General features: G+C 37.4%; 1 protein-coding gene across 2 annotated transcripts; it reads right to left on the bottom strand.

Annotated features, from left to right (window-relative positions):
- Positions 1 to 46,975: 46,975 nt before the first annotated feature.
- On the bottom strand, positions 46,976 to 113,265 carry PRKX (protein kinase cAMP-dependent X-linked catalytic subunit). 2 transcript variants are annotated; one of them, XM_026102361.2, is made up of 9 exons: positions 112,953 to 113,265; positions 79,313 to 79,481; positions 75,099 to 75,362; positions 68,712 to 68,831; positions 63,287 to 63,382; positions 54,594 to 54,651; positions 52,709 to 52,786; positions 51,373 to 51,521; positions 46,976 to 50,794 (listed from the first exon to the last, which is right to left on the bottom strand). In XM_026102361.2, the coding sequence occupies exons 1-8, from the start codon at positions 113,137 to 113,139 to the stop codon at positions 51,396 to 51,398; spliced, it is 1,098 nt and encodes a 365-aa protein (XP_025958146.2). In that variant the 5' UTR covers positions 113,140 to 113,265; the 3' UTR covers positions 46,976 to 50,794; positions 51,373 to 51,395. The 2 variants fall into 2 exon arrangements, with proteins under 2 accessions (XP_025958146.2, XP_025958147.2); XM_026102362.2 differs by lacking the exon at positions 63,287 to 63,382.
- Between the last annotated feature and the right edge of the window lie 30,914 nt (positions 113,266 to 144,179).

Here is a 144,179-nt window from a genome sequence, read left to right as displayed (position 1 = left end):
AACCCAGGGAAAATAAACACTGGTTAGGTATAACATGCAGCTTGTGAAATTTATTAGCACAAAATCATCTCCAGACCAAAAATAGCAGCAGGAACATGTTTTAATTTAATTTCTCAACCACGCACCAAACTTACTTAACTGAGGAGGAAAATTCCATGTCACTCTGTTATATTAAAATTAGCCTGATATGAACTATCTGGTATTAATTTATATAACCTTTCAAGACTGACCAGTGTCCATAGCTGAACATAATTCATTCTGTTTGCAAGCTAAAGTTTATAGAAATCACAGTTCTTTCCTGAAGGGAAAACACAATCACACCATCTCAACAGTTAGTGTAAACCTAGTGTTCAGTAACAGAATTGAATTATTCTAGCAGTCTTCAAAGCGACAGTCTTCATTTTCAATCTGGGATGTCAAAAATTAAGATGTGAGTGAACATGTAGGTAATTATGGCTCTGATTTCTTATTTTTCTGTTTGCCATTTCATATCTTTTGTCTTTTGTATTCTTATTTATTCAACACTATCTTAGTATGTAATATCTTAGTACTATTTTTTTTTTCTTCTGACATGAGTTTATGTATTAGTGTAAAACAGGTGCTGTAAGCAATCTTTATAACCATGACGAACAAAACCGCTGCTGGTCAGATGCATTTGCAGGTGGCTTTATCTAGAAAAGAGACTAGAATCAAGAAAAACCATGCAAAGGGACATAATAGGAAAAAAAACCCCTACAATATCATTACTTTTTTATTTTGTCTCACTGTCTTACCTTCATGCTTTTTATGCTAGGATATCTTACCTTTTCCTTGTCCATTTGGTAACAACTTTCTCAGAGATTTGTAGACATTTGAAAGAACCCTATATTTTCTTTCTTTTTAATATAGAAAAAGCTAAAGCACTTTAGTTCTCCTGAATCAAATAACTCTACAGTATCTATTTCTCCCAGGAGAGGTAGTGTTACTTGCTGCTTGAACAGGACAGTGGTATCTGATTATTCCCAGCTGCTGGTCCTTTGTCAGCAGATTCTTTCACATTGATTATTCCATTAACAGTACAGTAGGTGTAAGTAATAGCATACCTTTCTGACAGTAATTGAATAAATCTGGTTTCAAGGCTGTCATTAATGATACTTAACTGATAAATCAAATTTTTGATCTATGTAGGGCAGAATGACAAAAGGAGAAAAATGTTGAACTTTTTACCTTACAGAATGGAATGAAAGAGCTGACCTACATCTCAGATGCATCTACTCTGCAGAGCAAAATGTAAAGCAAAATAGTTAGCTTGCGGAGCCTCATCCCAAAACAGAGCCTGTCTACATGCTCTTCCCGCCTGTTAGTGTACCAGAGCTGTGTCTAACTGTGACAGTAGCATTAGTGCCTTACCTGTACATACAGAAGGTAGCTACATCTGCTGCTCAGCTTTGTTTCAAGTGTTAGAAATTTGTACCCTCATGGGCCTAGAAACTGCATTGCACCTTTCTAGCTCATCAGTGCTCCTCTGTGCTCATTAATGACAATGCACAGCTCTTCTGAGGGGCTGAGGACCTTGGGGTCTCTGCAGAGGACCCAGATGCCCTGTTGCCCATCCTTTGGACAGGTGGCAGACAACTTGTGAGTTGCCAGCCGGACTACTCTGCACGGACACCCTGCAGACAGACAGCCTCGAGCCTCTGTCCTATTTCTGCTGAAGTAACGGCAAAACTACCTTTCACTTCAGGGATCCTGGGTATGGTCTGAGATGCAGCTTCAAGTGAAACAGGTAACTGAATCTGAGAAAAGGCTTACATATGCTTTATTGTTATCCAAAGTACAACTTTAAACTTCAAAATGGAGGTTTTGTTAATTGGTTTCCAAGCCCAGAGGACCAAATAAGACAGATAGTCTCCCATATCTATAAACACGGAAATAAAAACTGAATTGTTTACCCTCTTCCTATTTTGAGATCTCAGAATAGCACAGCATCCTTTTCTATTAATATAGGAACCTCCCTCCTCACAACTAAAATATCCAGAGGTGGAAATAACTAGCGGCATTTTCCCCTTTCCCTCCATTATTGTAATTCATTCACTTTCTCTGGGAAGCCTAAAAGAGGAATGTTTTGCGAAGAGTGTGGAAAACGGAGTTGCACCTTGCTGAACTTGGGTCAGAGGGTCATCTCGCCCATCAGGAGCAGCACTGACGGTCCAGCAGGAAGGGAAGGGGGAGAGAGGGGAGATAGGGAAGTCAGGACGTGAAATGCTGTACTGAAGGGTTACTGGGGGCAGAGCAGTAAAAAATACATTGATCCTTACACCAAATCTGTACAAATTGCCATAATAGGAAAGGGCAAAATTATTAGAAACACATAATGGTGGTCCAGAAAATGAAAGAGGTAAAAGCAGAAAGGTAAGAAGGGAAGGCAGCTGAGGAAGACAATCTAACAGAGGTAAATATAAATGAGGTGAGCAGCTTCTGGAGATGAAAAAATTAAAGCCCTGCTGACTTTAACAGAAGTTCTACATTCATATGAAGGAGGAATACAAGATCCACTGAAAAATAATATCCAAAGAAAAAGGACTTCTGAGAAAGCAGTCTGCAGATAACTGAGTCAAAAAACAAGAGATGGAAGCCCTTTGAAAAGTTCTAAATAAAAACATGTAAGTGAGAAAATTTTCAGTTATTTGCTGACCTGGGGAGCCTGAGGGAACCCTGCTTTAGCCTCAGTATGAAATCTTGGTGTTTTTTTCTTTGCACATGATAGGCAAAAAAAAAAAAATTCCTAGCTTCTTAACTTCAGATGCAATTTTGATTTTAAAACTCCTAAAAAAAAACTTTCTAAAATCATACTTTCGCTATTTTTTAAACACAAATGTTATGAATAAAACATAGAAACACTGTAAGAGGTTGGAAAATGCAGAAGCACTATAAAAGGTCAGAAATGAAATCTGTTGATTCTGATTTTCCCCCAGAAGAAAACCAGTTGCTGAAATTTCACCAAATTCTGTAATAATTTTAGCCCCCAGTAAATGACAACTTTGTGTGAATAAGCAGTTGTTTGAAACAAAAATGAAAAATGCACTTTACAAAGCTAATCCATGAGAACACAACATATTTCTCATCCCTCCTATTTAAAAGATGACCTCTGACACTTCATATAAATCATAAAAATCTGAAGTTGAATAGAGATTTATTACCAAAGCTATTTGCACTGAAAACAAAAACACCAGTGAAAAACAAACAGAGCCAGTTTTAGAACTGGCCACTATGTCTTGGAGCCCCTGACATACCGTTCCCAATGGGCTGTAAATTAACAGCATTTTTATTCTGAGGAAGGCAATTTTCTTCTGAGAAAGGCATAAAATGAGTCACGATTGTTGCTCAAGGCACTCTCCCCAAAGAACAATGAGATATTGCTCAGCTTGAAATTTGGCAGCAGCATGGGCTTATGAGTGGCTGATTGTCCTTTATAGTTTAGTAACTGGAGAAAATATTCAACTATGGCAACAAAATTTCTACTGCGTCATGAATTTGGGAGTGAAGAACGAGAACACAGCTCCCAGTACATGAATGGAATCACTTATATTGAGCTCTTTCCTCCCCCCAGACCCATCTTTTCCATTCATTCACTTTCCAATATGCTTCTAACAGCCCGTAAGGGAGTACCATTGTCAAATCCCATTGAATGATCTCAAGAACTTGATGTCTAATTTCCACAAGCTCCTTTTGAAAATCCAGACCACCAAATGTGATAAATACCATCCTACTGAAGAGCAGGCTTTACTCTGTAATAGATCATAAATGTTTCTGCTAACCCACTGTTCATGATCTATGTCTTGATCAATATCTTATGCCAGAATTCACCAGTCTGTAATGGTCCTGGCGTATCACACTTGGCAAGAGTTTAATACATTTATTCTTGTGCTATCATCTTACATTGAGATTTTGACCTTTCCGAAAATAAAGAACATGCAAGAACATTTGATCTCTCTCTCATGGTTCACTCACTTTTCTTAAAAGCAGTCTATTTTCATTATTTTTGCTGATTGAATGTCACCTGCTTGAACACTGATTGTGAACATGAGGACACAGCATTACAGAAAAGATCATCAGTGACTTCAAAGCCTTCATGGCTAAGAGTTTTGGTTTTCATATTCAGTATGAAATGAAAGTTTTAGCTTTCTCAATAACTTCATGCTTTATATTTTTCTCAAATGAGCACAAAGATAGTAAATAAAAAAAAAAAGAAATTTAACACCCTCTTTGACTGTCTCACACTGTCAGTCAAAGGAGTAGCCTGCAGTTTGAAACTGGTATGTAGTGCAAGTATTGACCATACCATTACAGTCAGTATCATGTCACCTCATTAAGCTCTTTTTTGTGTCTAAGCTGCTCCAGAAAGGCAATGGCAGCTGAAGGCTGTTCAGTTTTGCAAAGCAGAAGAGGCAGTTCATCTGATTAAATACACAGATCAAAGAATAATCAGAAGAAAGAAGCTTCTTACAGGTAGAAAAAACTATTTTTACGTATAAAAGGGAAGAACTGTAGAAATGCAAGATTTCACTTCATTCTAACAGCAGTCTTATTATGACTCCAGTGAATGCTTGGATTAACAACCACATTGTCCTAACCTAAAAATATAAATTGGTATAAATTGGTATCTTCAATACTTCCAGTATGCTTGATTAGTTGCACTAAATGTAAACATTCTGAGAAGGAAAAAATCCTGATATTCTATATAGAATGTTCAAAAAGGAAACAAGAAAAAGAAAAAAAGACTTTATTCAGAAGCTGAAGTCTAGTAGCCAGAAGCTGAAGTCTAGTAGCTGATATTAGAAATTTGGTAACATAGCTTTAAATTTCTCACATTAAACCCATAAACAAATCTGAAGATAAATATGAATCTTACTGCCAGGTTGTGAAAATTTATATAAACATCTTCTTCGAGTTCAGTGGAATCATTTATATCATCCATACACACATGGATTGAACATCTGCCCAAGTATCCAACTAGCTGTATACATATTTTGTAAATCTAAATGGTATACTGGTTAAAACAAACTCTTTACACCCAGGGTTTTAGAATTTTCCTGTCGCTAACACGAACAAAGGAGTCAATCTTACAAGACGCTCTGCATTTTCAATTACTACTCAACTGGGATTAATGTGTGGATAAGGAAAAAGGGTATAGATGGAAAATTATGTACATGCAGCCAAAGAAACAAGATAACTCTCTAAATGTTATTTTTACCATGCTTCCTGCAGAAATTATATGTGTTATAAGTAGTTGGCAGAATAACTGAACAGAACATTTTCCTTGAAAATCCTAAAGATCTGAAGTGAAGAGCTAGCTCCAATGAAAGTAACTGTAAAGCATTATAATTTCTATTATACCTTTGGTATAAATGGTTGCATGTGATAATTGCATGGCCTTGTCTCAAAAGGCAGCTATTTGAAGATATAAAATAGATTACTTTGCTGTTTTCTCAATTTTTAAAACCAATGTTGAACACAGTTAATTTTATCCAGGAATAACTCACAGAGGATGCACCTTTCCCGAAGTGGGGTCAACAAATGATCCAAGCACTTTTCAACTTTCAGACTGTGAACATCATTTATGTATTACATATGTACAACTATGGCACCAGTGATAGATGATGTAGAAAGGAAAACCTAATTAAAAGTAAACCATTTCTTTGCAAGTTTGTCAAAGAAATTATGTGGGAAAGGTAAGATAAGTTATGTACAAGTGGAAGTGGAATATGTTTTAAGATTTTTCCTCTGGGAAGAATATCTCCTTTTTTGGAGGTGTATGGTGGCCTCTAGTGGCTCCAGTATTCAGACAAAATTATAATAGCTGCCTTATTTTTAAATATACATGTTAGGTAGGTTTATTTCAAACATATTGTGTTAGACTAAAAGGCATATTTATTAGTTTTGTATATTTGTAACTGCAATTAAGTGCCACACATTGTTAACCTTCTGGAAGAAAAGTTGTCAATAACAGAAAAATATAGTTAAACACATATAGATCTAGCTATTTAAGATATATATATAAATCAGAGCTGGCTTGAATCAAACCCCTTAATTGAAACATCCTTATAAAAAGATGAGAAGTTTGGGCTCAGATTCAAGGTTTTTAGCTCCAGAACATCTGTCCATGTGATATTCCTTCATTTTAGCTTACTGCAACGTAGACGACAATAGTTGAATGGAAAAAAAGTGCTAGTGCCATGCTCCCAAGTGCAAAGTACAGATCTTCAAAACTTTTGCTTAGACCTCATCTAAACCTAGAGGTGCCTAGAGCTTGTAGGAGCATTAAGTTTTTTAATATCACAGATCTTTAGGATCTTTACAGTTCTGATTTGGGGCAGGCCCGCAGTCACTGAGTCCTGCAGTGCTGAGCAGTAGAATAGTGACGAACACACATTGGGTCAGGATCCATAAACTAGGTGTTAGTTTGCCTCAGTTACCTGAAAGGAGAGGAGTTTTCTCCAGAGAGCATGCTTGCCAAAATGGTCATTTTACAAGACACAGTGGGAACTACCTCTTTGCTCATAATTTCCTCCTTTTACCTTTTACTGCAATTGGACACAGGGTAACCTCTTTGGAAACTGTGGGACGTCAAAAAAGCAGATAGGAGACCATTTGTTATTTTCCTCCTCTGCCTGAAGGCATTCAGACTGATATTTCTCAGCTCCCACGAGTGACCTAAACCGCAGGCAATACTCTGTTCTAGTGTGGGAGTGTTTCCTGTCCTTTCTGATGAATCTGTACCACTTTCCAGGAAATAATTAATAGTCATTGGCTAAGAGCACAGCTCGCTAGTGGTTAGGAAACAGTCCAGTCCCAGCTCCCAGGATTATTTATTTTATGTTACTCACTCACTAGATCAAACAGAAATAGTCTTTGAAGGCAGACACAAATTTAAATCTCATTTAAAAAGGCAGCTTATTCTGAAGATCCTAATTCTTCATGTTCATTGAGGAGAGAGGATAGTTAATGAAATCGACCCTGGAAGCCAGAAGCAGTGTCAGAAAGGCAGTCAATGCAGCTCTGACTGTCATAGTTCCTATAGTCCATTGCAGAGTTAGGATGCAACGGTAGTCACAGCCTACAATTTCTAACGCCCTGTCAGTCCTGATACACATCTACAGGGAAGTTGTCTACAGCTGAGCCAGTCACTTGTGGAACCTCTAATCATCAAGAGAGAGAAATGGGTGCTTCATCTGACCTAGTAGAGAGATCTTCTTAGGCATAGGTTGAACAACAAGTCCATGGAAGTATTCAATTAATTCAGCTGTTAATCAATAATTTAATCATTATCAATAATAGTTAAATGACTGCTATTCAGCAGTTTTCATAATTCATGAGCGAACAGGACCTCAGGCCTACAGAAGTACACTATGGAGACAGTCAGTTATAGTCTATGGAGATATTAATAAATGTCCACAAAACTCTTACCAGTGTGCAGCTGATCACTCTGATAGGCTGAAAAGCAATTATTGATATTTTATTAATGCATCATTGTGGAATCTTAATTTGGCTAATGAAACAGCAAATAATTCATCTGGAATAAAGATACTCTGTTCCCTCTCTCTGGATGTTGGTTATACTTTCTTTTTAATTTGATAATATTGAATGTTTCAAAGATCTCTTTAACCTTTTCTTACATCCCAAGTAGGATTTTACATTGTTTTATGTGGACGAGCAGTGCTGGACATGTCACAGCACAACTGGTCTACATGAAGAAGCATCTAGCATGACCCAGATGAAACAACCGATGAGATTTTTTGGGCATAGGTAGGGTCAGTTCAGCCTATTATTGTCCCCCATTGTCTCCTCCCTTTCTCTGATGGAGGTTATTGTCTTAAAAGCAAAGGCAAAAAAAAGGTTATTCACCTCCCCTCAGCTCTTTCAGTGCCCAGCACTATAAACTGATAAAAACTAGGGCATACATTCTTTTTTGCAATCACATTACCAGGTTGATTATATCACTCTGTCTGCAATACAGGTCTTGTGCATTTCGTGTACTCTGAAATAAAAAAAATCATAAAATATCTCTTAGGACTACAAGGCACCACACTGGCCTGAGAGGACTCAGGCCAAGTCATATGGAGCGCGGATGTGGACTGTCTGCTCCAAATGAGATGGCGCCAAGCAGAGTCCTCTGCACCATTTTGTTGGGCAGTGAGTTCTTGCTGGAGAGTAAACATGAAGACATGGCTTAAGCTGTGCTTTGGCCTGGACTTAACGCTCTTCAGGACTGATGGTTAGCAGCTGCAGAAAGCTGCCTTCACTTCCTCTCATCTCCTAATGCTGAATATTCCCTTTGTCAGGGAACCCCATAGAAAGAATATATACATATAGGTAACATTGTAAGATCTCCTTTTTTTTTTTTTTTTTTTTTTTTTGATAACTGACAATTGTTTTAGTTGAGAGAAGTTCTTGAGAGATTCCCAGGAAGATAATAAACAGCATAGCTGAACTGTATGTTCACTATAATGCTGGAGAGCAAACCAGTTGAACAAACTGAGCTGGGAACATTTTTGTCCCAAATGAACCCTTTTGTTGATGTTTTAATGAACATTATTATTGTAAATCAAAATTTGAAAATGTTATCCTGCTTCCTAGGTTTTAAAAGGATTTCCTTATTGCTTCCTACAGCTCGATGAATTCCAGTTAACACTGAAAATAATGTGATATGTCCTGAACTGACGGGGTCAGAGTGCTTCACAACTAGAGCAGGCATTCAGTATGTCAGGAAAATTCCATCATCTGTCTAAAATACTGATATCTGGCTATAGCTGAAATGGGTTAGTATAGTCTGTGTGACAACAGAAATGCTTTCGTACTGAATATTTGACTGGTAAAATCATGTTTGGTTACCATGCTAGTTCCAATAACCATTAAGATAACTTCAGAGTGGCAGCATGGAAATTGTTAAAAAATTTAATTACACAGTGGAATGATTTCAATAATATTTAAAATTTTACAAATAATTGTGGAACAACAAAGAAATTAGGTGGATCCACTGGAAAACCCTCATTGGTAAGGACGGATGGAATGTTATTCTCCTTTCAGCGCTTGCTAAGTGGCAAATATTTTTCCAGTTGTTTTAGTTATCTCTGGTCTACTGGAAATGGGCAATCCTACATATTTCTGAAAGCTTATTTTCTCAGGAGTGTTATCTAGGATTTATAAAGTCCTAGAATACATTCAGAGTTCATGCCAGCCCCAATAATTTCCTCATCCAGGTTTCGTATGACTGTGCTCTACAGACATCCCAGATATGATGCTAGTGAGAAATCAGAGACCAAGTTCTACTTTTGTCTTATTCAGCTATGATGTACTCTGCTTATCTAAGAGCTGAGGAAAAGTTCATATTACTACCTACTTCCTCCAGATTTGGATACATGCATGCTATTGTAGGCCTCCACAGCTCCACTGGTCACAGTCCTCTCCTAACTGTCTCACTCATCAAAGTTTAATCTTTTGCTCACTCTCCTATCCAAAGCTGTAACATAGGTTCATACAAAATCCTACACTTGGCAAATTATATATAAAGATTCTGAGAAATCTTTTTATTATTTTAACCTTACCCAGTGGAAACTTTATTTTGTTCAAAAGGAATTATCTGCCTGGAAGTAAATCATATTAGCCTTGAGGCATGATTTGCCACTTCTTTGTTCTACCTTCTCACACTTAATTGTGTTTGAATTACTATCCTGTTCCTTTAAAGCTATGAATATGCCTGTAGTTTTTAAACTGGAATCCATGGGCTTGAGAAATAAAGTATGTTATGAATAGACTTAAACTCACTATATAGGCAGAGTGCTTCATCAGAAAAGCTTACAGGTCTGCAAATGGGAAAAGATTGAAAATCAGTGATTTGGTCTAACCTATTTTTTGAGGACACCATATACTTACTGTCTCTGAAAAAAAAAATTCTCCAGAAGATATGTCCTCCTTCAACACCCACCACTTTTCATCAATCTTTCTCAGAAATAAACAGGAAAGGCAATGCACTTTCTCTCTAATTCTTGCCTTATTCATCTCAAGTCAGCAAATACTGTGATTTCCTGAAAATAAAATCAGTAAAAATTTCTTCACTATTTTCCAGTATTTTTGAACTAGGACATTTCAATTTTTCATTTTAAAATATTTTTATGCTAAATTAATAATTCTTACACAACAACTTAAATTAATAATTCTTACACAACAACTTAAAAATATGCTTTGTGGGATCAGAAACTATTTTTTTCCTTTGACTTTTCTATTTTACTTGGCTGACAAAGTAGAAATAATCATTCACACAGTAGTGTTTGCCACCCATTGCTTTTCTGTTCTCCTTTTGCATCCTTAGATTTCTGCTCAGAAGTTCTCCCAATAGGTCTGCTGATCCAAATTTGGATGGCATCCAGATGCTGTCACTACTCCTCTTCTTCCACATTTCAGGACTCCCACCTGTAGAAAAAGATCCTAATTTCCAAACCGGCTAATGGTTATGGAGCTTCCCACGGTACTTTTCCACCCTGACTGCGAGGCTCCCGAGGCCCAGGGCAGAGCATGAGCATCCTAACTAGGACATCTGCTCACAGCAGTGGTGAATTCCTCTTCACACAACATTAAATGAGCAAAGGCAGATCCTTTGCCTGAGTAACTGTGGCCCTTTCCTCCCTGTTCAGGCCTGCTGCCTGCAGCGACATGCAGCTATTTAGCTGTTATCCAGTTTGGCTCTTACAAGACAGGTGGAGAGCATCTCCATGGCCCACCCAGAAACCTTTCATCTTCCAAGGATCATACTATCTGTCAAGTCTGTAACTGGAGCACCACATGTAGGTGCTACCTTCCCTCTTGCGACCCAGCATCTATGGCAATCCTGAGCAGAGAACAGTCTCAGATTTCTCTAGAAGACTTTTTTCCTTTAAAGCCACAGGAAAAAGAAATATGATTGCCATTTACCTTTAGAGACTGACAAAGGGAGGGTTGAGTAGTCTTATTAATACAATGAGCTTCCTTCGTTGATTTAGTATCATTTTGTTTCCAGAGGTTTTCTGGTTTTTGTTTTGTTTTGCTTGGTAAACTCTTAGAAAAGGAGAGAAAGAAGATGTGGATTTGTTTAATCCAAAAGGAAACCAGAAGACCAGAATGAATTTGGATTTTCAGTGTCAAATGCCTGGACCTCTACCATTAGAAAAATAAAAAATGACAATGGCAACTTGTGCAGCTTGGAACAGCATCAAAGTTTTCCCAAGGGGGAAAAAAAGAATAGCTCCTTGTATTTGTGGGAGGACTGTGTCTTTCAGAGTGGTTGTGAACCCCTTACAGATGTTTATCTCCAGATGTGAGTACACGATTTTGTCTCTGGGAGCCTTTTGGTGTCCATGATTGTTAACCCACCAGCAGCCATTTCTCGTGCTGATGGTCCAAACATAGAAGGGAGGTTGCTGCAGTGTGCGGTGTGCTTGACAACCTTCCAAGCCCAGCGTGGGGATGTATTGCCTCCCCGCTCCTGTCACCTGCACATCCACCCTCCCACTTCACCATCGCATGAGCAGATGAACGGCTCTTGAATGCTTGGAGGAAAGAAGCTTTAGAAGTCTCTTTATATCTGCTCAGTTATATCACTCGCAAGATGAAGGCTTTTCCCTTCAAAATGCTGTTTCTGTGATTTGCTTAGTATATATGATCAATTATCAGTGCAGATGAATGATCTCCTAAAATCGGTCCAAAAATCTGTCCATATTCTTTATCAATTTCTCCACAAAAACATCCTCCCAAACAAACGTTGAAATTCCTAATCCATGACCACTCTGTGGTGATCATCAAAGGCTCAGTGTTTAATTGGCTATTACAACAGAAAAATTCTTCAGTTTTTCAGAAATATATGCCTTCTCTGAATACGAATATCTTTCAAATGTATACATCCACTATTTCACCCTGAACAGTATCACAAGGAAAGTCAGCAAATTATGTCACCATTTAAAAAAAACTAGTGTTGTAACCACAGTCCCTGATATAGCTACTTAGAATTATTTGCAAAAACAGTTTGACAAATGGTGTCCAAACTTTTTTAAGGAAGACAAGAAGGCAGGTTTCGGACATATCTGACATGAAATGAACATGGCTAATAGCTTTACAACTTCCTGTCTTCCAAATAAAAGATTGAAATTAATATGGTAGAAGCTCAGATCTAGAAACTTAGTGGGAAAATATGTTTCTACTGCATCCTGAGGCATATAACTCAAAACTGCTCTCTTACAGTATTTAGGAGACATGGAAGGTGTTTCTGGCATCTCTGAATGGAAATTCAATCATTTCTAGTGGGCTTGCTTAGAAAAATAGCTTGTTCCAAAGTATCTGGGTGTGGCTGTTTGTACATGAGTTCTGTACTGTGCAAGTGTCCACTTTTAGGTGTCTGCTGTTACAATACCACAGACCTATAAATCCTGAAACACTGAGGAGTTCCATGCAGGATGTTTAGGCAGATCATTTTCCACTGTTACTTTATGCTTTAAAAGTACAAATTTTAGAAGGTACTTATTAAAAATACTTTGTTTTTTTTGATCAACTTACCCACCTTTTGTGGGCAAATCTGTGATTAGGCTCTGTAACATTACCTATGTCCCATAATTATTGTTTGTTCCACATCTAAAAATTGAAAATGATGGTTTAAATACTGAAAGAAGAAAATAATAAACATTTAAATGAAAGAAAACATTTAGATAAACATCTAAAAGTGAAGGTTGTGATGGTTTATCTCAATTCTAGCTGAGAGGTTTTTTTTTTTTCCTTGAAAACACTGTGTCAGGTTACATCTTCCATAAGGCTATTAGTGGATGGAAACATTAAGCCTGCTTCTTCACTGCTTTCCACCTAATGGAACCGTGACATAAAATGAGCATGCAGGAGGTGTCAAACACCACTTAATCACAATGGGAACACGGTGAACTTCCTCCCACGTGGTGTAATGACTATACCAGGTGTACATTAATGGAGAATCAAACTAGTACAGTCCAACATACTTCTTTGGAATATCTCTAGAGGGATTTTCTGTTAGCTATTTCTTTGTCATTTTCTCCAAGTATCATTAGCACCTATGCTGTATTACAATACAGCATATACATATAAATCTTTACTAGGTATTGCAAGAGAATTGGTGCCAGGCATATTCCCAAGGCAATGTTATTTCCACTACTTTTAACACATGCATTTTGCCTCAGATAGCTGTGTGCCATGGCCCACCCAACCAGCAGCAGATCACAGCCTGTGTTAAATCGTTTGTAATACAAATGATGGTGGGTTGAGGGCATTACAATCACTGTTGCCCACCCTAAGTTGGAATGCACAGAAATTCCCACACAGCCCATTCCTAGCTAGGCGGAGTCTATCACTTTCACCATTAGTGAAGTTGTAAAATGGACTGCTGCTGCACATTGTCAGCTTCATTGGTTCTGAAAGCCATTTTGTTGCCAGTATCTCAGTATCTGCTGCCACAGGCAAGCAATATCTGTGGTAAACAGTCCTTGTGCATTACAGTATGTCTCAGTTAAAGATCTCTATTCATAAAAGTAAACCTCAAAAATATAATATTCTAGGGAAAACACTTTGAGAGAATCACAGGTGTTGGCTTGGGAGATTGTGCTGATGAAAATTCCAGTTCAGTGCCCTTAGAATAAAGCTGGAATTTCAGAATTTAACTTAAGGAGAAATTCTGATTTGTCATTATTAAATTTAAATTGACTAGAATCCAATTTGGGAAGAACACACAAGTGTTTAAATGGATATATATATATATACACACACATATATGTAAATGTATATACACATATAACTGCATGTGTGTGCATGTGTGTGTGTGTGCATGCGCATGTGTATGTTTAAAATTTTATATTCGTCTAACACCTACTTCTGCTCTAATGAATGTATACAGTTGGGGTTTCAAACATGCTGTTAGATAAAACATGCCTGATTTAAAATATGACTTGATTGCTCAAAATAATCTATTTTTTACACTATGTTTATCATCATGCAATCTAAGCAACTGTATGTTTCATTTACATATGACATTTTTGAGTGTTAGTACTGAGAAAACAAAAGAAACATCTTTTTTCAAACAATTTTTATGACCTTTAAGAGGAATACATCCTTATCCCAGTCTCTCTTTTAGCTTTTAAGATTGTTACTGTGTACTATTACTTAAAAAAAAAATAAACAAAAACCCTCCTGAGATATTATAGTCTGAAAGTTCCAAATGACTTAATGAATCTTGTCCACTGATATGCCACAATTTGTGCTACACAACATCTCTGCACAGTAACACAGTAACAACCTTTCTCTATCACTGTTTGGTTGATGAAACAGAACAATGAAAATCACTTTTTTCCCCTCAAAAAACAGCACAAAAACTTTCTGAAATATTTTTGTATTTTTAAAAAATACTCGTATGCAACACCAACTTTTTTGAAGGTAATGACATTATTCCTGTTTAGTCAAAGTTTATTTTTGCTTTGATGGTCCTATAACAACACAGAAAAGGGTTCAAAACAGAAGCCTTTTCTGAAGAAGTGACATCAGCTGTCCAAGCACACTGTTTTTTCTAGGTTATATCTCATCCAAGCACTGCTAGACCTAATCTTGCTTAACTCATGAGTTTGTACAACCCTGGCTTTTCCTGACAGATGCCTCCGTCTGTAGGGAAGTGAAATTCCTCAGGTCTCTTTGCAGCTTTCCACTAAGTCTGTTGTTTCATCAAAGTCTACTTTGTGCACACTAAAAGGTCACTTTGTCCACCTTCCAGAAGCCAGGCTTAAATATCTTTAGCATGCAGTCTTTTAGCCAGAAGCATCATAAAATAATAGCAAGTAGTGCTGGAGAGAACTTCAAGAGATGCTCACATCTGTCTCCTCAAGCAAGATTAGCTGTTCCTATCTCACTCTTACTATACCTGTCTTACTTGCTCTTCAAAGCTACAAACTCTTCAGCCTCCCTCACTGATCTAATCTAGTGCTCCAAAAGCTCACGAGGTTATTTGTGTGGCCTGTAGAGGCATGGGAGCTATCTAAAATAACTACCGGAACCTACGAAAGGTAACAGGGAATCAGACCCAGTACAGCTAAGTGCTCGCCAATGGTATGCACAAAGTTTGGAAATCACATGCCTGTTCTCGGACCCTCTCCTTTGCCTTTTGGTGTAGACACAGTCAAAGAGCCAGCTGGAACAACTTACAATTTTATGCAGAAGATCATCTTGCAAAATACTGATTTGTTAGACCTCTGCCAATAAGACAGACCTCTGCTAGATTGCAGCTCTACCTGGTTCCAAGTGATCATCAAATAAGATTTCAGAGAAATCTGACATTTGTAAGAAATAATTTTTTTTTAATCATTGCAGAAAGATGTTGAATAAAAATAATGAATGAATTTATTTATAATTAACTGCCAGAGGCCGAGGTGAAAATGCCTTCAGGCACCTGAAGCAGAAAGGCAGTAAAAATGAAAACTGGAAAGTTCACAAATGAAGCAAGACTTAGATCAAAAATGCATGAATTAAGTCAAGCAATTCATTCTTCCCTTTGAGCCAGTTAACTGTGCAGTTACAGCTGCAGGAGGGAAGGGAAGGCATGAAGAATGATCACAAATAAAACAGAGAAACAAGAAATACATAAATGAATAGCTTCTGCTGCTGCAATTTTCCTCAGTCCAGGCACTCCATCCAAATCTGAATCCAACTTGGAAAAGAAATCAGCAAACCAACAGATCATTAAAGAGAAGGAAGATACTTTAAATTCAAGCTGCTTATTAGAGGTTTACTTTAACTTCATACTCATACTAGATATACCTTCATACTCCTACTAGATATAGCCCAAGCTGCAAAAGTAACCCTGTTGCTTACTGATGAAGATCTGAACCAATAAACTCTGCAAAGGATGTTTACTGAACAATTTCTTTAACAGTTAAGTTTGAATTCAGTTCTGAGACCGAAGGAGAAGAGGATTGAAAAAGCAGTGTGACATCTGCTCACACCTGGCATCTGGTGTTTTCTTTTTCTTCTCTTCTATTTTTTTCTTTTGCAAGATATTGCAAAGTTTCTAAGTTTCCCTATTTCTACCATTTATATCTAGGAAGTCTCTGTTCATAAACTGAGTAATAGGACAGCATTTGCCTTAAAAATCCATTCTCTGATATGAGGTTTTTTTCCTCTATTCATGAAGAAAAAAGGTTATTTCATGTATCTCCATATATCTAGTTTATCCCGGAAAAAAAAAAAAAAATCCCTCATCCCTCATAATCTTGTTTCAGTCTTCTCAAAGTAAAACTTGAAAAATGTCTAAAAAAAATCAAAATCTAAAAACAGGTTGCCATCTTTTTGCAAGTCAAGTTGGTGACATCACCTTGTCATAGGAATGGGCTTAAATTGCAAACATAAGTACAGACCTAAAATTTATGTAAATGCATTTCTATCTGGATTTTTTTTTGTTTCCTCCTTTTTGTCTTATAGATTCTGAATCCATATGGAAACCTTTCTGAGGTTCCTCCTTTCAACACAAAGCTGTCTAAGTCATTGAGTTCTCTGCTTTAGGTATTAGTGATGTCTTCATTTACTACAGGAGAACCCAGGAAACCAAAGCTCAGGGCTTAAACAAGTAAAAATAGGACAGTGTCATTTTAATATATTGTTTTACACTTCTAGATAATGTTTTTACAACTCCATAGATAGAGTCATATCAAGTTGGACTTTGAAAAAACATCTTTTCCTGTCTTCTGTTTTTCAGTAAAGTTAAAAAAAAAATCTTTTTTTTCTTTTTCTGCTAAATCCTCCTTGCTGTCTTTCTAGACAGATGAGTGGAAAAATGAGATTATAAAAATAGAAAAGCAATATGCAGACACATAACAGAAAATGATTGTTTTGGTCATTTAAAATTTGTACAGGAAGAAATGCTAGAAAGATGTGGTGAATCTAATATTACTTTGGCCTCAGCATTGATGGAGCAATAAGACAATCATTTTACATCTTAGTGGCTTTCTCTTACTTCCCAGACAAATGCCAGCTATCTTAAACTGTAGCAGAATAATACTGACTCGCACAAAGAGCTGCTGGAACAGGCCAACATCACTGAGAAAAATGATCTGTATGAGTTCTTCTTGTTTTTACAAGAGGACTTGGTGTGGGCACATGACTTTCATATATCAACTATGTATATGAATGGGAGTCCCTAGAGTTTTAAGGCTCAGGCTGCTTGGCAAGACTTGTAGAGTCATTGGCTAAGTGGATGTTACCATTCCTCCGTATTTAACAAACCTTTTCATGTAAAAGGATCCATAACTGTAAAAACAAAGAATGCTTAATTTTTATAAGAATCGGTGGTGATATCTTTTCCAGACAGATAATTCATCAGAAAACTTAAGTCTTCCAGGAAAATTTATACTGTCCAATTTAAGACCAAACCAGCTGCTTCCAGTTTTTCCAGAAGCTTCAGTTTCTGTTTAACACTGTTTCAAGAGATAACACATCATCTACTTTCACTACACTCATTGTATTTGTCAAGAAACTTAATAAATTCCGACAAATATATAAAACCTGTAGTGTATGCATCTGAATTTAAATAAGCCTTTTGATGTTTTAAATGTTTTTTTCTTTTGCTGGCCCCATCCATCTCAATCTGCCAATTAAGTGACCACAAAGCCAAGGCTTACTTTCCAAGTAACACAGATGAAGTGTGTCACACCCACCTTCTTCATCCATTTCCCTTGAGTTGTTTTTAGTCTAGCATATTGCATCTCTCAGTTTCTTTCTGAGACAGAAAGTCAGCTAACTGGTTCTTTATTAAATGCTACTTAGTTTTCCTATGTTCTTTCATGGATTCATATCAAGAACTCTTAAAAATATGCTTTGCATATGAATTAGAAGTATTCTCTTTAAAACTTGATTAAAACTCTGCTTCCTACTATTGTGGTTTCTGATAAACTTAAATGTATTAACATCTGTAGCTAGTTAGATAAGATACACTGTGGACTTTTGGGGGAATTCCTGTGGTATTTCTTTTATTAATCTATTACAAAATTTCAGTCTTCAAGAATTCTTATTCCAGGAAAGGAATGTCTTTTATGAAGAAAATTCTGATACATTTACATTTCAGCTGAACTGGTAATCAACTGAGGCATTTCCCAATCAAAAAGCTTTTGAGAGTTCTTTTGAAAAGACTACAGAAATAGGATTACTTGGTTGATAGCAAGTTCAACTGCATTTATGTATCAAAAGATTCCTGTTGTGGTTTTCATCTTTGCTATAGGCCTAGTGTCCTGGAAATATATAACACTGTCAGAGTCAACTAACCACTGATGACACCCAGTAAACTGTCTTGCAGCTCATAACTGGGACCATGTTTCCACATCTGGGGTGAATGTTCCTTTCTTCTTTTTTCTGTTTTCTTTTAGGACCTATCTAATCTTTAGAATGATATAGAAAGGTCTTATTCATGCCTGAAGTTTATTATTTCTTGATCAAAAATACAGCTGAGCATAAAAACATAGATGTATACTGGAAACTTATAATATAGATTCCTACATTAAAAACCAGTGGAAACCATTATGATTATCTTGGCTACCTGCCTGCATAGTGCAGGCAATAAATTTTATTTACAAATTTCGGCATCAAGTTTATAAGTTTTTTTTGTTGAAAAAGTTATTTAACCTCAGTGAATTAACAATAGATTTCAGCCTATGTGGAATAATCTCTCTTTGTCTCCTGTATTTTTTACTTATTTCTCCTGGGAATCCACCCAGATAATCCCACTAACCAAAACAACACTGAAAAGAGGTTATATAAATAATTTACAGAATAAATTTATTTACAGGATACAAGAAAAGAGACAAAAGTCAGTTCACATGCCAGTCAGGAGAAGAGTATGGCATATTAAAAGAAGTTAAAACTACCTGGTCCCTGTCTGACAATGAAAGATTTCATTGTTCAGATACTTAAAAAAACAAACAGAGAAGCCAAGCTGTATGGAAAACAACAAGGTTGAGATCTGTACTTCTGTAGGAAGTTTGCCTCTGCATTCTTAATGATGCCTAAAGGCCTTTTTATTAAAATACTTCATATAAGTTTTAACTGTGTCTTAAAGACCTCACCTGATATGTATGTAATACTTCACACAGCTCTACCCAGTACAGATGAAAACAGGTAACTTTAGATTGCTAAAAGGTTCAGATAGAAAGATTCTGGAATGGGAAAAGGCTTTCTGTTTTTATATCCTCAGTTTTCAGGAAAGGAAGACTACTGAAATCCAATCATATATAACTGTGTCCCTTGGATGAATGCCAACCAGTGGGGCTGTCTCTTATCATCTCCTCTGACTCCTAGGGCTTTGACTTTGGTCTATGAAGAATTAGTGAGAAACCAAGTGATACGAGTCATATACTTTAATCTGGCCTTCCATTTATTTTCCCTCAAAAATGCTGCCTCTGAATCATACCTGTTTTCTCACACTGTCATGGTGGTCTTGTGCTGGTAGAAGAAGTGATAAGTTCAGGTCTCATTTTATTTTGGCTTACTTCCCCTTTCCTTCAGCAATGATTTAAGGAAAAACTCCAACAACCATATTGTTTATCCTTTCCCACATATACTTTGAGATATCAGTCCTTTAAGAAAAAAAAGAAAAAAGAAAAACAGAGAAAAACGCCATTTAAATATTCAGAATAAATAAACTGTCTCTAGTTTATGGTAATAAATCATTTGAATACAAACACTTCTTCAGGGTACCAAAGCACGTAATGATGAAGAAAAGTATACAAAAATCCTAAGAAACATAGCCTATAAAACAAGGGCTATATTCGTTCACCATCTGTCTCAGTAAAAATAATTTTAAACTAAGCACCAAATGGCAAGACTTGTACAAAGTCTGTCTAGCCACACATTTTTTAAGTACAAAACTTCAGTTTTCCCTGAAGAAAAATAAAATCAGCACAATTTTATTTAATCTGATATCACTATAGATGCTGTTGATCCCTAACTGTGAATGTAATACGAGCAGCTGAAACTTTAAGAGGTCTGTACATAGAAAGCACTAGCATTTCTGTGTTTCTATTAACATCTACTCTGAATCCTACCATTTTTAATGTCTTCAGCGGGGGTGACAGTAGGCATATTCTGAGGGGAGAACAGTGTTTCTGCCTGTACTGTACAAACATGGTGGGCTTTCAACAGAAAGGAAGGTAGCCATGGGATCACTATCTACTTAATTATCTTAATATACTGTTGCCTCAGGTAACCGGAATAATGCAAAAGCACAGATAAGAGAAAACAAATGTAACCTGGCCTAGAAGAAGAGCAACAGAGACAGAGTTGGGTGGTTGTATCAGCAGTGGTGGAAGAAGTTCTGAGCTGGAGCTGACCTGAGCCTGGATGTCCCCACGTCACAGGGACACTGTGGTCCTTTTGAAGCTGTATTGTTTCATGTAGCCATATGAAGTGAGGGGTCTCTGTATGGTTAATCAAAAACCCATATCACCCCTGAATGATCAAGATTTGGCTATAATCTTCCCAATAGTGATGGGCTTAACAATGGGTTTCCTTCAGAATACCTCAGGAAGGTGGAAGAAAACTCTCATGTCCAATCAACCTTGATAGTGCTTGTGCTTTTATTTCCATTCCTAAAAGTATGGGTTTCAAGAAACAGTAATTTTGAGTGACTTTCAATTGGGAGCACTTCAGTATCTTCAAAGAAGTCCAACACACTTAAAATAGCAGAGAGTTTGGTCAACGGATACGTCTCAACAACTACTGTTCAAATGGCATATAGTCTTCACTAACAGTTTTTCTTGAGTGCAGCAGACTCCCTCCTCCCTTATTCATGTGGTGTTCCTACTGGATTTCTCAAAAAAATTAATTACATTCCTATCTGAATTCAAAAGAAAGGCAGCAATAAGGTTTTTCTTTAGAATTAAGAAAGCTGATGTTTTTGGAAAATGAAGCCTCTTTTTCTGGGAATGTGGTTAGAAGTAAAAGAGGAAGATTACTGCAGGATGACAGTTCAGAGATCCTGTGGGGAAGGTCTTAAAATGAATCCCCAGAGAACTGTGTTAGAGAATCAACAAAGCCCCTAAAACTGAGAAGTAACTGCATGAAAATCACTGCATTTTGAAGATTATAAATGTTCTCATTCCATTTGTTATTCTACTTAAGGCCTTGGATCTTCTCTTTGCATTTCCAAAGTTTCAAGGAAGAGACATCAGAAGGTAGAGTAGTACATCACATTCCACTAAAAGACAGTTTTTTGGGAGGCTTCATGTAAAATAGGCAAGAACATAGTGTTAGCAACAACATCCCACCAAGGGACAACATTATATGTTCATTCCCTTGGCTTTCCCCTTTTCATTGCCATATTCATCTGCCAACCAGCTATGCAGGAGGGATAATTCATTAGAATATCTTTTATAGTGAATCCACTGAGACTACATTTCTTATGATTCTTGGTGGCTATTCCAGCATTATATAAAGCGGACATTATGCTGACTTATCCTACTCCATTATGATTGGGGGCCTATTGTATTATTAAAGCACTGGAAAGCAGTAAAACCACACCTATTTTAACATTCATATAAAATATTGATCTGTATTGGGTAAGTTTTTCATTTTTAATGCATTACATACCATTCCTAACTTTAGTGGCAGAGGTTGAAGTTTTTTGAATGTATTTATATTTTTCATAGGAAAGGAGAGTTTCTTTTCAGTTGCTATAAGCAAAATCGTTGAGACATCTACATCTTCTGTGCTCAATAAAGAGCTAAAATGTTCAGTTAGTAACAAAAGCACTTCTCATTTCCTAATTATCTCCTCACTTTGGTACTTGACAATGCTCCTCAGTTCAGATTGAGGAATGTATTTTAGCTCCCTGCTAGAAATGTCAACACCTCCAAGAGATTCCCAGGAGCAGGGGACCAAGCCTATGAACATGCCAAAGAGTCCCTAGCCTCAGTCCAAGTACAATTCTCAGTAAAAACTGTATCCTGAGGTTGGAAGATTTCAGCCCTGCTTTCTGACTGATTTTTCTGATATTTACCTCTTCTCATTTGTTCCTCTAACTTAGAGCTGGCATTTGCTAACAACAGACTTTCTTTAAAAACAAAAAAAAAAAAAAAAAAGGAGAAAAGTGTTAGGGGAAGTGCTGAGCCTTGCTGGAGCTCTCACGTAGCTTTTGTGCACACAAGTTCTCAAAGAGTGACAACATGTTTTTTTCAAAGAATTGCACAACTGTTAAGAAGCAATTGAAGAAAAGATTTGATACTAATAATTTTTGTTAATGTCATCAACAGTCTTGAGTCAAGGCACAATGAATCAGGTTTTTTATTGTTCTTTTACTGAAAGATAAAACCTAGTTCCCCTTAAACTTATCTCTCCTTTACCCCTCTTTTTGTTTATGTCTTTCACCCTCCCTTCCTTCCTCACAGCCCTAAATAATAGCTTTTCCTAGGCATTCTCCCTTTTTAGCCCTGTACCACCAAAACTTCACTTTTTTTCTCTTCATTAGGTTGATAAGTTCTTCCATCCCAGTAAATACTGATGCAAAAAGAACAGTTGCATGCTTATTTAGGATATTGCAGAAAATAGTGCATATAAAGACAGGGCGTAGTAAAGCAAGGGAAGTTTAACATCGTAATGTTGTTTGAAATGCCAGAGATTTCAAAATACTATTAAAAGTGTCTAAAGCGAGCATTAGGGGAGAACTACTAAGCAATTTAAGTAGAATGTCTATAGGTATATATATATATATTCCAAAACAGTGTGAAACAAATTGTCAGAGACAGCAATGCATAAAGAAATACAAACTAGATCAAGGGAAAACTCATGAGAACTTTTGTGGAAAAACAGTATACAATGGTGTAATTATTAGCTATTTTGGAGTGGGTGGGATTACGAGATGGAGATGACTTCACATGCTTTAAAATTGAAATGGCCAAAAAGCTGATGCTAAGCTTTGTCTTATTCAAAAGTGTTTTAAAAAGAGAAGAGTGCACATGCAATCAGACACACCTATATTCCTTGTTTCTCTCCCATAGCTTAAAGATGGAAGAAATTAAATAATCCTACTTGGCAGCTGGACCACAGATGCAGAAGATCTAGTGAAGTCAAGGATAAAAAAACCTCTTGCCATAAGGTATGTGCCCTGTTTCTCTTGTTCCTGATATCTTGATCTATCTTTTAGTGCTTTTATGTATTGCAGGGCTCCCATTCAGCCAAGATCAGACAAACATCAGCAATCAAATTATAAAAATGTCAAAACAAATTTCTGGTCTGTAACTCATGACTGAGTCCATGAATAACAAATAATGACAAAGACTCAAAGCTAATGCTTGTGGAGAACTGGCCTCCTCTGTGTATTCCATTTGTTTTAACCATTCATTTTTTCCATGTTTGCACACTTCCTTTATGTGGTGGCTCATCTGTCCATTTGAATGTAGGCTGTGTGCTCTCTAGGGTGAGCCTATCTTTGTATTGACTGTTTATATGACACACAGCAGAGCAGGGTCTAACCAGGACTTGTAGCTGTACTGCAAAGAAAACAAACATGGTTAATAAGAGGACTTCATATTATCTGAACTTTTCCAACTGAAAAAACAAGAAAATGATTTAACAGGCTATTCTGTTTACCAAATACAGTATAATCACAGATTTTTTCTTTTTTTTTCTTCCTCTGGCAAATATATTCCTGCATATGCTAAGATTTTAGACAACCTACAATAAAGGATAGGTATTTTGTATCTCTTCATGTTATTTAATGTGTTCAAACCAACAGGACAAAAGGAATTTTTATGGCCTGCAATATACTCACGCTCTTTGCAGAAAACTAAACATCATATAACTGCATTTACAAGGAATTTACAAGGTAAGTGGGAGTTTCAGAATCTTGTTCTGAGATAAAGATGCCATGTTAGGAGAGAGAGAGATTTCAGTGCACACTTGTGGTGGGGATGGGAAAGTACATCTGGTATATGGTGTGGTTATTACTATCCTAAGTACCACTTCTGTATTTACTGCACAAAAAATCCAATAGTATCAAAGCATACTCTGGGAGAATAGCATCCATCAGAAAGAACAGGTTACTGAATATGGAGTTGTAAGTCCCAGAATAGAAGGGCAAGATGAGAAAATACACAATATCTCATAACCTATTTACATCACCTAAATATCCTGTTCAGAAATAACACTTTCTGGATGGGTTTGATTTCCCTACACTACCTTTATTCCCCTTCACTATATTTTCTTCATAATGGTCATTTCTGCTAAAAAACCTGACATGGAACAGTCTGATAATGATGTGTTTAATTTGCATTTTGTATTCTTAATGGTGTCCTACTTGCAGAATGTTATTTTGGAAAAAAAGGTTGGTGCAGAGCAGGTCAAGAGCACTCTGGGAGAGGCCTGAGTAACTCTAGCAAAATGGGGTCCCCTTGGGGGTAATGGTGATATAAATAATAATAAAATACTATCAATGCTGCCTGCCAGGCTTCCTTTTTCAGGATATTACTGTAGTGCATCTGAATGTTCTTTGACTGGGCCAATACTTTTTCTTCCTTATTCTGGAAACTATTTGTTCCTTCCTACACGTTTGTGTCTTTCCATTAAGAGAGACATTAAATGATTGAACAGATTTAGCCTTATTTTTGCTCAGCAAAAGTCAATGAATTGTTGAACATTTCTTTTTAATTCTTGGTTTTACAGAAGCTTCAAATCAGCCAAGAGAAAATACTATACCAAATTTTCCTTCTGCAATCTTGGGAAACCCATACTTTTGAGTCATTTACTTAAGTGTTAAGAATCCATCCAGATGTAGCTGCCATACAATTTATAACCAGAACCTACGTTTAATTAAAACCTTACTGCAACAACAGAGAAACAGTAGGCTTTTCCATGCAGCCAAATGGAATCTGTGCATTCTGGTTTATAATTCAATTTTTATAGTGCCCTTTTTAGAGGAGACGCTCTTCTCTTTCCTGTCTGTCTTTGATTATTGCTGGGCTGGTGCCACTATGGTCTGTACACTGCAAGACCAAATCTGCATTTATGTAACACAAAAGAGCTGGTCCAGCTCCTCAGTCACTCCAGACTTGCATCTGACAGCACTCTGGCAACACAGACCTTACACAAACTGCCAATAAAAGCCAACCTTCCCAGTTGCATTCTTTTAAAAGCCACTATTGTTCTCATTCATGACTGAACAGTTCAGCCTTCAGCTTAAATGAAAAAAAGAAGCCCAGGCTACACTGAACAACTTCCAGACCTTGTCTCCACCCTCAAAGCATTTAAATCCTATCTCAAGGCTTTTATACCCCCTGATATGGGCATGCTTATTATTGTTCTCTCGGCTATGACAGAATCTCTCCAATTAATGTCAGCTTGTAGCACGATATTTCTTTAAGCTTAACTTTAAAATAAAGTATCTGGATTAACATGCAGTCTTTGAAGGGCAGCACAGAAAATACACATGAGGCCTAATTACACTGGTGGACAAGTAGGTGATTAAGTGTGGAGATACTTCAGCTTCTTTGGTAATAAGTGCTTTTCATTGTGATGCCACATTATTTTTTGAAATCACATTTTATGCGTCAAAACAATGCAAGTGGTTATACTCTATTTTCATTTTACTCATTGTTTTGCTAAAAAATAAAATCAGCTACAGGAAGATGTCATGAATGGAAGTGTTTTAACACAAATCATTTAGATAGCCCTTTTCACCTATCTCTTATGTTTCTTAATGTATCCCTTTACTATAATTACTACCTAAAATTATGCCACAAACTTCCAGTGTGCTAGAAAAAAGAAAAGGAGCACATAGTCTTTACCCAGAAGACATGGTGATGTAAAATATAGAACAAATAGGCAATTAAATTAAAGGTATTTGGTGAGCAAGAAAACAAACATCTGTCAAAATATATATTAAAAGGCCTAAAGCTGTGTTTTACCTCAGCTGCTTTCATTTTTTGAAACCTTTATATTGGGAAGAAAAGAATACTGGTATAAATCTGATATTCTCTATATTCTCTTACATAAATCTAGATTTGATACACTTAAAACCAAATGAAACTGGTTTCCCTGAGGTGAATCAGCCTCCTCAATGGAAATGCCCAGGATCCACATTTGGGTGGGCTTAGGTGCTTTGCTTCCTAGTATAACCCACAACTAAGGAACAAGCACTGAGGCCTTGCTCCATGGCACAAGGGGAGAATTAAGTAGATTAAAATACAAATATGTAAAATTCCTCTCCCTTGAGTAGGAAGGCATTTACGGGAAGATGCTAAATAGAAGGGTGTCTTTGATCCTGCTTTCTGGTGCTTGAATGCCTTTTACTACAAGGAAAATCTCGTTAAAAAACAGAATCTGATGCTAAAGTTGAGTGCAGGCAAATTCTTCATTTAAACACAGCCCGTGGAAGAAGAGAAAGAAAGAAAGAAAGAAGAAACAAGGTGGGAACACTGTAAGTCCTCCTTTCTCCTGAAGGCACTCAGACTCAAAGTTGCCATGGCTGCACCCCAGCTAACCTGAAGTGAGAACACTCCTCAGGCTTCCCACTGAAGCTGTGCATAAAATCATTCAAAACTCACTCAAAGAGCAGGCAGGGACAGAAACTGTGAGAGTCTGGCTTTGTAGCTTAGGACATTCATTTGGGAGGCATGAAACATGTTATCCATTTTTTTGTGTGTCAGGTTGCAAAGTCAAATCCATAGCTCCAACAAAGCACATTCTTATATAATGCACAGGCACTTAGGTGCAGGAGAATCCTGGATGGTGAGCTACCTGGTAGTAAATGCCAGCACTGAAGAGCTGTCCTGAAACATCAGTGTTTGTTCCAATAAATAGGGCAGCCCTAGCTATCTCTAAGGGCTCTTTCTTGGAATTAGTTGCCTGAAACAAACCCTTTTCTGCAAAATGAAGTAGCATCCCTGATATCTAATGGCCTAGTGGTTACAGTATTTTCCTAGGAAGTGATAAGGAAGGATAACCTTGAGGAACAGCTTCCTTCTATTAAAGGAGACAAGCTGGGTTCCATTCCCCCTTGCTTGAGTATTAAAGCATTTTATACATAGTGTAAGTAGCATTAATTAATGAGCAGGAGAGGACTTTTCTCAGCACTACATCTTCTAGGGAGAAGGTGAAGTTGGTTCAAATCTTGACACGCAAAGAAGAAAATGAATCGAGTCCTGGATGAATATTCTCTCCACTGAAACATGGGAAAGCCAGGAGAAACTGCACTGCTTTAGTCACAACTAGCACAACTGCTTTAGTCTAGATATTCAGAACATATCTGTAATACCAGTCCCCTTGGGCAACGTAAGCAGAAACATACTGATTATTGCTGTCATAGACTAAATGTACCTATATGGGTTTGGCAGTGGAAGTTATATGTCTATTAGGTAAGGTGGCAGCTGAAGGAGGGTTTTGAGAGTCTCATGAGTACATGATGTAAATTCTCTCATGGTAAGAACGTGCAAGGTGTGTAGGAAAATCTGTACCCAATGAGATGAAAAATGTCTGCAATCCTAATCTCTCCAGAAGAATAAAACAGTAAAGCATTCTCTACCTGCCTCTAAACTTAACACAGTGTGTCCTTATTGCTGTTACTTAGTAGATTAATCATTATCCTGTCCAAACAGCCTCTTGCCTCTCACTCTTTCCTTCCTTACGGTCTGTTTCTCCTCTACTGCTAGCAGGAAACATACCTTGGTGCCCCTGGACTCTCTCCATTGGCCCATCACCCTCAGTCATCACCACATAAAAGCTGAGGACTTAGCTCTTTTAGGTGCAGGAATCCTAAACTTCATGGGAAATGGTAAATAACTAAGGGACAAGTCTGTCATGAAATAATGATCAGCTGAGAATTCAGCCCCTCCTTTCCTCTCCCAGCTATTCCCACCTCTTCCAGAAGAAGACAAGGTGCCCAGAGTGGTTTCTTCAAACTGCTCAACACTTGTGATGTTAGAAGTAGGTACAGATAAATACAAAGTTCCATTTCTTTCCTCTGCCATCCCCATACCCAGATTCTCATCCAGGTGCTAGAAGGAAATGAATTCATGCTTTCGCTCTCTCTCTCTCCATGCTTCCCTTCTTCCCCAGACAGATGTCCCCTGGCCTGCTTTCCCCTACAGAGCACCTTGCCCCTCTTGGTGAAACATCCAGCAGCTCTGACTGATGTTTCCAGTTCATTCACATACACAAGGGACTGGGCTCTTTCAGAAAATCCAAGTGCCATGGAGACCAGTCATTCAGCACAGAAAACCCTGGAAGGTACTAATGTGTTCAGCATGTGCAAGTCGATTAAGCTTCTGATCACAGGGACACATAATCGTCTGCATATAATTGAAGGTAGTAAGAAGATAAGTTATTAAAAATGGTATGAGGGAGTTTATTAGGAGTAATAGGATGGAACTGAGAAGCAAATACTTGAACATATGGAAAAACTGACTGACAATGAGATCAACTTTAGTATGAAAGGATACCGTAAGGAGGTGGTAGAAACCACACTTAAAATTAGACTTTACACTAGAAAATGTGCTGTAGGGAACACGCCTGCATTGGCAGAGACCTGTGCTGACTGATCTAGTTGATTCTTTTCTTTCTGTTCCTAGTATTTCCTGATCTGAAAATAGATCCAGTCATAACATACCCAGAATCCAAGTTTTGAGGCTTCACACCGTCTCTGCTATGATCACATGAAAAATTTAAACTTCTTAATATGTATTACCTGTTACTGGAAATTGTTGTTGCAGACTGAAGTTACAGCTGCCTGCATTGTAGGCTAGTTTCTTGCAGCCTTTCAAGTCCAACTGACAGGACAAAAAAATAGCGAGTTTGGGGCAGGATGTATGCTGTTGTATATCTGTTTGTTTCAAATAGACAATGGAAACTGAGGAGCATGTCCAGAGGTCAACAATCAAAATCCATTAAAGAGCATCTGCAGTTCCCTTGAGACAGACATTTGATTCTGATTCAACTCTACAACTCATCAAAATCATCTAAAAGAGTAAGAGGGAAAACAGTGGGAGGTGGGAGTCTGTGTGAGTGACAGGGAGAGTTGAAAGTCACTGAGAAGTCAGGGAAAGCAACCAAGGGAGATGAAGTGATCTTTGCAATATAACCCTGATAAAGGCAAACAAGCACCTTATCAGGACTGTGATAGTTATTAATTTCTATACTTGCTATTACCTGTAGCTTTGTCTCATAATTTTATCATATATCTAATATTTACTGAAAGGGATGGGGCTTAAAAGAAGCTAAGATGTGAGAGAGTAAAAGAAAATCCTTAAAATTATATCCAGGCTGTGAGAAGCACAGACAATGTTATAATGTACTTTGCCTTTCCTGCTTTCAGCATGAAGGGAAGAGAGATGGCAGGAGAGTCTGGCTTTGTTATTTCTGCCGCTACATGACCATTGCTAGACACTGCACAAAGATACCTCCTGGAAATATCCACCCCACCTACATATTTATTGTGAAACCAAGACAATGCAGAACTCATCAAAGCTGCAGTTATCAAGTCAGTTGTGAATATCAGAAATCCTCACAGCCTTCCAAAAGCCAGGCAATTCTGGAACTCCAGCTTGACAGCAAAATCACAATTCTCAGACGATACTACAGTGCATACATGAGTCTAAGAAGGCTTGAATTAACTGTCAGACATTGCCTCAGGACACAAAGATGCATAGATTTTTCCATTCTATTTTTTGCAATCTCTCTGCTTAATCCCACCCAGCAGTTTCAGTGAAACCTGATAGGTCACTGGTGGGTTGCTGCCTACAACCCCTGTTTTCTTCCTGTGCAGACAGTCTCAAATGTAGTGGCTAATTCAGGTTTAAATGTCTGGCATGCAAATACTGGAAAAGGGCAGAGGTTTGTGTGGATATGTTAATCGGTACATTGACTTTAATGACTGAATAGGTTTTTTTAGGAAGTAGACAAAGAAATGGCTAAACCTGTTGTTGCAATTTGGTATTTTCGAAGGGTGTTCTGGTTTTAGGGCAAGAGCTTTACATTTTTGAAAAAAAACCCTCTCTTTTGCTCTAGTTTATGATATGCTGCAGTTTTATACCCTCATATATGGACGCTGGGGGTGTCTTTGACCTCTTGTACAATTTTTATATACCCAAATCAACTGTGTAAACACACACCCAAATGAGGCAAACTGAAGCATTTCTGTTCCCAGCCACCTGCTCTATTTCAGAGTCTCTACAAAGCAATCACACAGCCAAATGCAATCTCTGTGGAATTTCATGCTTTTTCATTACAAAATCTTGGCTAAGAAATTCTGAGTTTATATTTATCATCATTACTTTTATGGACTTTGGCAGCATTACACAAGGAAACACAGTAAGGTCAGTTTCATTACTTCCCCCAAATGATATACATTTTCATCATGTGGTCTGCAGAAAATTTTGTAGGTAAATGCCATGGGGGAGTTGATGAAATACTTAGTATATCTGAAAAACAATGGCAGGAACATGATAAAAAAAAAAAAAATCAGAAAATGATCTTAGGAGCCCTGAAACTGTGTATCTTAACTGTCGTTAAAAAAAGCAAAAATATTTGCATTAAATGCAAACACTGCTGTTCTTGATAATGTTTCTACTCCAGTATATACAGAGTCAAAAGAAAAATCAGGAAATAACTACAAGTTTTTGTTTGCTCTTCTTGAAGTGAGGCAAAAGACAGCTGTGTTTACTTCATATTTTTGTGTTATGTTTTAAATCAGTCTGTAAGTGGATTCGTCTTCATTACTATGCAGTCTGAATCACATCTCCTGATCTAGTCTCGCCTTTGACATAGGTGAAAGGATGTCAAAATGGGTTGCTCTTCACCATTATGGAATGCATTCTTGAAAGATTGACAAAATTTGTCTCAGCTGTCCAGAAGTCTTTAGTGACTCAACACCACCATATTTCTTACATTTCATTTTAACATAGATATAGACGAATGGGAGCTACACAGTACCTGTTTTTCTACTGAGTTGCTGTGTCATACAGTATGATCAAGGCATCAGCTAGAGAAAAAAAGGCTTTGGAGGTCAGGAGTTTTGCATGGCAGGCTTAATTTAAATATTTGATTGAGTGACCCTCGGCAAGTCACTTCATCCTTCTGCACATCAGTTTTCCCTCATGATAGTCATTTGTAATACAGGGAGACTGAGATTTCTGTGTGGGTGGCACTGTTATCAATTATTTGCATGACTTATAGCCAAGAGCTGTGGTCACAAAGCAGTCCCATCTGTGTTTAACACAGTAGGAAACAGACCAACACACGTATTTAAACTGTAAAATCATGTGTTAGGGACAAAGTAACAACAATCCATAATGCAATCAACATTAATACTGGCTGTCTTTCATGACTTTTGCACTGGATAATCCTGAAAGAAGTAAAGCTTTGAAAATAGGGCAAATAGATGAAACATCCACTAGAAATGACGTAGTCACAGCTAAGTTCCCCACTTACCAGCTAATTGTTTTGAGAAGCGGCTATCTGGAATATTTGAGGCAATGCAGCCGTTTTCAGCTAACCCCCAACAGTGTGGTCTGCATAAAATGTGTGAGGCTAGGATATATGGGTGAAGCTAGTGCCTATATGATGTCACCCTGAAACAATTAAACATCTGAGTTTTTTTTTATTTCATAAAGCTCTTTTCATTATCAAAGCCAAGTGCCATATTCCGTTATCCTAGTCCTTCCCACAAAAGGATTATAGCTAGTTTATCGAGGTTCATTTTTTGCCAGCAGTGCCCACATTTACTTCTCTTTACAGTATCTTAAGATATTAATCTTGATTTCCTACTAATCACTTCAAGGATTTTAACACTTAATACTTTATGCATGGAGAGCAAAAGAACTGTCAGCATGATATAATTAAATTCTCTCTCACTGATCCTTAAAATATTTTACAGCACCTCTCACAGCTGCATAATTAAAGAAAATTGCAAGGAAAGCTTCCAAATTATTATTCTCCTGAATAATAACTGTGTTCTGCATTCCTGAATCCACAGTTGTTTGCATTGTTGTAGAGATGCATTTCAAGAATCTCAAAAGAGTAACACTATGTAACCATAGCAATATTAGGTAGAAAATGCTACTTACATCATTGCTGATTCGACTGATATCAGAGATCTCACTGAAAGTGTTTCAATTTTCCTTTCAGAACATGGTATCTTGCACTTAGTCAAAATAAATGATTAAATGCTTTCTTTGTGGCCTACTTTCCTGGTTACCATATATACACAAACAGACATCAATAACAAATGTTTCTGATTAGAGATATTCAGGGAAGTATCAATGTCCTAGACCATGAGTCCCAGAAAAATTAATACCATCTCATGCCATCCAGTGGTAAGACTCAGGAACAGAGGTTAAAAAAAAAGAAATATCAAAACATGCTTCATTTAAAAAAATGTTTGCCTGTGGTTCTTATAATCAAGAAAAGGAAGACAAGATACTGATTACCTCCTTATCTGAGTCTTGAAAGAGTCCACCATTTGCTTCTGAGATAGGGCCATCGGACATCCTAAAATAGGACTTTTTCTTTTTTTTGGTATTTGCTCAAGATATCCATCTCTCAGTTTGAATCCCTATGTATAGGACTGCAAGGACTTCTTTTTTAATGAAAACCAAGAGCTCTGTTTTATTTCAAATGTTCTCTTTCGCCATGCAGAATTTCCATGCAATGGCAGCCAGGATCGCCATTATACACCTCACACCCTAAATGTCGTAATTTAAAATAATTGTGTGAAGACATTAGTTTGCCATCTGCATCGTCTGCTGGTCCATTTCCTGGCTAGTGATTTAACAGGAATCCCTTCCCTCTCTGAGCTGTGCTTACCATGCACAACTAGATAACAAAGTGAAGCAGAGGACCTGTGATGCCAAGAGACCTTGCTGCTGAGCTAGAGCAGCCACTCTTTTGATTCACACCAGTAAAGCTCTGTTCTCTATAAATCTGATTTCCCTAGACTTTTCCTGCAGATCAAAGTATCACCTAGTGATAATGCAGAGCAGAAATGAAGGTTTCTTGGCATCTGGATGCAGACAGAACAGCACTCAAGATTAACAGATGTTTTTGCTTTATCAGAAAATGATCTCAGCTTTCACCCCCTAAATTTCTCCTTCTATGGGAAAACCAGATTAAATCAATGGATTAGGTATTTGAGGAGCAGGAGGGGAGGTATCTTTCCTTTAATCTTGGCATTAGTAGGAGCCCAAGCCAACTCTGACATTTCCATCTCCCCTTATTTCTGTGAGTGTTTAGGATGGGCAAAAGCCATTTTCCTCACTTTCTTCCTCCCCAGTATGTTTAGGGCAGTTTTAAAGGCTGCTATATTCCAAAGCTGCTGGCTTCCTCAGCCAGGTAGAGCTGCTGGGCCTGGAGCCAGGAGTCTAGCTTACTGTCCAGAAATGTGAGTCTGATTTGGGCTTTGTGATGGCTAAGGGAGTTGCGCTTAGCTTCCTTGGGGAAGAAAGGAATTTGGCCAAAGCCCCTGTAGCACAATGCAAGTGTAAACCCCAGAGCTAGAAAATATAAAGGGACAGAATCAGTGTTGGCCAGCCTCATTTATATCACTTGCAACATTGCTTTGTCTTGCAGCTGTAACATGACTATATTATGTGTAAATGCTAATAGATCATCTGTTTCTATAATCATGCAAGGGCACAGGAATCATTCAACATACTCCCTACAGTCTACGGTTCATACTGACCTCACAGCTGTCTGCCCCTAGTTTGGAATAGAATTAAAAGTCCACAGAGAGCGAGGAAAGGGCCTCTGTACTAGTATCCTGCTTGTTCAGGGAATTCACAATATGAATCCACAAACCAGTAGTTAGGATGTTGAGAGAGAATATCGGATGCTAGGATGTTGCTTCCTAGCTAGATTGTGTTTTATATTATACAGAAATAATCTCTGGCTCAGGGATGGAGCCCAGACCTCTTTATAAGATTCCAAACTCATGAGCTCCTGCACTCTTTCTCATTGCACCATCCTAGATCCTTGCTCCTATAATATCACCTAGCATCAAGAAAATGGGTGGCCAGGCACTCTCTGAAATGCGAGCTGTCTACCTGAGCCATTCTATCTTACAAAAGATGACAGCAGCACAATTTCCCTGGGAGACTCTCCTTTTATGGTTACCTATACAAAGCTGTAAGACAGCATTTGATGATTTTACTCTCAAGCAGCCCAAAACATCTAATGTGTGAGTTTGTGTTTCTGCCTAAGCTTAAGAAAGGAGAGGGAATTCAGTTGCGCAACAGCAGTATGCATAGTATTTCTAGGAGGAGCACTGATTCTGTGTTCTTCAGACACACCTAATTTTGCCTGTTTTCCAATCTGTTAGCAATTCTTGCTATATAACTAAGTGCCTAATTTTGATAATTCTGTGAAGGCCAAGAACCCATGTTTTACCTAAGAAACTGTTACCTCTGTAACTATATTAACTTTGTGAGCTACCGGAACTGCATTTTGGAGAATCAGAATTCTTTTTATCACTCTTAGAAACCTCTAGGAAATTTACAGCTCCAGATCTGCAAGCTGAGTCTTTTTTCAGAGTTCTCTTCTCAGAAATTACAATTCTCTTTTCTCAGGCTGGTGGGATCTTCCTTGGACTTGTAGGATCCTAAAACCCATGGATCTTTCTTTTTAGTTTCCCCAGATGAGACAGGATCTGGATATAGCTTTAGTTCTCTGACATTATGTACTTGAAAAAAGTGACCTTTACATAGAGCAAGTACAAGGTCTAGATTTATTTTCACAGTAAGAATTCTACTTCACTCTTTTTCTAAGCTTATGCCTCTAGATTTTAAAATCACATTTTAAAATGTTCTAATAATAGCCCAATAATTTATGCTATCTTTGCCTCATTTCTCCTGACCTGTGCAATTGACTATCATTATTGTGCTATTGACTATATTGACTACCATCCTACTTCTAATGAGGAGCTAAGTCTGTTAGTTCCGAACAGATAATCCCATCTAAAAATCTATAGGCAGACAGTAGTCTACAGCACCGTTATACTGGTATACTTTCCAAACCTTAAATTCCAGGTGCATCATAGAATAAAGATTTTTAAACATACTAAAGGCCTTTTTTTGTCAGTCATGGGTTTCATAAAAGCAGCCTTGCCATTCTTCAATGCAGTTTCAGTGCAGTGCAGTTACAGAGAAAACAAATACAGTTGTGAGCACAGCAGTTCTGTTACAGGAAGGCCAGGAAAGAGATAGAGACACAGAGCAGATAAGAAACATAGCAGAAACCAGTCTTAGGATTCCCAGAGTGATTTTATTCAGCTAACAGCAAAAGCTAGTTCCTAGTAATTAGCCTCCAAAAATCTCGCTTGTTTACCCCTACCATTATTTTTGTGTTATTATCTTCATTTTTGACTGGAAAAAGATTTGGTATCACGGGCTGAGAAAAAGAAGCATTTTCACACTGCAATCAAACCTCTTAAGTGTATGCATGTACTTGCTAGCCAAAGGGGCCAGGCAGACACATATACATAGGAGACACAGCACAAGTAGCAATAATATAAATTCTGCCTACAGAACACCACTCCAGTGAATAAGACTAAGCTATCTATTTATCCTAGAAAACAAACAGTAACTTGAAGTTCTGGTACTGCACAACAGATGATTGATACCTAGTAAATAGACTCAGTTTTTATGGGAAAATCTGAGGGAGTGAAGGAAAAAGAGGCAGACCATGTTATTACATACGTAGCTACAGTAATATGTTTAAGTTATCCACAAGATAATAAAATAGCATTCATTAAAAACAACAAAAAGAGAGAGGAATGGAAGGAGAGGATAAACAACTCTGCATCTACAGCTGTTGTCAGGTTCAGGTGCTTCAGATATTTGTCTCCAGAGGGACAGAAAACTGGGGTTCCAAGCAGGGCAGTTAGCTTTGCTACGCTGATTGCAGCAGCAGGCAAAGAGCAGGCAAGAACAGCAGAACTGTCTGCTGAAATCAATGGGATTACACCACTATAAAACTGGGTGGAGTGAGAAGAATCTGTCCTCTCCCCAACCCTCCTCAGGCGAAGGGGATTTCTCTGTAGACCAATCTAAGCCATAAAAAGAGGCCTACTCTTAGGGACCAACATGTTAAAAACACTTAAAAAAAATGTTCCTTTCTAAAGAGATTACTTTTTCATCCAAGAAGAGACAAATTAAATTTCGCTATTCAACTCCTTTCAGCCTCATTCCTTTTTAATTCATTTTGGCCTTGTGACAGCTTCCCTTTGCTACCCTGTTGCTCTTTCAGATCTCTTCCCCCAGCTAGCTGTCAAAGTCCTGTTTTCTATCCCTGGCTGCTATTTAACATCCTTGTGCAAACCCCAGACCACAGGCTCTACCCCACAAGTCTTTTTTTCCTTGGCCTGTGCTTGCAGACCTCATCTTCCTAAAATACAATGGAAAAAGACCACACCTTATTTTGGCTTCCATATTTATGCTACTGTTTAGAAATGGTCTGTTGAAAGACAAAAGAGACATAATGGAGCTTGGGTTTTCAAACTGCATAGCAGCATGCTTCAACATTTCACCACAAGTGCACCTATTAAAAATAGCTTTTTGGACTGTGTGCACTTGTGGTTAGCAGGTACTGACAGGTCTAAGTAACTGTTCCGTGTCCACTAACAGTTTAAAGGCACTCTGGCTTCCCTGTGTTTTTGCTCCTCCCCGCACTGCGTTGCATGTGAACCCCAGACAGAATTTTATCTTTTTTCAGTAGCAGTTAATCTGCTTTCTTCCAATACTTTAACATATCATTACTGCAAAAGGCATATGATTGGAGAGAACATTAGAAAGTATTAAGTCTGACTGGTTCATCTGGCAGACAACTGCACAACTGCATTAACACTGACATGCTTGCAGAGATAAAATAACCAAAGAATTTTAAGTACTAATTCGACTGCAGACTGCAGAGTGACTGCTCATGAAAGATGCTGGATAACTGTTTGGAAAGTACTAAACATTTGATTCATGCTGAAATATGTGACTCATCGTGACAGGCTTCCTTCAGTGTAATGTTTGACAACATGTAATAATTCAGTGTACCATAAGCCTTCAAGCGAATTTTAACCTCCTACTTTGATGTATGTAGGATATTGTGCTGGATAAAAAACAGACTGAAAAGGGTTTATAGAAGCTCTTTATTGGAACATAGCACTGTCATTATATATGAGAATGATACATTTCCAGCCTGTTGAATCAGACTTTTTTCTAATGGTCCCGTATGGGACCTGGATATGAAAATATTTCCCTCTATTAGTAAAGGCTTTTCTTGTCTGTGAAATCATGTGTTGAATTATTCTTATGAATCACTTTGTCCTTAATTTATATCCCAGCTACTTCTCTGGGAGACTACTTAAAGTGAAAACCAGCAAGTTAGATTCTTTCACAGGTTTGGATTTTCGTTTCTTGGGGTTTGTTTCTTTATTTGTTTTCTTCCCTGGGCTTCGGTGCTAGCTCAAGTACCATATTTTTCCCCTTCAAAATGCCTGATTTGCATGCCAAAGCTAAAAACCAATGACCATTATTTGATTCAGCTGAAGCTTGAGTATTATGATGGTATCCCACTAAGACTAGCAGTAGGGATAGCGACTGGTAGACATAAGAAATTTATTATCTTGTCTTTATGAAGTGCTTAGAAACTATCACAGAAGAAATGTTGTCTCCAATCTCATTACTATGTTCAAATAAAAAGTTAGTTTACAGTGCTGTTAATTTGATGACAAGTCTATTTTTTCAGTGAACAAGGACTACCTAAAAGGATAGCAGCATGTTATCAACATTAGAGCCTTCTTAAATCTGGTTTAAAAGCTACTTGTACAATCTTGACTTATCTTAATAGTGAATATCTAATTATTACTCAGTTAAGCAGTTGCATGATTTTCTCTGAGTAAACCAGTGAGTACAACTCTAGATTAGAACTTTTAGAAAACATCAGCAAAAACAAATGAAAAACAAAATTACATTTTGAAAATGAATGAGTTGCCTCTTAGTTATACTGACTATACTTTATGAGTAGTATGTACTATGGTTATTGACCCTAATGATACTATTTGTCACTTACTATCAGAACCACTAGTATTTACAAACATAAATATCACAAAAGAATGTATACTTCAATTATAATATATCAAATTTGGTGAACGTAGGAGGATATAGTAAAAAAATATTGTGACTCTGGTCTTGAAACCCTTGAGCTTCTAAGTCCCTACTTAGTGTCTCAAAGCAATTCTTGATGCCCAGGGTTGGGCTGGACACCCAACCACTCCAGAAGTCAGTGCAAACTCCTTTTTTGTTAAGGAACTTAGCCATTTACTTAACTCTCGGTGGAAAACCTCCATCTCCTGGTTCATTTATATCAGTCTTTTTTGAATCAGGACAATCAGGAAGAATAAGAGCACTTGGTGCTTGAGAGATAACATCCATGTTATCTCATTGGGCTCTACTGTGTTTTAGCTGCTACATATTATACCTTTGAAGTTGTGATCAATAATATTAGAATGCAATGCATAGTATATTCAAAACACAGCAAGCTGAAAGTGGAAATTGCTTCTGTACACGGTAATATAAAGCCATTGAAATGTTTTTAATAGTGCTGTGGATCATTTTAAAAGAAAAATCCTTTTTTTACAACACGCTGGATTATACATTCATGGCTTTCATATGAAAAGAGGATGCTCTGTGATCCTTGACTAAAAAGACAGTTCATGGGGGATTAATGCTTGTCAAGTTAACTAAAAAGGAGCCCAAATTCTCATCAATTCAAGCAGGAAACTGTTTTGTTTTCCTGTATTTCATTTTCATTTCATTTCTTCACCTCCAAGTTTGGAACTGTTTGGAATTAAGCCTGGCTGAAACAGTTGAATGATTTTCTATTGTTTAAAAATAAATACAACAATTTTGGAATATACTATAATAGAACTTCTGTGGTTACTTTATTCTTTAACTTTTTTTAGTAGGAGAACAATTCTCCCTCTATCTTCCAGTTACCGAAAGCACAAGAACAATTCATGTTCTGCTGATTAATAGTAGTCAAATGCTTCTTGACTGTGTCTGGAATATATTTCTCTTTCATTTTATGGTATTTCAAAATAGGAGGATTCAGAAATAATGATATTACTATAGGTATGTAACCTAATTGCTAAGTACAACAAGTATATCACAAGAAAGGCATTACTTGGAAATGGCATCAGTCTTCCTCTGTTTTCAATTAAATCCAGGCCAATTCCCATGACACAGTTTCCAGTTAAGGAGGAAAGAGATGTACTCTCTGTATTAGTAAAAGCCAAAATCTTAGAATGAATTATTTTGTTGGCATAGGTAGCCTGGCATGAGCAATATTTAGTTACACATTTGAGGTGCTTGCATGAAGCTTACTGGGTGCAGACGGGTGCATGTCTTTAGACCTATCACACAACTCTGTGTCACGCAACCCAGCAACAAATATGTAACTGCTGCAGCCCTTGCCTTGAAAGCTTTTCCTGTATAAGGTAACTTTTTATTTTCCAAGAAATCTTGCTGTGTGCTCCATCCCTGTCTGCATGTGATGAAAGGGCTGGCTGGTAGGTTGAACACAATCATGCCTGCAATCATGATTGCTGGAAGGGCTTTTTTTGTGATGATACATTCTCTTTCGACACTCCAGTTAGCTGTACAGGAGCTCCTTAGAATTTATGAATCATCCAGACAACTGCATCTGGTGGAAATGCAAGCAAAACGTTACCATAGATTTCACCATTTGCCAGCTTGTCACATCACCATAGAAAGAATAGGGTGGAAATAAGTTTCTGGTGAAACTTCTTTATCTGACAAAGGCATATTTTGAACAGCATTCAGTAGCCCTTTGGATTCACTGCACATCTAACCTGTCAGCACACCAGCCTTCTGTCCCTGAGTTTGCAAAGAGCTTCATCCCATGCTGATTTCATTTCACCTTCATAAGCCAGAGAAAGGCCCCCCTGGCTTACTAGACTTGAGAGAATTGAGGTTCAATGGCATAGTCATTTAAAACACTTTTGATGTAAATAAATTTATGAACTACCAGAAACTTGGTTCTACACATGGAATTGGATGTGGTAGTATGGTTACTACCATGAGCTGGCTGACATAAAATCAGTTTTCTTCAACTTGAAAGTACAAAGCCATTGATAGAGACAGTAAATTAGCATCACCATTAACAAAAGGACTTGCTTGTTCTGAGCTACAGTGTGCAACAGTCCATGTAAGAGAGTTCCCGTATAGTCCATTTCACAACTTCAGACCTCTGTTCAGTCTGGAGAAGTTAAACAGTTTTTCGATAGTATTTGAGAAAATAAGGAACTGAACAAATTCTTTAGCTCATTATTTCAACTCTGCTGAAGTTAAAGTTGTGAGAATAATGAATTTATTAATTCAGTGTCTGACAGGAAACATAAACACCAAAAATAATTTTAATCTGAAAAGAAATGCTTTGGATTTTTTTCATGAAATATAAGGAATTCAGTGTTTTACATTTTATTCTCTTGACAACTTTTGGGGACAATTTCAAAAAAAGTCATTTGGCGTAAGTGCAAAATAATTTGGAAGAATCAAAATTTTATCCTCCTCTCCTCAAATGAATTAACCCATATTGATCTTCGAAGTACTGAGTCATTTGATGTCACATAAGGCACTGAGCATAAGATTCAGCTTAAAAATTTTCAAAAGCAACCACGTTTCCCTTCCCATTCCTGAGATGCTGCTATTCTTTAGTTTCATGTACTTTGTCCATCCCTAGAAGCGTGCTTCTTCCTTAAATCAAGTTCTTCAGGGCTGGTGGAGTTTTTTTCAGTTGGTTTTTATTCTTATAGAAGTAGGAACAGAGTATCAAAGGAAAAGAGCATGAAAGATTTTTTTGCATGGTCCCTTTTCCATTCTGAAAAAACACAAACCTAGATGAAAGGACCACTGCTTTAAGTGTTCTGTAGTGATATCAGGACAAATACAATGCAGCTTTTTTTCTCCCTTCTTACCACAAATACTCATTTATTATGCAGTGTTGCAATTCTATTTGACAAATTTAGAGAAAATCTATTCTTTCACTTACTCCCTTACTCAGGCCCCTCTTCTTCAAGACTGATTACATACACCCCAAGTTACTGACTTTCCCCATTCAGAATGAGATACAATGGGTCCATGAAGCAAGTAACATTAACAGGAGAAATTGTCTCAGATTCTTCAGCCTCATATTTTAAAACCTTGTTTTAAAGAGTTTTAACTTAATCATGTTACTGGAAATCCTTTTAAAGACACCAGCATTTTCTTTCCCTCTTGCTTTTTCTTTTTCTTTTTCTTTTTCTGGTGTGCTTTGGTTTGTTTCTCGTAGTATTTCATATGACTCACAATAATGTGTTATTTCGATCTATAATTTATTGCTATCTCCTGTAATACCTTTGAGAAAAAAAAGGACTACAGATCTTCCAACGGAATAAACAGAAGTGGACTCCAATGATCGTAACCCTTAGGGCAACAAGAAAACAGGCTTGAACATGAAGCAAGCACTCCAGAACAATACACAAAAATATAGCCATGGATGTCTTTAAAATGAACTAGTTAAAAGAAGCCAGTAAATGGAACAACTTTTTGGCAATATATGAAACTGTACTGTAACTCAAAGTGGCTTGTATTTTTCCTTTCAGTATGTTATATGCTATGACCCTACGCAGAGAAAAAAACTCACACTTTTGGACAACATATGTTCTAAAAGTCAATCATTGTTTCTATAATCTGTTTTGTCTTTTTAGCTGCTTGAAGCTATGCCAACCTAGGATCAACCAAACAGATTCAGAGAGAAAGAAGTTATGGATTGAATTATTCTTAAATAGAAGGAAATCTCCTCCATTCAGTGTATGGTTAACACTAGAAGCAAGAAGATATTAAAAGGTAAATTTTTCCTTATTTGTATCTTTATTATATTAATCACTATTTTTGTTGACAGCCTAAAATAAAATAAAATAAAAAAAGAGAAACCAGACTCATAACAAAGTGGGATGGGAAGTCCATCATCTAGTCTGGTTTGTTTTTATTTTTGAATGATAATGACAAAAATCATCAATCCTTTGATGACTGAAGCTTATTTTATACTTGGAAATTAGAACAAAATCTTTTGTAACTTACATCTGTCACCATAGGCCTAATGGGAGTTTGTTTCTCAGGCTGATATTATTCATGTGAGACCATTTTACTCCATGAATCCCATCTGCTGGTAAACTTTGTTACCTACAAATAGATACCGACTCTGTTCAAACTACAGTAGAGGCTGAGAACTTGCTTATATTGGAAACTTTACTGTCCTGATGACATCCTCCTTGCTTAATACTTATACAGGAAGAAAACCACACTGAAACAGAACTTACCGTATCGCTGTAATGTATTTTTTAATGCATTTTTGTGTAAAAAATGTGGTATGTCACATACTGAACTTAGTATCTTGCACATAAATACTTAATAATTTTGAACTGTGAAAAAAAAATGTAATTAACACCACCTCATCTGCTCCTTTTCCCTATATGTAAGCCCTACATTGGGGGGAGGGGTGGGATAAGTAAAGTTTTAAACTTCTGTCAAAGACTTGGACTTCAAAGCTATATAAAAGGCATTTAAAGTACTAGCGAATGACAACAACTAAGAATTTGTTTTCTGGAGATTAGCGATCTACAATCTGAGGAAGGGGAAACTGACAGACCGGTGGCACCCCTTGACATGCCTCACCTCACCCATGTTTTACTGGAAGCACCCTAGTAAAATTTGCCCTATACAAAACAGAGGACAAGCTATGGATCATTCACCATGACCTGGGTTGCAGTTTGAGAAATGCCCATCATATGTTAGCTTTGCTGTTAAACATTATCTGTTGTCGGAAAAGCCATAGCTGTTTTTTTCTATTATGTAACTTTTGACAAATGGGTGGAAGAGGAGAATGGGTTCCAACTTCCTTTTTTATTCCTTTCATTCAATCATTTCCACTTTTAATCCCTACACGAAGAATTAAAATCAGACCACCTTCCTGATACCTGTTTGTTCAAGCAATATTACTCTATTTTCAATATTAAAATATTTCACATCAAAAGCTTTAATATTTTTAAACATCTTATTCTTAAATTGAATTCACAAATTTTCTTTATTCAGTTGCCAAGTTAATTTATTAAAGTATTAAAATTTTAAACAAATTAATGTATTAATTTCAAACCTGTCATGTTTTGCATGTAGATCATCACCAGCTGTATAAATAATATTTAAAATAGGTAATTACTGGGACAATCTGTGGAGTCTTTAAACAGACTTCACAGACATTTTCACAATCCAAAAATCTATCATCCCAAATTCAGTGGTCAGCAAGAAAACCTGACTGAGTAAAGGCCACACATATACTGATCGTCTTCCTAGGAAAAAAAAAAAATCTCCCTTTCCTCAGTGGCCAGACAATGAAATAAAAGAACAGACTCATACCCTAAACACTACTTACTTAAATGATCCATCACCAAACTTTCCTTCTTTCATGACCGAGTTTTTGTTGTGGATTATCTGGGTCACAAGAACTTTGAGTAAAGATTTAAAAATGGGTTCAAAACATGCCATTTGAACTGTGTTAACAGCTTAACACAGTATGTTTGCTCTCCAGTGGCAAGTACCTGCAAAAGGGGAATATAAGTCAGTTATTGGAAACTCCTTTTCAGATCAAATAAGTAGAACCAGTGCTTTTGATCCAAAGTTCAGCTCACAGCAGAGAGACATTTCTCATAGATCAGTTGAGTTAATGGACTGACTTATTACTGCTGTGTAGATGATGGCAGAGATTGGCAGCAGCAAGACAGTGTCACAGTACAGTAGTTCAGAACTGAGAGAACTAAGAAATAGCCCAGTAACAAAAACTTAAATTCAAATATGCTTAGATTAAGAATGCTTTAATCTGGAACAAACTTTATTGATAAAGAATTTAGACATTTACCCCCAGCTCACTTTTATTAACATGAAAGACAATAACTTATCTACTTTTGTTTACTTACCAGTGGTCTTTTTTTGTAAAATGTGCGACTGAAATGGGTACAAGCTTCACCAAGAAATAAAAAAAAAATGCTCACTGAATAATTTAATCAGCAAGTCTCAAAAGCAACTTTAAGAAAAATCGCTCAACTGCTTACAAGTTAAAAAAAGATTTGCTGCTTTTGAAGGTTTTATCATATTAATAAGGTCTAGCACCCCCCCCCCCTTTTTTTAACAAGCATTAAATCTAACTAAAAATATTTACAAGTTGGAAGAGGGGCCTAAATTGCTTTGAAATTTCTTTTATTTGAGAAATTAAGATCAGATCACAGAAAGTATCAGAGAAACACTCCATATTCCATCTCTTCCTTTAAAGAATATTTAAATTAAGGTTTTTAAATTAAAAAGAAGAGTACAGCTACTTCCTTTAATCACTGAGATTGCTGTATGATGTTCTTAAACCAGCAATGGACACAGTTGTTTCATAAAGAGAGGAGGAGGAGGAAGAAAAGGACGCAGATTTTTTTTTAAAAGTTTCACATTCACCACGATAATTACAAGAACGTTGGTAAGACTGGTATTACAGCAATATTCATAAGTACAGTTGGCATAGCTACCTGTAAGATTCAAAAAAAACCACAATTCTTTTAAATACTTTTGTCACTACATACAATTACTCTGTCTAAAATGCTATGCTTTGGCAAGCATACCTTTGCTTTAAGGAAAACTTGAAAGACGTTGAAGAGGTGCTTTAACTGTGTGGTATCAGAACTTAAACTTATTATGTGCTAAACATTCTGCACACCAAACCTCAAGTAAAATTTGCAGTAAACAGGTTTCACACTTCCCAGAGTGGGGAAAGGAAGGGTTCCTTCAAACATCACTTACAGTAACAAGCTAGAGCTATTGCTATACAAGGTAATGTGTGTGATCTTTTTTCATAAATCAGAATGCCAGTAGGAAAACAATTGAAATGTACAGAGAAAAAAATCTCCGAAACAGCTGCAGCATTGTTCTTTATTCCCAACTTACCCAGCCAAACAACAGCAGATAACAGATACACAAACGAGGTTAAGAGAAAGTGATGTTGCTGATACTAGAGGAATGATGCACTTTTAGGGATGCAACATACTTTCCAACATAGGCATCTCCCTTCCCAGACCAGTCTTGTAAACCTGTCTGCAAAGTATCCTTCAAGCTAATTTCCCACTCATACTTACAGCTGAAATTTTCCGTTCAGAAATCACCGTTCAGAATTTTCCAGGGCAAGATTAGAAAAATATCTGGATAGATTGAAAGAAATTCTTACAATTTCTATTGCTAAAGCTTTAAATACTTCTGGTTTAATGAATAAATAGGAAGTTTGACATACATTCATGGGTGTTTTTTTGGAAGTGTGGATGGAAATCAGGAGGAAAAGAGCAAAGGGACAATCTAGACTCTGCTACTGGGACCTGCCTTTACTACCTCTGTGAAAAACTGTCTAAATTTGGAAGCTGAGATTGTAGCTGCTAGCAAACATTCAGAAAAGGAAGAGCTTGATATCTTAATTACATAAAGATTCACAAAACACTGGGCAAGCACCAGAACTGTGAGGGTGCTAGTGGCTTTTAGCCATTTCTCATCATAACACAGGGTTATTGGTTAACAGTGAAACAGAGCTAAGAGCCTGAACTAATGCTGAATTACTTAGGAGGTTAAAAAGAAACAAAACAAGCCATATCAAAAAGAATCAAAACAGAGATAAGGTTGAAGATGAAGGAAGTAATGCCACCAAGTTGCTCTGTGTGGAGAAAGAAATAGTAGGGAGGGTCACAGAAGGTTCTTGTCAAACACTGTTTTAACAACGTTTTGCAGGAAAAAAGGGCTGATGGACCGTGGAGTTGAGACAGATCTGGGGGCATTGAGTAACATATGATCCAGACAAAAAACGTAATTAAACAATAAGAGCTACCTGTCTTTCATTAGTGAGAAAGCGTATTTAAAATAACCTATCTTATCCAACAAAGGCTGTGTGCAGCCAAAAAAGTTACAGTACTCAGGTTAAAACAAACAAAAAAACAAACCACCCCCACCTAAAACATCACAAGAGGCTGGAGTAAGCACAAGCTGCCAAACCAAATTCTTCACAAACACTCTGCTCAGTTTTAACTGAGCAATTCTTTCCTTTTGATTCATGTCTAAGACATGACTAAAAGCTTGCCAGGGCTCATTGCAGTGTTCCTTCACTTTCCATTAGCAGTGTTTTGAGGCACATGACATAGTGGTTTACAAGAGAAAAATGCCAATGCACAAAATTTAGATTTAAGAGAGGCAGAAAGAAAGCATTAAATTTTGTGTTAAACACCAAACCCTGAACTAGACCAAACTGTGTCCAATCTATGAACACAGCTGTCCATATGTCCACTGTGTAGTATATGTCTACATAATTATTTCTGCAAGGTGGAGATTTCTAGTGGGCAAGAAATAAAATGTAGTTTATCAGGGAGAAGCAATTTAACACTAACAGATGCATCAATTTTGGTAAAAATAGACTTGAAGCTCCTGATGGAAGATGAAATAAAGGTTTAGTTAGGTGCATCTGACATGGTAAGCATGTTTTTTTGATGCTTAAAGAAATGAAGCAGTATAAAATGAGTGTTCAGGAGAGTGTCAGGTCATTAAACTGCAAAAATGCTGAACCAGTTAGGGCCATAGAATCATTAATGAGAAGTCTGAGTTAACACTTTTTAGTATGAGAGCACTACCCGAAATGAACTGGAAAATACACTTTCTGGAACTCCTGTGCCAGCAGTTACTGAAATATGCTCCACCACTTGTGTCTTGCTCTGGAAAGATTTAACTCCTGAAAAGAAGGAACAGTTGTTTTTTCCACTGCACTCCTTTCTCACTCAAAATATTTTGGATGAAGAACCTGTACCTCCTCCCAACATAAATGGAAGCAAACTAGGTTTAAACATTTAAAAAGATATAAAGGTTTATTAAATGAATCCAGATTTGACAGATATTACATAAATTAAACAGCAATAAAATTTTACTAGGGTTTATATACAGATCACAGTGATTTTCATTGTGCAATGAGGGCTGACTTTGTAACTTTGAACAGTACTTATACATGTGAGCTACAACAAGCAACCAGCAACATATAACATTAGTCCAAGTTAACCTGGGAAGCCTAGCAGTTCAAACTGATTATGTAGTACATCAATGCCTGCTACCACTACCACTACTTAGTACACAGAGTACTTATAAAGCAGTCAGGTTTGCCATAGAAAAGTGCAAAACATGGGAAGTCTGTACACAGTACAGTACAAAAAGGAATCATGCTACAGTTTTTGAAAGCTGAAAAATAATTCTATATCATAGGAAGCACTGCATCACTACTCTTCTGAATGGCAAACAGATGAGCTGAGGAACAGCCGTATCTTAAATTGCTTTCAAAACTGCAAAATCCCTGTTCATCCATTTAAACATAGTTTAGTACCTATATTTTGATCAATTAACAATGACTTTTCTACAGTGGAAGATCACATTAGTTAAAGCTCAGTAGCACACATATTCATTGATCAAGCTAATTTACAAGAAAATCTACAGCATGTTCTCCATTTAAATCATGAAGCATTTTTACCATTTGGTTACAAGGCAATTGTGTTTACAATGCACATTTATTCACTTAAAATTTCAAATTGGGCAATTAAAAATATATATATATAAAACTCAAAAATAAAGATTGTTTTTTACTGTTTAACATTCTTGTTCACCAAAGCAGAAGACACATGAAAGACCTGTGGGCTCCTGCAAGAAAACAGTCCTTATGCAACAGTCTATATGCAAAAATTCATGTTAACAGAAGCAACCATAATAAAATGAACTTCAGAGAATACCATACTTAAAAAAGTGTTCTAATTTGCTCTAAAAAAAAAAAAAGAAAAGAAAAGAATCCAGAGTCTTTAGTGCACTTTGTATCTGGGAACTCCTTATTTAGCACACAGACAGAACTACATTAGTGGTCCATGAAGTTCCAGCAAAGACTTAAAATAAAACTGACTCACTTGTGCAAATAAATAAAATGGGTGGATAATTACAGCTCATTAAGTTCAAGACTGTAGAGAAAATAACTGATCATTTAAAATAATGCTTCAAACTTTTTTTTTGTTAAGGATTTTAATTAAAAAATATGGAAAGAGTTTTGTACTAGAAAGCATATTGACGAGGTCAGTAGTTAGGTATACGTACTCATGGCTGTGGAAACAATGTAAAGTCAGTGGATCAGCATAATTAATAAGATTATAATTGCTTCTTTAGTCCCTATCATAATGAGGGTTGGTACATCCACTGCCAGCAATGGATAAGATTCATAAACAGAAAGAAAAAAACATTAATCTCCTGTTGTTCAAGCATTCAAAACTTCTAACCACTAATGGCACATTTATTAAAATGCAACTTCATTTATTCAGCTTTGAAGACTTAAACACAGTTCGCGTTTTAATTTTTGCAAAAAGAACTTGATATTTCGGTTACTTGCTTATTGCAGTATATACATCTTTAAATAAGGAACTGTTTTGCAGTACTCAGATTCCATAAAATACTGTAAGCTTACACATTAAAAAGTAGAACTGTACTTGCTCCCTTTAGACACTGCAAGTTGTGTTTTTACGTACTTCAGTTTCTCTAGTTGACTTGGAATATTTAACTCCAAGGATATAAATACAGTGGATCAGACTTTTTTTGTTTTAAAGAGAACAATGTATTTTTACCATGTTAAAGTGATGATTCTCTATGCGTTTCCTGTACTTTATTTGATATTCTTATACAGTTTTCAGTGAGTGGCAGCTGGGGCCATCAACTTGTGGCATTTGCATAACATTATCAAGACAACTTTTTGATGTTCCAGAATTACCGCTTTGAAGTGTCATGATTTTGTTACACAAAGAAAAACAAAATTTGCAGTTTTGCAAAAACAGTTATACAATCTCTTACAAATTTGTACTTCTCATAGAGAGACAGATCTAATAACCTAAAAATTGCAACTCTTGAAGTACATATACTATTTTCCTACACTTCTGTACTATTTAGAGCTTGGCAACAAAAATGGAGGTAACTTTTCTACCAAGAGACCCCAGTTATAACTTTGTCAGAAAATTACTGACATAGTAATTTTATTAGTTATTACCACAATATCTACTTTTTAAACATGCTGAATTTAGTTCAGAAAAATTAATCTTTGGCCTGGATTTCTTATGATATTTTAGAACAAAAATATGGAGAACAGTTTGTGGGCCTATGCAATCTACTTTAAAAGTTTTAAGTTTTATATAAAGCCATCGAAGAACTCCAGTTAACTGACTTGCTTTTGAAAAAACACGTTTGGTCTAAATACAACAATTTCACTAGAAGTCATCAAAACCCACGACATCTAAAAGAAAGCATTTGTGTTTTGAAATTGAAGTACTTCAAAATCAATTTCCCTATATTAGCATAAGTATCACAATATGAAACAAAAAAACCTGAAAGATATCCTGATTTGTATACAATCTACCTTCATCTTTATGTATATTCATATACATAGATACATACATACACACATAGTGATATTTGGTGCTACTTAAAATGAAGCAATATTGCAAATATTTCCTAAATACAGTGTACTCAATCTGGCAGAGTCCCATATAGAAAGCTGTTAGTATAGGATCAAAGAGAGACTCCTTACGTCTAAGGTTTCAACTCTGTACATATGGAATTCCTGGCAGTAGAGACTTTAGAACATTTCTAAATGTGGAGCAGAGAATCGGCTCTAATACATATTCAGTCTTCTCCCTGATATTCAGAAGTGCCAAGCATTCAACAACTGCTTCAATAATGAAGAGTCTGGTATGGCTCATGCTTTAAATTTGAAGATAGCAAGCTTAGAGAGAGAACAACTCCTGTAAGATCCACTCAGGGAACTTATTAGAGCCCTTTTATCAGTATGCACTGAATTACATGTTTACAGAGTCTTTACATGAGAAATCTCATTTTAGACAGTGTATCATTACTTAATATCCTGGTTTGTAAAGAGACATCACTGTAACAGAACTTCATGAATTAGCCAGTCAGATGTTTCTTAAATCAACAATAAAATATTCCCTTGTCTTTCTGCTTTCAAGTACTGTGGTTGCAAGTGTGAGGCATTGGAAATTTTAGGTACAAATCTTTTTTAAAACTTAATTATTTTTATTTTTTACAAAGAATTATAAAATGTATATAAGATGATGAAAAACTCATTTATCCTTTTAAGATTTTTATCCCTAGAGAACTTCTTGAAAAACATTATTTGAAAAATAAAAATCATAGACTCTGCAAAGTACAAAAATTTACATCTTTGCACAGTTCCTGTGCTTTAGTTGTATTGTATTCATTATATACATATATACTAATTTGTGCTTTTAATTACACAAGTTTAGTATAAACTTATAAAATTAAGTCTGAGATAACTACGCAAAAAGGATCTGGGAATAGCAGGAAACTCAACAAAACCATAAGTTAAAATAAAACTAAAATATACCATTTTAGTGAGCCTACTTCAGAGTAGGCTATCATTATTACAATTTGCTAAACTAATGCCAAATGTTTACAGCTAAAAATGAGTTTTGTCTGCCTCCAACTCTTTAAATATTTAGTATTCATATCTGAATGCAGTAACATTCTCATCCACATCAAAAAGTCTTCATTTACATATGAACTCGTTTGTCTTCAGACTTGCTCTTAGCTCTTCAGTTTCCTTCCAGTTTCTAATACAAAATAACAACAAAAAAGAACACAAAAGACAATATAGAGCATGTAACTTGAATGACAAATATCAACTCATCACAAATAAAAACAAAAGACAGAATCCAGGGTAAAGAATTATTCTGATGATCTTTTCTCCTCTAGCTAAAGTTTTGGTTCTTAATGCAAACACCTCGCAATCAAGAACAATCACATTTGCTTATCTGTCAAATCAATCTAGATCTTTGCTTTTAACACACTATTTAAAAGTTTTAAGGATAGAAAGATTTAAATGACTGTACGTGGATCAAGTACTCTTGATCACTGTAGAACAAGCAAAGCCTGTGAGATAAATTACTTCTGTCATCCAGCAGACCTACATTACAGTATTTTACAATTTATTATTTCAATCATTTCCTCTACTTTATTTCAACCATTTCCTCTACTTTATATTGTTTTCTTTCCCTGACTAATTCACACTGGTTTTTAAAGCTATAATAAAGCACTAATCAGTGTTATGAATCAGAAGATGTAATTTCTGCGAAAAGCTCTCTCATAGAACTGCAGTGTTTTGAAGAGAACTCCTGATATGTGAACATACCTTGTCCAGTGTGGATGTCGCATTCAGAAGTTCTTGAAAATTTCTAGATCTTTAGGGGGTACCGGAGGTGTTTTGTTCCAGTCATCTTCAGGATAAGCTTCAAAATTGGATGTATCCCCATCATTGGATACTTTCGGCACTATAGGAGGCTAGTCAGAACAAGCACAACAAAAACATAGTTTCTCAATCAGCCACTTTCCGTCATATTATTAAAGAAGAAATTCTGTGAAAAATTGATTAAAAAAGTGACACACATTTATGAAAATTCACAGCTTTCACTGATAATGAATGGCACAAGAGAGAGAAGCCTGTTGCCTGTGGTTAAAAAACTTTTATAATACAGATACCTATTTTATTAAGGTCTCTAATTCTAGCTGCTATACAAACAAAAGATAACTGCAAGAGAATTCATTAAGGTTCCAAGCATGTTCTGTTATAGCACAGTCTGTCACTCTCCTTTCAGCCTCCTCCCTCCGCTTCAGTGAATCAGCAAAAAGAAATGTAATCACATTAGGCCCCTTTCTCCTAAAAAGAAATGAATCCTCTTGCGGGGGGAAAACCCACACATCTCTTTCAAATTTACTGCTTTTAAGGAGGTTGCAATAACTAACGTGTGCATGCTTCTCACTACCTTCTATGCTTTTTCCTAGTCTAGCAATGAATTCAAGCAGGAAAAGAAAGTGCTCAGCTGTAAAAATTGTGATTTCACAAGGATGTCTGCAAAAGAACCTGACATTCAAATGTCACATTTTCACAGTTTTACTTCCAAAGAACTTTAATAAGCATCTTATGGTGTTGATAGCTTTTGCAAACATCAGACCTCATATAATTACATTCATAAATCCTTCCCTTTCACCTTCTTCCTCCTACTGCCATATGCTTTATATTATATTACAGCATTTATCTGAGTTGAACTTGGAACAAAAATTTAAAGGCTAGAGTAGATAATTCCCACAGTTTTTTACTGGAAAAAACAAAACAAAACAAAACACTCACTTCACAATAATTATTTACAAAATCCTAAGAAGTGTAAATTAGTTCCTTTTAATTAATTTAAATGTATTATATAATGCTAATTAACTTCACATTAGCTAAATAAAGTAGGTTTTTTTAAACTTGTTCATGGCAAATTCATCATGTAAATAGACATTCTGCTAAGTAATTCTGTAAAAGTAATTCTGCTGCATCATTACATATGCATGTATATAACTAGCAATGTACGCAAATATCCACACATGTTCATACACAACCAATAGGCAAAAAAGCCTCAGCAAACAGTTTAAATGAATGATGATTTCTGGTTGCCAAGAGCTATACAATATGTTGCGGAGTATACCTTCAGTTTTCTTTGAGGTACAGCATCCCAGTCTATAGACCTGAACCATCGATGTCTCTTCACATCATCTGCTCCATTCTTTAAAGAAAAATGAAAATAAATGTTTAAAGAAGTTGCATATATTCCAAAACATATATTTCATCACAAAAACTGTGGCATCGAGGCAGACTAAAGGTCCATCTAACCCTATATTCTCTCTCAGGTGGTAACCAGTAAAAGATTCTACAGGTTTATAGTGTTACTTCCTACCATCTCCTAAGTTCCAACAATAATATCCAAATAAAATTTTAACTTTTTTTAAGCATTCTTCTGATACAAGGAAGATCAAGAAAAGGCTTTCTGTAGGAAAAAAATATTACAGAAATATTAATTTGATCACAGGAAATAATACTTTGGTCTAAAATATTAATTAATTTCTACAGAAATATTAATTTGACCTAAAATTATTTAATACATAACAAATTCAGAAAATTTTGTATCAGGTCAATGTAAATCAAAAGATTGTTCAAATCTCTCAATTTGGCCTCTGACAGACAAGCAAAGAAAACCAAATCACTGTCGTATACAGTTCAACCATTCACTGCAGTTCTGTTCACTTATGTTTTCTCCAGTGTTTTAGAGTATGTCTCTTATTCAGATATGCTTTCCAATTCTTACACTAATTAAGAGAACAACTGAGGGTTGATGATGTCTTAAACTTACGGCTAAGAAATGCTTAATTTTAGGACCTACATGTTTATCAATAAATTCAAGGAGCCTGGATGACTGTTCATCCTTTACCTTCTTCAGCAATGTGCAACATAATTCATGCTTTAGGCAAAACAAACAAGCAAACGAAAATCCCCAAATTCTACTCTCCTCTGTCCAGTGAAATGGAAATTTTAGCTGTTTCTAAACACCTAAAGGATTAAACCAGCTAATTTAGGCATCTGTAACACTGTAAGCATCATAACAAGTCAATTAATATAGGATTAACTTACTGTGCTAGAGGGGTAAATTAACCTATCCTGTCTTTTGTGCTGCCCTGGATAGCCTGTCACAGTATCTGTGCTAGTTCATAAACAGCTAACTTCTCACAAGGCTACCAACCATGACTACAACTTAGCTGCATAATCATATGAGCTTGTAATAAAACTGTTCGCCTCTTGGCATCAGACATAGCACTTCACATGACAAAATACACAGGACTGCTCTGTGTTGCTCTTTGATAAATCAGATACAGATATTATTTCTGACGTAGGCTGGGATGCTACCTGATCCATGTGAGCATGTTTTTGACTAGTAAGCTACTTTCTCCAGAAGTCTACAAGATGACAGCAAGAACAATTCTTGGCAGAAGGAAGACTGACTATGCTTAATCAGCCCAACCACCAAGCTATCGTGACAAAAATGACCACACATCACAGTACAATACCAACCTCTATGTGTCTAAGTAACTATGAAGCCTCAAATTTGTTTAGTGCCCCTTCTGGGGTTAAACATCTCCAAAGGAAGAACTAAATCATTCGGGTTCTCTCAGACCTACAGGGTTTACGTTAGACCAGAAACACAGTGCTCAGTCCTCAAATCAATCAATAAACAGGTAGTGGGCTTTTGGGGCAGGTGAAGAGGCAGGCAGGGGCATGAGGAAGAGGGGAGGGCGGTGGGCACGTCTGTGTGTACACAAATGAAATACAGATTAATCTTGATAATATGAGTAAGATTTTCAGAAACACAGTTAAATTTTGCATTCAGGACAAAACAAAAAATCAGGTATGGGAAAATGTATCTCAATTTCATGCTTACAGAAATGAACAAAAACCATAAGAGTTTTTCTATATCTTTCCTATTGATTCCATCCAACCCTGTGCCTTGTTCTGTATGACATGTAGCATTTTATACTGACCTTCATATTTCCTAATCGTCTTGTCCTGTCAACCACAAGAAGCTTCTTAATAAGGTCTCTATAATAAAGAAAATATTATACATTCTGTTAAACAAAAGCAAATTGCATTTGCTGCCATACAAATGTTACCGAATGTGAGCATACTTCCCTTTGACTAGCTAATACCATGTATAATTTACCCAGCCACTTCTTCCATACTTCAAAACAGTTAAGAGTGAATGATAAAAAGGGCAAAAAGGGGTAACCTGGCCTAAAAGGAAATAACAAGATTTATTCCAAGTCTCTTTCAAGAAGCTACCCTGCAAAGGAGACAAAAAACGTTTCTCTTTTGTAGTACCGCATCTTTCTTACCATTTTGCCGGGTTTTTCAAATTTCAAAACATATCTCAAATCTATTTTGCGGAACATAACTGTAAAGCATACCAAAATAAAAACACAGATGTAAAGCTGCACCTCCGATTTTATAAATTCATATTTAAGTTCTGTGACAGTTAAATATTCAAAGAAACCACATAAGAGCTAGTCACCTGCCTAAAGCTATTAACATTCACAAGTTCTCATTTCATTGCAAACGAAAAGCCTCCTTTGAGACTAGTTCACTGAACAACTCTACATGAAGCTATATTAACATTTTAAAAGATGAAGGTAAGTTTAGAGACATAGAGGACTTCATTTGTAATAGCAAAGTACTTTAAATTTCAAGCACCAAACAACTCCAATATAAATCACCAGGAACACCACAGATATTGTTGAGTTAAATCCATTACATCTGGGTTAAGAAAAAATCTGGCTGCACATTTCTATAAGCAGTTACTTTCTATCTCAAAGATTGTTTTGTTATTTACTTTCAGCATAATGCAGTTTTGCTTTCATTGCATAAACTACCAAGGAAAGGAAAAAAGAACAGTTTAGCCATCCTTCCTGTTTCTACAGCCTAAAATGGACACAAAAAAATACAGTATTGCATGAAACTCTGGGGAACTCAAGAACATGTCAAATTCTGACTTTTAACCATGCAGAAGGCTTAAAAAAAAAAAAGAAAAAAAGAAGAAAAAAGCAGCTTTATTTACAGAAGAAAGGCAAGCATTAAGGGCACATCTGTCTGCCCCCGACCTCATATTGCAACACCTACCATTCTCCACCCCTCAATATTATGTCATATAGTCTAGAAATCACAAAAGCATAAACATAAAGAATATACGAACTGAGACAGAATGTGTTGAACTATTTGAAAAGCTGTTGTATTTGGCAGGGATATCCAAATAAATTCTAAAAAAAATTGGCAGGGATTCTAAAACTCAACTGGAAAATATTCAATTGCCAGATAAAAGGAGAATAAAAAAAGTCAATCCAGAAAGCAATTTTCTAAACTCTCATGATCATTCCATCCAATCAGTGTTCGGATTAGATTAAATCATGTGACTGAATCCTTCTACAGTCACCTTCAGAGAAATACCTCCTTCTAGTTCTTTACAGAGAGGATTACTCTTTATGGAGAAGACTACAATAGCTATAATCAAATTTTTCAGTTAAAGTAGGACTGAAAAGCAGTCCAGAAACCCAGAAACAGATTCGCAGACCATATGATCAAAATTAATTCATGAGGTTTGCTCTTCCTATACAACTAGAGAACATACAACAGATCATTCCTGGCTTGCTTTAAAAATTCATCTTGGAATTCATTTTCAGCTATGGGATGAGCTTACTCAGTGATACTGTGTTATCACTGAAGAACAACACACCTGCTGCATTCAGTAAAACAAATAACCATTAAGTCACATCAAGTAATAGCTAGTTTATTGTTTCTTTATTACAGTTTCCCAAGCATAGTTTAGAAATTATCATGTTAAAAATCAGTACAATAAATATGTTGCTGTATGTATATGGAGGATGAAATTCTACATCAAGGCATTCCTAGATCAATAATCATTAGGTTGCTGTAGCACTGACATTATGTTTTGCACTTTCCAAAACTGTCTTTGCCAAGAAGAGTTTACAACAGCAGGAAAGAAAAATGAAATAGAATGGAATAACTTATAAACTCATGAGTGGCCAAAGAAACAGGTGGAACATCAGTTAATACTTTGTTTTACCAGAAGTCATGTAGTGCAAAACTATACCAACAGCCTCCTATTTCAGAACTACTAGTTGGTTAACCTATTATCATCTTCATGGTAGAAGCAGGTCTTCAGAAGATGAATTGACCTAATGGTCAAATGCACCAAGTACTCCATATACATGGAATAATGGACTTGCAGAAAACATCTGATCAAACAGTAAGAAAGCTAGCAAAAGGGACACAGTAGAGAGCAATATGAGAAGAGGCTAACTGGCCAGAAGAAACAACAGCTATACAAGAACTTATAACATGTTAAGAGACAATTAATGTCATATGATGGGAGGGAAAACTAAAGTGGTAAATATTCAAAAAAAAAAAAAAAAAAGGGAGGTGGTGGTGGTGAGAGAGAAGAAAATTTTCAGCCAACAGTTTGTGTAGTAGATCTTGGTAGAAAAGCTTTCTCAGGGTGCAACAGTAACTGCAGGGAAAACAGTCCGACTGCCTAAAAGCAGACAGTTGAAGTTGAGTTCTTCCAAATACTGGATTACATTAACACTTTAGCCTAGATGTGACAGACAGGACCCCATCCCTGCTGAGACACCAAGTGATAGGAAGAAGGGAATAAAAACAAAGGGAATAAAAGGAAAGGGAGAAGGAGACTGACCTATTGGGACAAGACAATCTTACTTACTAAATGCTTTAAGTTAATGGTGTAGAGATGTCAAAGACCATCCATTTCTGCATTTTGTGGTTAAAAAGAAAAGGGGAGGGGGGAGGTTGGAACAAGATATGCATTATGCTAATAGTTCTCTGTAGAAGCTGAAGCCATGCAAGGGGATGAGATCACCCCAGAACAAGTTGTAAAAGGTGGAGAACCTAATCCAAATCCCATGAGATCCTTTAAAGGCAGGCATGTAATGGGAATGAACTGTCAAGCACACACTGAAAGAACATCTGGATCATGTATGAAGAAAATCTGGGAAAGAACTGTAGTAACAACTATGTTGATTAATATTGCCTACACTTCATTGATGGCCACATCTAGACAGAACATCAAGATCTACATATACATGCTGACTACCACAACTAGAAAACTTCATAGCATCAGGCATCCCCTATATAGTCCAGATCAGTAAGTCTTGGTCTGTGAATGCTGAGTTTGAACAGATACTAAGAGTACTCCTACATTTACATGTTTTCACCATGTTAGACAGGTTGTTAGTGACAACAACCTACTTTGAGCTGTTCATCTTTCTGTCACGCTCTTATAATTTAGCGTACACAATACGTTTGGAGATATTCAGTCTTTCCTAAGAAAGACTGAGTTAGGGAGACTAGGCAAGGAGACAACACTAAATTGGAAATAGCATCTAAATAGTAAGTGAAAGCTCTGTTAACAACACACACAAATATGACACACTAATCAGCCTAAGCTGATGTCAACATGCTTCATTCAGTGCAACTTATGATTCAATGGAGGCCTAAAAAATCCTCCCTGAAATGATTATTCTTGTAAGAAGATCTGTACCAGAAAGTAGAGTTCATAGAAGTTCAGAGAAAATGGGACGGATGCTATTAGATTTGCCATAAAGCATTTTGTCTATCTATCTAGCAGTTACAATAAACAAATCCCATCTCTGCAGGGTACTTCCACCAAAACACCTTGAATGATAAACCTGGGTATGTAAGAGTAATCTCCTGTCCTCATTCAATCATCTGTGCCTCTGAGGAGAAACTTCATGTTAAAACTTATTCCATCTCTATTACAACATTTATGTTAGCACAGCTATCAGAGGCAGCAAATAGATGCAGCAAACAGATGCAGCAGTTTGCACAGTAGTGTCTGGGCTCTGCTCAAAACTTTTGAGGACCTTGTTTAAAGTTGTGGGGGATTTCTGGGGACCTCCGAAGAACTAGACAACAAGTGCTGCTAACAGGAAAGGGGACTAGGCAAGGACAGGTACAGAAGGCCTTAACTTCTCCTGGGAGAAGCTCTAGCTAGGTGTAGCTGCTGCTAACCAGCTCTTTTGGTTACCTTGGATCAGAGGGAGTTGAGGCCTTTGATCCAGGCGGCCCTTGATTAGGGTGGGTCAAGCACCCTGTGAGTCAGTGCTGGGGAGAAGCCTATATAATAAGAGTCAGGCCTAGAGCATAGCTCCCAGAGCGCAGTGAACAGAGGCAGCAGTTCACGCAGAAGGGCACAAAAAGGCACCTTCATTTCCGATCCTAGTAGTGTGCGCTTCCTCTGACATGGTCATGACACGCCACAGAGCACGTCCCCCAGTAGCTGTTGGAGTCGTCATATCAGTTGTATCAGAGGCTTCGACCCAGGCAGACCTTCTGACAGCAGATGCAGCTCTACAGCTCTCAGGCTGCGGGGACTGCTTGGGGCCTCTCTGTGAGGCCTGGGCTGACAGTCAGCTCTCTTGCAGAAAGTGTGCTGTTGTTGATGAGTTTTGTCATCAGGTAAAGGAGTTACGGAAATCAGTAGGCTGCGTAACATCTGAGAAGATGAGCAAGAGATAGACAGGGTATTCCCGGAGACCATACATCTCCAGGAGTCCCAACGCCCCACAACAGTGGAGTTGCCACAGGGCTCTGTGCCATGTGAAATTATACATCATAAATTTGTAGAAGGTGGCTGGAAACTGGCCACTTCTTGTAGGAGGAGAAAGGTTCCTACTCCTCCTGAAAACCTGCAATTGATGAACAGGTTTAGTCCCCTCCAGGCTAAGGAAGAGCTGGGCATGGCTTCAAGGGAAGCAACTGGGCGGACAGACCCTGTGCCACATGGGAACACCTGGAAGAAGCAGCAAGTGGTCGTTGTGAGTGACTCCCTGCTGTGAGGCATGGAGGCACCTATCTGCCGACCTGACCTCTTGTCTAGAGAGGTTTGTTGCCTGCCAGGGGCTTGAATAAGACATGTCGTACAAAGACTGCCAAGGCCTGTCCGCATGCCTATTACCCTCTGCTGCTCTTTCATGTGGGCACTAATGACACCAAGGGCAACTTGGAAACCATCAAATAGGATTTCAGAGCTCTAGGGATGGTGGTCAAGGGTTTGGGAACCCAGGTCATTTTCTCCTCAATCCTGCCAAGCAAAGGGGAAGGATGGGAGGAGGAGCAGATGGATTTCCCAAATTAACAACTGGCTGCACCACTAGAGTTGGCAATGGGGTTTTGGTTTCTACGACGATGGGACCCTTTCTGAAGGCTGACCACTGATGGGGAGAGGTGGGATCCACCTCACTAAGTGGGACATGTGTGTCTTTGCCAACAGGTTAGCCAGCCTGGTAAGGAGGGCTTTAAACTAGGAACGATGGAGCAAGGGAAGAGTTTCAGAGACAGTGTAGTCAGCAAAATATGGCTCAAGTCGGGGGATACTCCAGCAGGTGCATGCAGCCAAGGAAGTATGCACAAGACATGACTATGGGGGATCCTCCTGCACCCCTCCTCGGAAACCTGCATGCTCGATTACCTTCCTGAAGTGCCTGTACACCAGTGCGCACAGATGAGAAATAAACAGGAAGAATTAGAGATCTGTATGTGGTTGCAGGGCCATGATCTCATTGCAATTACAGAGACACAGTGGGATAGCTCAGATGACTGGAATGCTGTCATGGATGGCTACATGATTTTTAGGAAAGACAGGCCAGGAAGGTGAGGTGGTGGAGGTGCTCTTTATGTGAGAAAGGAACTGCAACGTATCAAGCTAGGCCTAGGGGTGGGTGAAGAGTGAGTCGACAGCTTATGGATAAGGATTAAAGAGCAGGCTAACATGGGTGACACTGTTCTGGGTGTTTGCTACAGGCCACCTGATCAGGAAGAGGAAGTCAAGGAGGCCTTCTACAGACAGCTGGAAGTAGCCTCATGATCACAGGCCCTGGTTCTCGTGGGGGACTTCAACCACCCCGATATCTGCTGGAAAGATAACACAGCTAGGCACAAACAGTCCAGGAGGTTCCTGCAGAGCATTGATGACAACTTTCTGACACAGGTGGTGGAGGAGCCCACGAGGAGAGGTGTGCTGCTGGACCTTGCACTAACAAACAAAGAAGGACTGGTTGGAGATGCAAAGGTTGGAGGCAGCCTTGGCTGCAGTGAGCATGAGATGGTGGAGGTCAGGATCCTGCGAGGAGGAAGCAGGGCAATAAGGAGGATGGCAACCCTGGACTTAGGAGAGCAAACTTGGGCCTCTTCAGGGACCTACTTGGAGGAATCCCATGGGTTAGGGCCCTAGAAGGAAGGAGGGTCCAAGAGAACTGGTTAATATTCAAGCATCACTTCCTCCAAGCTCAAGATCGCTGCATCCCTACGAGTGAGAAGTCAAGCAAAGGGGGCAGGAGACCTGCATGGATGAGCTCCTGCCAAAATTCATACAGAAGAAGGAGGTACACAGAATGTGGAAGAAGGGACAGGACACTTGGGAGCAATACTGGAACACTGTCAGAGTATGCAGGCATGTGACGAGGAAGGCTAAGGCCCATTTGGAATTAAATCTGGCAAGGGATGTCAAGGACAACAAGAAGGGCTTCTTCAAATACATCATTAGCAAAAGGAAGACTAGGGAAAATGTGGGCCTGCTGCTGAATGGAGTGGGTGCCCTGGTGACAAAGGATATCGAGAAGGCAGAGTTCCTGAATGCCTTCTTTGCTTCAGTCTTTACTGCTAAGGCCAGCCCTCAGGAATCCCAGACCCTGGAGACAAGAGAGAAAGTCTGGAGAAAGGAAGACTTTCTCTTGGTCAAGGAGGATCAGCTTAGAGATCATTTAGGCAAACCTGACACCCACAAATCCATGGGCCCTGACGGGATGCACCCACGAGTGCTGAGGGAGCTGGTGGATGTTACTGCTAGGCCACTCTCCATCATCCTTGAAAGGTCATGGAGAACAGGAGAGGTGCCTGAGGACTGGAAGAAAGCCAATGTCACTCCAGTCTTCAGAAAGGCCAGCCAGCCTCACCTCCATCCCTGGAAAGGTGATGGAGCATCTCATCCTGGAGGTCATCTCTAAGCATGTGGAGGAAAAGAAGGTGATCAGGAGGAGTCAGCATGGATTCACCAAGGGGAAATCATGCTTAAGCAACCTGAGAGCCTTCTGTGATGCCTGGGTAGGTGAGGGGAGAGCAGTGGATGTTGTCTCCTTTGACTTCAGCAAGGCTTTTGACACTGTCTCCCATAACATCCTCATAGGCAAGCTCAGGAAGTGTGGGATAGATGAGTGGACAGTGAGGTGGATTGACAACCGGCTGAATGGCAGAGCTCAGAGGGTTGTGCTCAGCAGCGCAGAGTCTAGCTGGAAGCCTGTAGCTAGCGGTGTCCCCCAGGGGTCAGTACTGGGTCCAGTCTTGTTCAGCTTAGTCATCAATGATCTGGATGAAGAGATGGAGTGCCTCCTCAGCAAGTTTGATGATGATACAAAACTGGGAGGAGCGGCTGATATGGCAGAGGGCTGTGCTGCCATTCAGAGAGACCTGGACAGGCTGGAGAGTTGGGCGGAGAGGAACCTCATGAAGTTCAACAAAGGCAAGTGCAGGCTCCTGCACCTAGGGAGGAATAACCTCATGCCTGTGGGTACAGGCTGGGGGCTGACCTGCTGGAAAGCAGCTCTGTGGAGAAGGACCTGGCAGTCCTGGTGGACAACAAGTTAAGCACCAGCCAGCAATGTGGCCTTGTGGCCAAAAAGGCCAAGGGTATCCTGGGGTGCATTAGGAAGAGTGTGGCCAGCAGGTGGAGGGAGGTACTTCACAAAGTGAAACACAGGCAGTTCCATCTGAATATGAGGAAAAACGTCTTTACTGTGAGGGTGACAGAGCACTGGAACAGGTTGCCCAGAGAGGCTGGGGAGTCTCCTTCTCTGGAGATATTCAAAACCCGCCAGAACGTGATCCTGTGCAATGTGCTCTAGGTGACCCTGCTTGGGTGGGGGGGTTGGACTAGATGCTCTCCAGAGGTCCCTTCCAACCTCAACCATTCTGTGTGATTCTGTGATTTACTAACAGGTATTTCAATTTCAATTATGGAATTTTTAAACAGAAAAGAGAAAAAACAACATTTGCAATGTATCTGTAATGACTGCAAAATATTATGAATAAAAAACTGATTATACAAATTTAAGATTGCATATTGAAGTGGAGCCCTGCTATCAGAAACGGAAGCGCATTTTAGATCTGTAAAAGTATCAAAGAGAGTCCACTCGGACTCATAACTAGTCAGTTATGTAGAGAGTGATTTAACTGGAAAATTAACACACAAAGGAACAATTTTAAGTCCTCTTCCTGCTCTCCTGATGAGATTAATTAACTCCTCATAGTTCTCCTCTTTTCCTTCTCCCACAGCACCCTTGCATCAATGAGCTTTGTAGAAAGTGGAAAAGTATTTAATATTTCAAAATATGCAGAAAATTAAGAGAGTAGGATACTACAGGATATAGCAGGTTATTATTACCATATCTCTGGCTGGAACTCTATTAAACACAAAATTTACTTGAACGGCAAGACTAAATGTAAACTAAAATAAATTCAACACAGTGTTCTAGAAAATCAGAATCTGGTATCTATTTATGAAAATTATTTAAAAATAGTGCTCAGGAGGTATGTAGAACATAAAAGATAGTTTGGGGAGCCAAGAACTTACTTTACATACAAATCCAAATGCCTCGGGAAATCTATTTTGCCAGCAAGAATCTTCTGATATATACCAAATGGATTGTCATCAAAAAATGGAGGAAACCTATTTTAATACAGCAAATTTTTAGAGGTTAGAAAAAGAATCTGCAAAAATCTTATAAGCAGTGTTAGACTATAGTAAGTGCCCACAAAAAAAATGGGTTATTGATTTCTTTTTGGTAGGGCAACATCATCAAGCACACACTACTTGAAGAATAACTTTAGTTACCAAGCCACACTGAGGCTGCTATTGCAAAACAGAAAACATTTTTATATACAGTACATTCAGCATGTAATTAAAATTGAAGTATTGCAGAAGAGCTATTTCTTTTCTTAATACAGTAAAAAATTATTTGTGAAACAAACTGTCAGTATTACAAAGTCAGAAGTTTTTTGTCTTCAGCTTTAAAACCCAAAGGTGTACTTTCTAAAACAACATGACCACTCTTGATCTTTTCCTGTAACTGCTGGTCTACGCTTATTCACTAGTTTCCACTCAAAGTGTCAAAGGACCCTCATATGAATACAGCATCCAGTTCAGCTATTTATTATACTTCTTTAATGTAGGTGTAGGCTTTATTACAGAGGTTTGAAGATGACAGACTTTTCGGTCCCTAAAAGTCTCTCAAATGGCAGCTGTTCTTTTCATGTTTTGGCAGATACAAGTCTCATGTTTCATCATCTCTAAGATGATCACCAAATTAAAGTTCAATTAAAAATCTGTGCTATTTTCTAAAAAGTTCTCCACAAAGTTAGGAGCCAGTTGACAGACTGCTTCTTGTGTTCCACCTACAGTAACAATTGAGACTATTTTCTGTTGTGCTTCCTTCACTAGTATATGATATACACTAGTTACTCAAAGAGGCACAGAGTGCAAGTGTATCAGTACGAAGGTTTAATTAGCTTAGACCAAGTGCCAAGAGATTTTCAGAATGACAGTCCCCTTTCTAGAAGTGACCATGAAAAGCTTTCTAGGGCAATGGGATAACTAACTATTCATTCACTGATTTCAGTCCCAGCTTGACTTTCATAACATGACCAAAGCACCCTGCTTAATAATGATTCTGTCTCAAAATCTTGTACAGAATAGAAAAAGAGATTTTGAATATCAACCATATTAATAACATCTAACTATTACATTCTGACAATTAAAATATTTTCACATCTTCCTAAAGTTTTATAATTTTTTTTTTCTAAGAAAACTGAAATGCATGCACACACATACCATGCTGATAACTTTGGGAGGCACTGGTAATATAAACAAGGGCTGACCCAACAATATTTGTTCATTTCACATTACTTCTTTCCTTAATTTTTTGTTACCCAGTTCAACTTATTCCTGAAAAAACATTATGTGCTAGTTGCACTACAGAAGTGTTTTCAGAAGTACTAAGTCCTTTGTTACCTGCCTGATGGTCAAGTGGATTAGCATTTCCTTTAAAATATTGTAAAATTCAGTCACAGACTGAGCCAAATTCCATAAGAACTGTTAAATAATGCTGTCTGCATGCATAAGTTTTAAAAAAAAAAGAAAGTAACTTTGGAAATTTATATAGTTTTCTTACTGACAAACTAAATTGAAACTTCACCAATACCACTTGCAAATAATCTACCTCCAACACATCGTGAAGATTTTGGACAAGACCGCACAGGTCTTATGCTGGAAGCTACATAATAATTCAGCAAAAATTACCTTTGAGTTTCAGACCATCTTCACACCATTAAGGCAAATACGAACAGCTGCCTTTTTTCCACCAACTGGCAAAGAATCTAAAGATCTCTGTGTATGGGACAACAGCTGCAAACCATTCCTTTTGCTAACTGATGCATACAATGGCATTGACATTGGTGTCATAGATAAGAGATAGAAGAAGTGTTGCAAAACCTCAAGTGAATACATACAGGTCTTAGAATATGAAACTGTAGACAGAAATCATTACCTACCTAAATAGATAGACCAATAGGTCACATGTGACTACTAAAGCAAAAAACAAAAAAAGAAACCCCTCATTCAATGAAAACTTTCACTTGGCTATGTGTCTGATGACAGTAGAGTTATGACCTAACACATTTAACATCTTAAATAAGTATATTTTCCTCTATGGCAGACTGTAACCTAATTCAATTATTCAAAATTGCCCTTTTTTGAGGGGAAACATAATGATCAAAGCCATAGAACAGTCTTTCAACTTTTTCTATTGACCACTTTGCTTTTTTGGGGAATAATTTCATGAAGGACTAGTATAACTAATCCATTTTTGCCATAAGATTTCTTTTCATTAAGTTTGCCCTATGCACTCCTCTTCCCATATTTTCTTATCTTGAACGTAACTGGGACCTTGTCTTAAACTTAGTATGTGTGTTAGAATTCCACTGGCCTCTAGAGACAGCAGTAGGTTAGAGAAATAAGACACAGCAGAACAGGAAAGTGTAGTTTTATTTTGTTTGTTTTTTTTTTTTTTTAGACAAATCATTTCCTTAGACATAACTCCCTACTCTTTTTGATTGCTTTTGGGGTTCAGAGAGAATTACTTAAGGAAATAACTACCAATTAAGGAAATAACTACCAAATGTCATAACTCTTTTCTTTACAGACAAAGACTTGGTCATGAAGTTAGGTACACATTCAAGTAATTTTCCTACTTTTTAAATCTTGAAGTTTAAAGAGATAAAGTTACCTATGATTATTTTTGCATTAAAAGCCTTGATAGTAAATAACAAACCACATGTTGAGCTGGTGAGGAAAAGTGCTTTAAAACATTGCTACTGCTAACAGAAGTGAAAAAGTTGGTAAAATGATAAAAGTGTATTCCCTATGTGGTAACCTGCCTGCTTAAAGAAAACAACATGCACAAAACACAAACTTCTCCAAAGCAAAAGAAAGCCCCAAAATCTTAAAAATTGTCTAGCTTTGGATAGGGACTTTCCCCACAAACACTGAAAAAAAATGAAGCATCTAACCATTATGAAGAACATATATACACAGATACTTCTATTAAATCAGAAATACTGTAGTAGAATAAAGACCATTACAAAATCACTTGCAGACAGCTGCTCTGTCAATCAGTGTACCTAACATCTCAGCTGCCTTCAAGAAATGCATAATTTCTCTCTACTGGTCTCTACTGGTTAAGAGTGTCTATAGCCAAAGTGTTTAATTTAAATTGAGGGGGAATCCAGACCTCATCCCTTGAGCCTTTTGTCTCAGGACAGAGAAGATCCTACCTAGGTTGCTGCTGTTCCCTTTTTTCTATATTTCCGCTTTCAGAGATCATATACTAGTCATACCTCAGTGCCCTGTGGTCTTTGTGTCTCACTGATTCTCAAGCAGAGATCTTCCTTGCTTTCAGTATATTAATTGTGGACACCATGTTTCCATTACTACTCTAGTAGTGAGAATCCTATCAACCTCCGTAAGGCAGGGAAAGGAAAAATGCCCCATTTCCAGTTATACTAGGACCACTTAGACCCAAGAGAAAGCTGATACACAGTGGTCCCACAGAGTCCTGTGTTAGAAAGTTAAGTTGCTCAGATATAGGAGGAAAACAGTTAATGCCTGAACTAGTATTATAGCACCAGACACTTCTGTCTGCACTCTTCATGCTGCCTAGGATTAAGTTTAGTGGTGATAAGGCTCCTGGGAATCTCTTGTTCTCTTTACCTCTCCAAGGAGGATTCCCTTAACTAACCTGGCCACTCACTCTTTCAGGGAGTTGTGAAAGAAAGGAGAAGCCTGGCCTCTGCATAGCTCAGCCTACGTAAAACAATGACTTTTTATTAGATCAGTCAGCCAAGCCTGCCTTGGTCAGTACGAAACTACCAGAGCATTTTTATCCTTTTTTGTCCAGAAATTGCCTCGTGATTCAAAGCAAATGCACATACAAGCCTCTGGGACATTAAAAAAGAAACCAGCTGGCAGCAATACTGTCTTGGGACAAACCTGATGCTATTGACCGTGCTTCTTCACACCAAGTGCATGCACACACACACACACATGCGTGCACACACACACACACACTCTATGGAAGGGATCTCTACAGTGACCATCCCTCAGGGCAGCCATCTGCTTGGTCAGCCTGATGGGCTTGCTCTAACACCAGAAGAAGAGTCACCAAGGTTATCCAGAGCTGACGGTATTATATACAGAAAGGGAGGAATAAATCCATGCCAGGATGCTTTTGTTCTGGCTTCACTTCATAGGAGTGCAGATCTAGAATGAAAGGTCACGAAGACAACAACATACACACACACACACACGCCCACGTGCGCACGCAAAATGAGAAATCACAGAGCATCCCCAAGCTGGTACTGAAAAGCAACAAGTTCTAACTATTGTAAAAGCCCAACTGACTACTGGAAATTACTATGTTTCTTGGGAAGTTCTAAAAGCATTAAGTTGGACCTGCATTTGTTCCACTGCAGCTACCATTACTGGCAAAATTGATTTCCTCAAAAATAATCACTCTTCTCTTTTTTGTTTGTTTCTGTTTTTTTTTTTCTGCAAGTAATAATAGATTTTGCCAAGATTAAAAAAAAATATCATGCATGCCTTGTTCAGTACACAAATACTAATTATTCAAACAGTTATTTTAGAATTTCATGTTCTTTCTAGTCTAGTTACTTATTTAATAAAATAGTGTTTCCTTTTTAAAAGAAACAGAGTACATTAAGGCAATTACTTTGATCCACCTATCAATTAAGTCAGAAACAGTTAACTATTTTAATGCCTGAAAGTCTCTCTTCAGTGGCAAAGGTTTTATCTTCTGAGAACACTGCCGTCAAGAAAATTCCAAAGCATCAAAAATAACATTTGAGCCAAATATCAAAAATGTTTCAGCAAACTGATATCAAAATAGAGCATTTAACTTTTCCCCTGTACTTTTTCTTTAGTTTAAAATAGTTCAAACCAAAACTCATGAGTAACTCAAGCTGTATGAATTACACAGCCTTCCTACTTAACATGTATGCATTTTGACAGACTGAAGTTCCCACTGCAAATATTTCACTGTGCTAGAAATTAATTACGGATGTTTCAAAGAAAATTGGTAGTCCTCACCTTCACGCTTTATATAAAAGGGATCACATATAAAAATTTAGACTTAAATAAAACCTAAATTTCCAAAACAAATTAGAAAAAGAGCAGCTGTAAAGAAGAAAAATCATAATTATCTCATTTAATTAAAAAAAAAAATGATGGTGATATACGTCCCTTTAAACAGCTCTCAACTCCTTTCTTCAGAGACAGACAGAAAAGAGGTATATCAGCATTAGATTTAACCCAGGTAGTTCAAATTTGCTATTCAGAGTATCATAAAAAGTAGTAGTAAAGAATCCTAACCTCAGCTTTGATACAGTATTACTGTGATACAGTGGTCAATGTTACTATCACTTACCCTGACAACATCTCAAATATCAGAATTCCTAGAGCCCACCAATCCACAGCTCTTCCATGGCCTTTGCTTTGTATGACTTCTGGTGCAAGGTACTCAGGGGTACCACAGAGCGTCCATGTCCTGGAAGAAAGGAAGAAACAAAACCAGACTGAAGTGAAAATGAATTACAGTGAAAGGAAAAAAAAAAAAGATAGGAAGTGCTCAAGATGCCTCTATGTATTTATTATATATACAAATAGGAGGCAAAGAAACCTCTATAAGCTCTGAAATGACTCCTGCAATGCTCCTGTCCAATTCTCCTGCAACAGAGGCACGCGGAAATTAAAAAACTTCTCCACTGTTACAGGAAATATCAGGACACTGATTTTCCTGCCTGCTAGCATAGTGCTCTCTATATATCCATTCGGCTATATATTGCTTTGCCATTGTTAACAGTGGTTTTCACCCTCTAAGCTGCAGACCTCTCCCTGGGAATCTATGGACTACTCCTGATGGGTCCAGCAAAAGGCAAGATTATTGGCAACCTGAATCTTCATCAGAAAAGATTTTTGTTTAGTAAAAATAAAAGTGTCTGCATGGGAAAGGTAGGAGTTTTAAAAAAATCAGTAAGTAAGCCCAGACTTGAGTAAGATTCCTTTTTCAATCTGTCTCTTTAAGTAACGTTTTTCAAATAGTATTGAAATATCACCCAGCAGCATTTTTATAATATTTATTAAAAGGTAAACAGTTTGTATTTTTAATTTTTTAAAATACTTACAAAGTGTAGTTAAGCAAATACAAATTATGTAAGTTATAGTATCTTATTTTTAACATACTTTTAATGTCTTGCTTTCACTTTTACCTTATTTCTTATAATCCCAGGATAGAAAAAGTATTATATTGCTAGAAATTGAAATACATACTTCAAGTCCTACAAGTTTATGAAACAAATTGAAGATAAGCAGTTAATGTTTAAAAAGTGCAAATTACCATTTGAAGCAATATTATGAAACCATTTGTTCCAGAAGTATGAACTCATCTTTGTAAAAATACCTGAACAAGGAGTGCAGAATTTGATTAGCTTCACTCTCTTGACTTATTTTTAAATATAAGCTACAGACACAAATGTGCTTTCAGTTAAAAAAAAAAAAATTTTTTACACTTTCCTGGTAGCAAGCCAGAAGATGGAAATTTGAATAAGTGCTCATCAATTCAAGAGAGGACAAAATAACAGTGCAGAAAAAGAATGAAAAAGCATGTTGGATTTTAAGAAAAGTTTTGGTAGAAATGACAAAGACTATAACCATAAAATTAATGATCTTCGCATAGTTAAACAACAGATTCCTAACTTGAAGCAAAAGAAACAGTAATTGTCAATCAGATTCACGAGTGTGACACAAATCTTCTTCAAAGCACAAATCAAACTGGTAACTTAGTTCTGAACAAATGAATTAACATGAATAACAACCCCCTACAGCACCTTCTAGTTTTCCCTAGCACTGTTCTGATAAACTGAACAAATCTTCTCCCCAGGTGTACAATACATACACGAATATTCAGGATCTGTATTACGGCATCTCAGACTATCAATGTATTTGGTAACACATTGAATAATTCCACAACCTGAGAAAAATGTTTTATTTGAAACAAAGCATTTGATAAAAAGATCAAGTCTCAGCCTTGATTCATAAAATACTTAAGATCAAGGAAAAGGGGCTCTTTAGTGAAGCCTTTACAAGATGTATGATGCACAAGACTGAATTTCTTTAGGCCTCATTTTAATATGGCAAAAGTTAATTTGCTTCAGCTAAGCTGTTAAAATTGGTATGGACACACTATGCACCCAACTGCTCTACAGCTTTTGAAATTATGTTCATTAGTGTAAAGAATGCATCTTCAATTTCCATCACACAAATGGGAGGCATAATTTTTATTGCTAGAAAATATGAACTGGTTTTCCAAATCAGGCATACATAAGAGAACTCTTACATACAGCCCTGCTTTACACACTACTGCCATCTAGCAGTTGCCTAGATCATGACTAGGTAATAAAGAAAAAACAAAACTTTTTTACCTTTTAAAGGAAACAAAATTTAGGAAGTCGTACTACAGTTGTCTGTGCGAATTTTTCTTCACACAGATTTAGCCAGCCTTGAAAATGACATATCTGCCCATTTTACTTTAATATTTGGAAAGCAGGGCTGTACAAATAAAGCAGGTAAGACAGGCACCTTTGTGTTAGCTGACAAGCCAGACAGTCTGCAGGACAGTGCCCTACAACAGTCATCGTCCTCTTTTCCCCCCCCAAACTCCACTGTATGAAAAAACCTAACACAAGAAAGGCAGAGCTTTTCACCATTTTCATCACTTATCAAAATCATTTGATAAAAAAGTCTGTCTAGTATTTGACTACAACTTCCAGGACTCACAAAGATTATTTGCTGCTGCCAATGTAACTAAAATGATACTTAATGACTTTATAAGTTAATAACAAGTAAGATCTTTTTTATTCAGTCAAAAGGAAAACTACAAATTAAGGAAAAGGCAGTATATCCTCAAGTTCCTAGCTGTACCACTAAAGAAAATTTATTACCACCAGCTGGTCACCCACTTCTCAATTTTAACCAAGAAATTTGTTTACTAACTACACAAAAATTTGGAGAAAGCTTGAGTTCTTTGTCAAGCTGTCCACAGTTGTGTCAGTATGGTCACTACCTGTATTTCTTCTTTTGTTGAATATAAAACAAACCATTTGATATTTAGGGAAATGCACAATGTAAATTCTATAAAAAGATCAAATTCTCTCAATTATTTTTACTACTACTTCATGACTGTTGTATAATCATCTGATCCTCCAGAAGAGCCTTTTGAAGGTACATTTTAAAGCAGAAAAATAGTAACAGACTGTTTCCTTCAAACTGCTACAAAAATTTCACTGCTCTGTGTATTCAAGATAAGAGCTGAAATACAGGCAAGCAATAGTTGATAAGGTTAAATGTATATATTTTAAAACATGAAAATGAAAAAAATGAACTGACTCTGGTCAAAAAGATAAGCTATCAAATAATATTTGCAGGACTTGTTAATAATTTATCTAAATAACTTAAAAGATTTGACAATTAGCATATTTCAGTGTTGTACAGTATTTAGCATTCACCTCTGTCGCCCCTGACAAGCTTCTAACAGGATCCACAGATCCTAATGTCCTTTTTGGTCTCTTCTTTGGGAAAGTTCTGCATAATCATGTTCAATGGAGATTGCTTTGATTTCAGCCCACATAGGTGTGTTCCGCAAGATATTCTTGCTTTTACAGTGACATTCAATACACTTTACAAACCAGATTCGCTGCATTTTGTTTTCTCTGAATTCCACAGTGCAGAATTGTCATGTAGCACATGAGCCCATGTAGCACATGAGCCATGAGGCAACACTACAGAAGTAGCCAAAAATCTTTAAGATCAATCACTTATCAAGGTAAGTTAAATAGTCTTAAGAATTTGGAAGATTTTCCCATTTTTGAATTCTTTTATCATTGCAATTTTAAACTGAGTAATCTAAAAGTGAATAACATTCTTCTAAAAATCATTAATTCATAACTTTAAACTTCTAAAAATTTTGAGTAAAATCTGTACAGGAAGAACTGTAAAATTTTATGAACTTTTGTGCTTTTCCCCAAAAGAACCTGCAGGGAAAAAAAAAAGTGGGAAAGAGCAGAAACATTTTTTATGTGATATATTAGACCTGAAAAGTGCTGTGTGCTTGCCAGGAAAAGAAAGGTCTAAAAACGTAAAGGCAGTATGGAATGGCTATCAAGCTCAAACAAATCCTTTCAATGTACTTCAGATGATAGTCATTTATTTCCCCCACCTCTTTTCCTCCTTTTCCTGACACTGCCCTTTTCCCTAAAGTAATGGCACACCTATTGCATGTTAAACATACTTACAAGAAACCGAAAAAGTTATTAAGTCTTCAGTTAGGGAATATGGAGGTGGAAAGAGAATAAAGCTAGCAGCAGCTGAAGCAAGAGAAAAACTGGAAACTTAAGAAGCACACTATGACAGAAAAGGGAGAAAATGAGGGGTCTTTCTGTTTACCCTAATGAAGAAAATAAGTAGACAGGAAAACCTCCTCTCTTTCTTCTTTCACTAGGAAAAGAAATATTAGGATCCAGCATGCCCTGAGACCTAGTATTTTATTTCTAATAAGAAGGTAATGGGCAGCTTCACATAGTGGGAACACCAGCTGTGAGCCAGCCACTCTCTCTAGAGAGCAGCTTAATTGTAGATGGGCAAGGAGATCGCTTTCCCCTCCCCTTCCACACATGGCAATGGGAAGAGAGGAAGAGGGGTACAGAAAGTCTCAAGTAACTACAGAATCATTTATAAGACGTAAAATGCATCAAGAATGTGCAGTTCTATTGAAGGTTTTCTGTGGAGAAAGTTTATTTTCAAATGTCATGTCTTCTCCTGTCTAGGAATACCACCGTTTGTCTTCACCAGCAAGTTCTTCATAGCCATTTGAAGAATTCATGTAATTTGCTTTTTATTTTCACAGTTCTGATGGTCTGCATATATATACACACATAAAAATAGAAAATACATGTTCATACATACAATATGCATGTGTATAGACGTGCCATACATAAAACAAATGTGAACATCTGTATCTTAGATCAAATGTAAGTCTTAGATCATATAGTCTATAAAACAAAACAGCCTATTGCAGAGTACTAGTGGATAAATTGCTGACAACTATTATTACAATGACAAAAACAGGGTTGTCAAAATGCCTACTGCTAGCGGGGAAAATGCCATGTAATCACCACAAAGATCAGACTCATGTACCTGTGTTCTGACTGATAGAGTAAATGCAATCCTTGCTCCTTCCACCTTGCGTTCTGCATTTTATATTACCTGTTGTACATTTACAGCTAAAGTAGCTAGTAATTTAAAGCAAGTACAGCATTCTGTGATTCAATTCAATGGAAACTGTTCAACTTCATCCTTTCCTCTGCCCCCCAAGGACGCAAAATACACAGAAAATATAGCAGTGGTAACTTGTTCTATGTCCTAAAATACTTCTGAATGAGCTAACTCTTACAGATGTATCTTCCAGACTGAAAAAATACACTTTGATTTGAACTATCCCCTTGTTTGATGAAGGGCTACTCCTGTTGTGCCTTAAGACCACAGAACTTCAAATTAATAACCACTAAGTGGCAGTATCTACATTTGAAAGAAAGTCATGAGAATTAGTATGAAAACACCTTATAAAGAGATCATCCTACTTTCTTACATGGGAATAGTTTTGCCTCTTTCTTCAAAAAGTCACTTTGACTTAAAAACAAAGCATTAAAAAAATTGCCAACATTTACAGACCTATCTGCTTGCCCAGTAGGAATTGATCAAACATACAGATATTAAGGATCCAATAAGAATAGCTCCCTCAGATCCACCTTCATCTCACATTGCTCTTGTAGAATTTCCCACACATACTTAATGGTAGCAAAAAAAGCATCAAATAGGTGAAATGGACAAGTGAAGATAACGAGCATCTGTTTAACAAGGACTGACTAGTTTACTATACTGCCTGAACTAGAACGATCAGATATGGTCTCCGTCAAGAGGTGGCCCTAGAGCATAATACCAACCTTACCACAGCATTTTGGCTAATATGCTAGCCTGGGGTCTTTCTTCTTATTTTTAATCCTAATAACAGTTCTCACTTTCTTTTAGAAGTAGCTACTATAATACTGGAAGGGTAGTTCAGATGGGGAGAATAGAGAAATAACTGGGAAAAACTGCATTACCAGTAAAACCAAAATTATATATGATAGTAAGACAGACAAAGCTGAGAGTATTGTAGAAGTTGCACAGTCAAATTATTTTTGGTGAATCTGGTATTATGGTTCTTCCTAGATTTTGCAATTTCATTTTAACAACATGCTAGTGAAAGCACACAAATTTTGAAAAGTTATTCCTACCTTCCAAAAATCTCTCTAAAAAGAAAAAGAAGAAAATAAATCAGTTACAAGGCATTCAGCATTTCAACTTGTATGGAAAATCAATGTCATAGTTAACATAGATGTACATATCTCAGTATTTGCTCATTTTACTTCATTAACTCACTTTTTTAATACGAGGACTGCTGAAAAAGATTCACAAAAACTATTCATACTAAAAATTTTTCTACTGCAATTTATCTCTGATACTGCTTCTAGCAGTATCTACAGTGTAATGCTGTTTTCAGTACAGACAGTAAGAGCACCATTTTCCTCGTATTAAGGGATTTTACATGTGTGAACCATGCTGGGTATAAGTGAGATGCTGAGCTCTGAGGTCAAACTATTTATCTTCCAACTATAATTATGTTTGTTAAAGCTTAAAAAAAAAAAAAAAAAAAACTTACCTATCCACCAGTTTTTTAGCAAATCCAAAATCAGTAAGCTTGATATGTCCTTCTTTGTCTAGTAAAATATTTTCAGGTTTTAAGTCTCTGTAAACTATTTCTTTGGAGTGCAGGTATTCTATTGCACAAATAATTTCTGTAGAGTAAAACAGTCCTGTGCTGTTGTTGAAACGCCCCATGTTGCGCAGGTAACTAAAAAGTTCTCCTCCTGGCACATATTCCATTAACATGTACAGAAAACGTTCATCGTGGTAGGTCCAAAATCTGTAATAAAAATATTGTCTTATTAAATAAACAAATCATCTTTCTGATTTGCTTTAGAAGTAAATTTCTGTAAATTGACCTCTGTTGTCCCAAATTTGTTCATAATTTAGTTATGGTTCTCATTGCGCAAATATTAAAACCCTCAAGAAGCTCGCAGGTTTATATAATAGATGCTCAAGCAGTTGACTTTACGCAAGGAAGTAAAAACTAGATACACAGGCTTGAAACAAAACTTAATTGTTAGACAGACTGCTTTGTATTGTCCAAGACAGTTCTCTACTAAATACCCAATAATTGCTAGTCTGCTAAGACCAGACAATTCTCATATCCCTTACATTTTATTTAACTAAATACTGTCTAAATGGTGGGGGGACGGGAGCAGAATCTGCATTTGTAAAGATTATTTATGACAATATGTTCAATTAGAGGACATCACAGAGTTATCCTACTCCTCTCCTATCTCTTCCTTCCCACATATACACATCTCCCCCATCTAAGGTGACTAGTTACTAGTTAAGTGTAAGACCGCACTGCTCTTCTACAATCCCTTTTCTACTGCTTTTGTTAAAGAGGAAATGACAGCAAAGCAGTATTCATTTCTGTATCTTGGAATTATCCTGATGATAAGCACCTTTCACTCCTCAGACTGTTACCTCTAATTTAAGGAATACTATTGTTCTACATTCATTACTAGATTGAAGTAAAAAGCAGCTAAGGAACACAAAGAAAACCATTCCAAGCAGCCTTCAAAGCTTCATCACAGAACACAAGATCCTTCTCTCTGACACTCTCCAAAACTAAAATGTTTTTCTTTTTACCCACATTAAGTAAGTCAAACACCACACATATGAATGTAACTCAACAGTTAAGAAAATCAGTATTTGATAACATCTGGAACATATATTGCCCTTTTAAAAACTAGTAACTACCATTATTACTAAGACAGCAGATAAAGAACGCTGTATCCCTACTTACCTCACTGATACAAGAACAGAAGTTACTTCAGTTTCTAATAACTGCTCCTTGACTATCACAAGAATGGAAAGATAAAATACATTTTTTGCTTAATTACCTGGTTCCTAATCAAGCTACAGAGTCTCAAGAAAATAATCAGAGCGAACAGCTCCCAAGCTCATGAGTAACTTTTGCTCAAGGCAGATTCCCTTTCCTCCTATGGGCGCTGAGGGCAGCCACGGAAAGGAAACAATCGGACATCAAATACAGCTCCTCCATAGGTTCTAAATGATAAAGAAAAAAGAGCCCAGGCTTCTGTCTCAAGTTTTTATGAAACTACTTCCCTATTAGAGTCTTGAACATAATTAATCTGCTATTATTTGTATGTTTACTGACTATATAAAAAACACTCTTGAGAAGTATTCTAAGAAGTTAGGCAAAATTACAGCTACAAGGAACAAAGAAAGAAAAGATCCAAATAATCTGTTATAGTTTATAGGACTAACAAGGCATGGTTTATTTTTATTAATTCTTGTTTTCCTGAAAACATCTTAAACCTACAATACCATACGTACTGTTGCTCCCACAGAGTTACGATACTTCACAGAAAAATGTCAGTAAAGATTGCCTATGAGACCCCACTGATCAGTTATTGCAAGAGCATAAAACACTTCCAAAAAACAGTTTAAAAGAGAAGTAGATAAATAACTTCATTATCCACAGCAAGACTGACTCAGGACCTCCCTACAAGCAGGAGGGGCACTTCTTAAATACAACAGGAAAAGAAAGAAAAAAAATCTTTATGTATAGTCTTTACAAGATATAGGAAAGATGAACACTAGAAATAACTTATGTGCAGCATCACTTTAAAATTCTCCATCATAAAATGCTGTAAAATACAGTATTATGCTGCACTGACACATATTCAATGTGTTGCAACCAGAGGAAGACATTGTCCCTGTTTAAAGTGGTGACATTAACTGGAAACAGAAAACCAGGCCATAAAAATAACATTTCAAAGACACCAAAACAGAACTATATTTCTAAATACTATATAGTATAGAGATATTTTTCCCCTTTTTGTTGATTAATTATAGTTAAAAAACATCCCGGAAAAAAATATTTGGGGGAGGGAGGGGCTTTGTTAACCACACAAAAAAAAGCAGAAAGTTTCATTTGTCATATGGTCAGCATTAAGTCCATGAATGCTTGTTCATCCTGCCCGTATGCACACCAAGCCCCATGTCCCTGGCTCGAGTTTCTCCATTCCCACTTTTGTACATAGACATAACCTAGATATATATTAAACACCCTGTTTCTCCTGTTCCGTCCAGATTTTAACCAGTCTAAGCAGATCTGTCGACAGTACTCTCAGCCTTTCTATCCTGCTTTCCTGCATCCACCTCCACATACCCTGGAACCTCTCTTTACTGATGCTATGCCACAGATGCAATTTCTAAATGTTGGCTGAAACCTGACAGCATCATAGTGATGGATAAAGCAACGGTGCACCACGGAAAAAACACTCCGCCTACAGGGAGTATTTTCCACCTTCGGGACGATTGTCATGTTTTTGCCTCATCTCTTCCCTCACTGCTACTTTCTGGGCCTTGGGAAGATGCTGCACTACCCTCAGTTAGATATTAACTAAACTAATTTTATCTGATTTTGTGTAAAACTGATTAAAGCAGGCAAGTGCAAAACGAACTCTTGGTCAACAGCCCTGTATTGATGAACAAGAAAATATAAATGGAAGTTATTAACTGTGCAATTAAAGAGACATTTAGTTATTCACTTAATAAAGATGGACACAAGTACACAAAAGGAGCTGTGGAGCTCTGAACAGAAAACTATGCTCCCTTCTCTCCTTAATAAAGAGATCGTTAGAATCATCAACCTTCCACTACACAGAAGTATCATCTGTGAACTGCATTTAACTAACGTTCATCAGTAGGTTATATCACGTTACCTCAAATAAAGGAATAACCAAGATGAAGAAGTGCTGTTCGCACTTAATGCAATACAATCTTTTTAGTGAGTTTATGAAAGTAAAGTTTGAAAAACTTTTGAAAAAGGTCAGATATTTAAATCAAATTCTAACTTTTCCTAGATACCTACAGTGAACATACACATATTCACTACCTAACCTTTCCAGTATACATGATTAATAAAAGCTCATGAAATTTCAAGATGAGATATCTGTAATTTATACTACAAAAAAACCCTTATGCTTCAACTAAGAATAGGCCCCCTCCCACCCCCCGCCCCTCTTTTTTTAAGTCAACATCCTGCTCCAAAATGCCAATGTTGCTGAGGTAAGGAGGGAAGAGTAAAAAAGCTGTAAGAAAACAAACAAACAAACAAACAAAAAGGATCAAATTAAAAGACTTTTTTTATTTCAAAAGAAAATCTGTATGTTCTTTGATAAAGTTATAAACACAGAGGTACCCTTCATCTTACTTTCAATATTAAACTTCTCTACCTCCTCTCAAGGCTTAAGTATTGTCTGCCTGACAGGATAAGTTTGCTATCACCTCACAGAGGATATAGGTAATAATCTAGATAATTATCTAGATTAGAGATAATACTCTTTCATTGGATGAAGAAAAACATATTTTCTTGCTGTTATAAGACCTAGAAACATGCTAGACTAGAGTTCATTTTAATGAGCTAATTCTAACATTTCTTCATTAATATTTTTCGTTTCCTAAGAAAATTCCTTTTCTGCAATGTGAAAAACAAAGGCAGATTATTATTTCAGCAAGAAGTTTTATAACAAATTATTACTTTAAATATTTAAACTATGCTTCTTGATTTCAAATATCTGATTCTTTTATACTATTTTAGTCTGAAGTCTATTTTAACCTACACTGCAGAATAGAAACTGAATGCTTGATATTGGTTAAGTGAATAAAGGCTTGCAATTAGATTCTGGCACTTCGTTCTCACTGCACTTTATGTAAGAGTTAAATGAATTAAAAAAATACAAAACTTACAATCTGATCAAAAATGGGTGATTGACCTCTTTCAAGACCGATTTTTCATTGTGCACATGTTGCTCTTGCTTCAGTCGAATAACATCTGGAATGCTCATTACTTTCAGTGCAAAGTAACGTTTGGCCATTTTTTCCTTCACCAGATGAACACGCCCAAATGTACCTGTGCCTGAAAAGATGAGAAAAAGTGTCAGCTGGCCACATACTTATTCAAACAAACAAACAAAAAAAAAACCAAAAAAAGAAATGAGCAAAAATAAACAATTAATTTAAAACCTGTAGGATAACAATTGATGTCCTACTCTAATCAATACTGTATTTTTTTACTTGTTCCTACAAAATTATTTTCTTGGGATATGTTTATTGAAAATGTTTTAATAAAAATAAGTGTACTGTAGTCCTGCCATTCCTTGCAAGAAGTGTTTTCAGGACATATCCAAAGAAGAAAAGTGGTCACAATGATAAAGGTTAGAAGTGAGATATTATAAAAAGCATGTAAACATAACCAAAATATAAAATGAACAAGCCAAACTGTTCTGAAGTACAGCAGAAAGAAAAGGAAACATTCTCCTAAACTTTGGGAATCAGCTTTTAATTTAGATCATAACAAGGCAAACATACATTCAAAAGTAGCATTGAGACTATATATACACACACATACAATGTGTATGTATTTAAGGAAAAAAAAACACAAACAAGGATTTAATATTCAATTGTAAGAGATTTAAAAATCCCCCTTAAAAGAACAATTTAACTGTCCAAACATTACTTCTTAAAGGATAGATAAATCAGTGTTTAAAATGTAATACAGCACAAAAGTACAGAATATATTAAAACAGGGGGAAAAAGGCAAAATATTAATCTACCAAAGGTTCAGTGATTGAGAACAGCTGTCCTCAGATACCCAAGCTAGGAAATTATTTCCTTAAATGTGCAGAGAGGTGAAATGATTCAGTAGGACAAAGAGAGAAATGAGAAAAAGAGTACTTAAAATTGCTGACCATCCTGAAAACAAATAAAAAACCTTCTTGTAGTGCTGCATCTTTACAGTACGTGGAAGCAGCAAAGATTCTGGGCACCCATTTCTACAGGAAACATACTCCTTTTTCAATTAACCATTAAAAATATCAATGGAAAAAAAAGAAACATTGATAAAATATATTAGGCCTTCTGAAACATGCATTTTGCATTTCTCTATTCCATGTAGTAATCATTACAGTTCCTTTTAAATGCATTGTGTCACAAGACAACTATACAGAACTGAACTACGTGCTATACTAACTGAACCTACATGCTTTTTAGGAAGGACAGGCCAGGAAGGTGAGGTGGTGGAGGTGCTCTTTATGTGAGAAAGGAACTGCAATGTACCAAGCTAGGCCTAGGGGTGGGTGAAGAGTGAGTCGACAGCTTATGGATAAGGATTAAAGAGCAGGCTAACATGGGTGACACTGTTCTGGGTGTTTGCTACAGGCCACCTGATCAGGAAGAGGAAGTCAAGGAGGCCTTCTACAGACAGCTGGAAGTAGCCTCATGATCACAGGCCCTGGTTCTCGTGGGGGACTTCAACCACCCCGATATCTGCTGGAAAGATAACACAGCTAGGCACAAACAGTCCAGGAGGTTCCTGCAGAGCATTGATGACAACTTTCTGACACAGGTGGTGGAGGAGCCCACGAGGAGAGGTGTGCTGCTGGACCTTGCACTAACAAACAAAGAAGGACTGGTTGGAGATGCAAAGGTTGGAGGCAGCCTTGGCTGCAGTGAGCATGAGATGGTGGAGGTCAGGATCCTGCGAGGAGGAAGCAGGGCAATAAGGAGGATGGCAACCCTGGACTTAGGAGAGCAAACTTGGGCCTCTTCAGGGACCTACTTGGAGGAATCCCATGGGTTAGGGCCCTAGAAGGAAGGAGGGTCCAAGAGAACTGGTTAATATTCAAGCATCACTTCCTCCAAGCTCAAGATCGCTGCATCCCTACGAGTGAGAAGTCAAGCAAAGGGGGCAGGAGACCTGCATGGATGAGCTCCTGCCAAAATTCATACAGAAGAAGGAGGTACACAGAATGTGGAAGAAGGGACAGGACACTTGGGAGCAATACTGGAACACTGTCAGAGTATGCAGGCATGTGACGAGGAAGGCTAAGGCCCATTTGGAATTAAATCTGGCAAGGGATGTCAAGGACAACAAGAAGGGCTTCTTCAAATACATCATTAGCAAAAGGAAGACTAGGGAAAATGTGGGCCTGCTGCTGAATGGAGTGGGTGCCCTGGTGACAAAGGATATCGAGAAGGCAGAGTTCCTGAATGCCTTCTTTGCTTCAGTCTTTACTGCTAAGGCCAGCCCTCAGGAATCCCAGACCCTGGAGACAAGAGAGAAAGTCTGGAGAAAGGAAGACTTTCTCTTGGTCAAGGAGGATCAGCTTAGAGATCATTTAGGCAAACCTGACACCCACAAATCCATGGGCCCTGACGGGATGCACCCACGAGTGCTGAGGGAGCTGGTGGATGTTACTGCTAGGCCACTCTCCATCATCCTTGAAAGGTCATGGAGAACAGGAGAGGTGCCTGAGGACTGGAAGAAAGCCAATGTCACTCCAGTCTTCAGAAAGGCCAGCCAGCCTCACCTCCATCCCTGGAAAGGTGATGGAGCATCTCATCCTGGAGGTCATCTCTAAGCATGTGGAGGAAAAGAAGGTGATCAGGAGGAGTCAGCATGGATTCACCAAGGGGAAATCGTGCTTAAGCAACCTGAGAGCCTTCTGTGATGCCTGGGTAGGTGAGGGGAGAGCAGTGGATGTTGTCTCCTTTGACTTCAGCAAGGCTTTTGACACTGTCTCCCATAACATCCTCATAGGCAAGCTCAGGAAGTGTGGGATAGATGAGTGGACAGTGAGGTGGATTGACAACCGGCTGAATGGCAGAGCTCAGAGGGTTGTGCTCAGCAGCGCAGAGTCTAGCTGGAAGCCTGTAGCTAGCGGTGTCCCCCAGGGGTCAGTACTGGGTCCAGTCTTGTTCAGCTTAGTCATCAATGATCTGGATGAAGGGATAGAGTGCCTCCTCAGCAAGTTTGATGATGATACAAAACTGGGAGGAGCGGCTGATATGGCAGAGGGCTGTGCTGCCATTCAGAGAGACCTGGACAGGCTGGAGAGTTGGGCGGAGAGGAACCTCATGAAGTTCAACAAAGGCAAGTGCAGGCTCCTGCACCTAGGGAGGAATAACCTCATGCCTGTGGGTACAGGCTGGGGGCTGACCTGCTGGAAAGCAGCTCTGTGGAGAAGGACCTGGCAGTCCTGGTGGACAACAAGTTAAGCACCAGCCAGCAATGTGGCCTTGTGGCCAAAAAGGCCAAGGGTATCCTGGGGTGCATTAGGAAGAGTGTGGCCAGCAGGTGGAGGGAGGTACTTCACAAAGTGAAACACAGGCAGTTCCATCTGAATATGAGGAAAAACGTCTTTACTGTGAGGGTGACAGAGCACTGGAACAGGTTGCCCAGAGAGGCTGGGGAGTCTCCTTCTCTGGAGATATTCAAAACCCGCCAGAACGTGATCCTGTGCAATGTGCTCTAGGTGACCCTGCTTGGGTGGTCCCTTCCAACCTCAACCATTCTGTGATTTTGTGCAACTGAGTATTATTTTTTTACTTTGAAAAGAAAAGTTAAAACTTTTATGTTTAGACCACACTTCTATCTCTACTCGCAACATTATACATTTGGAAAGAAACACACATTTCAAGCCTTTGGGTGGTTGCTCATTGTTTTTCACTCATTAGACAGTCACGTAGGCTTCATTAGAACACCAGATATTTTTAATCCTATTCTCTGAAATAAATGTGTCCCACTATAAAGAATGCTTGGCATCCAGAACAACTGTCACATCTGTAAAAAGCCACTTTTGTAGAGAAACGCCTTCCAAAAAAGTCAAAATCTTATACTGAAGCCCATAGTTTTCCCCTTCTTTGCACATATTTTGTTTGTGCCCTAGAAAGGTAGCCGACAGTCCTGTTTCAGTACTATTAACTGGCATGTCATCTGATTGGTTATGATCAACCTACAGCAAAAGTCAATTTTCTAAAATGCACAGTAGGTGCAAGAGGATGAATATGTATGTGAAAGGAGGTAGGATTTTTGAGAGAGGGGAAAAAATTATATTGCAATACAGTGAGGAAAAAAACAACCAACCAGATGCACAGAAATAGGAGTTCTGTCTCTAGTATGTTCAGGAAACAGGAAGTTTAAGACTTTTTTTTTTTTTTTTTTAACGTTTTCACTCTATGTATCTACATACTTAAAACTTTTACATTTTATTTAACAGTTCTCTTTCCAATCACTTGTAATACTGTTTAAAAGCATGACATTTACTAAAAGCAAAATACTTTTGTTATAAACTTGACTGATAAATTTGTTAGTTTCTAATTTGTAGAACTTGCAGCTCCATCACCAATACAGCTTTCAAAATCCACAGACAAAACTTCTAAGTATATAGATTCACAGAGTATTACAGTTGACCAAGCACAAAGGATTCTAACAAAGTAATTTTTACATTCCCAGCAGTCCTGAGTTACAGTTCCTTAACTGAAAACTGTAGACAAGTCTCAGATAAAGCTTGTGTTATGTTCAAATAAGCTACTAGGTTACCCTGGGAAATTTATCATGTAATTAAATTCCTTAATGCAGTCACATTACATGACTATACCCATAAACAACTTTGTTTTCATGGGGGTGGGCTTAAGCAGTAAAGTGTTAATTACAAACAAACAGGAGCCTGGAACCACCATCTCTTCAAGGTACTTAAAATACTGATTATTTATATCCCTGTTGAATGTATGGACAAAAAATTAACTTAGATTATCATGCTTTCATGTTTTAAAAAAAGGTATAATAAAAATGGAAGAAATAAGCACAGAACAAAAGAACAGTTATTTCAGGATTAGGAACTCAATTTTGAGTTCTGAGTATCGAGAAAGATGTTGTCAAGAACTACGGTCATATTGCTTACTGAAACTACAAACTATCTTGGAAATTAACTACCTTCAAATATCCAAATGCGAACTCAGGCAAATTAATCTTATCAGCCCCACAAACAAATGCTGTTTTAATATGCATTTTGATACTCATGCGAATAAAACACTTCCACAGACAAGTCAAATAGGCAAGTTAGAAATGAACACATTATCTAGTTGACCCTAGGTCTTTAATGATCTTTTGTTTCAAAAAATTGTCCTAGCTGACCTAGAGACTTTTTTGTTTTGTTTTTTTTGGAACGTTATGCTTTTTCATTCTGCCATTAGTCTAACATGACAAATGGTGGTGCCCGGAAAAAAAAAAAAAAAAAAGTCCAGCTCATAGGTACTTCCATTTTCAAAGGAAGAACCTGTCATGGAATTGCTAATAGCTCTAACTTTGGAAACACAGTCTCTTTAAAAAATGTTTTCTGCCAGAAGCTGCAAAGCCTGACAGGCTATTCCAGAATTGTGGCAAGCACCTAATCTAGAAGGCCTGCAGGAAAAACAGAAGACCACAAAGACAGGCAAGAACGTACAACCTCCCTAACCAGTTTTAATGCTTAAGTGATTGCAGCCTTTTTTCAAACATCTTTAGTCAAACTTCAGGCAATTATGGAAATTGAGAAGACAATACAGAATCGTTCCAACTCAACAGAGCAAGAAGTCATCTAATTTTTAGAAGTCTCTTCTTGCAATATGAATTTTCTCTCATTCAAGTTTTCTCAGAAAATCCATGAGGTCTACATCAGATGGTAGTGACAGTACCCAGACATGCAACCACCACCCTTCCAGCACTTTTGACAAACAATATAATCTCTTAAAGCCCCAAAGAAAAATAATATTTGTGTTCTGGAATTTACACTGAGGTTTTACTTTAAGTTACTGAGTTGTTCAATCAAGCTCCTCTCACTGCACAGAGAAGCAAAGAACAAACATACTGGTACTACATACTTCTTCAACCAAGAAAAAAAATTAACCATGTGGGGCCATTAACAAAAATTGGGGGCCTGGCAAACTCACCAAAAATTAAAACCAGTTGTATACAAGTACACAAAGGTGATTTATGATTTTGCACATGCACTTACAGGACTAACTGTTCAGTATTCTCTTACACTTACCTGCTCTTCAGACAACTAGATAATGTTTGCATACAAGGATGATTAAAATTTAAGGTACTACACTTTAAAGTTTACTTCTGGATTTCCTGCTTATGCTTTTACCTATTTCTGAAAAAATTCTGTTCTTACAAGTCCTTGGGGGGCAAAGAAGGAAGCTGCTGTAGGGCATTGTTACTGTTGTTCAGCACAGTCATGGAAAAGTCTAGGTGCTTTATACAGAAATCTGAAGGTAAGACAAATGTCTTACCACTGTGACTAGGCTGAAATTCTGCACCTATCTCCATAGTAAGAAGCCAAACAAACTGCAGTAGTGAAGCGGCAGTATGCAAGATGGATGCCACACTTCTATAATATTCAGGGAAGACTCTGAAGCAGAAAGCGGGAGGGCTACTAGGTGGTCTCCTGTCAGAGCACCACTGCCTCTTGCCCTCCAGGAAAGAGAAACTAAGGCCACAGAATAGTTTCTGTTAAGCCCCATGACAGAATCGTCCATTTCTTTGCCCTGATTATCTCAGAGCTCAGCTATTTGAGGTGGCTACATTTGACCCTCTGTGACATACATGTAAAGTCATTAGGATTACCTTAAAATAAAAGTATTCTGTTCTTGCCCATCTTGCACACAATTAAAGGAAATATGATGTTTATAGGTTTGCAGAATATTCTAATGACAGTTGCTGTTTAGTTCAAAACAAAGGAACTTCAGTGACCTTGTACCATTCTGGACAAGTCCTGAGATCTATTCAGTACTATCCTGCCAAAGGAAGAGCAATGACCACCACCACCCCTTACAGCGTAAGTGCCACAGTTACAGAGCAAGAACGTTTGTACATCAGAAAATGACACCTTAATGAAAACCATCACTATTAGAAGGTCCAAGGACCTGTAGTTTATTTGCGCACTCCCTGCCTTCCCCTGTAAGGCATTCAGCAAATTAAGATTCCAGGCCACCAGTAACAAAAGCAAGTGCCTGAGCTATCTGCAACATGCAAAAACACAATTCAAGATTTTCTGCACTAAAAGTGCAAACAAAATAAGCATGCAAAATGCTAACCGGTAATCCAGTATAATCTGTTTACACTAGAAACAATACATTTTTTTGATCCCTTTGCAAATTTAATGTAATTGCAAAACTTAAAGGAACGCCAACAATCTTCTCAATTAGGTAGCCTTCTCATACTAAATGCACACAGGGAGGAAGAGGTCAAAAACTGCAGAAAAATCAGCTTTGCCTAGTATCATCAAAAGCAAGGAGGGTGTTCTCAGTCATATAACACAAGCTAGATTCCCTAACAGCACGCCAAAATACCATAGCCAGCTTCCAAGATTTTATTCTCTTTGAAGCCCAGTAGAAAAGAATAAAGAATGTGGGAATATTTCTGATGCAATTTTAGATACTTTTGATGTGAGAAAAAAAGTCCTACAACTTTTGATCAGCTAAAATAACTGAGTGACTAGTAAGGTAGTGATCATTTTATTGTTAATGTAGGTGACTAATTTAATGCTCAGTTTGCCTCTTTATTTGCTCCCATTAATTAAGTCCAGCTGCTCCAGATTCCCACCCTTTTAATCCCCAGCTCTTTTTCGAAACCAAGTTTGCCCTGCTCAGATAGATACCATCTGTTTTAATGATGAATAAACTAGGTCATGTGAGATCCGTGACCCTGAGGGCTGCTTCCTTTGTCCCAGAGGGGTTAGTCCCGACTTCCACAGATGCCTACAAAAAGTATCAGATGTATTTGCTTTTATTTACAGTTAGAAGAAATGTTTCCTACTGTGCTACCTACGAGGTTTGCTTTTTGTTTTTTTTTTTTTTTTCGGTAGCCACAAACATGACAGAGACTTAAATCTGTTTAATATTAGAGATTAACTAGCTGAATGTGTATCAGATTACAATCTCCCTATTGAACGTTGAGTGTCTGCCATTTAAACTTTGTCTTGGGATGCAACTTAAACAGCCTAGCAATACAGAGGAAGGAGGAAAAAAAAAAGTTGTTAATTTTGACACAGAAGAGGCTCAAAGGTTACCAAAAGGAATCAAATGTTTAATAGAGAGAAGGGAAACCACATGGGCTTCTATAACAGAAGATGTGGCTGGCTTACAAACAAGGCAACGCAGAATAAGGATGATGATTCTGGATATCACAGTAGTCATGCTCAAGCTATTTTTTTTTTAAAACCCACAGACCACTGCCAACTCAAAAAGCCTTGCATAATATCGCTCAACTTACTCAAATTCAGTGTCTTCACATCATTCCAAAAATCAGCTGTGGATCACTGATTAAAGTCCTAGACAACAGTGCCTGTACCCCTCCCACTCTAGAGGGTTCTGATCTAAACCTAAAAAACACTCCAGAGAAATGAAGAAATTTAGAGGAGGCTTTATAGAACCCCTGTCATTCTGTCTAGCACTGTAAACCTCTTACACTGTTGAAAGTAGTAATTGCTGTACAATACCTTTTGCAAAGCCTTTGTTGATCCTCCAACTATCCTTTATCTCTGAGGAGACAGTCTGACTAAAAGAGCTTAATAGCACAGAAAATAAGGCCAAAATACAGATGCCTCATATAGCGTTCATGTTGTGTAGCTTCACCAGAACAGCTTGCTTCTATGACTTCATTCATTCATCCATTCTGTCTCTCTCAGTTTTCACTAGGAACACCTTGGATAGAAAAATCATCTTTCTTCTTAGCAATAATGTGAGGTATTATACAGCAACAAATATGCTTGAAAAAAATGTCTATTTCTTTAGTAAAGTCTGTGCAAAGTTCAAGATCAGCAGACACAAATGCAAAAGATCTACTTACCTATTTTCCAAATTCATATAAATCTACGTTGTAGGTAATTCATTTTTTGTTATCAGCCTATAAAGATTTGGACATGTCCTGGAATTCTAATTATTTCTACAATTATCTTTTTTCTCCACTCAGAAAGTAGCTTTTACTCAGTTACTGGCTTCTGGCTCTTGCTCATGTGAGTGCCTACTGTTTTGGACAGACACATCCAGCATTCCAAGCAAGATGATCCCTTCTCAGGAATATAATACTACCCATCTCTGAATTATTATCACCACAGTAATCCTTACTTTTGTTCTGGATTCTAGACAACCCTCAACAACCTTTTTTCTATCTGAAAGCTCAGGATCATGAATTCTTTATCCCACCTCAGTTGAAGTTGAAAAGAAAGTGGCAACACATGTTCTAACTACAGTCTAGTCTTTGACTCAAAGATCTAGCTCCAACTTGTTGTGTGAAACATTCTGAAAACAAGTCAAGTCTTTCTTACCTGCCATACTGGAAGTCTATAGCAACACACCACTAAAACTAGATTTAACAAACTAGAATTTGGTATAGTCTCTATTCAACTTTCCACAAGATTTGATATGCCAGAGAAGAATGCCAGGCAGTTATGTGTTTCTCTACTGTTGAACCACTCATTTAATTCCTTCTGAATTACAGCCCTTAGAAATTAAGATCAGAATCACGAGGCTAATTAAGACACATCCAGTCAAGCTTCCTGTTTTTCCTATACTTCAAAGACAGGTTCCTGACCTTCAAAAAGTGCATTTCAACAATACTCATAAGGAGAGTTGCTTTTTAAATTCCAGATAAATTATTTTTGGTTCAGAATTTGCTGGGTCTCTAGTAAAGACACTGTAGGGCGTCAGGTTTCTCCTCTCCCTTTACATATGCTTATTCTTTACTGGTCCCTGGTATTTCAAAATGGGTGAGTGCGTGAGTGAACAAGAAAAAAGAATTTTGATGAGAAAGTAACCAGGCACCAGCTTGCAGATGCATTTATTCCTTTCCATTTCTAAACAGCTCTTAACACTGAATAGAAATGTGCACCCATCTCTCTTCACAGATCTCTAACATCCACAGCCCTCAGAACAATTCTCTTAAAACTGGTATTTCCCTGCTCACTTGATTCTTCAGTGGCATTTTTATATCTCTTCCCATGCCCTCCACTACCTGCAATTCTTCATATCTAGATAGAAAAATACGTGCACAGATATGCATGCGAAGAGTTTCTCCTCCATATTTAAAAATACGACCTTTCAAAGCCATCCTAACTCTTATTTCCACCTATTTAGATATTACACATAAAGTGTTGATAGCCCTCAAAAAAAAAAAAAAAAAGCTGTAAAGACTTTAATAGCTCAAAAACACCTTTATGTACCTCTGCTTCACCTAGCAAACTACACACCATTTTTGCTAAATTAAAAGAGGGCTGCTGAAATAGCCTATTTTAAATGATGCCAAATATCTGCTAATAGTATGGAGTTTCAGCCTATATTTAACTGATTTTAAGATACTGTCTACCACATTTCAAAGCAAAGCACAATAAGTTAGAAAATGGGTATCTGTCTGGTTAGCAACACTTTATTTGGGCATTCCAAATTAAAGCACTGGAAGCCATTAAGTTATCTGAAATTATTATCAGACTTAATAGATAATTAAAGCATTATCTGAAAGTGTCACTTTTTAATAGTCAGAATAGAATCTACAAATTAGAAAACATACTAGCAACATCGATTGTCTTTGGCCTTTTTAAAGTTGTAAAACATCACTGAAATTGCCTTCACAAAACTACTTCTTTCAGATAGGGAGAAATTAAAATAAGGAAGTTAACCAAGAGCTTCTTGCAATGCAAATACCAGAGAGAAGGTGCTTTTTCAAAAGCCCCCAATGAACAAAAAACAAACACAAAACCCAACATGTAGTCACATCCTGCCCACTGTTGGTCAAAAATCCCATCAAATTCAGGCACTTTTCTAAAAGAACATGCTCTCAAAGTTAATTAGCCTATGGTTAAAAAAAATAAAAAGTTTTTATTATTTTTAAATACAAATTTTTCATGTTTAAAAACAATATAATACAGCTTCCTTAAAATGAAGCTTAAAATAAATCAACAGAAGTTTAGGTTGTGCTACTATTTTTAATCAAAGTTTGTCACTATATACCACGTAAGCAAAATAGTATATGAATACATCGCAAAATAACCACACATATGGAAAGAGGAAGAAAAGCAAAATATTAGTCTGGTACCATGCTAGATATCATCAAATCCTAGATCTTAGGCTACAAGTTTGATTTTGATTGCTTTTTTTTAAAAAAAAGAAAAAAGGAAAAAAAAAAGACAGAAACGATTTATATTATATAACCCCCCACAAGACAAATCCTGATCTCTCTTCAGAGGATACAATTTGATTTTGTGGCTGCTATTGTGAATATCTGCCTCCTACTCCTTGAGTCTGAATTAGTAATAAGTTCAAAAATTTGAAAAACCTTTGGGTATCCCAGAAGCAGTCTAAGCCAAAAGTGACTGACCTCAAATTTTATACAAAAAAAGAATACCTTCAATTTACCTCTGGTAGTGCAGTAAGGATTCCATTCAGATAAATCATTCATACACTGTTATTTTTCCCACTTACTCTATTCTGATGATGAGCTACTAAGTGCTTACCAGTGATTCTCCCCCCAACAAGGATAAGAAGGAAGGTGGAGAGTAAAACCTATGCAGGAATATACTAAGGTCCCATAAACTGCTTGGTACCTTGGTTTAACTCCCTAACCAAATCTTTATCCAAGCTTTTTTATAAAGCTTTCTCCCATCATTTGTCTGCACTTTTATCTTCTCCTTCAGTTTTCCTTTTCACAGGAAGCATTTTCAAAATAGATTTGGTGAGGAGCTTTATTCAAATTCAGCATGGAGTTATTTAGCTTGGATGTATTTTTAGAACTCTAAAAATAAAACAAACAACAAAAACTCCTGCTGCAAGTAGTAATCACTGTCATTCTTAAGGTTTGCATTTTTCAAAAATCTATAGATATTTATTTCATTATCAGCCTCAGAGTTACATGGGCTGATACGTATACGCGAGACTTCGTGACATGGAAATTACTAACACAAAATATACTTATATAAGGAAGCATGCATTTGTGAGGTATTAGTATCTCACTAAATTCTTTCTTTCATACCTACTACCAAAGGTATCTGAAGGCAGAACTATGCCAAGTGATACTTACAACCTTCAGCATCAAGTAAATACAACTTACTGGCACAGTATCATGAAAATACAAAAATAAGACTTAAACTTAAAATATGCTGTGTCACTGGGTTAAGGACAGAACTGCGCCTTTTCAAGCACCTTTGACAAAAGGAAACAGTCACTAAAATCTTACAAGTTTAAACCAGCAGCTCTGTAAAAGATATGCCACAGTTCAGATGCCTGTTAGCTTGCTCCAGTAGTTTTTGCTGTATCAGTTACTACAGAGGAACACACTGGGTCCTATATGTTGCTGCCAAATTACTCTGGGGAAGGCGCTTATAATTATGTACAGAAAAAGAACAGAAAACCTTAAAATAAGTCAAGCTGAACAGCCAAACTACAGAACACAACTGCACACGTAAACATGTTCCTTCCTTGTAAAAGCTAACACTTCGATGAGTAAGGAAAGAATGCTTACAAATGAAATAATCCACAAAGCATTTAGAGTCACTTCATTCTATAGATAAATTACAGTTGCTTGGAGCCTGATAAATATCAGAGCTACAGGCAACACCATGGGTCCAAACAGTAAAGCAGCTCCTTCTGGAGTTTGTGAGGCTACACAGAGGTACTCACAGCAGGTATTTAACACCTGCTCAGCCACTCTCCTTTGCAATCCAGAAATCTGCGCCTGTACAAACTGCTAGCGTTTTACATAACAAACATATCTTTTGTCCGTCTTGAAACTCAACTGTTGCACATTTCTTCCTTAGTTTTTCAGAAAAAAACAGCTTGATGCAAGTCAGACTCACATTAATGCAAAGAAAGTATCAGGCTTAATATCCTTGACTGTGTCCTTTTAAAAGGCAAACAAGAAAAAAATCTTACTAAAGTACAAAGGTTTATTATTGCTGGATGAATGCAATAAAAGCCACATTGTTTGTATTTGACTGATTTCCTCCTCCATCAGCACTGAACAGAAGCCTTTGAGGGACTGGTGCTCCTTATAATACAGTTCTTTTGAGTACGTTTCACTTCCATCTTCATCTAAAGCAGTGCTAAAGCAGAAAGAAATCAAGGAGTGGGGTTGACATAGTGCACAGAAAACGTATTATAACTTTGAAACATATTACCTATTCACTACTTAAAGTAGTAGATCTAAAATGCTTCTGAAGTATAAGATTGAAGAATGAATTATGTTGAAGAGCACTTGGGCCCCTGGATAAAGACAGACCAGAGACTTTGACCTAATTTTAATGCATTTGATACTTTTTAGTTCTTTACTTGAACATTTCAGGAATTAGTTAAATAAGCAAGTAATGTTCAAGATCATCTGTTCCCCATTATTTTGTGTGTTATCACAAATAGGTATTGAGGGCCCTAGTTCAGAAACACACTTGCTCATATTTAACCATATGTGTAACATCTAGCAAAACTGAGATTTAACTAGAAAGATCAGACTGAAATCAGCAATTAAAATCTATTAAACCAGCCACACAATTAAAGTTTAGTGGCAGCCAATATCTACCTTTCACAGTAGTCTTCCCCCCCCCCCCCCCCCCCCCCGGTAAGTTTAACTTTTCTCCAGTCTTTTCATTTCGATTTCTAAAATTCCAGTAATCTGGGATTAACTCACAATAGCGAAAGAAAATAAACTACTGACTTTCCTGTTGAAGATGAAACCTGGCCAATGCATAGCAGCAGAAGGCCTTGAAGTATCAGGAAGCTCATTCTCCATGGTATACCTTCAAGCCTGATATTTTTGAAAAACAATAAACTGGAGTTCTTTCTTTTCTCAAAGGTACAAGATTGTAACAGAGAACCATGTAGCCTCTAATCATCTCTTTAAGGTCGGATGTGAAAAGATACAATTGATACATGTCCTCAAAGGCTGCCACAGTTCTCAGCCTGGTTGCAAGGCATGGTGGGACCTTTAATTACATGTCTTTTTACAATGCGAAGAAACAGAAATAGTGAAGTTGCAGGCTAACCTTGTAGGAAAAGTAACTGATTAGCCTGTTGCACCTCAAAAACACATGTTAAAAAGGTAACATAACCAACAGTCTCTCCAGACATTTTGGGTTGGAACTACCTCACCTAACTATAAAACCTACTCTTGAACCAGACATGTAGAATCTTTTCTAAGTTGGTAGAAGAGAAGATGCTTCTGTATTCAGTCCAACAGTTTTACATCTACACTTGAATCCAGAAGTGCCTATTTTTCTCTGCTCATTGTAAAAGGATTCTATATGTATAGGTCTGGCACAGATGTTTACACTGCACAGGTCTAAATTCAGACAGATGAAACCAATGTTTGTATATCTTGCACACCTTTTCACCCATTTGTATCTTTTGGCCTACTTAGGTTGAGCCAAAGAAGTGAGGGCAATTATCTCTTCCTCTGGTTTTGTGCCAACCTTGAAGATAAAACTGTTAAAGAATAGCGAACTGAAACTGTCTAGAGGTAGCCGCTTAGCACAACTTATATAAAACTTGCTTAGCATGAGTAGCTAAATTTGCTGAAGCCTTAGGCCGCCCTTAGATAAAATAACGAACTTTTACTTAGTCCAGTAAGAAAAGGGCCTCAGAGCTGGTTCAAGCTAGGAAGATAAGGAAGTTACAAGCAGTCTGCATTCCTGCGTCTCACACTCCGAAAGGGAGGGTGTCAAGGCTTTGAAATAAGACCAGTGCAGGGCATTAGGACCTTGAGGGACAAAGCCTTAGCTCACTGCTGGGGCAGTGTTAATTGTTATGATTTAGAATCACCTCCTCCTCCTCCTCCTCAGGACCTTGAGAGGAAATAGTAAGACCCCACAAAAACAGAGGTACAACCGTCAGCAGAGACTGCAAAAAACAAAAATAAGGAGAAAAACAGCTTACCTCAGAATGATGATGAGACCCAATGAGGAGCAGGAGACCCCAGACCAAAAAATTACTATTGGTCTAACTACCACGTGAGGGGTGGTAAATGTAAGTTGAAAAAACTATAATTGCCCAGGATTTATGTTAGGGTCCCTCTTCGGAGGCACCCAGCTCGAGCTGTAATTACTGCACACGCGTCATTAATATTTAATTTGTTTTGATTTGGCTCTGAAATTTTTCTGCGGGAACCTAGGGTCGAGCCCTGTTATGGTGGCCGACAAGCCTAATTTCCATAACAAAAACATTAATGAAGACAGTAAAATTAGGTATCCTAAACTAACAGGGTTTCCTCTGCTTCATTTTCCTGTTTCATGACTCCAGAAATTTTAAGTTAGAAAAGCTTCCTGTTATTTGGGAAAGCTTTTTCATTAGAACCCTAAAAGCAAACAACAAAAAGCCCTGCTGCAAAGAGTAATCATTGTCATTCTTAAGGTTTGCATTTTTCAAAATCTACAAATTTATTTTGTTATCAACCTCAAAGTTATATGAGCTGATATGTATGTGCATGACTTCATGACACGGAAATTACTAACACAAAACATACTTCCTTTGTGTAAGGAAGCATATATTCGTGAGGTTTTTTTCTTTTCTTTCTTCTTCTCTCTCTCTCTTTTTTGTTAGCATCTCATTAAATTTTCTTTCATGCCTACCACAAAAGGTACCTGTAGGCAGAATTATGCCAAGTGATACCTATACAACTCTATAACCTTCAGTGTCAAGTAAATACAACTTACTGTCACAATATCATGAATGTGCTATTAAAAAAAAAGTACATAATCTACATAACCTGTAATTTTACATTTGCAATTCAAGTTTACGCAGCACTGAAGAGTCTTAGAAGGTACTTAAAAGAATTTTCAGTATTTCACCTTACTCTTGAGCTGTCTACAGACAAAAATAGAAAGAAAAACTTCTAATGAAACTGAGCTCTTTTCTGAAATTTGTGTTTAGTTTGATCTTTGTTTTGTATAGGATGTACTGAGCATTAGAGAGAATTTACTATAATATGCACAAAGAACTGTGTTTTAACCATAGCAAAATGAATACCTTCCTGAAAACAACTCAATTTCTTTGCTTCTAGAAGCTATGTACAGTATGCTGGGGCTCTGAGACCTTATTAATTAAGTTTTACAAAATAAATCAACCAACGAACCAAGAAGAATCTTCTAAAAAAAAATTTCAATCTGGAACTCTAACCACAAATGGATTTATTTTGGTTAAGGGTTAATAAGACCACTGACAATTCATACGTGGGACAAAGTATTCCTCAAAGGGAGGCTTTGTTTATATTCACAAGACTGTATCCTCAGATATTCCTGAGAGACTACAGAAAGATGCATTACGTATCTAGAACTTACTTCAGGTGCCGTTACCTTCCCAGATTCACTCATACTATATCATACAAAAAATAGTGTACTATTCTCCAAGGAAAGGTGATGAAATCATTGTTGTTTGACACAAGAATGGACATGTTCTCCACATAACAAGCTATTATGTGAGAAAGAGGAAATATGTCTAAAGTATCCAACTAAAATATATGATATGGAACTGAACAAATGTGCTAACACAGACTTTAAATTTCAAAATCCCACTCTCAAAATTCTATTCTCAAATAGCAATCAAATAGCAAAACACTTCAGAAAAAAATCTCCCAAAGGACCCTGAGGAAGTTCATTACTGATAAAATTAAAGAGTGAAAACATTTTAAGTATTAATACTTAATGTTGCTAAGGATATGCCATCTTAATGTAACAGCTCTATGTTTAGTGTAAATACTGACACTGCAGCTGAAAAAGACAGTGGTCTAAAATTTGTCATGCTGTTTGGGATTGTATAGTTTCTTTTCTGTATCACAAAAACATAAATCTAAACTCATGTAAAATTCCAGTGTGTTTATAATTTCAGTTCTGCCTGTGTGACTATAACAACTAGAATGTATAGACTCTTAAAAAAAAAAAAAAAAGTTTCTTAAAAGAAAAAAAAAAAAAAAAAGCAGTTTCCACAATTAGAAGCCAACTGCCCAGGCTGGCTTTACATACACACACTTAAAAAAAAAAAAAAAAAAAAAAAAAAAAAAAAAAAAAAAAAAAAAACTGGGACCCAGTCTCTCTCCAGTGGAATTTCTCTCCAATATTATACATTTGAATACCATACCCATTATTTCCATACAAACCAACAAGTAAGCTTTTAAATAGAAGGTGTACATAATGACAGTTATTTAAAAGGACAAAGATGATCCAAGATGAGGATATTTGAGAATTTATGAAAGAATACACCCAAACCACCAAAATTCAATTCCTTTCATGAAACAAGCCTGACCTTAGACACAACTTTCAAGAACAGAACTCACGAGGTGAACAGGCCACTATAGTCAATACTAAAATAAGTTTCAGAGGCTGTGGCATAACGATATGATTAATTTTACAACAGTAAGGACAAACTTTCTGGCTTACACCACACCGTGTTTTTGGTACGTATATTGTTTCTATACAGTTTTTCCTTTTGTTTAGCATAAAATCATTTAAGGTACAACACTTATTTTAACATTGTTAGCATTAGATACACTACACAATTCCACACGTCTGGAAACAAAGGTAGAAAAATGTCACAAACAAACAAGAACATATGTTTCCCCAACCAAAAGTGAGAAATCAACGTGTAAAGGTTGGAAAAATATCTTATCAATATACTTATCAAGCTGCAGTACTCTGAATTTCCCAGCTAATATAAAAACTGCAGATGAATTAAGCTCTTTACTTCTTGTAATATTTATACATCAAAACACAGGTAAATGATTTCAGACCCACTTTATATCATTTGATAGCTAGTTCTACAGAGCAACCAATTTATCTGGTATAAAATAATACATACAATCTGAGAAGGCCTACAATTAGGAAAACCAAAACCTGCATTTCAGCCATTACAAAACACCCTTAAATCCTATTATAAGAGCACAGTATATGCTTCTATCAGTTGTATACAGTCCTCCAAAATACTTGTCAAGTGTCTTTTCTAATGGCAATTTTGGTCCAATTTGTTGTCATTTCTAGACCTTTCTTACATGTTCTCTGTCATTTGGAGAACTAGATCCATATTTTAAAAAAAAAGATTAAAAATATGAGACAGACAGAGAATGAATGAATTTGACCAGTATCAGAAACAAAAATTCATCTTCCAAAGGAAGAAAAACAGAAAAACCTACTACACTAGACACACACCCTGTCACACAGCATGTACCCTTACACACAGCTTTCCATAAAATCTGTAAGCGCTTCTAAGCTCTGCCACATAGATTAGCTTTAGTCTCTAAATGCGTTCAGAAGAAAACATCATGCAACTGCATTCACATTCACCAATTTATGCTGCATTTATTAAATCTCATCCTTACATTTTTCAATAATATGTAATGAGCTTTGATGATCCAGCTCATATTGCAGAATCTCGGCCTCACGATTGGATTCACCCACTCATCTGATGGTGACTAAGCAGAAGGTAGTGCAGCGGTGAATCTTGTGTGTGGACACAAGAAAAGTCAGTTGAGGTGTTTAAAAACTGCATTTCACTACAACTGTTCAGATAAGTACGCTGACTCAATATATAGCAACAACTCTCTGTTCCGGGAGTGGGGGAGACGGGAGAAAAGCACATCGTTTAGCTGTGACAGTCAAAAGTATCTGCTGATTCCCAATTCACCAGTCCATGTGCTACCTAACTACATCCTTTCCCACAAATCTCCACTCTAGACACTAAAGTTTAACTTTTACATGTAGGATATTTACAATATTGCATGGAAACCACATTTCAGCATTAGAGACCAACCATTTTTTCCCAGAATTTAATTCCTAATGCTCTATATGGTCATAAAAAAAGCCAAGTACATTATCTAACAGTAACAGTAGCGAAAACTATTACAGATCTTACAGAAACAGAGTTTCTACCTCAGCATATCACAGTTACATTTGTATGCCAGTCACCATTATAAAGCCCTTTTTATAACCCAGTGCTCTCACTTTCCAGTCACTAGAAGCAGTTACATTTATTAATACTCAACTCTTAAAAATTTTCTTTTAGATTTTCGTTTATTTCACACTGCTGTTCTATGAATACCACCAAGTTTGACAGCTTAACAGTTTTGCCAACATGGAGCAAAACATTCCATACGTTGTTTCACCAAAGCTTAAGAAAAAAACCCCAAAAACAAAAACAAAAACCTCTCTGATACATGCCATATATCAAATTTCTTAGAAACATTTAAATACATCCACATGCAAATACACACATTTATATATTTTTATATATATATATATATAAATATATATAAAAATACACACACAGAGTGAGTGTGTGAGTGAATGTATAAACACACAGAAGCTGAAGCATCTTAAGTTTTCTATAGGAAGAAAAAATGGGATACCTCTGCCATGAAAAAAGATGAATTATGCCAAACATGAAGCATTATTCGGCATACGAGGTATTTACAATTCTACAAAGTGAACTGCAGTTTGTTTCAGAATGCTTGAACATTTCCTAGGAACAAATTAACAGTCTCAGAAGACAGGACAGAGACTGATGAAATTGTTTCACCTATAAGAGAGTCTTCTACATCACTGATGGAAGAGGCTATGAGCATTGCACTATCCAATATATACCTCCTCAGGAGATACCAGAAAAAGTGATTAATACAAATAAGAGAAAGTTAAATACTGTCATTAACTTGTATACTGGTAAATCCTTTTAAGTACCATCAATGTTTAAGGAATCCGTATGCAACAATTTTCTCTGTACTGTCCTTTTTAGTCATTTACTGAGTTTCTCAATCTTTAAAATGAAATCTGTATACTATTTGCAAAACCCTTGGAAAAAATAACTGTACTTAGAAATAACTGTACTTTGTTGTAATTTATATGAAAGTTTGCAAAAAAGAGGATTCATCCTGATTATAAAAATAAAGCAGCTATGCTACAGAAAGATCTCTGAAGCAAAACAATCAAACAGTACTTTTTTCCCCCTTTTCTCTGCTCCTTCCCCACCCCCAAGTGTCCTAGCATTTCCAGGCCTTTTGTATTACTACAATCACTAATTTGCCTATTTCAAGAATCGTATTTCAGAGAATCAAGGGAAGCCAAGCAACAGAGTTGTATTTGTTCTCAAACAAAATCTCTCTTTAACATCTTTACCACAAATGAAAACCAATTAGGTTCTACCCAACAGCTACAAGAAGGAGCATTTTTCGTCCTACAAACACTTTAAATGCCAATATACATGAAGATTAGAGAGAAATTTATCAACATATTTCATTACAGGAGATAAACTGGCAGTGTTCTATGCAGGAATGCCCAGCTTCTGGATATCAATGAACCCATAGCTGGAATATTTCCAGATAAAGCATTAACGTAAAATTGCTGACATCTCACATTCTGTACTAACTATCAAGCAGTACAAGTTCAGATATTCCTACCAAATCAAGCACTTGTAAAATCTATTTCTTCACATATACTCATTTAGAATATCCAGCTTTGTGCCTACCCAGACTTCCATTTTCTTCTGTTCTACGCATTTTGCTCTGAAAAGAAATACTGAAGCAACAGAGGCCTACCTGAACAAAAGGGAAGAGTGCCTCAAAACAGCATAAGCCCCTTTACCTTACTCTATTGTTTCAACATCCATCAAAATTAATTTTGATTTCTTGAGGTAAATCCTACTCCACCAGATTTGCACTGTTTTACTTTTAAAGTGGGGACTCAGACATTCTGGATGAAAGATAATATCTCGCCTACACATTCATCTTCTTACTCTCTGCCAGTCTTCTCTGACTATTCACCCAGTTTGGTAGTCCAAGTTTCACTAAGTAGCCTCTTTATTAAAATACAAACAACAATTATGCAAAAAAGTCAATAAAAATGAAACATTATTTAAAATTAATATGGATGTGTGAATCCTCATCTCCAAATACATGATTTCAAAGCATGTCATTTATAATTAAAAGTTTAAGATCAAGATTTAAAGGGAGATAAAATTATTTCTATTTCAGACTTTCATTATGAAGGTACACATTCTAGACAATTCTTAAAAGCAACAGGAAACAAAAAACATAGTCCAAATTCATTTAAACTGAGAATTATGCAGCCAATTCCTGCTTTAGTTTTAAATTAGATAGGTTTACCTGAAGAACTGACAGAAAAAGATTAAGATTGTTAAGGGACTGGACTGTTTTCCAAGTATCTCATTTCACAATTTTGCTTCTCTACTTAATATTACCATATACAACAAGCTCTTCTCAGCAGATAAAGAATTCACCAGAAAGGGACATCATCTGCAGAATAGTATAATGCATACATATTTCATGTTAAAAGATTATTAAAAAAAACCAAAAAACTTGCTAAACAAGATTGAACCTGTTTCTCAATCCTCCTCTGATGTCAGTCAGGTTGCACATTTATGGAATTATGTCTCAGTTACTTGGATATCCTATCCTCAATTTCTGTTTGAAAAATTATGACCTTTTATACTTCTGGAATATACTATACATTCCAAAATACCCTTTAGTTTTCAGAGTTCAAATATACTGTTATACCACAAAAAACTCACTGAAATTGTCCTATCACTGATTTCCAGAAGATTAATTTCCCATAATTATCCCAAATTTGCCTCACAAGCCAGAAATGCTATATCATACTACATTCTGCCAGCCCACAACTGACGGTGTGGTGGGAGCACTGAAAACTTAGGCCTACCTAACTTCAAAATAAACAACATAAACAAGTCAAACATCATCTTCTCCACCAAAATCATCTTTTGGTTTACAGTAAATGCCAAGTGTTGCAGATAACAAGAGATGAAATAATTCTAGCAACTCTCCTCACTTACACATTTAGAACAAAGGACATATATTTTATATACAAAGAAACTACAATGCATCACACAAATTCCCAGGAAAATAGTATAAATACTTAGTTGCAAAACGTTATTCAGTTACAGGAGAAAAACCCTCCACGTTTCAGTTTTCAAAGACAAACATAAGTTTAAAGAAAAAAGAAACAGCTAAATAATATCTGTTAACACATAAACCTGTGATGAGGACAGCTTTCACAGGCTTACATTTAAAGCATCACAAGTGGCTGTTCCCCAATTTCTCATCTACTTTTCAACTTACAAAGCAGGGAATATACACAGCTGATACCCAAAAAAGGATTTAAAAATATATTTTTTTGGAGGAAATACAGTTCTATTTTATTTACAATATTTTGTGATTTCACTGTAACTTCAGTGTTAGACAACCCTCAGATTATTTCCTCAGTTACTTTGTTTTCCAATGGCTGTGTCTTGTTGGACAAACTGTCTTTCACATGGCTTCTTCCTAGCTGCATTTTTCTAGTAGAAACACTACATAAATAACTTTTAGCAAGGAAAAACTTCCACAATGAGGTCCAAGAAATCACTTCTACTCATTGTGAAATTACTCATAAGGAGCTTTTAAACAGAATCATTTGAATTAAGTTGCAACACTCAAGCTTTCAGAAATATCTTTTTTTTATTGATTATATCTCAAATTCCATTATTTCAAAAGATATTACTGAATGGGTAATATCTACACAGATGGTCACTAACGTGATCTTTTTAAGTGGACTAAGTTATGCTGGTCAACAAAAAAAAGGAAGAGGAACAATGCTGTTAATGTAATACAGCTTCCATATCCATCACCTCAGACTGAGACAAGTCAGTTGCTTAAATAGAGATATACACTGCAGCGGTCTTCACAGGCCTTCAAAGATCACAAGAATCCAGGACATCTTAGTGGCATCAGACCATGTAGTCAGCATACTGAAATGCAGCCTGAAACATTTTGATGAAAGAAGCAACAAGAAGTTCAGTTCAGAAATTGACCAGCAGTTGTGCCCATTGTTGGTTAGTTCTCCAGGGACAGAGATACAAAGTTACCCACTGATCTTCCTGGAAACAAATCAATATTTTAAAATGTATACTCTGAAGTCATTTTCAGCAGGCCATACAGTATTAAAACCATACAGCACCATTAAAACCACCTCCTGCACCCAAAGAGATGCAAGAAGCCAATACCAAGCTGGGGAGAAGTCTGAGACTAGAAATACGTCATCATTCTGGGGTTGGTGGCCAGAGCAGTCTGCTATTATAGTACCACAAGTTTTACATAAATACAATCAGCATCCATGCATCTTATTTTTACATTTAACATCTATATAGATATTTCAGCGCATCCTAATTAGTGTATCAGCAAAGATCTTCTACCAGTTTAGCCTGTTTTTGAAGAGTCCGTGCAGGGACAGCTCTCAGAATGTCCACCTAAATCTTGGAGCATCTAATTTACTGACTAAAGCACTACTCGAGAGGCATAAAAAGTAATACTAATAGACATTTTGCTTTAATCCTGGGAGCTCCCTACACCTCCACAATAACACCAGTGTCATTACTGTAAGTATTTCAGGTTGCCTGAAGCCCCCACATTCCCCAGTACAAACGGAACAACATTCAAGCAGATGCCAAGAATGCTGCATAAGAAGCTTTGTTTTAATGAAGAACCATTCCAAAACTCAAATATTGCATAGAGGACACCCTAAAAATGCACAATGCACTTTTGTTTTGTTTTGTTTTTTAATGCAACAAACCATTAACTCCCTTGTAAGAATCACATAAAAGATGGCCGGCAGGACGGGACACATTAGCAGCACTACATGTTTTCTTGTTGTATTAGAGGATATAAATGACTTAATAGTCCTCGGAAGACAATACATTATACTGACAGCTTTAGTCCTTCTTGATATATGCTTAAGACAATGCCAGGTATATACACGGAAAACTGCAAGATTTAAGTCATGGGTTATACTTGTTAATAATAGTTTAAATTAAATAGTTCTTCTGACTTCAGCAACCTTTCCTCAGTAGTCCAATAAATGCAAAATACAAGTCATTACATCTCTTGAATTCTTGCTAGTTGCACAGTGGAATCAAATAAACATATACTAGGTATGTGTCCTGTCATGAAAAACTAGCTCAGAAATAATCCTCTAAGGGAGTGAGATGTATCCTAATTAAAAATAAACAAAAAAGCTAGTTTTGTTACATGCTGCAGATTTTGTATTAATAGTTTGTAGAAGCAAAGAACTGTTAAGTGCTAAAGGCAGCCAACTAAGAAGTCTTATACTCTGACTGATATAAAGTGAGCAGAAGACTTTTTCATATTTTAATTCTGCTTCTTCTTCAAGTTGTAGAATTTTTTCTGTAAGTTCTATAGAAATTTCCTTACATCCCTATAGAGAAAGCTGTAGTTCATCTTCAAACTGAATATTCAAAAAAGAAAGAAAGGGTAAAGACAATTTTACATAAAAGCTAGCCTGTTTGGAAACCGTAACCCGTTGGCATATAAGCGCTATAAAATATATTATGAAAAGTAGACCAGTTATCCTTTTTATTTTTAAAATTTTAAACAGACAATCTGTAATAAGTAAGAATATTAAAATTGCTTAATGAGAACAGCGCATGCCAAATTTATCTAGATTTTTTTTATTATTATTATTTTGTCATAGACTAACAGAGTTAAGGGGCACAAAGAAAAACTTAAGGAATGACTTCAATGACCAGACCAAAAATTCACCTGATAGACAAGTATAACATTCCATTGCTATTGGTATTATACAGAAACATGTTATGTCACCAAGTTTAGTCACATGGAAACAATGCTTTCTTCATTAATTTTAATGTATTTCAGTTATAAGTAAATAACTAAACTCACATACTAGCAATTTCTCTGAGATGAAGTGTATCAAAGCAGACCAACTGATTCCCTGGAGAAGAAATTACAACTCATTTGCACAAAAGTTACTATCAATCAATTAATGGACCAGCTATCAATTGCTCTGTGTTGGGACAGGAGTGAAGAAAGAGGGTGGCCAAGTGGAAAGTTCTCACAGAACAAATGCCATAGATCACCACAACTTAAGGCCGGGTGGGGTAGCTGTCAAAATTCACCAGGTATAAGGAAGAATTTTGACGTGCATACATTTGAAGAGCACTGCTGCACTGCAAACAAACTCTTGCAAACATCCTCAAATTATCTTTAAGATGGGTAGAGATATTAACGCATCCTTCAGCATGAGCATTACCCACAAGTTCACACAAGCTTATTTTACCAATACAAAAAGCGCAGATACTTTAGCCATACAACTGCTGCCCAAACTGGACAGTTTAAACTTAGTTTAGGTATGTCTAGAGAGGACAGCTGTAACTGTATACAAGGCAGATGCGTCCAGAAGGGCATATTCTGAATACTTCTAATATGTCTGGACTTACAGCTTCCACACTGTTTTTCCTGCTTCAGTTATCTTTCAGTGAAAAAGCTTAAGTATTTACACAGATATAGTTAAATTGCTTAAACTGAATTGTGAAAACACCAAATTCAGAGTTCACTAAGATTGTGGCCCTTAAACTGGGGGGGGAGGGAGGAGCTCAAGTTGATCCTAGTTAGGATCCTAGTTAGGATCAACTACCTTAAAGTTTTCAGAATACATTTCAGAGTGAAACGTCTTCTTCCAGTTCAAATCATCTTTCCAAAATGAACAGTTTGTATTATCCTCAGAAATTATACTTGAGATTAAAAACAGGTGCAGCACAAAAGTGGCCACAGAAGCACCGTTTCTACATTACATATATAAATCCCATCTCTTTAGAAAGCCTTTAAAAACAAACAACCTTCAGTGTTTCAGAGGTAACATTTTTTTCAAACACTCCCCCAAAATTCTTCAAGAAGCCTTTAATTTGCTAACTTACAGTCTTACCATCACAACTAAATTAATTTAGAACGCTTGAAATATATCATTTATTCAAAGTAAAATAGTAAGCGTAATTCATAAAAAGAGAAGAAATTTGAAGACTTCCTTTGACCAAACTTAACAAAGCCAGACTAGAAATATCCACACAAGTACATAATGAGAGCTAAGTTAACTAAATTCACTGACCTAAATGTTTTGCAAATATTTTCTTGTTCTGTAACATTCCACTCAGTTTTCAAATATGCCATGCTAGTTTTGTTAGTAACCTCCACATTTTACTGGACATCGCATATCTCACCTGTCTTTTGGGTGAATTTCCTTAGCACACTGCTGAGTCTCTATAGCAAAGAAGAGGCTCCACTAAAATAGGAAAAATCCCTGATGTGCCTCAGTATTAAAAAAATAAAGCAGCACATATTTCAAATCAAAATTGAACTACTGCTCTAGTGTGAAGTGCAGATAATGAACAGAGCTTTAAAGAATCTTGTATATCTGCTTTAAAATAAAAAGGGCTTGTTTGTTCATTCACTTGAAAGAGTTTTCCATTGGGAAAACAAAACAATATTCTTGTTCCGAGAAATAAAATGAAACATTAGCACCTCCTCCTTGCCACCTGAATATCCTTGGTGCACACTAACACACAGTACTCAGCAAAATTTTACTTACCAACATTTTCGTAGCTGTTAAAAAAAAACTCAAGACCTGTGTAGATGTGAGAAGAGGTATATTATGCTTTACCAAGAAAAGACACCATGTTAAACTATTCCTAAATAGAACAAGATAATGCTGAAGACTTTTTACACTGATAAGTATCAACTGTAGGAGAATTGTATTGTTTAATCTAAACTAATTTTGTTAAGTACAGCTTAGGCCCAGACAAGCCCTTGCAGGATAAACACAAAGTTCCCATCTTTCAGTTTATGAAAAAAATCACTCTTTGTTGCTGTATGCATGTCTGTGCCTCTCATAACAGATGTGGTACATAAATCCCACCACCCTTTTTTACTTCTGAAGTTTATATATCACAAGTGACCTTTAAAGTGGACCAAACCAGGATTAAGTTTAATTTAACCTGGGGTTCATTTCCCTTATTTTCAGCAATGGAAAAGCCAACACAGCAAGACATCCACCTCCAGAAAGCTACTCCCTCTGTCCACTAGACAGAGGGTCCAGACATGCATATTCATTTTCATGTATGCTGCCAATCATCAGTATTTTAAGTTCCAATTTCCTCCCTTGTATGGGCGCAGGGGTGGAAGAATTGAATTAAACTCACATCTCCATTTCTTTTCAGGTTTTCCATCTTTTTCAGTTTGGGAACACACACATCACTTCCTGGAGGAAGAATTTTTCAACAGTATCTTCTGTTTAAGCAAACTTTTTCTTGGCGGGGGAGGGGAAGGGGGTTCTTGATTTTGTGGGAAGAGGGGTTTCCATGTTTCGTTTTGCACAATATTAGCAGTTGGATTGCAGATTACTTAATTCTTTGCATCACAGCAGACACTTTCAGGCATCTCTGGGTTATTTATATGACTCACTAGATTATTTATCTGCAAGTAGTATTTTTGAGTGTCAAAGGACACCCATTCTATAATATGCCATCAAGTCCACAACATTAGAGAAAGAATTCTGAAGTTTCTTCTGCAATCAATTAGATACTTTAAGATTAAGGCAAAAGAAACAGCTAACAGGCAAACACTAAGCCATTTATCTCAACATCTGATTTTTTCAAACTGAAGATAGAAAAGTAGAAATGTGAACTTTCAGTTTTCACGTACTCAAACTTCTTTCATATGCTCTCTCTCCTTTCTGACCTTTCTTTCTGAAAGATAAGAGAATATTTGTTTCAACCCAAATTTTTCAGCCTAATAAGAACCTAATTGGAGAGGACCTGTTGCTGCGCACTCCATAATAAATATTATGCTACTTCGGTTACCCTCACAAGTGGATTGCAGGAAAAACAACAGAATAAAGCTGACTCACACTTGGTCATTTTCTCTGTAGAACATCAGGTACAACAATAGCAAAGATTTATTTTAGGACAAGTATGATCTTGTGGAAGGGAGAAATGAAGCAAGAAACACATTCCACAAGAGGAGAAAGAAAATAAAATCCAAGTCATTTAGTTTAATGATTAAAGTCTCAAAGATGTACTAATAAAATGGTGCATTTAGGTCACCATTACAGTCACAACATTCAGATGATGTTTTCTTTCAAAACTTGTGTTATTTAAGGATACTGCCAAGTAAAATCATGGATTATTATTCATCATTTCAATATCAAGAAAAGGTGACAAACACACACACACAAAAAAAAGCTCACATGCCCACCCCTCAGAATAATATTTTAAACACATAAGAAGTTAAATAGTGAAAACAAAAATAAGACTTGCTAAGAAGCATAAATAATTTGAACCCCTTTTAAAAGTCTTGGGGGAAAAAAAAAGACACTAGTATTCTTAGTTATTAAAGCAGAACTTCACTATTCTGGTGCAGAATTTTTGACTTAGACTATATGCAGGGAAAATATTACTGTGATGTCCTGTACAGAAGCAGATTCATTCTTACAGCTTTGAACTACATTTTTGCACCTACTGTCCCTCTGACATAATGTCATTTAAAAACATATTTGGCTAGCATATTCTATGCCTGTGAACACAATGAAATTAAGTATGTAAAAATGTGTTGTTGCTCACTTTTCTCATGTACTTTACGTTCTTCCTCTGCTCAGAACAATTAAAATACTGGTTTACCTAATTTTTTATTCTACATTTGTTTAGTTTAAAGTACTTCATGGGAACAGTTGTTTAAAAGAATCTTTTCCAATTAAGATAATCTTTACTATTAAAATATTTCAATCAATCTAATGAATGTACAAAACCTGATTTACATTTATAATGTATGTTTCAGTATACATTGTACTTTGAAAAAAAGGGAAGGAAATACCTCTACTAGGTGAGTGGGTGAAAATAAATTGCCATCTTTCTCATCCCTATAGTTCTATTTTTCCTCTTATTACTGTACATTTCATTTGGAAACAAAAGATTTCTTCTCTCATCTTACTTATCCAAAAGAAAAGCAATCTCCCCTGTTTTTCTTGTGCTTATTATTCTAGTTTATCTGAATTACTTCTTCACTACAGTGTAACTCCAAAGTTAGTATCTTTGTTTCAGGATAATATGTAAGGCATTCAATTGCAGCCCCTCTGGCTACTCTGAATAGTAAGTAAAGCCAACAAGGATGGTTCAGGCGCTACACTACCAGGGTTCACAATCTCTCTCTCTCTTCCACAGCCCAGACTTCAAAAAGGCTGAAACGGGCTCACATAAGATTTATGTAGATAACTGCTAACACATCTCTTGGGTGGACCATGAAATTTTAGCAGGTACACTCCACTGAGAAAGGTCAAGGCATTTAAGTTTTTGCTTCTGCACGTGTGCAGAACTACCGCAGCCTTGGCACAGCTGAACATTACTTAAGTCCAATGGAGGAGACTCACAAAATTTTTCAGGCTTGTCTGAGCAAACCGAGCATGCTGAGCAAATCTTCATAGCTTAACTTTCTTTGAAAAGAAAAATAATTCAAAACCAGAAGTGGACAAGTCACCTTCAGTAGCTCCAAGTGAGCACACTTAGCTCTGGTTTTAGAGTAGTAGTCAAAGAACATGCATCTCAATAGGTTCAAAGCCACATCTTCAACCTCTCAGGAAGTCCCCTTAGTGAAACGCTCTTCCTGTTCAAGTTTTCTTAGTGCCAGAGACCAGCATGCACCCAACTCCTGTCCCCTCCCCAGGCCCCTGACTTCAATTTAAAGACTAATGATGAGGGCACTCTCCCAAGAGAGATACCTGTGTTCTAGTCTCTGCTCCCAACCCTTTTAGCAAAATGTCCAAAAAACCACTGAAACAAAGAAAACAAAGTGGAAGCTTGGGACATGTTAGGGACATAAATGTCCTCCTACTCACCATGCTAAAACTGTTCTTCCCTTTTACTCTCTTTCTGCCTTCACATTTAATTCTTTGCTAGAACAAGCAAAGCTTCCAACAGAAACTGTAGAGAGTACTCTCAATGCAGCCCATGCTATAGTAGTAGGGTTAACGGAGAGTTTTTAATCATCTTAGATTATGAAGGATATTAAAACAGTAGCTATTACATGCAAAGCAGGTTCTACTTCCAACTTTTTTTTCCACTTTGCAAACTTTTATCCTACCCTCCGAGAGAAGGCATCTAAATTCAAGGATGACCACAGTTTTATAGACACCTAATTCAAGAGGCAAGGAATTACTTAATTTTGGGGGGGAAATGGCATTTCAGACATACTCCCCCTACATAGCTTAAAAAAAGAAACAAACCCACACACTTTAGTTAAGAGTCTTCTCAGCTGCTCACCTTACAAGCCCCATTTGTAGGTACTTAAGTTCCTCCAAAAATTAAAGGGAGCAATAACAGACCTAAACCAGATTTGCAGATTCTCCTCTTGGATCCACATAACCTTCTCCAAATAACAAAAAAGCAGCATGATGAAATTCCTTATAAACTAGCTAGTATTTCCTGTAATCTTTAGCCTTCCAATAACTGAATGGGGCAAAAAGCAGCTCCCCTCTTCACAGGTGACAAAAGTACAAACACTGTGAGGTTTCAAAATAGTAATGGAGATTATAAGCATCTAAAGGACCACCATTTAGTCAGCTCAAATATTACTCATACTGCAGGTGTACAAGCATGGAACTCGCCTCCCTATTTTGACACTTTCTCAAGCAGGTAGTTTCCAAGACCATCCCTGGGTTTCCAAGCCAGGATACAGCTATAGGCAACAGTGATGCTAGCAGAGATGGATCCTGAAGGCTGAAGCACCCCAGCTGCTATATTTTCTCTCTCTTCCTCCACTCCTTTATCACACACACATCCTGGTATCAGAACTTGCTGCCCTGTAATTTCTGGGCAGCCCCCTCCCCTTCACAGATGTCTCTAAATCTCGGATGGAGCACACAGATTTCCAGAATACCAGAAGAAAGAAAATGGCTATTCTTATCACAGCAGTCAAACTGCACACAGGACTAAATCGCTGCAGTAAAATTGATGACAGTACATTAATCTCATCTCCTCATACAGGGAGGTCAGAAAAGTGGAATATGGTATTATTTAGTTAAACTTTTGCTAAAAAAACAAAAAAACAAAAAACCAAAAAAAAAACCAGTGCAGACATACATACTCTTCCAGTGCATGTGATATAAACCTAAACTGTATTTAATTAAAAATAGGTTTAAGACTAGCCAAAATGAGCTTCTCAAGCTAAACTAAATATCTATATTCTGGAGTATGCTGCACTGTTGCAGTATATTTAACTAGGGAGTGCAACGTAGCACACTAATAGGTGTGTGCTGCCCAACTGCATGCAGAGATATTCGCTCAGATCTCAACGTACTACAGACACATTAGCAAGGCACTGCATCTTTGAGTGTATAAACTCTGCCACTCAGAGGCAGATATAAATGTGTTCAGTTTCAGTATCACTTTGAGGCAGCTATTTCGCTTTCCAGCCAAGAACTAGATCTGTTCTCTCTTCACGGCCTTCTACTGAGAAGCACAGGCATACAGTAAATCCATTCTAAAACTAATTTACAACAAACCACCTCAGCTTCTTTGTTAATGCCATACATGTTTATCTGTGAACATTTTTATACCCTTCAAGATCTGTGTTTTGTCTCTCTTCTCTCTGCCCAACAACCAATTTCATGGTTCACAGAAGATGCAAAGAATGGTTAACTTTTCAGGTAGAGCTAGCAAAGAAAAAAAAAAAAAAAATCAAGCTGGGGGAGACAGCGAGGGAAAAGGGAGTGTTCTTTAAGTATTTAGTCAGTGCTCTAATAGGCAACGGTCTGCTCTTTTCACCTTGTACTCCCTTTTCCAGCATTGTATCTCCACATCAAACAAAGTCTTTTTTTTTAAGAGGAATCTCCTCTTTAAATTCTTTTGGAATGATGACCTTCCTTTTCCTCAAGCTCTAAGCTGCACCTTAAAGAACACTGTAAAAAGATATGCTGTTCAGAAGTAATCCTTGTGTCAATTTAAAATATTTCTTCATTTCCTTAGGAACATTTCCATGATAATTAGGCCTTTGTTTAAGAATTAGTATTTTCCTGCAGTCTGTGTTTCACATGAAGTCATAACTCTCTGTGATGACAATCACATCCACAGGAGCTAGTTGTGATGTCACATACAGGATTAATCACTTCTGGTGGAGAAGCAGCACCAGGATGCTTTCAAACAGTCTCTCGATAATCTCATTTAACTGCATAAAACCCCCATTTACATTTTAACCTGGAAATATTATTTTAAAAAGCAACACGCTTCAAGAGATAATAACATGGCCTGCATCAATCACAATATTCCTATGCCTTTCCAACAGCATCATAAAAAACGTAAATTAAACCATCAGCTTAACTAAGGGCTTAAATCACACCATCTTGACTGAAGACAGCTTAACTACAGAAAGCTTGGGGAGGGAAACTGAAGTTTACAGCACTTGCTGGAATAGATCTATCCAAAAGTCATTTCATAGCTAAATAAAAATAACAACAAAAACCCCTCTGTATAGCTGAACAAACAATCCTTTAAACCAAGTGCAAAATTATTCATAATTATACATACATGCTCCCTTTCAAGCACAGTGCACTGACAGATGCTAGTGTGGGTATGAACACAGTGAACATCACAACGGACATCCCTTGAGATGTCATTTTATTAAAAACATGCATGTACTTTGCAATACTGCATATTACAGGCAGTTTTTCTTTTTTTAAGTTTGGTAAATCCAAGATGTAATTTTGCCTTTTACCATAATTCTACACAAGGCACGACATCTTTGCATCAATACACAGCACGACAGCATGGATTCAGGTTTTTAAATACACCTACCTGCATTCAATGAACCTGTCTGATCTCTTCACTGGCCCTACAGCTGCATTTAAATAATGAATTTCTATCATGATGCAGGCAAATGATGCTAACCACATAAATCAAGTTTTTATAACAAAAGGTGTTTAGACTTCAGCAGTGATTGCCTGTGCCTCGCAGACAGACCAAACAAACCAGGTTATAAATTCATTCAGCTGTGGCTTTAAAACATGGTATCACACCAAGAGGTGATGATACTGGCAGTACTCAGGCTTGCCTGTGCATTGGCACAACAATGTCACGGCAGAACAATGCAAGCAGTCTCCTGTGCTCCTCTGCAGACTCAAAACACAGTTGCAAAACTACATTAATACTACAGCTGCCCGGCGTCTTCCTGAAAGCATAGGGCGACCATACAGCCGCCTGGGAGAGAAGCCGAGGCTGGTGCAGGAACTCATACAGGCGATGGCTCAGATCACACGCAAGTCTAATAAAAACAACTCGGCAGAAGGGGGAAGGAAAAAAAAAAAAAAAAAAAAACAACGCAGTGCCCCAGGACCACGCACAAAAAGAGGACGGCGACCCCCTCCCCAAACCCGGCTAACTTTACGCGCGGAGCAGCGTTAGCACCAGACGGCAGCCTCCGCCCCAGCGCCGCGGCGGTGCGTTTCGGTGGGGGGGGGGAAGGGTGGTCCCCGACGGCGGGCGGCACCTGCCAGCCGTTAACGGCCCAAAGTCCCACCCGCCGCCCCGAACGCGCCCAGCGCCCCCCGCACACCAAAGGCGCAGGGACAAAACGCGGCGGGCGGGAGGAGCAGGGGCAGCAGGGGGCGGCGGGCCGTGCCCGGCGGGCAGCCCCTTTGTTCCTCGCGGCCTCCCCGTCCCTCCCTCGCTCCCTCCCTCGCCCGCTCACCCACGGTGGCCAGGGTCTCCAGGTCCTCCAGCTTGTAGGCGGCGGGCTCGGGCGCGGCGGGCGAGCTGTGGCCGGCGAGGCTGGGGGACGCCGCAGCGGGCTGAGGCGCGGCGAGCCCCGCCGCCGCCGCCGCCTCGCCGCCGCTCTTTGCCCCCATTTTGGCCTTGGCGGCGCTGAAGGAGTCCATGGGGCCGAGCGGGCGCCCCGCAGCCGCTCAGCGCATGGAGAGGGGCGAGCCGAGCCGGGTCGGGCCGGGCGGAGAGGGAGCGGCGGCGACGCAAAGTTTCAGTGTTCAGCAGGCGGGATGGCTGCTCCGCCGCGCTGGAGCCAGTTCCTGCTGCCGCCTCTGAGGGGTCGCGGAGCCTTTCAGCATCGCGGCCCGGGGCGAGCCGCCGTCGCTCTGCTTCGCTCGCAGCAGAAGCCGCCGCGCCGACAGACAATGGCGAGGGAGGGAAAGCCCGGGCGGGCCGCGCCGCGCCGCGCCGCGCCACACGCGGGGCAGAGGGGCGGGGTCGGTCTGCCCGCCCGCCCGCTCGCCGCTGCGGCACGGTCCCGCAGAGGGCTGGCGGGGCGGGGCGGGCGCGGAGGCGCGGCCTCGCCGGGGCCTCACGGCCACCCCGCCCGAGGCAGCGCGGGGCGCCGGGGCGCCCGGTGCCCTTTGGCGCTTCCTCCCCCGCCGCCTTGTGGCCTCGCTCGCGCGGCGCTTCCTCGCGGGGAGGCCGCAGGCGGCGGGGGGTCGTGGCTGCGGCCTGGGCCCCGCTGCGGCGGGCGGGGGGACGACGACCCCAACCAGGCCGGGGTTCTCCTGGCCCTGGGCCCCCGGCGGGCCTGAGCCCCGCGTCCCGCGCCGCCTCGGGCCTGGGGGGGCCGCGGGTGCCGCCCCCTCCGTGTCCGGCGGGACGTGGCTGCTGGTCCCCGCTGGGCTGGGGGCGGCCAAGCAGCACACTGCTTTCACGCTGGCAGCGCAGGCGAGGGATGGGGTAACCCAAGTGTCTCAGGGCTGCCGAGGCAGTGTCTCCCACCCCAAGGTTTCCAAACGTTTCGCATCGTTGTCTTGCTCCCTCTCTGCGAGGAGCCAGGGGTGTCCGTGTCCCCAGCTCGAGCCCGTGCAGCACTGAGGTGGCTGTGGGATGAGCTGAGCGGGGCCAAGGGGGCACCTAGCGCGAGCAGCAGCCCGGTACCCAATACAGCTCCTTCCGCCATGGCCAGGAAGCTGTTGATGGTTATCCTGAAAGACAGGGAAAATTGGTGCGTGAGCCAAGTCACTGGGAGACGTCCATGTCAAAACTGGGAGGGAAATCCTAGTTTTTTCCATGCCTTTATTCTGGGCCAGTTTTATGCTGTTCACAGCTCCTATCCCATGCATCAGTAAGCAGGATATCTCTAAACTTGATCTGTAGATCGAGTCACACGGGTGGCATTCTGCACCTCCTCTTTATTAAATCTGAGAGCATGGAAATGTAAGGCCTATTGGCTTCTGTGTGGAGTAGATTCAATAATCATGAGAAATAATTAGGTGTGTGTATATAATAAGTATGCAAATATATAAATTATCTTACAAATTTACATACACCTTTCCTGAATACTAAGAGATGCTTACAGTCATATTTATAGTCATGATACTCAGTGACTGTACTATGCATTTTTATCTTTTGGCTTGTTGACATGATGGGTTATGACTAATTCAGAAAAATGCTAGGTCATCTCCGCTTCCTGTCAGCCTGTGAAAAAATCACCTATCGGAGGGAGGACGTCACTTTTGCTATAGAATTTCAAATTTCATTTGTGTAGACTCTGGAATGTAATGCAAATTTTGAACTTCTGTTTTCCTTTAACATCTTATGTTATTCCCTTTTGTATTATGTTTTGTAAGTTGTCTTCAAAAGTTGCTGTGCTTTGTGCTTTGAATGGAATATTTTAAAGGTTTCTTAAATTGCTAATTGTAAATGTTCTGGCAGGCTGTAAATTTAGTTGCTGTTTGGTCAAAGGACAAGCAAGCCAATAAACCTCTCTTATCAATAGCAGAAAGCTCTTTAAGGTAACAATTTGGAAAATCAACATAACCTGCCATTCATACGTTAAAGATATCTGAGTGTATATAAAAACACATCTTTTTTAGCCAGAAAATTGCAAATTCAGATGATTTTGAGGAAGAGGTGCAGGCTAATTATGATCATTATTTTCGTAAGAGAGTACCTTAACTTAAATCTATCAAAAAACATCAATATATGATCTTCTTGAAAACCAGTTTTTGCATAAGAAATAAGAAATTATTCACTGTTCAGATGTTAAAGAGGACAGAGAATATTTTACAGATGCTGATTACTTTTTAACTCATGTTTCTGTTTATGCTACAGACTTTGATTTTTGGTGGTTAAATTGCTTGCATTGAAGAGCTTAAAGCTTCTTAAAAGTTCTAATGCTGCACTTTAATAGTTGGTGGCCTAACACATAGCCTGTATGACAGGATATAATCAAAAAGGCTATGATTTAGGAAGATTTGTAAGCATAGGATTAGCTCCATTGAATTCAGTGCCTCTTATGATTAAAGTTGTCCTTGTGCTAACTAGCTCGCTAGAGTGGCATCCAAAGCATTTGCTAGTTGTAGCTGCAGCAACGTAATTGTAGTGTTTATATTTAGACTGTCAACATATTATTACTGTGCTTTTCCACTTCTATATGACCTACTTATCTTGCAGATGCTGATTATTTTCCACAATATTTTAAGAAAATAAAATGCTGTTTCTCCTAGATAAATTGAGATTAAGAATCAAAACTCTTCACTTCCTAAATTACCTTTGGAAGCAGTATTGGCCACTGGGCTACAGTCATGGATATGAAACTTAGTTACCTTCCCAGTCTGGTCACACTTTGTAGGAGGATCTACAGGTCTGTTCTACATATAGTCCTTCACTTTTGCCCCCATTTTAGCTCTTTACAGTAGTCTTGCATAATATGCAAACATTTGGTCACAGGTACTTCTTGAATAATCTTAGCCTTTCCTTACCCTAGACAATTCAGAGTTATGATCTTTTTCGTTTCCCCTCACATGCAGTACATGCCTTCAGCATGATTCATTTAGCGTAAAGTGGAGTTTAATGCCTGTTCTTTTACCTTTTAGGTGCTTACAGGATGGGTTATCTCTGATTTCATTTTCCTCTAAAAGTATCACATATTACAGATAATTCTTTACAAAAATGGTGAGTGCCTTATTAAAAGAGATTTTATTTGAAAAAAATGTAGAGGAAAGTAGTTTAAATAAAGGTTTTCTCAACACTTGTGATTTTGAGTGATATTTTCTTTTCCATTTCAGCTGCAGAAGGTGTGCAGTTACTTATATTCCTCTATAAGCACAGAACTTTGAGGGGCTGAAAAGATCCCAGTCTTCAATTCTGTTCCCCCATGCTGCCTTTCTTGTATGTATGTCTGCCAAACTTCGGTTTGGCGTACATCTAACCACACTGATAGTTCAGTGATTCATTGGATCATAAGTTACTAGCTTACTTCCCATTCCTGCTTTCTCTCATGAGACCTTTGGTTAACAATTGTAAGCTCATGGAAAGGATTCCAGGCTTTCTACCTGACTATCTATAAATTGGTAGCAGAGACCATTGCTCTGCCATTTAGTTAGAGGGGACATTGTGATCCACATATCAAACTTAAATGGAATATGATTTAGGCACTTAACTCTTGGTCTTCTGGTTGTCTGTGAAGGAAATCAGTCATTTAGATCTCTTTCTGTCTCTAGACAAAAGAATCTTTCCATTGGTCTGAACAGGCTTGCATTTGTCTACTTGAAAGCTTGCCCCCCCCCCCCCCCCGCTTTTTTTCCCCTCTCCCTGTAAATATATTAATTTTTTTACAGATCTTGTTAAAGTATATCTTTACCATCACCACCATAATGAAACCACTACAACAAGTTAGAGAACCTGTCCAGACCTGTAGGGAGGAAGTGAATAAGTCCTTCAGTGATGGTTATTATTAATAAATAGTTCCATATCTTCTCCTTTTGTCACATTATGTACAGTGCCTAAAAATGTGGGACTAATCTGTGGGAGAAGAATAACTAATAAAGATAATTAGTACTGGTATCTGTTTTTCTTTTTTTTTTTTTTTTTCCTAAAAAAAGCTCATACAAGTTCTATGAAGTTAACAACCTCTGCTCCATACAAGAAATCCCTGCCTGTGACAAAGAAAAGAGGGAAATTGTTCCACCTGTCTGAAGTAGTTCCTTCATACTATGGAAATAAGAGCACATGTATAATGAGCAATACTACTTTATGCAAATGTTTCTACACATTCATAAAACAACTATTACACTTGTATATTAACACAATAATGTTTAGTGTTTTTAAAAGCATTTAATTAATTATGAAAATAGTGACTAAATCCAAATAATTATTTGAGCGCCAAAAATAAAATGTAGGTACCTACATCAAAAACTGTGATTTTGCAGTTTTGCTGAGTTGATGCCTAGCTTTGGAAGTGCCTTAACTCATCCAGTTCAAAAAAGGAAATGCTGTTACTAAGATGTCTAGACTTCTGCCCAGTCTGAGAAAGTTTGTTCCTAGCTTCTGCCAAAACTAGATTGAGATCTGGAAACAAGACGTTGCTTTGCCTACATTTGCTGAGGAACTTGTTCTGTGAAACATTCTCAAAGCATATCTCACATATATGCAAAACTGCTCCCCTCACAAATTTAAGTTTTGGCCAGCTTCTTCTTAGAAAAAAACATTGGAGGAATGATGTTGTATATTATAGGTGACATTGGTATTTACTGGTGACTGGTATTTTCCAGTGTGCTGGATGACCACTTCAAAGACAAACAATGGCATTTTCTTCGGAAAGAAGACAGAATAAAACAGCAATGCACCAGGACTTCTTTTTGGTCATTCTTTTCCCCAGAAGACTGGTTATGTATATTAATCTTAGTACATCTCATTTTGACTGCTCAAGATAGTGTGCTGGTTATAGCAATCACTCAGCAAATGGGATACCCGGAGTTTTCGATCTTAATTGTATGAAAGGAGTTTTCATTCCAACCTCCTTCCTTTAAATTACCAAAGGCAACTGCAAGATATATTTTCCCATATTGTGTATTCCTTTTTTGATTGCACCCTTGAGATGTGGTTGTGGATTCACTGCTTCACGGAATGCTGCAAAATTCTTAGAAATTAAATATAGTTCTTTCTAATGATCTAAGGGACAGTACAAGTCACATTTACTTATATAATTTATGCTAGGTAAATGTGTAGTATATTTTTACAAATTTTACCAAGGTTTTGCAAAGAGAGAATCTCTCTGCAGAGAGACTGTAGAAATAATAAATTCCTAAATGATTAATTGGTATGAGGTTTATCAGCTTTTTGTAGCATGACAGATGTTGCATGCACTTTATAACATTCAGGGTTGTCAAATAGAACAATCAATCAAACATATCTGCTGCTAAAGAATAACCATACCAAACTCAGGGAATGAAAGCATCTCATCAAGGAGTCCACAATTAGAAAAAGGTAGAGTTTCTGTGCCAAATCATGTTTTTAATATAAGCCATAATACTTCAAAAAAAGAGAAGTTGAAAGGCTTTTATAGTGAATTATGTAATGTCTTTTCTAAGGCACACAGATCTAATGCATAGAGTAAATTCTGTTCAGTTTCATGTTGGTATCTTCATACCCAAGAGGAAGGATTTGAGTGAAGAAGAAGAAACAGCTAAAATCTTCCTCTAGTCATAGGCATCAAAGCGGGAAAGATACCAGATTCAGGAGTCCATCATATCTTCAGGTTTTCTCCATTTCACAATTTATGCAGGCTTCATAGGTGTGGTTCATTTTAAGCTGATCTAAATCCAGACTGCCACGATTCTGTCCTCCTCCCTCTCCCAGCTGAGCAGTCCCACCCACGCCCTTGCTTTTGCATTTAACATTTGGGCAGCTCCCTGGTGAGCCGGTTCAGGAATTAGTTCAGGGATTTATTTATAAAATAAAGTGATTAGCTTTTTAGCTAGATCAGTTCCCAGAACCATTGGAGTGCGCAAGCTTCTGTGCCAACAAGAAAGGGTATGGGAATGCTTGGGTTACTAGGGTTACAGTAACCTAGGTTTAAATTAGTTTGAACTTGGAGGGTGCTACACCTTAAATCTTCGAGAGTAATTCCCACAACCTACTCTGAAATGCCCTTAGTCCTAGGGACCCTCACATCTATCAGCCCACCATTTTTTCTCTATATATTTTTGGTAGTGCCTAAACAGAGACTCTGAACGTGTGTGCTCTGAGGGTGTTATCTGGGAACCTGGCATTAAAAATTGGTTGTGATTTAACCTTCAAGTGGGCTTCATGTCCTCGCCTTGAGCACCGTGCTGGAATCCCAGAAAATACAGTGCTATGAGAAGCTTTCTTTTGCATGGTAATAAAGCTTTGGAGAGAACTGGTCTGGACTTGTGAAGAGCTTCAGGCCCAGTGTATCCACGTTGCACTGAGGTGACCTAGCTGCTGAGCTATAGGGAATTCTGATGCCTGCAGCAGGCTGAGTTTCCATCAAGCTGGTTCAGTTTTATCCTTTGCTTTCTTCTACTTACTCCCTCCCCGTCCCCACCATTCCCCCTCAAAAGAAAAATTAGCACTCTGAATCCTCTGTGGATGTACATGGCTACAGCCAAAGTTGGTGTTTCCTGTGGCTGGTTCTTAGGTAGAGCATCATTCAGTGTTCTGGAGGAACAGATCATTTCAAATGGCATCAAAGCTGGCCTTAAAACCCAAAGAAAGAGATGAGCACCTCATTTAGGTTGTCAGGATTTCCTGTATTCTGGAAGTACCTGCCTAGCTCTATCAGGAATATATATGGATATATTCAACCCAAGTTAGCACCAGGCAAGAGGTTAACACTCTCTCTTTTAGCTCTGTCACACTTAAAACCATGTAACCAATATTTGGCCCTTAGTTACTGCAAGTTTAGGCAAATCTCTACAGATCTATGCAGTTTATCTGTAGAAGGAAGATGACACTGCAGGCCCCCAAATTGTACAGATGCTATGCAAAAGTATTGTAAATATTTTTATTCATAGGCAAATGTATGCGAGTCTTGTTATTTATTTCTTGAAAGCAAAATGCTTGAATGCATGATAACTACATCTTTAAAAGTGGAATGGAATCATGAAAGGAAATGGCATTATCAGCTGAATTTGGAAATAATAATTATGCCTTTATCCATAACTGATCCCTTCTGCTCTGAAATATGTTCTCTTCTTAATCTGTTCTGTGTTATTCTGTAAATTCATTAAATTATTACATTAATTTAATTATATATATTAGCAATTCTGTTAACGCGTTCTGTAATAGTGTACTTATCACTTTAACATTCAAAGCTGACCTGATTTATGCTTTTATCTTTCACTGTCAGTGAATTTCATTATAGAAACATGAAATAAAGCAGATAGATAGAAAAACTTTCAAAATATTTCTACTGATCTTCCTACAAGCTGATCACTACTAAGTAATAGATTTTAGATTTCTTCGAATTCATTTTTGTAATCATATGTAGGAAATAAAATTTATGCATTATTTTCAAACTCCGGCTCTGCTAATGGAATATATATTTTGCCATATAAATGTGGAGTGATACAATTGTGATTCATTCCTCTGTTTACAGTTCAGTTCAGCCGTGCAAGAGAGTCATTACAGACTTGTTAACAAAATATTGAAGTACTTAACTTAATTTCTATTAGTATTAAGCAAGTTCCTAAATCCTATTAAAACCAATGGAATTAGTCACAAGATTCAATGTTTTAATGACTATGGTTTAGTTTACCTGCATACTTAAAGTTATGCATGTGCTTATGCACTTCTAAGAATGGGAGCATAAAACAAAAAGCATAAAACTGTTCAAGCAAAGAAATTGAGAATGGATTTACTTTCAAATATAAAATGAAAACATATTCTCCTCAGGCATCTCACCCATCTGATTATGAACTTCAGAAAAAAAGTGTTGTTTTTTTTTTGAAATGTCAAGTTAATACGTTATTATTTGCAGGTCTGTGCAAACCCTGGATTATGTCCAAACATATACACTGTATTAGCTGGTCACTTCACTCCTGCAGAAGGATAATTTGTATCAAGGGCTTTCATGTGAATTCATTACTGCATTGACATGTTTAGTCAATTTATGGTGCATTTTATTTTTCCTTGTATACAGCTTCCGTATAGTTTTAACATCTGTAAAATAGCCAGCATAACAGAAATATGACAATGAATGTTGGATAGATCAAGGTATGAATGTAGACGAGCTCAACAACATACAAGCAGAGCAATAGTTCATTGATCTTGCAAAATACCTAGTTACATAACTCTGCTACTATGTTTAGCAGCTATATTCTGGCCTTTGAGCTGAACTTGTTTCCAGTTTTTGTCTTTGTTGTAAAGCAATGGATTGTTTCTCTGGCCACTTGAAGTGGATGGCTCTTTCACAAGTTAATGAGGAGAACTTTAAGAAAGCCAAGGTTTGGTGCACAGCCGTTCTGTTATCCATGTTTTAGACTGATGTAATTTTACAGACTTTAGACTGAAAAAAAGTAGGATTATTTAATTAAATCTAAAATCTGACAGCTGGAATTGAAGCTACCAGCATTTCAGGAAATAGTAAGCTGCATACAACTGACATTTTGTCAATGCAATTTCCTGCAAGTCCAAGGAGAATGAGAGAGATGATGGCTTGAATTAGAGAAAAAAATCACTTCGGAAGAAGAGGTGCTTTAAGTAAGCTAAAAATAAATGAAAACATTCTTTGTCAGCTTTGAGATCTAGAAATCGGATCAGATCTATCATGAGGTAGAGAGGGCATCATGTTATTCTCATCATTAACAAATTTATTTTATTAAGGTTTATACAACTGTTCTGGAAAGTTTCTCAACATATTTTTCTCTTTTTGCCATGATCATCCACCCACCTACTCCTCACAGGCAAAGGGACATTGGCAGCGACCTCATATCAGATATAACCTATATTCACTTGGCTTTTCTACTGCAATTAATTAATTAATAATGACATACTCCAAGCATTAAAAAATGGTTATTTAGACACTGATTCAAACCTAAAGAAAATTTAAGGGGAAACCTTGTACTTATCGATGTCCAAGATGAGTAGATAATATGTTTTGATAATATGTTTTTTCACCTTACAGCAAAGAGCTGATGTTCCCTCTCTCTGTTTTTTGGTTAATTTCTTACAATGAATTACGTGCTTATTCACATTTCCTATGAGACATATATATATAGAGAGAGACAGACAGCTTTTAATAATTATTAGAAGTTACTTAGACTGTCGTAACTTGGAATCCTATTTTAAACATTAAAGTGTATTCCCCACCATTATCACTGGCAGCTCTTAAAGTACTTTAAGTTTGTCTGAAATGTTGCTGACCCATTTTACATGTATGTGGACATTCCTTTTGGGTGGAAAGAATCAGGAAACTGGCTCTGACTGTTCCTGTTTAGGTATATTTGCAGGTAAAGGAAACTGCAGGTAGAGGAAATACTTAGGAGATTGGACTGGTACTGCAGCTAACTCTTTGTTGCTGCTGCTATCGTTTATAAATGTGATGTGCAATCCTGCTCATGTTGGGACTAAGAGGAATTTTGCTATGATTTTAATGGGCTCATGGTTCAGATCATGGAGCTGACTGCAAATCAGCATGCCACAGAGCAAGAGAGAGCTCTCATTAGTGTCCTTTTGGAAAGAATTGTGAATTTATGTTTTTGGCAATGATTTGTCACTTTACAGCCCCCATCTGCTCCAGCCAGCAGCCTTCACAAAGCAAACATTTCAGTCTACAGCTTCCCTTGAACGTGCTGCTTATTAGTTTTCCCCCATACTTGAGAAGGGAACACAGCAGTCACACAAAAACCCTATTCCTTTCAGTCTGATACTGTGATGCATAAAAGCATACAATAAGGTGATGATCAGGATGATACAGAAACAAATGTTTGTGTATATCTTACATAATACATCTGTAATCTTTTTTTCTAATGTATCTGCACTCACCTTTTTTCCGCATGTATTTACTTCCTCTTGCTATGCTGCTCTCAGATGTTTCTGCATGTCTCTCTGAGCTGCTAGATAGAAATGGAAGGAAAAAAAAAAGGATTTGGAGGGGCAGGACAAAAGCCATAATATTTTTTTTCTGCACTTATGTCAGAAATAAATATTCAAATCAAAATATTCTCATTTTGAACAGCTTTACTTTCCTTCTTTCTCTTTTCATAAATCATGAAAGCTATGCAGATTTGTATAACCAATTTTTATGTTCAATTTACATAATTGTTTAAAAAAATCCTTGAAATATATTTTAAAACAAAAATATATCTCTTAACTCTGTTTTTCACTCTGTCTGTCCTTAACTACTTGGTGGGTCTTGTAGTACAGGGATAAGGTTTTGATCTTTATTTGGCTACTCATTTTGTGACTGTTATTTTTCAGATACTTTACTGCCTTAACTACTTTATCAGTGGTGCTGCTTTCATGTTATAAGAAGCTGCTCTCCTCATGTTTATATACTGTGGGTTTCTTATCTGCTTCTGTTTCTACACACCCTTCCATCACACAGCCAAATCATTTCCTTTCTTAGAACAAGGTTTGTATCTCCCAGTGACATTTATGGAGCTGAAAAGGTTATTCCTTAAAAATGAATATAAAATCGTGCCAAATGACTTTTTTTTTTTTTTTTTTTACAGTTTCCATTAAAGTTGTACCCAAATTCAATATAGAAAAGCATAACAAATGAGAAATGACAAATGTAAATTATAAATAATAGAGGACATGCAGGCCAAGGAGAAAGACTGTTCCTATCTGAAAACATGAGTGAAAAGCAGGGCCAGCAGAATAGTGGGAATCAGGACAGCACTTCCAGATGGAGCTGCAGAGAAGTGCTGCAGAAGGTTTCTGTGCCCTGGAGACACTCTCTCAAAGGACTGAACAGGCAATGTTTCCTTTTTCAGCTTCTCTCAGATCTTCTAATGGGGAAAGGCAGATTTAAATTTCACTGGGGACTTCCCAGAAGCCAAGTCCATGGAAACTGCTGAAGAGATAAATTTAGATCAGAATGTATCATGACTAATTATATGACTTTCCTGGCCAGCATTGCCCATTTTAAGTCCCATAGGTGGAATGGGCAATGAATGCACATGTGGGTGCATATAACATTTTTTCAGGGCATCTGTGCTGCCTCTGTTTTATGTAAGCTTTAGTTGATTTAGAGTTCAGATATGAATCAAAAAAGAATCATTCAAAAGAAAAAGTTCAAAAGGAGATGAGGGGATTTCACAAAGAAACAGTGGTAGGGAACTGAATTGCTTCCCTGTAAATCTAGACGTACAAGTTCTAGGATATTGATCCTGGCAAATTTTTCCACAGTCACCCATCTCTCAGTGACTATATAGTCCTTAGGTTGGCTGGACAATTGCTGATCACCTCACCTTTACATGTCAGTGGTAATATCTGACTGTGCTAGCCTAATCCATGCCTCCAGCAGATGTCACAGAGGATGAGTGATGATGTTAGCAGAGACATGTGGGTAGTTTTTGAGAAGTTAGGAAATCAGGAACTGAAGCTGTGGAAATCATATTCTGATGATGTTACAGGTAGTGGAGTTAAAGGCACAGCACAGTTAGAAGATGGAGGCACCCAAAGTTTCTTCAGGTTTATTCGGTACCCTGTTCCACTCTATTACGTGGAGTAGAATAACCTTCAGCTGACCATATATCGATATTCCTTTCACTACAGATATTCAAGATATTCAGTAGTGTAGTCTGATGTTCTGGCAAAATTAATTCATTGGTTATGTCTGACGACAAAAAGAAGACAGCATAAAAGATGATTTGGAAATTTGAGATGCAAAAATGGCGATATTATTTCTGAGACTGTTCAGTGGGAAGTGATTACCATTAGATAATTTGAAAAGCATTACAATCATTTATTTGGTAATTTAATAAATATTACATGTCTTAATCACATTACAGCATAGATTATTTTCATTTTTTAAAAATCAGTGGTTATATGTTGAGCATAATATAACAACTTCGATATTCATTTAAAGTTTTTTGACATAGAGGCTTAACCTTTTGATATGTTTTCAAAGGTTCACAATTTTTACACTAATATTATCTTTCCAGAATTCTACCATGAATTAATCTTCCCAGCTATACCTGGGGATTTTGAGAAGGATAAAAACTTCAATGAATTTTCTTGGAATCAGATGACATCTTGCAGCTTTTTAAAATAAGTCCATTTAAAACATATTTCTCAGTTTGGCCTTATTTCATGAAAGAAAATGTGTGTGTTCTTCAGTTTAAGCTTATAAATCATTTGAAGTCAGTAGGAATGGAAGAAATGCTTAAATGCTTTGTTGACTAACAAAAACTTAGGCACATATTAGTAAGGGCCTTACTAGATTGCAACTCTAATTTAAACACTTTCTCCAACTACAGTGAAGTAGTAGGGGTAGTAGAAATGAAAAACTACCTTTGGTCTCACTGAACCATTTAAATTATAGACATAGGTGTCTAAGAACCATTTGTACCAAATCAGGCCAATTCAGCAGAATTAAGCTTCAACCTAGATGCTCTTATTACGTGTAACATTAATTTTACTGGGTATGAAATTGGTTTCTGCTAATCTAAAAGCATGAAATAATCACACAGAAAAGGAATATCTCATAAAAATGAAGTATCACACTGATGGTTTCTTACCATGGATAATGATTTGAGAGGGGTAAAAGCTGTATTCATGATGTAGGTATGCTAGAAACTCAAACATTCAAATTCAAATACTACTTTAGCATCTCAAATTATTCTTTTTCAAAGATATGCTAAATTTTTAGTGGCACAGTGCAATAAAAGTATCAATAGGGAACTAGTGGCGCAAAGGAAATAGGATATTAGTAATGTGTATTTCCGTGTTTTTATACATTTGCTGAAAATATGAAAATCATTTATTGACAAATGAGTCCTGCAGTGCAGTGCATAAATAACAGACTAACAAAGGACATATCATTGACTCATGTAAATCTCTGTGTTAAGGCTTTCCAAAAAACTACAATATTTTCTACATATCTACACATCTATCATCTAAAGAACTGGGTTCTCCCATATTATAGAAATACCATTGGTTGTCATGAGAAATGATTATGCATTAAGCATCTCAAAATGAAATGGCAATGATATAAATATCCTGAAAAGATCATTCCTGTCATGAGATGAAGGTCTGACTCTGTTCAGAGAAGTGCTCCTTTTGAAACTGTGACAAACATCCCACAATGACCTCAGAGATGTATTTTTGTCAAACTATTTCTTGCCATTGGCTCGCTACAGAATGTAGTAGATTTACAACACCTGTGTCCCCTTCTAAACCTTGACACTGTCTAAAGCTGCTTTTAAGAGCACTGTTCTTTAAAAAAGGCTTCCTTTTTTATATGCCCTTGCTTACAAATCTTGGTATTTAACCTGAGAAATAGTATGGTCCATCAAAATTAATGGCAATAGTCAGAAAAGGCACAAAGATGGTGAAACCTGTCTTTAGTGATTTTTAGCTTTCTTTGGACTACATTCATAGCTGAATCTTAAACTGTAGTCCTTGATAATATACTCCATGAACTGATTCCATGTGAAGAAAATTATTTTGTATTCCTGTAGTGTTTTGCCTACCTTTTATAACACAGATGTGCCTTTTAATCTTTTTCTTTTTCTTTTCTTTTTTTTTTTTTTTTGCCTTATTCTCTCAAATATTTGTGAGGAAATCATCTGCAGGCAGTTAGAAAAGAAATCTGACATTCTAATGTCTATTTGATTTGTTGTAATCTTATTACTGCAATCACTCATCAGAGCCAAATTCCACCCAAGATCTTGTCAATCTTGATCTCTTTATATCATTCATACTTCTTTACCATCTTCTTCTGATACATATTGTTACAAGCGCTGGACAGGTCCCCAGATGAACTTCTCAACAGTTATTATTGGAGTGCCATTATCTTTACTGATTTTTGACACGTTTTCATTCTTTCTTCCATTGTTTCACCTCTCTGTTTTCCCTGTCTTTAACAATCTCTTTTCTTTCTTTTGTAATGACACCTCACCATTTATAATGTAAAATATATGAAATCTATGATGGTTGTTAGTTTGACAACTGGACCCTACAGTACTGTAAAAGATATCTCAATTTCCCTGTGTTTCTTAGGTTTTGTTCTTCCTCCTAGCAAAGTGTTTAACTTTTCTGTTTCTCTGTATTTTTCAATGTCTTTCATCTATTTCATATTTCTGGAATGCTAACAGTCTGTTTTGGAGCTTTCTCTACTTTTTGTTTATAGCTGCCTGTTTATTTACCCTCTGTCCCATCTACTTTTCATTTAAGTAAAACATGCCACTGTTTCTGGCAAGTTTCACTCATTCTCCCTCACTATGGTCTTGCCTTCTGCTATTTATCTCACCTTTTGAAACAGTACTTTTATTTGTTTATGTGTCTTGCATGTGTGTCTTTAAAAATGTATTGAACCCTGATGATTCCATTTCTACTTATTTTGCAGGAGTAAAAATATTTAGCAGATATCCTGTGTGAATTACTTCTCTGTCCTGCTCATCCATTTCACATATATTTATTTTTGTCAGCTGAGGTCTTCATTCTTTTCAAAATCTGTTTGGCAAAAATTCCCTGTAAGTGATTAACTGCTTGCTTGATTGTTGCTGCCACTGGTGATAGATGAGAGTAAGGTAAACATAGCAGCTGCAGCAGGATTTCCCTAATATGGATGGCAAAGCAGGGAAAAGTTTGCATTAGTTTTCACTGGAGAGTGAAGGGGAGAGCAGAGTCACTAGTTGTCCTCACTCAGCCTGCCCCAGAATTTGGAAATGCTGAAGGCATGCAAGTACCCAGCTGGCAGGGCTTTTTAACTCAGGCATGGTGATGGCTACAGCAGCAATGATGCTTCTGTGTTGTACCAGGTGGATGTTGGATCCTGCAGTTGTGACCCTAGTGTTTGAGCTTCTTAAAGAAAATAACAGTGAGAACTACGTGGAAATAAAAACTCAGCTGAAGAGGAAAAGCATGCTGACAAAGAATTGTGTAAGCCATATAAGTCATTATAAAGTCTGCTGCTTTAATTATGTCTCACAGGCCAATGTATCCATTTCCACCTCTGGCCTCACTGTGTTCTTCACAGTACTACTGAAATCACTTCACTGCCAAGCTTTGCCTGGCCAAAGGCCCTGGAGAAAAGCTCTGCAGAGAAGGTATAAAAATATTAGCACAAAATAAAGAGAGACAGCCTCAGGCTTCCTAATCCTTTTGAGGCTGAGAAAAACCTCTCTGTTTTTTATCCCTATCTCACTAACTCCAGAAAATGGGCTACTCAGTAATCACCTCCTCTTCTTTGTGAATTTTCAGCCTGTGACATTTCTGTATAGGCTTAAGAAGGCTGGGTGGTACCAGAGAGCCAGCCAAGCCTCTTGAATCGGAAAAGAAAGAACTGTACATGCCAGGTCTCCTCCTAGGCTGACTTTCAGAAAAATTAGTCAGTTTTACAGTTTTAGAAATAATTTATGCCCTGAGTAAAGGAAGATACACAGATCAAATGACATATGTCCCAGTTCTATAAATGCTTTTCATGATTTATTAAAATTTGTAATTGATAAGCAGACTTCAGCTTTTGTGTAAGAAAGACTTCCTGAAGCATCTTCCATAGGACTGAACAGTGCTGGACAGTGCAATGTTCTGTAGCACATTCCCATGTCCTTATTAATATGAGTGTGAAGTATGTTATGTCAAATTGTTCAGCTGAGAACAAGACTTTTGATCTTGTTGGTGAAGCATTTATAGCTAGAACTTAAAAGTCAATCTGGCTTAGGCAGCTAAAATGTATGATCTACACTCTTTCCCTATTATTTCTCATTAGAAATTCCTTCTCCTACACTTAACTCCTTTTAATACCATTTAACTTTCACATCCTTCTAATTACATTTTGCTGAGTATGTGCTCTGTTATATTAGCTCTCTCTCTTCCTCTCATCATGTCCATTCCACAGTCTCTATGGATTTTAAAAAGTATTGTTGTTGTTTTGGATTGCAGTACAAAGTGGGCATTGCTATATGAAGGAGTGGATAGGGCAGTGGCTTTACAAATGTTCTCTTCTTTAACCAGAAATTGCCCACTCTTCTGGTTTTCTCAGGAAATAAATTATCATTGTTGTAAAATAGCCATTACTAAAATAGTGGTTTATGGTCATTCCAACAGAGGATTGTTTTTAAAGCTGCCTACTTTTAAGACAGTAGGTTCCCATTTAGTTCCTGAATTAATGTTCTGAATTTCACTAATACTGAGTCTCTGGTAGCTTCATCTGAGACAGTTGCTGCATAGCTGATGCTTTCCAAAAATCATGCTATTGATGTCCCTACGTGGACAGAATAATACAGTTTTAAATATGGTTTAACTATAAAAATCTTATAAGTTTTATTCTTACATTTCCAGGCTGAATGCACATTGTTTTAAAGTACTTAAGGATGTGCTCTCATTCAAAAGGACAGAGAGAGATTTGCTCTCTGGAATTAATTGCACATGACAGTCACAAAAATCCCACATGCTCAGATGTGATCTTACTGCCTAGGCAGTAAGTTCTCTTCTCTTCTCTTCTCTTCTCTTCTCTTCTCTTCTCTTCTCTTCTCTTCTCTTCTCTTCTCTTCTCTTCTCTTCTCTTCTCTTCTCTTCTCTTCTCTTCTCTTCTCCTCTCTTCTCTTCTCTTCTCTTCTCCTCTCTTCTCTTCTCTTCTCTTCTCTTCTCTTCTCTTCTCTTCTCTTCTCTTCTCTTCTCTTCTCTTCTCTTCTCTTCTCTTCTCTTCTCTTCTCTTCTCTTTCTGGAGTATGGTGAAAACCGACACAGATATTTTTATGATCATGTAATTCACTAAATCATTAGTGATATCTTCTACTAAATCCTATGCTGATAATCTACCACGTGATTTCTCAAAAAATATTACTTGGATGTCTCATTTTTCATTATTTTGAAGAAAGAGATAAATTACTGAAAAAGTTATTGTTATATTTCTGAGTACGTGTGATCATATATACAATTCTAGGACATGCTACACCTTTAATTTATGTACTTTTTGCCAGATGATTCCATGGTCATTAACGTGGGTTTAGATTGCTACTAAAATAACCACCATGTAATCTAGAGCATAATAATCATATACAAATTCCCTACTAATTACCCTGTAATCTACTATTTGTTGATTAGAAGAGCATGGGATGAGAATTTCTGCTATTATTAATCTTATTTTATATGATAATTATAGGGCTGTCACAGATTTTTTGTGTTTACTCGCTTGGCTATGTTGTACGACATTTTGTGGTGTTAATAAAATACTGCCATTTTACGTTCATGTGTTTGGAACCCTTCACAGCCAGCTTCTCCTAACATGCACTTCTAGTCTGCATTGTTCTTGGGCTGGAACACAGGCAGGTCACTACAATAGGTCATCCTTTGTTTTCTCTGAAAAAGTATCCAGACAAGTTTTGAGGCTTCAGATATAAGTCAATGTTTATGTGAAATAGTCACAATGCTCATTTCTAGTTTAAATATAGGTTGAAACTCTACCCATGCTGAAGGAAAAATACAGGGAACTGTTGCTCTGCGGATCAAGAATGTACACACACCTGCTCTGAAGTTCAGGAGGAGGCAGTGAAGTTGAATATTTGGGTGAAGATGAAAGGGCAAAAGAATAAGGTTGTTGTAATGGTAGAGTTTTACTATAAGCTGCCAAACTGAAGGAGTAGGTGGATGAGGCTATTTTTGTGTAGCTAAATAATGCATCCAAATAGTAGGGTTGTAATAGATGATTTTAATTAACTTTGTACCTTTGGAAGCCTAATTTTGTTTTTCACACAAAGAACATCAGGTAATCTAGATGGACATAGTATTTTTATTTGAATAAATGGTACTAGCTATTTTAGATGTGATTCTAACTAGCCAGACAAAATGGCTTGAAAATCCAAAGACAGAAGACATTTTGATGTAAGTGATCATGATGTATCTGGGATTCTAGGAAGACAATGTATGGATGGAAGAAAAGGATCAAGAGCGACAGAAGTATGTTTCAGAAAAGCAAACTTATAGTATTCAAGGAGCTAATAGGCAGGATCTCTTCGGAGAATATAAGAGAAGAAGGAGAAGTACCAAGACAGAAAGCTGGAATTCAGTGAAAGAGATGATTATATTTCAACAGCAATTTATCTCAATTCAAGAAAACAAAAAGAAGTGCAGTGAGGTTGGGGGTACGTCTTCTTTTCCTCATTTAACTCTCATTCCAATATACAGCTGGACTGAAAAGGTGGGCCTTGTCCTGGGTTTCCTCATCTAGTTATAGCGTATAGCTGCATCAGAAACCCTTTGTAGATCTTGACAATAATGATAATAAAAAAGAAATCATACAAAATGGAAACAAAATGTAGAGGAAAGGATAATGAAGGAATAATACGGAAATGCAGAAATCTCAGGTGCGAAAAAAGTGATGACTGGTAACGAATGCAAAAGGGTTTTTTAAATAAATTAGAATATAGAAAGACAAAAGAAAGCATAGGCTCATTACTTAACAGAGAAAATGAGAAAATGTTCAATATGAGTAAGAAGTTTCATCACCTTCTGCTCTTCATTTGTAACACAGAAGGTTAATTCTGCCCATGTATTAATTTTTAGAAGGAAATAGGTGTTCAGAACTGAATAAGGTTAGAGAGATTAAAGAACTTCTGTGTAGGTTAACGATATCCTGGATGAATTTACTGTAAATTAAATATAGAACTAAAGCAACAAAAATCTGTGAGCTAGAAGTTTCATGAAGAACAGGTGGGATCCCAGAGGATGGTTGAAAACCATTCCTTATACTCTTCATTAGATGTGAGAATAGGGGAGAGGAGGAATAGGGAATGAGGGGATTCTTTTCCAATAAGTTTCTAGGACAAATCAATTTTTATGCACTAGTGAGATTAAAAACAAATCCAATGTCAAAAGGAAATCATGAAAATCCAATCCTAATTTTAAAAGGCTCAAATCAATAATTAGTGAATACAACTGAGAAAATATGGGATGACACTGACCTGGAACATGTTGTAAGCTATTTGAAGGACAGGATGAGAATTTAAATGAATATCATAAATTGGAGAAATGATCTGAAGTCAATGAGATGAAATTCAATAAAGAAAAACTCATATTAAAGCACTTGGATCAAAAAACAATTACTCAAATACAAAATGTGGAATCACTATTTATGCAGAAGACTTTCAGAAAAGGATTTGGGGGATATAATATACAGCAACATAATGTATGTAAATCAATGTGTGATGTGGTTACAAAAATGCAAACGTCATTCTGGGATGTATTAGCAGCTGTGTTTTATATAACACAAGTAATAATTATTCTGTTTTTTCCAGGTCTAGTAAGGCCTCAGCTAAAGTGATGTATCTAATGTTAGGAATTACTCTATGTGAAAGATGTAGGAAAGTTAGAAAGAGTTCAGGGTAGAGCTAAAAATGCTAAAAAATTTAGACAAACTCTCCAAGGAGAGTTTGAAAGAACTGAGTTAACTTAGTCTACAAAAATAAGACTGTTAAAGGACACATCTTCTAATATATATCAAGACTGTTACCTAGTGGTATTCAGTTATTTTCCATGTCCACTGGAGGACAAGGAGCAAATTGGCTGAATTTGCAGCAAAAGAGGATTAGATTAAATTTAAAAAGATATATTCTAAAAACATGGATAATTAATACTGGGAACAATCTTCCTAGTGTAAAAATAGCATTTCTACTCCTCAAGGCTTTGAAAGTGGCTGGATGAACATCTATTAAGGATGGTCTATCCTGTTTCAGTAGAGAGAGATGGACTAGGTAATGTTTTGTTCTCCTGCCATTCATTTCCATGCTACTTTTAAGTTGATGGCCGTAGACCTTAGACTTCAGAAGGCGATTTCACCCCCTGAATGAGTTGGATGCGAATATAGCTTAGAAGCTGAGAGAGGAGCTACAAAACAGTGTAAAACTGGCATTCTGCTGCTAGACTCAATGGGGACTAGGAATTTGGTTCAAAACACAGTAGACATAAGAATGGTAAAGTAAAACAGTAAGCTGTATGCCTCCTTACCTCTGATCATTCTTTATGCTGGATCACTGGATCATGGGATAAGTATATGATCTCTAGACACTAAATAAATAGAAGGAAAATAGTCTAAGTACATAGCATGAAATTGCATAGCTTGGATACATCGTGGTATTCAAAAATTTTCATCTTTACAAGTAATTATAAGAGTTCAGATTGAGGCTAACAATTTAAAATAAAATAATTTCCACTTGAGTGTTTTCTTTCAGATTCAAATTATAAATTCCCATTATAATTGACTCAATCTAATAAGCCCTTATTCTTGCAGATGATATGTTATCAATCTTACTTGAATCATTTGGAACAAATGCAGAAATTAACATAAATAAATGAATAAATCATAATGAAACTAAACCTTTAGTAATCAGACAATGTTCTAAATTTAAAAAATGTACCCTAAATGTTGAAGAGGGACTGACTTTCTAGAAAATGCTTGGAAAATTTGAACAATAGAGCCTTCCTCATTTTACATTTTAAAGTCTAAGAAGAAAATTTACATACATCTCCTTATTAAGTCAATGTCAGTCACGAACCATAGAGAAGCCATCACTCAAGAGATAGCCTTATGCAGTGGAAGCCACCAGCGCATAACCAGTGTTCTAATTAATACAATGATTTAATAGCCCATTCAGGGCTATTTAAAGAGGGTCAGAGCAGCTACCCAAGAATTTTCTGTCAGCAGTTTTTTAAGTTCTGACATGTATAACTCCTGAGATTCATCATACAGCACAACTCTATTTAATGGCCACATATTCCATAACTTTCTGCCTGAAAAAATAACTGTTACCTGAACACATCTTGAATTAGAACACTTCCTACAGAAAAAAAGAAAAGAGTCAGATAATAGGAAAAATTGCATTACTAAAGGAAAACAAAACTGCAAAGTGTGATGCCACACAAATTATTGATTTGGTCTGAATTCGTGATAGAAAAATGATTGTTCCACACAGTGGCAGTCTTTTGCAAGTAGCGATGTATTTATGTACTATTATTGTATATGATGTTGTAAATGATCACACTGTGATGCCTACATATAATAGGTTTCTCATCAGCTTCTGTTATATAGAAGAAAAAGTTAAGGATATTCATTTTCATGGCAACATAACGGTGTATCTTTAAAAGCAAAGTACTCATCAGTACCAAGGTAAAAAAGGAGTAAGATGAGATATATCTTTAAACTGCTGTAAAATATATGTCTTACAGGCAGATAGATCTGTATATGCACGATTGTTCAGGCCTGAGAGCAATATTCAGAATATGCCTTCTTTCTGATCATTTGCTCAAGAAAATAGAGGTGTCCAAGGTGCTAAATTTCTGTCATTCCTTTAGCTGTCCCTTTAAAAATCTGTCCAGTCATTGTGGCTTTTGAAAAACTGTAGCATGCAAACACTGGGTAGATTTCTTTGATTTCACCAGTAACAATCTCAGAAGATTCTCCCCCCTGTGTAAATAAGGGAGTTCCCATCACCTCTACTTCTGACCTGATAGGGTAAACAGCATGTCTATAATAGATTCTGCGCTCCATTCTAGGCTATGGGGTGCAGAAGACTTTTTCTGTGAAGGTTCTTCCAAATTAATGGTCCAGAACTGTGCTTGGCAACCAAAAGAGAGAGCTGCTCAGGAACCCAGCACTGTTGGTGTCCAGATGCCATAGATGACACACCACCTAAAGTTAGGCCTGTAAGTTACAAAGCCATTTTCCTTTAAAATTCTGTATAATCTGTGAAGAGAGACAAGTTCCTAAATTAGGCTTCTTCTCTGAAGTGGAAGATCATTTTTGCCCTGATCTACACTGATGAAAAGGGGAATCTCAGGAATCAAGCCTCAAAATATGATGCCTCAGGCTAGATGAGAGATGAAAATCTTTCTGGGTGATTGCCGCAAATATAGTGATATAAAACCCAGGACTAAGAGTTGGAAGCAAAGGTGGAGACTATAATATGCAGTCCTGTAGAACTGGGACAGGGGAAGAGGCAACCTGAACTTGGAGGCTGGGATCATCAGGTACAAATCTGGTTATCAGTGGAGTATTTAGGCTAGATGAACAAAACTGTGGGAGTAAGATACTTGAAGAGGGAAAATATTTTTGTACAGTCAAGAATAATGGGGAAGGGAAAAAGAGCTAACCTGTGGGGAAAAGGCTGGTATGGAAAAAAAAGGAGATGATAGAAAAGAATGGGTAAAGATTGTGGAAGGCTCCGTGACCAGTGTCAGGTGATCTTATTCATAAATTAGAGTTGAACTAGATACTCCGTGGGTGTCATTAGTCTTTTGTTGTAGTTCCCCATCTTACTGGCAACCTGTACAAACCATCATCATAATACAACATATTCATTTTTTTAAAAATTCAGTTTACATTTTAGAAAATATATGCAGAAAAGGACACATGAAGGAAACATAAGGTTTCCATGCACTCAAAATTAAGAAGTGCCAGGCAGATGCTTAACTCTTATGCTTCTATAGTATTGCCTTTATTTGCATGATCCCAGGACCATGCTTCATGAGCCTGTTCTTATGATGAAGGAGATTGTAATCATAGACCTGAGGTTTACTTTTCACAGAAGCTGGAGGCCTTGAAAAAGTAGTGTCTTGCTTTCTATTGAACAAATACCATCTACTGCAATTATTCACTGAATGGGGCAAATCAGTACATGAATATGTAATAATGTACATGCTAATGTAGATGATATAGTGGAAGCCTGAATAAACGTGGCATAGGTGACCATAGAATGAGGTCTAGTGTGGGCTATTCTTTGCTCTGATCAGCTCTCTAAAATTGTCTGTGAAGAGTATGAATTGTCAGCGGTAATATCTCTCTGCAATATGACTTTTTTTCATTTACTTCAAATATGAAAATTTGCTTTTCAAAACTCACTTTCTAATCCAAGTTTCACTGGAGCTTGCTATACTCATCATCATTTCTAGACAGTTTCATACCAACATTTTTCATCCATTTGTGATTATTTCTGTTTATGTCCATCTCTGCTTGATAGTATGGTGATTCTAGACAGTTTCATTTTTATGATACATATTTTTTGTTCAGTCAGAATTTCATTTTTCTTTCACAATGCATGGTCTCCTTGCTATAGTGACATGAGAATATTTTTCTCCAAATACAAAGAGTTTTATTATTTCTCTTTTGATATTTTTAGTTATTTTCCCTCTCATTCCAAACAGCCTAAAGCTTTTCAAGAAAGCTATAAACACTTTGTCTGGCAGAGTCATTTTGTGTTGCTGCCTGATTTGTATTGATCTTGCAGCTCTGTTGCTGTGCCCATAGAATTTTTGCTAGTGACATTTGGGATGTGCATCTTGCTTGTAACTAGGCAAACAATGGTGAAGTTTTATCCTTATAATTATTTCATGAATTCAAAGCAGAATTTTTATTCAACAGTGTTATTTGTCCTTTATACTTTACTTTACCTGCCTTCCCCCCACACTGTGGGAGGGAGAAATTATTTGTACATTTGGGGAAGAAAATCTGTCAGTATTTCTGTAAAATTTTTGAAAAATATATAGTTAATTGAAGGAAGATGTTTCAGTAGTTGAATGAAAAATTCTTTAAAATGTTTGTAAGACCAGGAAGAAAAGGAAACAATAGATGAGAAAAGGAAGAAAGAAGAAATCTGGAGAAAAAAAGAAGGTGTCTCATTAAGGAAGGAGAGAAAGGGAAAAGCAGAGTTTCTCCTCAGTATCTAGAGGCCTCAAAATTTCTGGGGATCTTTCTTCCATACACAAATGTAGGAAAAGCTGACATGACACATGCCCATGGAGCTATTCTGACAGTGCAGTTAAATCAGAAACAGAGACTAGCAAAAAAGAACTGCTCTCTGATAGATGTATAAAATTGTCCTCTCCAAAGCTTATTCCTCTCCTATTTCATCTGAATGTCTTTCTGCCCTCTTGGATTTATAATTATAATCCTAGAAATTTGCTCCCACCATGAGCGAGTTCCTTGTTTAGTGGAGCTTATATCTAGCTCAAAAACTACTTTCTTCAACTCACCCTCCAGAAAGGTAAGAGTTGCAAAGGATGTGACAGGGCAAATGTTCAGAAATACTCAGACTGTAATGCAGTTTCACTCATGTTACGAAAATAGCTACATGTAAACCCTGTGGACAATACAGAAATTAATTATTAAATGGTGCCAGAATGGTGGCAGATTTGCTATATAGAAAAAATGAAGATGCCTGGGACTACCGTGATAGCAAACCCCAACTGAAGAGAAGACAGACAAACAGACAGAAGCTGACTTGCTGACTCTCACCACTAAGAAATGTCTATTGGGTTGTCTGTGTGCTAAGTGACACTTTTGGAGGGTGGAGTGCAGTTTGTTCTACATTTCTTGCTCCCATTTTCCCCCCCTTTCCCTTATACTAACTGAATGAAATCAAGTTATCATCTAGAGAAAAGCAGTATGTGTTTTTAGTAAATAAAATTATTTCTTGCTTTTTTCTCCCACAGGCATGACGGCACATTATGGAATAATCTATTCAATTGTTTTTGAGGAAAGTGTGCTCATAAATGTGCCAGAAGACAGAAAGGTGACTGCAGCACATTCATGGCATGTTGCAGTATTCACTGCTTGTTAAAAAGCTGGTAAAGTTATCTGGAGGGTTGAAGAAGGTTTAGATGCATCGCTGTAGAACCAACAGCAATCCCTCCTTGGAGCTGAATAAATGCTAGTATCTATCCATGGTTATCATTGACAGTTTAGATACAATAGATACACAGTGACTTCTGGTCCATATTAGATTTGAAATGTGTTATAGACACTATGAGATTATGCAGCTGGGTCACTCAGTGCACTCTCTCTCTTGTTTTCCACTCTCTTGCACAGCCCTGTTTAATAGGTATCTGTTCCTGCAGTATTATATTTATATTAAATATGGTTTAATTAAATTCAGCAACATGAGATATTTGAGAAGCTGAAAGAAAACTAAAGGTTGGCAGTTTGACAAAGGATAATTGGGTCCTCAGGCATCTAAAACAGCATAAGAGAGTGTTTGGTTTTCAGTATCTAGGGAGCAGTTTGATTGGAAAGAGACATATTTCTTTATTCCCTGATTTTGCTGGCCAGGAACTGAATTACTTTAAATCTGCAGAGAAAAGATTTGTGTGTCTTTAACCACACCCAGCAACCATTTAACAAAAGCTGTAGTTATGTCCAGTGTGGGTGATTTAACACTATGATCAGTAGTGAAATAATTGATGTTAACAGAATTGTCACCAGACTTCACCAACAACACCCTGTCAGGAGGTATAAGGCAATTTATGCCATTTCAAGCTGGTGCTCCAGACGCTAAGCTCAGAGACACATCACTGTATTGAATACATGCTCAGTTTATGTTTTAAAGCACTAGGACTAGAGACAATTTAAGTATAAACCATGAATCTCAAAAATAATTCTACGGCAGTTTAAAAAAGAATGTGAGATCGTGCAGCAAGGTGCCCAGCTCCAAAATCATACTCATTCCCTGGCAATAAGACTTAGGCAAAATGGGTGGGATATATCTGGCAGTCATTACCATTGGCAAGGATCTCTCTGGTCATAGTGACACTGGGGCTCTTGTAGCTAATTATTCTCGGGCCACTGGTGACATTTTTCATAAACTGTATAATGTTCTGAAAGACTTCTTTACCTTTGGACAATGCTCTGGCAGCTAGAAACCAAACCTGCAAAATCAGGTGCTTGGGTTGGTGGAAGTCCTGTGATCTCACTAACTGTTGATCAGGTTAGTTACATGTCTGAACATGGATTCAAATGACTAGCATTAGAGGTACTCGCTTGAAATTTTAGAGCTCCTTCTTTTCTCCTGGATTTGCATTTCACTATGATATAATTTTGTCCTGCTGGGTCAGACCTATAGATGTATCAGGCCAAGTATCAGGTCACTTCTGTTGCATTCCACTCATTTTCTGCAGCCAGGAGAGAGCAGACCAGCCTCCCCAAGCTTATTATCACCTCCAGCTACTCCTAAAACCATCTGATTTGTAGAAAAATTTGACAGGTAGACTTATACTATTAAACAACTTTTAACAGTTAGATTTAAAATACTTTCAGCATGCTAAATCTTGTCTTGAGATCTGTTGCCTGTAAGTAGTGTAGGGACAGCATGTACCAGGCTGGGAGGTATTTTGGACTAGAAGCTCCTGAAGTGTTTTGTGCACCTGCGGGCCTGGAGCAAAGTAAAAGCAAGCTTTACCGCTAATACTAAAGAACAGGAGGCACTGTGTTTTCATGCATACCACATGTCAGTGTCACCCTTGCTAGCTCTTTGAAGGAGGACAAAGTGAGCTGCTTCCACGTCTTTGCTGGGCTGGTTCTTCTGGCCAAGGCAGAGCTAGGCAGAGCCAGGATCCTGACCTTTGCTTTCACATCCTTTTCTTTGTGAGAAAGCTCTGGCTGTTCTCAGTATTGGCCTTAAACAACTTCACAAGGGAAGAACACCTTCTATTTTGACCTCTATGTCTTTTATAGCACTGCTGTAACTTAAAGTATGGTGTTAGGCTTATGATTCAAAACAGGAAAAACTGGCAATCTCAGAAGCATGTGTCAGAATTTAGAATGGAGATATGTTATTATTAGACATTTTTGTATTCTCTTAACTACAAGTATGTTGTCTTTAAAGGCCAGTGTTTACATTAAAACTTCTGTCAGCTCCAACAAAAGCAAAGCTTGCTTCTCTAACAATAGGAACCCTGTTATTACATCGTGATGAGTGCTAGGAGAAAAATGTCTCCCTGATGCCATTGCTCAATTGGGCTGAAACAAACACTGCAAAAGGAACACATGTGACCCATTACAGTTTATCTCTGAATGTGACTGTATCAAGAAAGTAAGGATGTTTTTTGCAGCCTGTCATACAGAAATGCTCCAGTGGCTCTGCTTATTGTTAAGGAACTGTCAGCACGTTGGTAGCCTGACTCTGCTAGAATGCTCTCCAGCGAATGCTAGCAGTATAGGGTTAATACAAAATATGAGATGTAAAACTTTAAACAAGATTAAAGAAATGAAAGTAATTACTCAGCACAAATGATGCTGAGCTCCTTTCCATAAATAGCAGATGTAACATTTCTTACGAGCAAGATCAGAAGTATCTTTCTGTGACACTGGCTTTGTGGTAGGAGAAATATAAATAGAAGCAAGCAGTTATGAAAGTCCTTGAAAGGACAACTAGAATGCACATGAAAGACCTTGCAATCATTTAATCTGATTATAAAGAAGTAGAAACCTGAATATTAAAGCTAATGTTAATAGTCTCAAAATTAATTAACAAAATAAAAATAATTAAAATGAAATAGGAAAGAGGCAGCCTCACTAGTCTGTTGACCTAATTTGCTTAGAAGTTTTATTTTTTTCTGTTTTAAATGAATCAGCCAGAAGGATGGATGGACTTGACTTATCTTCTCTCTCTCTTTGCCTGACATGGATTGTAAACCAGTGGTCTATTTCCCCTCTCTCATTTGGATCACCTCTTTCCCTTCACTGGAAAATGGTTTTAAAAACTCCTCCCTCATTTTATTTCTTTTTCCTACTGGATTGTATTACTGCAATTTCCTTTATTTAGGAAAAAGATAGAACAAGGAGGAAGATAGACAGCAGACACAATGCAGAGTCTTGTTAGGTCACTGGCTTGTTTTGGCACTGTTCAAAACTGACAGACAGTCACGTCTTTGGACATAAATCAGCCCTTTGAAACTTTTGATGAGGCTTAAATGTGATGAATCCCACCCTTAAAAGCTGCCCACCCTGTTCAGTCTATGCCCACATTTCTCATATTATACCTTGAGACAAGACCCAGAGGCTCCCTGGGAAGAAAAGTCTTGCACAAAGCTGCCAGCTTCCCCACTGTATGAAAGGTAATATCTTTCTATCAGGCTTTGTAAACATAGCCTGTGGTTTGAAAAGTCATTGAACTACAGACACAAAGCAACAAAAACTTTTACAGTTGACACCCTCTTCAGCTGACTCTTTGGTCATAGATTACTCTGACCCAAATACAAATGGCTCAGATACACTAATTAGGTAGTGAAGGGAGATTTCATCTGATCAGCGCCTGTGGATGCAGGTGTGGTATGTTCATGGGAGGTACGGTGTGGGTTTTTTTTAAGATACTCTAGGGTTTTGGAATAATAAATTATTCAAAAGAAAGGAAGACGAGCACTTCAGGTTTTTAATGCAAGTAATCCATTTTAATGCAAGGATTTTTCCAGCTTTAGACTCACTTGTAATATTTAAAAGGCTTATTTTTTTTTTTAAGAGGAGACACAAATAAGTAGTATGAGAAAACCTACACAAAAATGGGGAAAAAAACCCCCACACCCCCAACCCATGAGACAAAGGAGTGTTACTGCCAGTAGCAGAGTCAAGAATGCACAGAGATGTCCCAGGAACGGAAAGTCACCATAGAGAAAAAGCTCTAGGTTTCTGCAGTGATGAAGAGATCAGCAGGCAGATGCAACCTCAGACAGGAACGCAACCTAATATGAGTGGTGTGCTCTATGTATCATGTTGCATGGAAGCCACAATGTGATGCTGTAGTGCAGATTTACTGAGAGTCAAGCAAGGGTCAGCCTAGGATCAGGCAAGGACTCCTGCATTCACAATGACTACACTTGCCTAAGGCTCTCTGGATGGCAGGCAACCAGTTAATTCCTGAAGATGGCTACTCCTGGCTAGAAATGTGGGGATAAGGCAAGTGTTTCTTTGTCGAAAAGGGATTAAAAAAATTAATTATTTAAAATTATCAAGTAATTTCAGACTACTAAGTTATAGTAAAATGAACCAGGAGGAGTTACTAGATTTTCCATTAAAAGTGCTGTCTGTGACTGACGAAAGGAAGTAGGCAAATGTAGGCTCTATATGCTGCTGTTCAGGCAATCTTCATACTGCAACTTATTCTGCATTTGTAGTACCCTCTGACTGCACTGACTAAAGCTGAATCTTGTGCTGAGTGATTGAGGCAGTTAAAACTTGCTGCTGGGGTAGGCCTTTGTGTTCAAATGGCAGAATGTTTAGGTTCTGTGCTCTTCTTCCTTTTTTTCTTTCTATAGTGAACCCAGAAAAAAAAATAGATGGCAGGGAAATCAATGCAATAAATTGCTTCTGAGATGACAAACAACATGAAATAAATGGAACGATAAGCATCATTAGGGTGATTTGCATTCTATCCAGTTCAACCTTCAGTCTAAAGTAATGCATTTCAGCTAGTTAAAATTCATTCTGCTAGACTAAAAAAGAATAGATCTGCTAAAATCTAATACTTCAGATCTTTGTATATAGTTAATAAGCAATTTTCAGCTGCAAGTAATACAGACTTCACTGTACCATAACTGCGTTTTCAGAATGAATTAAATGATGCCCACTGACATCTTTGACTTTAGGTGCCTTCGAATATGCTGCAATGCCCTGCAGTGTGGATTCTAAAGAACACAGCCCATTATAGTAGATACCATGCTCATCAAGATACGTCCTCTGCATCCAAATAGATATTTCTTTCTTCTCAGAGAAATGTTTGAGGTGTAAGCTCCAAACTAAGAGAAGAGCACTTTAACTAATCGAAACATTAAAGGCATAATTTTTTGTATTGGACTTTTGCCTCCTGTTGCTTTTGCTAGAAGCAGTTATTCAGCATCAGGACTTGAAAAGCTACCTTTGCTTTCAAAGGATTATAAGTTCAAATCCAATTGCAAGTTTCTAAGTTATTTTTCTGTTAAAAGCTATTGTGGCCATGTAATCGCATTAGTTGTTGACTGGCCTCTATCTGGGTAAGGCAGAATGCCATGATTGATGCAGAAACTTGGCACATGCTAACTCAGGCTAAAGAGCATTTTTAAATGGATTATCCACAGAACGGCTCTTGATACAGGATCACAGAGGAATCCACAGCTGTGCTTGCCCATCTCTATACCTAATGCTTTTTCATGGTTATTCAGTGGAGAGTTACTGAAATGCACTTTGTAGCGCTATTCTCCATCTCTTGTGTATGTGTTTTGGCTTTACGCTTTCTTTGTAGATTTACAGTGGATCTGCTATGCCACCAGATATTTCCTTTTTGTGGCTGACTATCATTACAAGGCTTAAGGCAGGCAAGGCTAAGAAACTGTATATTGAAGTCATTTAAACATTTATGCAAAATATACTTCATATATTCACAAAATAGAAAAAGAGTTGACTTCATCATGCTGTGTAGATTAGCATCTAGAAAATAGCTACATGATACAGGCTAACCCAGGCTATATCAAAAGTATAGAATAGATGAATTCATGGTCCTTGTGTTAAGATGCAGGGGCGGCTCTTAATCATACGCATTTCCTTGATCATGTTCAGTCTAGTACCAGAGCAAATTTCTTTAGCATCCGGGATATTCTAATATGCCTCACAGTGGCCTCTACCATTCCTTAGTAACACTGACACTTCCATGGGGACTGAACCCTAGCATCAGTGACTGACAGGCAGGATCAGCCCCATGCTCTGATTTTCATGATGATGGCTTAAATTTGGGAACATCTCCAAGCTTCACTGTCCTTTTGGGGGTCCTATGCTACTATAGTTCTACCTGTGGTTTTCATGTGGGTTAACCTAAGCTGCATAGCTTGATCCTGGCAGTTCCAGAAACATTCACTTCCCAAGCCACACCTGTGGATCTGGAACTATAATAACAGTGCTTCACTACCTCCAAATCATCTCCATATGGCTTGTACTTCAGAAGTGTGGGGTAAAGAGTCCCTTTTATTCAAAGGAGCTCTAACAGGAATTAGCATGCAGCTTGTCAGAATGGAGGACCTTTTTATTCCCCAATGCACAGCACAGAGAAGGGCAAAATTAGGCAGGAGACATGAAAAAGGAAGCAACAGGTCAGGGGAACATATGGAGCAGAGTAGCAGGCGTACAGAACATAGCAGGCATAGAGCGTGCCAGTATGTTGGCAGGATCCTGGCATTACGTCTGTACTTCACCAGAAGTGTGTGAGAAAAAGGGCATTTTTAGTTCCTTTAGCAGTTTGTTTACTGAAAGAGCCTCTATTATGCTAACGCTGTGATC

This window comes from Dromaius novaehollandiae, chromosome 1 (assembly GCF_036370855.1).
Source record: "Dromaius novaehollandiae isolate bDroNov1 chromosome 1, bDroNov1.hap1, whole genome shotgun sequence".
Lineage (NCBI taxonomy): Eukaryota > Metazoa > Chordata > Aves > Casuariiformes > Dromaiidae > Dromaius > Dromaius novaehollandiae.
Note: the sequence above shows the minus strand (reverse complement) of the source record. Positions and strands in the feature narration are given on the sequence as shown.

What these genes read in the sequence shown, in the direction of transcription:
- PRKX (XM_026102361.2), bottom strand. Translation starts at nt 113,139, where the DNA reads ATGGACTCCTTCAGCGCCGCCAAGGCCAAAATGGGGGCAAAGAGCGGC. An exon ending in GGAGACCCTGGCCACCGTGG is followed by an intron (nt 79,482 to 112,952) that starts GTGAGCGGGCGA and finishes TCATCTTTTCAG; the next exon opens with GCACAGGTACATTTGGGCGT. An exon ending in TACCTCAAAGAAAACTGAAG is followed by an intron (nt 51,522 to 52,708) that starts GTATACTCCGCA and finishes TGTTCTGACTAG; the next exon opens with CCTCCTATAGTGCCGAAAGT.